Source organism: Pteropus medius, unplaced genomic scaffold (assembly GCF_902729225.1).
Source record: "Pteropus medius unplaced genomic scaffold, Ma_sr-lr_union100, whole genome shotgun sequence".
Lineage (NCBI taxonomy): Eukaryota > Metazoa > Chordata > Mammalia > Chiroptera > Pteropodidae > Pteropus > Pteropus medius.
This window is the reverse complement of record NW_024351543.1, coordinates 8,350,923-8,490,436: the sequence shown is the minus strand read 5'-3', so window position 1 is coordinate 8,490,436 and position 139,514 is coordinate 8,350,923. Positions and strand designations below refer to the sequence as shown.

Below are 139,514 nucleotides of genomic sequence, written 5' to 3'. Positions count from 1 at the left end.
TTGTGACTGCAAATCTGGCTCCTGAGTCACTTAAAGACACAACAAAAGAAGTCAAAAATGGCCTCTACCATTTATTTAAATGTCACTAACAAAAGCGTCCTTAAACATTACACAAAAAGTTATCCTCTAGAGAACAGGGACTGGCTGTTCTCCCTCTCTACAGAGGATAAAAGCAGAGGAAACATCCTGAACCTACAGTGTCCTACAGTCACCTTTGAAAAGGATCAAATAATGTGTGACCCTTCTTGCCACTCTTTGGACCAAATAATGCCCCAGAACAAACTAGTCCACAGAAAAGCCAGGTTATAAATACCCATCATTAGGAGAATGGTTAAAAAAAAATATGACACATCCACACAACGGAATATAACACAACTCTTATGTCAAATAAGGTATAGCTATATGTACTGACATAATTATAAAGTGATAAAAGCAAGTTGCAGGAAAACAGTTACAGCGTAATTCCTTTTTTGTAAAATAAAATAAGAAAGTTACACATTTGTATAAACATGTACATACAACGGGCACATATATCTATTGAATTAACACCAGGGAGGAAGGAAAAAGAATTCACTTTCAATCGTAGATCCTGCACTTCTTTCTCATATAAATATTTTTTACAACAGTAAGTGTCAATACCTTTACCCCTCCAATCAACCAATGGCTCCTATGTCTTTCTACATTTTTCCCGTATAAAGGTTACTTGGCTTATGACTGTCTTATTTTGCTCCATAGATGTGTGTATACTGATGTATTATATATTTAAATTAAATGGACAAGTCTACACCCCACCCCCTAATTTCTTTTTCAATTTAATTCAACAATCAAAATATAAACCATGGATCAAGGGAGAGAGTACATATAGAATATAAGACCAAAAAGAATTATCTCAAATTAACAAACAAGGGTTCTCTCTGGGTGATGGGATCACAGTGGTTTTTCTATCTTTTATACTTGATCATATTTTCCAAATGCTCTACAGTGAGCCAGCATTAATTTTTTAATTTAAAAAAAAAAAAAAACAACCTTTAGGATAAAAAATAAATGTTCTAGGAAAGTATACCAAAATCAAATCTCTCTAAATGAAACTTTGTTTACCACTTAAATTATCTTTTATCTTATAGACAACAAATACATAGTAAATAAATTAATGAATGAGTAAAATTCCCTTTCTGATTGATCTCCATTTTTTCCTATATAAGTCCCCTCCAATACAACAAGACCATAAACTCTTCAGATACAAAGACCATTGTTACCCATCTTTAACAGCCCCCTCAGTATATGGCACAATACTAAGCACATGGCAGACACTCACACCATATTGGTCCATTTGTCTGTTTGAACTTTTCTGTGTGGGTTTTTATGAAAGAGTGTTTCTTTACTTTTCCAATGCCTGTGAAATGTATGAATATTTGTGAGCAAGCAATAAAAGGGGTCCCCTCCAATTAATCCGGAATCAACAAGAGTTGCGCACTACATTTCATAGTCAATATTGATTTCATAGGCCTTTTTGTTTGAGATAGAATTGTCTGTCCACAAAAAATGATTCATTTCATTAGCAGCATTTCATTATAAAACTCCCAAATGGCCTATACACCAATAAATAGCTCTTTTAAAAATATCAAGCCAACAAATACTAATCAAGCAAGTATATCTGCAAGGCACTGAACTGGGTGTTAAGAAGAATACAGACAAGTCCAAAACAAATGAGTGTACAGCCTACTTGGGGAAATCAGACATGACTACTTTCCAAGGTAGGGCCTCCAAAAGGCCCATGAGCCATCAATGTTCAGGAAGGTTTTAAGAAGAGGTTGGTGTGCAAACAAATCTGGTGCACACGTCATCTCCACTCTGGACATCTTGGCCAAGTCAACACCCAAGAACTCAAGAGTCCACTGTTTTCACCTCCACCCCAGAGCCTCCAGGCCTGAGCAAGATGCAGAAGCCTGCATACCAGGCCAGCTCTGAACTCAACCAGACAGATCATTCACGTTCAAAGATTGTTCTCTCGCTGGAAAACAAGAAACAAAAAATTTCGCTGGACCTGATAACTTTTTAAATTTTTTTATTGAAGTGTAATTGCATGCATAAAATTGTGCATATAAGTCTATGGTTCACTGACACGTCATAAACAGAGCACACCTATGATCAAGAAACAGGACACTACCAGTACTCTCAAAATGTCCTTTCTATTACCATTTTATTTTTCTCCTTACTTCTATGACCAAAGTTCTGGATCTGTATTCATTTTCACCATCTCATTTATTTCACCCTAAGCAACCCCTCTTCGGTGTCCTTCCCACACCCATCCAGGTGAGGTTGTCAATCTTTCCTCTACACTCTCAATGTACAGTATGCAATCCTCTCATGGCATTTGTTACTACATTGCAATCATCTGCTTATTTGTCAGGCAATCCCAGTAGGCTGTTATCCTCTATGTGGAAAAGATTATTTTTGACTTGTGTACTCCCAGTGCCTGGCATTTAGTAGGTGCACAGCTTGTGCCTGATACTTGAATTAACGAGTACAGGAATAAAGAGAACCATTCACTTAAATCTAGCACTATGCTGAAATTGATCAGTTCTTTGCACAGTTCTTATCAAAAGTAATACTGATATTTAGTTGTCAAAACTCAGTGGTTGGGACCATGAAGAATGACTAGAAAGTTGTACTGTTCGATATTTGGTTAAGCATTCTCTTTATACCCAAATATCTGAGCTTATTCTGTGCCAATGCACAGGGATACAAAGAGACTTAATATCTCGCACCTACCTTCCAAATTAAAGTGCGACATCACTCCCATTGGTGTTCTGTCCTTCCATGGCCACACATCAACATGGAGTCCTGTCAGTCTTTTTCTCCAACTGCTCCTGGAGCTAGCTACTCCTCCCTCTCCCCACAGCCTCCTCTCCAGGACAGTAAGAAGCCAGAGACAGGAATCTCCCTGGAGCTCCAGGCCCCTCCTCCTAGCCCCCTTTTGTCATATCCAATTAACCATCTGCCAGTCTCTGGGGTCTCTGTCTAGGCCCACAGTCCAGCTGCCAACTCAATACTGTTCTTCCCCACCCCCACCCCAAATACATACACGCTCATTGTCCCTGGGCCACAGGGTAAGAATGTAAAAGGCAGGGATGTTAGTCACATTCCCAGTCCTTGCCTGCTATGTCTGAAATAACTAACTGCAGACTTAAAAATTATATCCCTATCTATCTCTGCACTGTTACAGAAGGAAGGAAGGGTGGGAGGGAGCGGGGGACAGGGAGGGAGCGGGGGACAGGAGGGGAGGGGGAATGAAAACCATTGAAGCATCATAATTTTCATGATTTGGAAAACAGAGATTCATCTAATTGGGAATATGATTACAATATATATATAATAATGATACTAGAAATATATTATATAATCATATCAGTATATAATCCCACTTCTATTACTATTTATGATATAACTATAACAATATACTATATATACAAACATCAAGCAATCCGGAAAGGTACCCATTTTACAGATGAGGAAACTGATGGTGAGAGAGGTTGTAACTTGAATAAGGTCACACAGGTAGTAAGTTCCTGTTCTCAGATTCTATGATTCTCAGACTGAGCTACACCTAAGGAAACTCCCACCTCCTTCTACTCTAGGAAATATAAGCCCAGTCCCCCCGCAACTCACTTTTTGGTAATGGCAGCCCCCAGATTTCTACTCCCCATCCCTCTGAAGGGCCATGTCAGAGCTTTCAGGAGGCTTTGAGGAAATGGAGCTTTTCACTTAATGACAGTTTTTGGGTTTGCCTCTAAAAAGAGAGTTAAGAGTCCAGTCCGAGGGAGTGTTTTGGGGCCAGTGCTCACTGGCATCTTCCCTCTTGTGTGAGAGGTTCCTCTTCATGGAGAAGCATGAGCAAGAGGCTCCTCCATGATCCCTATTCTACTTCCCCACTCTTCTAGGACTTCAAGAAGCATTAAGGAAACTCTGGAATTCAGGTCCCATCCCTGGGAGATACAGTACATGATAGCCAGGCATGGATCCCTCCCCAGGAGGCTGCTCCCAACACCCTCTTGTCTGAGTTCCCCACTCTCCTTTCCCCACTCATCCTCAACCCAACTAACTTGCCTTTCTGATTCACATTCCGTAAGAGGTAATTCTGCAGACTCCACTATATAGCCTGGAGCAAATCCCACCTCAGCCTGCAAAAGGAAGCCACCAGCATTTCTAAAAGAATTGCTAATTTGAGATCTCTTGGACTTCTTTTCATCTTCTCTGTATAAGTGAATTCGAGGGCCATGTCAACCCAGCTCCACCGTTTCACAGCTGAGGAGCTTACATCACCTTCCCCAAGCATGGCACCACTAACCTCTGAATCTCTAAGCAAGCTGATGCTCTCTCTACTGGAACTGTTGATCAGGCGCACTATACTCTCAGCTGAGGTCCTTGCAGGCCAGCTACTTTACTAAAGTCTGCCTCCCTGCAGTGTGCTCCTCCAGCTCAAAGATCACCCTGCAGCTGACATTGAGATCCACCCCTTCAGGCTCATTCAGAACTTTCCTCCATCGATTGCTCCTCTCTCTCCTAAACATTCATTCCTTTTCTCATGCCTGCCTTCTCCCTCCTCCCCAACCTCTAGATATTCATATATCTTCTCTACCTAAAAAAAGACTCCCCTTAACTTTGCTATCCATCTCCAACTACCTTACTATTTTTAACCTTCTCTTCACAGTCAAACCTTTCCAAAGAGTTATCTATATGCACTCCCACCACTTCCTCCCCATCCACTCACTCCCCATTCCCCTTGCAATTTGAATTCTACCTCCCATACATAATTTCAAAAGTTACCAATGATCTCCTAATTTCCAGAACCAAGGGGGTCTGCTCAGTCCCCTCTCCCTCGACCTCTCTGCAGCATTAGGCCCTGTTGATGACCTGTTTTTCTGCTCTGGCCTGGTTCTCCTCCAGCCTTTCACTTGAGTCTACAGCTCTGTCCTTGGCCCTCTGCCCTTAAGTCTATATATGCTTTTCATTTATTATTTCATCTATTCTGATAGCTCCAGCCACAGCTTCTTACGGATGTCTCCCAAATCTATATTTCCGACTCTGGCCTCCCTCCAAAGCTCCAGACTCTCTTCGTAATCCACCTACGGAATCAAACACCTCCCTTAGCTATTTCACTGACACCTGAAATGCAACATGTCCCAAAGTAAATTCCCAAATCCTCTCTCTCCTCCTGCCTCCCCACAGCTGCTTGTCCTCATTCTAACTCCTGATATTCATTTAGGGTATACCCATCCTCCCAATCACCCAGGCTCTAAGCTTTGGAGCAATTTTTGATTTCCTTGACATTTCTATATCCAAGTTGCCAAGTCCTATAAACTCTACCTCCACGAGGTCCCTCACATATCCATCCCCTCCCCTCCATTTCCACCAGGGCATCTCAAGTTCTGACCCTCCTTACCTAACACAGTAGTCTCCTAATCCTGCACTGGCCAGCAGTCCTCACCAACTCTAATCAACAGGGCGGCCAGATTTATCTTCTTGATGTCATTACCCCATTCGGAATGTTTTAATGTCTCCCAAAAGCAAACTGAAAGACCAAATTCCTTGGCCTGCCACTCAAAGTCCTTTATGATCCAGGAGCCCAGTAAATGTTGATAAATGAAGCAATCAGTTGACCTGGTCTCCACCGTCTTCTGAGTTTTATCTCCCATTGATCCTCCACCTGCATCCTCTGAGTCATATAAACTGGACCACTTACGGCCCCAAATGTGTCATGGATGTTCGCACCTCCTTCTAACACTGGTCCAACCTGGAAACATAACACTTTTCAATCCAAATCCTACCCATCCTTCAAGTCTCAGCTCAAGAAGTAACCACTTCCTCAAGAACTCAGCTTGTCTACCACTTTTCACTCCTATCTGTTTATCCTTCATGTTTTCCAGCTAATGTCCAGCTCCCTTCCCACCTAAGGAGAGATGAAGCTAATTCTCCAACAGTTTCTTCTTTACTTCTCTTAATTCCTCTGTCCTACCAGTTGATTCTTCCCATTTCCTCACTCTTCAGCAGACAAGATTTCAAGCAGCAATATTGATCCAACAGCCCCGTGGCTGTCAATCATTTCCTAGTTATTTTGTTGCCAGTCATTCACACACAAAGGAGTGGCAGGAGGAGTCTGAACTGCATGCAGACAGAGAAGGAGCAGGAAGGGGCTGATTCACTGCACCCACCTGAGGCTTGGCAGAAGAAAGAACTCCATTCTTGCCAGGTTCCTCCAGATGGCATGGAGCCAGGGCCTGGGGGCTGGCATTTTTATACTTTTGCGAGGGAGAAAATAGAAGTGCCCTGCGTGTGCAAAAAGGATGCCTCATCCAGTCCCATGGAAAACAAAATTAAGAAAGATTGCTCTCTTCCTGGGCTGGAAAGGTCCCATGGAGGTCAGATTAAATAAAATAGCACTTGTCAGAAGAGGCACTTAGAGTAATAGAATGTTCGATTTGGAAGGAACTATCTACATATACTTGGATAGAACTATACAACTTATAAAGACCTTTCACATATAGTATCTTATTTGAGTCTCTCAAAAGCCCTACAGCAGAGAGGGGTATTATCCTCATCTTGCAAAAATGTTAAAGTCACTTGTCCAAATCATTCAGATAAGTAGAGAGCAAAGGGGAGTGTTTACCTCCTGCTCTCTTGCCTGACCTTCTTAGCCTTCTTCGCAGGCTTATTTTTCCTTCCTTTCCCACCCCTTAAATCCAAGTGCTCCCTGAGGGGGTAGTACATTTGTATCCATTTCTCTTCCTGTTCTTTATTCTTTCTTGTAATGATTTTATACATTTCCATAGCATAGTATATGGCCACAGTAGGCACTGGACAAGTATTTTGTCAAACGAATCGTTAAATGACTGAATGAAAGAGAGCTGAAGCCCAAACCCTAGCCTTCTGATTCCACAGACAGGCTCCCTGCGCTCCATCAGGCTGCCTCTCTGGCACCCTCTCCCACCCAATGTCAGAAGCCCTGCATAGCACCCATTCGAGAGATTTCCCAGCCTCTGCCCTATCACATTCACTTAATAAATTAAAACGGCAGGAACAACAAGAACAGCTAGGATTTCTTGTGCTCCTACTGTGTGTTGGAAACTGCTAAATGCTTTTTACACATTTTTTTCTATTTAATCCTCTCAATCTGTAAAGCATTATTAGTCCCATTTTGCAGAAGACTAAGGATTGAGAGAAATTAAATAATTTACCTAGGAATCTACTCCCAGTTAGTGCTGAGACTATCTTATACAAGCCCACGATTTCGACTACACAGGGTTTCTTGACCTCAGCACTATTGACATTTGGAGACTGGATAATTCTTTATGGTCCTGTGCATTATAAGATGTTTAGCAGGATCCTAGACCTCTACCCACTAGATGCCTGTAGCAACTCCCCTCCCTGGGTTGCAACAACCAAAAACAAAAATGTCTTCATACATTGACAAATGTTCCCTGGGGGACAAAACTGCCCCCAGTTGAGAACCACCGGACTACACCATTCTATCTCCAGAAGTAAACTGCCAAGTTCCAAAAAGGACTTTGAAAAGTAAAATGTTCATTCTCCAACCTCTAAAAAGGACCCCTAGTTCACCTGTTCTCATGTTTTACTGACATTTACAGTAAGAGTTTTCTTACGTCTCATTTAAGTTCTTTCTGTAGCTTCAGTTTATTACAACACCTCTTTCATCTCACAAAGGATTACCAAATACAATTGGACAGAATGTGCCAATAATAGAGTTATTGATGACTGATAGCAAAAGAAGGAAGCAAAGCCTCCCAAACCTAATGGAGATACACCTGGATGTCATTGATATGTTCTAAAACATACTAAATGTGTAAATTGCCTCTATAAGCACAGTATTGGAAAGAGTACAACATTTCTTCTCCAGAAGAACAAAGGTATCTCAATACTTCCAGATAAGATCCTGGAAAATGGTGTGACCAAAGCCCTATTCATGAGTGGGAGTGGGGTAGAATCAAGAAGAAAGAACAAACACTGAATTAAGCATCATGTTTACATTCTGGAGCATCAAGCACAATATCAAAAAGAGATGCTTTCCTTTGTTGCAAGACAGCTCAGGACGTAAGAGACCTCTCCCCTTTAGGTGCTTGCCAATGCACAGATGGGGTGGCAATATTTACTCAAAGAATTGCATACAAACAGGCTGTTATTCCCAAATCTCTCTTCTCTATGATCTGGACATGATGATGTCCAGTTCCTCTATCTTGGTTGGATGAAGCTATCATCTGAGGGAAAAGTTTAAAGACTCATACAGCAAATACAAATATACCACCACCTAGATTCCATGACTGCTTATGTTTGGCCATGTTTGCTTTATCTGTATTGGAAAAGGTGGTTTTGTTTTTTGTTGTTGTTTTGTTGCTTTTGATGAATCACAGGCTTTTTAAAAGACCTTTTTATCTTACCTCCAAAGAACAAATAACTTCAATAGTGGAGACGAGCCCTACATGTATGAAAAAGGGGTGGGGGGAACAATATAATACCACTAAGTGAGACAATGAGTATGGACAAGTGTTTTAGGAATTTGGAGGAGAGAGTTGATCTTGTGAGTTGTGAAAGCTCCCGAAAGAAGGTGGGGCTCAAGTCTCGAAGAATGAGTTGAATTTCAGAGAGTGGGGGTGCCAGGGTAGATGATTCAGAACATGAGTCAAGGTACCCTTGGACAGTAAGAAGAGCACCCAGGCTGGAGCTGAGCTGTGAAGTACAGACTTGATCCTGAAGGCACTCAGGAGTCCCTGAAGGTCCATAGATTAGGTGGCGGTGTGATGACAGTGCAATCTACTTTGTGAAGTGCAATGTGCCTGCAGCTACCGATTTGGAGTAGATTCCAAAAGACAAAAATGAAGGCCACTGAAGTAGTCCATAAGTCCCAAGGTGGGTCCTGGCCTAGGGCAGAGGTCCTGCGGCTGAACAATGAGGGCTAGCTATGAAAGATCATTCAAAAGGACTTGTTAGAGGAGAGACTCCTCACAGCACTAAGGTTTTAAATATCACAACTGAGAGAGGGTCATGGCACTTACAGAATTAAAGAAGGCAAGAGCAGAAGCTTGTTTGGGGAGTTGGAAAGACAATGCAGAGCTGAGTTTGAGGCTGGCTGAAGTCCAAGTAACAACAAACACTCCAGTTGAAAAAGTGATGAGAAAGAGGAGGGGTGGGAATTGGGGGAAGTAGAGAGAAAACTTGAGCTACAAATGAGGCTAATACAAAAGTGCATTCCATAAAAACCTGTATAGTCACTATAGAAGAGCCAGATTTAGCTCTGAGCCTTATCGCAATCAATGTTATAGCATTTATTATACTTATTAATTTTGTCTCCTTTAACTACGTTGCTCCATAAGGGTAGTTTTTTGTTCTTGTTTTTGTTTTGTTTTTACTTTGTAGTTTTTGTTTTTCACTGATATAGCACTAGCACCTGAAACTTTGCATGATGCACAACATATGCTTAAAAACTATTTGTCGAATAAAAGAATGAATAAATGATAACTTTAGAAAAATGTCTGGACTCACAGGACAAGGCTCAACAGGAAGACAGAGGTAGAAGGCATTTCCACATCAACCTCTTAAGGTAATTCCACTTCAATCTCTTTTCACTTATCCTCTTGTTTTCCTCTGAGTCTTAAGGAAAGAGGTTTCTTCTCTGTCACCAAGGCTAAGCTCTTGTTTTTGTTAGAGAATCTATTCTTTCTCACCTCTTCAGGACCTGACTCAACAGTCAATCTTACTTCAGTTTTTTCTACCCATATACTTCTCCCCTTGGCCTCCAAACCTGTTAATGACTTTGGCAAAAAAATATTGAAAACTCCTTTTCTTGATGCTAACATCCCCTTTTGACTAGCACCCAATCTCTTTTTCTTTTCACTGATACCCCCCAAGTAACTGCTTCCTACCCAGCACCCCAAATCCCTATTCTGAATGCCTCTTCTAATACTGGGCTCTCAATAGTTCCCAGTGGCCTTCTTCTTATCACATCCAGTGACACTGACCCAGTGCTCCTCCTGCTCAATCTGTCTGTGGCTTGTCATCACATCGGAAACCACGCTTGACTCTCTGGCATCTCCAGGATCAAGTCTCCTTTGCTGCCACTACCTAAATAAGGGTATCTCCCCCAAATTCAAACTTTAGCCCTTCCCACTTTCCTCCAGCCCCTCCGAGAGCAAATGCAGTTCCAAAGCTTCAGTTGCTTCCAGTCTTGATGCAGAAGGATTCCAAGTCCGCCTTGCCAACTTTAACCTCCTACCTATGCTCCTATCTTGAGTCCCACATTTCTCATAAAACAACTCCACCTAGATGTTCCTCAGTCACCTCCAATTCTTCACATCTGAAGCTAACATTACCTGCAAAACCGGCTCCTGTCTTCAATCAGACTACGTCAGTCGGGACACTATCAGTCCTCTACACTCAACCAAGCTACGACTGTCTCCTCGTGCGCTTAATTTTCTGTACCGCCCCTTCCCAACTAGTTTGTCAATAAATCTCCACATTTCTGCCTTTGAAAATGTTTCTCAGTGTTGTCCTTAACTCCGCATCCTTTCTGCCACCAACCTAGACCAAGCTTGCCCTTTCCCCCTTAGCTCTGGATCACTTTTGCATCTCCCTGGATTCTTTCCCTCTCTTCTCCACTTCATCAGTCGTACTACCTCCAGATTAACCTTTCCAAATACCACTTTCTTCAAGATATGCCCTTACTCAAGAACCTAAAATGACTCCCCACTGACCTTGAATAAAATCCAAACTCTTCTCTTGGGCTTCCAACACTTTCCCTACCTGGCCCTCCCCTACTTATCCAATCCTATTTCCCATACCTCCCCAACCTACACCTTCCATTTAGTCAGCCCAAAATCCTCAATGGCAATGTCCCAACCTCCCTATGCCTTTGCCCACACTGTTCCTCCCACTCCTCATCCCCATTATTCATTCAAGGGTGACTCTCGGTTCCACTCCTCTGTAGTTGTCAACTGCTTATCCTATAACACCATGATGTTTAGCGATTAATCTCTGAGCAATAATCATCAATCTTCTTTGAAAAGTTCTTCAAAGGCAGAGACCACTTTGAATATTTTGTTTGCATTCCATAGCATCCTGAATAGCAGAAGGCTCCTAGCAGGAGTTAAAAAGTCCTTGTTGATTTTCTGTTCCAGTTGGTTCCTATTCACAGTTCCGAGCTTCCATATTTCCCCTTCTCTACCTCACAGCCATGATCAATAAAATTATTGAGACACACTTTCCCAGACTTGGAACAAAGAATTCCCAGGAAGACGATATGGAATCCATTAATCTCTAAGAGTAGTGGGCTGGGATGTGTGTCTGTGTGTGTGTGTGTCCATGTGTATGCAGGGAAGTAAGATTTAGGAAATCTAGCTTAATCACTTGGTCAAGAGAACTGAAATACCAAAGTAATCAGAAGATGACAAGTAAAGAACCAAAATGACAGAATTATTCAAAACATACTTAATTAAAGGCACAGTATGTCAGGATTTTGACAAAGCAATTGCCAGTCTGGTCTTTGTGCAAAATTTTCCACAAGAAATAAAAGGGTAACCCTGGCACTAGGGTCTTTGAGAATTTGTTTGAAGTTTTCTCAGTTGTGCAACTGAATAAACTTACAACATCCAGCCTACAAGGTATAGTGCTATATCCCAGAGGGGAATTAGAAGGGAGAAGGTTAAGAAATATGGCCTTTTCCAGGCTTAAGAATTCCTAGGCTAGAGATTAAAAGGGGGTAAAATCAGGAAGTGGAGCACAGAGAGCCACAGGTTGGATGGTGGTCCCATGAAAGACCACAGGTAGCCTGCACTCCTTGCAACTTGTTACAGGTCACCAGTCATTTCCAGCCTTATGCTTTGAGGATTTCACCTTTCTCTGATTTTAAATGCACATCAGACTTAGCCCCCCTTCAACAAGGCTGCCCAAGGAGGAATATCCCCAACCGGAGTCCCACAGGAGTCTGCTATTTACTCTGCGATTTGAGCCAGGGCTAGACAATGTAAGCCCCAGGTTGTGTTTTGAAAAGCCCTGGGAAAAGTAACACATTGGACCATTATAGGCCATTAACACCATTAACACTGTGTGAATTCATTTGTCAGAAATTAGCAACCCTCCAGAAACTGAGCTCTGCTCCAAGGGCCTGAGAGAGGGAATGGACGGGAACTGGTGTTTGGATGATAGGAAAGGGAAAGGAGGAGTGGACACTAAAAGTTGAAAGTGGGATCCAGAAAGGGAAAGTAGGAAGGCTCCCACTTCCAGTTTTCCCCAGAGCTAAGAAAAGGCATGCTTCTGACCCAGATGGGAGGCAAGAGGGGTCAGGAAGACCTCCTGGTGAATATTTCCAGACATCACTTACCCCCCCAGAAACTCTACTCTAGATGGTAGGCTATACACTCAGGTCAAGACTGAGATGCTGGTTCCCCATATGCACTTCAGAATCCATGCTTTGGGTCCTGGGCAGTGTGTGTGTGTGTGCGTGCGTGCGTCACACAGAAGACAGAGTGAGGGGGAGAGAATGTGTGTGTAGAATCGTGTCTGGGGAAAAGGAAGGAGGGAGGGAGATATAGCTGAGCCTGGGAAGCAGCAGCAGGTAACAGGGGCTCCTTTCTGCTTTCCCCAGGTCCTGGCATCCGCTCCTGTCCTCCAGTGCTTTCCCTTCCAGACCCACTAGAAAATGAACATATGGGCCAATCAAGTCTTGACTTCTAAAGCCACAAGTCTCCCCAACAAAGCACTCCAGTCCCTTCCCTAGAGATGACCTCCAGGGCAAGTCAATGAGGTTAGGAAACAGATGGATGTGCAGGGAGCCTTCAGAGCTAACCTGATCCCTGACCCCACCAGTTCATGTCCTGTAATCCAACTTAGGAAAGAGGGTAGAAGCTCAGGGGCCTCATAATTTATTGGACTCCTTGGGACAAAGATTCCAGACAAAATGGTTCCAGACAGGATAGATGAGTAGCTGTACCTACCGAGTTAGTGGAAGCCACAGGCAAAAGGGAGATGGGGAATCCCTAGCAATCGGAGAAAAAGGGCCACAGGTGGCGAGAGATGAGGATGGTCTGCATCTGTTCTGGGGAAGGGGCGCTGTAGTCAGGCAACAGGAGAAGCTATAAACCTGGGTGACGGGAGGTGGCAAGGCTGCAAACAGCTGGAAAGACAGATCTGGGGGTTCTACAAACCACAAGCAAGCAAAGATTCAGTGGGTGTGTATGAGGGGGACGCTAACTCACACTTCCAGGAATGAGTGATTCTTATGAAAAGCTCATCCGTTCCCAGAACTAGAGAAGAGGAGGACAAAAAAGAGGTCCGAGGCGCCCACCGTCCTCCAGCGCGGTCTGCCTTTCTCAAGTCTGAGATGCTGACTTCCCACACGCACCCGGCATGACCGTCTTGGGTCCGCCCCGCTCCTGTCAGTCTGCAGCCTGCGTGACTCCGGGTCCCCAAGGCCCCCCTTTTTGCACATCACGGCCCCGGACCCCTGGCCCGAGAAGGGTTGCCAGGCCAGGGCGGCGGGAGCGGGGCTGACAGGCGCTGGGCTGTGGGAAGGGCGAGGACCGAGGGAGGGGCCGGGGACGCAGGTAGAGCTGAAGCCGCACGCTGCAAAGTAATCCAACATCGCCCCATCCCGCGCTCCGGGAGAAGGCGGCGGAGGGGACAGCCTCCCGCCTCCCGCCTCCCCACCACAGACTCCCCTAAGTGGGATGAACGCCGAGGGGCACGGAGATCCCAGCCCCCACCCGTCCCCGAAAGGCGACCAGCATTGCCATAACAACAAGAATCTCGGCAACAGCCTGGACGAGAGGACTGCCCAACACGCACACCCCAGCAACAGCCCTCCTTTCCCAAACTTGTCCGAAACGCCGCGTCCCAGGCAGCGGCCCTGCCCCCGGCTGCCCGCGCCCTGCCCTGCCTACCTGTCCGGAAAAAGGCGTCCACGTCCGAGTCGGCTGCCCCTCCTTCCTCCGCTGCCCCCTCCAGGGGGTTCATGACTGGGGGAGGGCGTCCGCGGGCAGCCGGGGGCCGGCGAAGCCTGGGGCCGAGGGCTGCTCCGCGCCGGGTGGGCGGAGGGCGCGGGGCACAGCGGCTGCGGCCGCGGACCCGGCGGACTCCGGGCTTCGAGGGCTGGCGGCTGGGGCGGCGGGGCTAGGGCAGAGGACGCCAAGCCTCCCTCAGGCAGAGGCGCGCGGCGGGCTGGGGGCGCCTGCTGCCGGCTCCCCCATGGCACCCCTTCCCTGGGGGCGCTGGCCGCCTGCTGTCTGGTTGGGGCCGAGGCCCGGAGCTGGGGTCCGGGCTGCCTGGGCGCCCGCTCTCCCCCAGCAGCGGCAGCTGGCTCTCCTCCTCGCCCGTCTGCCTGTCTCTATTGTTCAGCCCTGCTCGGCTCTCCTCTTATTTTTCCTCCTCCCTCCAACCCTCCCTGTCTCTACCTCCTCCCTCCCTCCCTCTCTCTCTCGCCCGCTCTCTGGCTCCCCCTCTGGCTCCCGCCGCCGCCGCCGCCTCCCCAGCTCCTCCTCCGGCTCCCGCTCCCTAGTCCCGGCCAACAATGACCCGGGCAGCGCCGAGCTGAACTGAAGCTGCGGCCCGGGCCGGGGGTTCGCGGCGGACCCCCGGCGGCGCGGACGCCCCCCTTCCCCGCGGCCCGGCGCCGGCCTCTACGGGAGCCGAGCGCCGACCCCGGGCTATTGTTCGTGGCGGTGCTAGGCCGGCTTCCTGAGCCGCAGGAAAAGCCCCGCGAAGGAGGCGGCCGGGGAGGGGGCGGGGCCGCGGGGCGCACACGGGGCTCGCCCCGGGCTCTGCCGCCCCAGCGCGGCGCCGTCAGCCTCTCCCCTCATGCCGTCCGTGCTGCGGGCCCCACCCGGCTCCCAGGTGTGTGAGGGGGACCCCCAGGCTGCTTGTCTGCCTCCAGCTCAGACCCGTCCCTAAGCCGGACTGACTTGTCGCTAGAGGCTGGACTTTTTTCTCCCCCTTCCTGACAACCCCTCTCCTGTCTTGTCTTCCTCCTCTCCTGAGCCCCTCTCGCATTTTCCTCCCTATCTCCCCATAGTTCCTCTCTTTTTTAGCTATTTTCTTCTCTTTTCCTCTTTTCAGTGCCCCCTTAAACATCTCTGCCTGTCTCTGTGACTCTTTGTCCAGTTCATTTCTCTTGCGACGTTTTCCTGCCTATCTCCCTCCCTCTGTCACTCTTCTGTCTCTCGTTTGTCTCTGTCCTACCTCGGTACTTGGCCCGTATCAGCGCTTCTCTTGGACAGCTGTCAAAACTCCCTAATCCCCAGGGCTTTCTCTGTTTTGTTCTCTTCCCTCGTGTCAATGGAGAGATCCAGTTGGCCGGGGGAAAGGAGGTGTTACAGCAAGCTGAATTTCAATTAAAGAGGGGAGAGGGGCTGGAGAGGAATAGGGATGACGGCAAAAAAAGAAAGCAGATGCTGTATGGGGTAATTAATGCAGTGATTGTATTGTGCCAATTGGTTTTTAAGCAATAATTAAACAATAATTAGCCAGTATTCTGTTTATAGTTCTAGTGACTGCAGAGCCTACAAAACAGGCTCTTTAGACGTGAGTACTTAATGTGGTGTGTTGGGTGGAGAGGGGAGGAGGGTTGCTGCTGCTTCATTCAGACAGATGGAGAGGCTGTAGCCGGACCTAATGTGTTAAACACTCCTAATAAGAAAACCAGGTCCTTGTCTCAAGTTCATGGCCTGGTACCCACCAGCCAGAATCTTCTGGATCTGTTTGTCTCTGGCAACCTACTTCCAGCTCTCTCTGGGTCAAAGCACCTGGAACATTTCCAGACCTACCAACTGGGTAAAGTCTAACAGCAAATAGGTTGAATGAAATAAGTTTTTAGTGAACCCTTTCTGGCTCCTTGTACTTATCACTTCCTTTAATGAATGTCGAAAATGTTTTTTGTTTGTTTGGTTTGGTTTTTTACACATTTAAAAAAAAAAAAAAAAAAGCACAGTTACTTGCCTCCAAGCTTGGGTATAGCTATCAGACCCTATTTCTTAAAAATTATTAATAGTGACTCTGAGGTCACAAATTAAGTGCTATAATATCTAATTTATCTGACCCTGATATCTTGAACTACCTTAAAGAAGCCTGATGCTTCCACCTACCATTTTCTCTGACAATGAAAGTGTTTCTCACTTGTCTTTTCTAAATTTTGCCTCTCTCTAACCCCATGACTAAACCCTGGCCTGTACTCCCACACACACACACATGATGGCAGAGCTGCTACTGACTGTCACCGTTGTCAAGATAGAAAACCAGAGGCATGGCAAGAATTTATCTCATCCCAAACTAAGAAGAAACATTACATGTTTAGAGGAAAGTTCATATCAAAATCTCAATAAACGTGGACCAGAATGAGAGAGAACCTCATATAATGAGGGAAAATTTGGCAATTTCTATTGAAATTGTACATGTTTTTAGCTATATTAATAGCTAAATTAATTAACAGACAAAGATTTCAGAGCAAAGACTATTACCAGAGATAAAGAGGGACATTTCAATTCATCAATTGGACATACAACTCTAAAAGTTTTTGCATTTTACAAGAGTTTCGAAATATTTGAAGCTAAACTATAGGACTGGTAGGACTACAAGGAGAAATAGACAAATTCATAATTATAGTCAAAGATTTTAGTATCTGCCTCAATGATTGATCAAATTAGGAGAAAGATTATCAGTAAGAGCATGGAAGATATGAACAGTGCTATCAACTAACTTAACCTCACTGACATTTACATAATAGTCCACTCGATAACAGCAAATGCACATTTTTTTCAAGTGCACAAGTAACATTTATCAAAATAAACTATATGCAGAGCCATAAAACAAGTCTCCATAATTTAAAAGGATTAAGACCACCATGCACAGTGGTATGCAAATTATTCCTCAGTTGTTTTCTTAAAAATCATAAAGTACGTTCTCTGAGCACCATAGAATTAAATTAGAAATCAATAACAATTATTGAAACCCCCCCAGAAAACATATTTGGAAACTGAATGACATACTTTTAAATAATCCACAGTCAACAAAGAACTCAAAGGGGATATTAGAAACACTTTTAAAGTGAATAAAAATGAAAACACATCATATAAATATCTGTGGGATACAGCTAAAGCAGCACTTAGAGGGAAATTTAGATGCCTGAAATATTTTGTAAATAAATCAATTATCTCCTGTTCTACCTTAAAAGCAAATGAAACCCAAAGCAGACAAACAAATTTTTATAGATCAGAGCCAAAAGCAATGAAATAGATAACAGAGAAACAAAAGAGAAAAATAGATGAATCCAAAAATGGGTTCTCTGAGATCAGTAAAATTTATAAACCTCTAGCCAGACTGAAATAAGGAAACGAGAGAGAAGAATCAGATTACTATTAGCAGGAATGAGAGAGGTGGAATCAATATGTTATAGAGATATAAAAAGAATAATAAAGGAATAGTATAAACAATGTTATACCAATAAATTTGACAACTTACATAAAATGGACAAATTTTTTGAAAGACACAAACTACCAAAGCTTACTCAAGAAAAAGTAGATAATTTAAATAGCCATATGTCTACTAAAGAAATTAAATGTGTAGCTTTAAAGCTTCCCACAAAGAAAATTCATGACCCACATGGCTTCACTTGTGAATTCTGTGAAACATTTAAGGAAGTAATAAGAAATATCAGCAAATCCACACTCACTATTCCATAAAAATGAAGAATAGGGAATATTTTCCAACTATTCCTATAAGGCCAGCATTATTCTGATGCCAAAACTAAACAAAGACCAATTAAGAGAAAGAAAAACTACAGACCGCTATCTACCATGAACATAGATGCAAAATTCTAATAAAATTTTAGCAAATCAAATCAGATAGTATATAAAAAGGGTAATACATCATGGCAAAGCAAAGTGGTTTATCTCAAGGATGCAGAGTTGGTTTGACATTTGAAAATCTATCAATGTAATTTACCATATGTTATGGGTTGAATTGTGTCTCCCAAAAGGATATGTTGAAGTCCTAACTCCTGGTACCTGTGAATGTGATCTTATTTGGAAATAAGGTCTTTAGAGGGAGAATGGCCCTGCCGACACTTTGATTTGGACCTCTAGCCTCCATAACTGGGACAGAATAAATTTCTATTCTTTTAAGTCCCAACTTGTGGTACTTTGTTACAGCAGCCCTAGAAAATTAAATACATACCATACTAAAAAAGAAAAACCATATGATCATCTCATAGCTGTAGGAAATGCATTTGACAAAATACAACAGCCATTTCTGACCGAAACTCTCAGCAAACTAGGAATGGAAGGAACTTCCTCAACTTAATAAAGGGCATCTACCAAAAATCCTTTAACTGATATCATACTTAATGGTGAAAGACTGAACTCTTTTTCTCTAAGAACAAAGAAAGGATGTCTCCTTTCACTCCTATTCAGTATTGTACTGGATGTTTGAAACAGTACAATAAGGAAAGAAAAAGAAATTAAAGGCATTTAAATTGGAAAGCGGTAAAACTGTATTCATAAACATAATTGTCTACTTAGAAAATTCCATGAAATCTATCAGAATGCCACTAGAACTAATGTGTTTAGCAAGATTTCAGGATATAAGACCAACATAAAAAATAAATCTTATTTCTATACACTAGCAATAAAGATCTGGAAACTGAAGTTTAAAAAACCATTATTTACAGAGAGGGACACTGGGAAAGGAGGAGTTTGAGGGTGGATGACAAAGGAGAACAATGAAACTTTTGGAGGTGATGGATATGTTCTTGATTGTGGCAATGGTTTCATAGGTGTATGCTTATGTCAAAACTGATCAAATTGTGGTCTTTAAATACATGCAATTTATAAAATGTCAATCATAACTCGACAAAGCTATTTTTAAAAAAACAAACTTTTTTAAAATAATGGAGTAAAGCTATATCTGCTCACAAGGAAATAGCAGTTACCTTGAGGGGATTATATGGAATTTTGATGGTCTACAAAATATATATGTAATATTGAAATATTTAAATTTCATAATGTGAATTCTTTACAGTGAGGAGAAAGAGAGGAAAAATAGTCACCTGGGGACTCTTTTTCACATGATGCACAAGAATGTCAGGGTGGAGGAGGGTGGAGAAATGTTCAAGTATGAGTATTTAGGAAAAACTCTCAGGTAATGTTGACAGACACCCCCTCCTCTCTGCCCATTTTTGAAGATTTAAGGAGGAAGGGCACAGGATGGAAGAAGTGTTTAGAAAGGTAGATGAGCCAAGAAAACAAGGAGTTCGGAGTCTATAGAAATAGTCTAGGAGCAAGGTGGTAAGCACCTCAGAGAGGCTGTGGCTGTGAGACTGAAACATAAAGCTGCGGAAGTCAACAAGAAAAAAAAACAATAGCACGTGTTAATGGCTTGTATGTGGAGTGGAAGAGGTGTGGGCAGGGACGAAGATTGGATGATGAACAGAGTTCAAGATATCTCTGGGTACTAGGTAACTAAGAGAATGATGGCATGCCTAATCGAAGAAAAAAAAATCTAGGAGAGAAACAAATCTGAAGAAAGATGATTAAATAAAATATTACTTAGTCTAACCCCTCATTTTATCAATGAGAAAACTACAAACTAGAGAGTAAAGTGACTTGCCCAGAGTCACACAGCAGCCCCTAGAACTCATGACTCCTAGGCCAGTTATTCATGCTGCTGACTGTAACACATTTCCTCTTACCTGAGGAGTCTGAAGTGATGATGGGCATCCAGGTGTTAATGTCCAATCAGCAATTAGGACTGTCAGCGCAGAGCCTGAGAGGGCTTGGGAGCTGGAAATATTGATTAAGGAGCTAGGAGCTGGCTGAGGCAGCAAGAGCAAATGAGATAAAAGGTTTTCTATCCATTTCCATTAACTTTCCTCTTTAGACATATTATCCACTTGTACGTCCTGCCTTCTACTCAAATCAAATTGCCTTAGAACTGGCACCTCTTCCTGACTCTCCTGACGTCATTATTCCAGTTCCAAAGACTAGAACCCTGGGAGACTTGCTTGGCTCATCAGCCTCCTCTACTTCTCGCATCCATGCTGTCATTAAGTCAGAGTCTTCCTTTGAAATGTCATCTAATGTCTTCTTAGCCCAGCCTTCGGCTCTGTAATCTTGAATTTCTACAACAGCTTGCCAACTGCCTTTCCCGGGGAAAGTGGAGAAGTAAAGTCAATATGTTAAAAAAAAAAAAAAGAAAGAAAGAAAAAGAAAAAGAAAGAAAGAAAGAAAAGAAAAGAACGAAAGAAAGAAAGACCAGAGAGAGACAAGTCACAGGAACATGTTGGCCATGGAATCAAGAAACAAGAGGGTGTCAGGAGGCAAATGGGTCAAAAAAGTCAGATGCCTCAGAGTGAGAGGCAATAAGGACTGGGACATAGAGACAGAATCTGGGTAAGAGGCAGGTTACAAGGGACTTGAGAGAGAGAAAAAAGAGGTGGACCCCAAATGTAGGAGAGAGTTATGTGGTGAGAGAACGAAGCAGAGGGTAGAACCTGACTGTGGACAGGACAGGAGTGAGTGGTGAAAGAGAGGGGAAGCAGCAGAGCTGAATCATCCACTCACAAAGTTTCAGCAGTGAAAAAAGAAAATAAGACAGTAGCGGGACTGGATGGCCAACTTTACAAGTGTTTATTTTGTTTTGTTTTTTAAAAAGGAGCTAGTTATGCAGAGGTGAAGGACACAGCTGAGAGGAAAAGAGAGGAACAGAAAATTCTGAAGCTGGAAAACCATCAGCATCACTCAGAAACTGGAAGGACAGGTGACCTTCCCCGTTGCGATGATCAGCCAGTATCCTGAGGGTCGGCCTGCGTAGAGGAAGCTGATGGAAGATATTCAGGCCTCAAATCTTGATTCCCAGCCCTCAGCCCATACTACACAGGAAATTTCTAACACAAAGCTGTTTCCTTTGTCACACTATTTTCTGTTTAGAGTGAGCATAGGAAGTAATCTGTCCTGTTCTTTTAACAATTCCAAGGGAATGCCAAAACATCCCTTGGTCTTGGCCTTGCTTGATATACAGTTGTTACAGAACCAAGGTTCTTCCTGACCTCTGCTCTTAATCTTTCCTGCTGCAATTGAAGCCCATTCCCTCTCATCCTGTGTTTGGGAGCAGCATGTGATGGCCAAAAAACTTGCCTGGATGAGGCAATCTGCAGCAGGTAAAGTAATACAGATTTCTTCCAGAACCTAAGGAAGTTATCCTCATAGACTCTACATCCATGCTCCCTGTCAGTCTTGTCTCTCCTGAAGAGATGGGGGCACTCAAAAAGACTAAAGAACATTCAAACACACTTCAGTTTCAGAGATTCATGTCTGAGGAAGCCAGAAGGAATTTCTCAGGGAGTAAACTAAAGCATATCTTAAGCTACTCAAGAAGAGTTACATGTGTTTAAGAAGTGACCAGACACATAATCCAGGCAGCCCAGGAGCCTCTCTGTGTCACCAAGTGGACTCAAGGAAGAGCAAAGTTTCCTCTCAAATGCCATCTCAAGAGGTTAGGAGGATCTGCCAAGCATCCCTCGGAGAAATGACTTGCAGCAAGTGACAAGAAAGGAATCGAGATGTGGAAAAGAAAGTGAGAAACAGAGGTTAGAATGAGAAAGAAATAAAGACAGAAATGGAAGAAAGATGGTGATAAGGGGGGAGAGACAGACAGAAAGAGGTGTAGAGAAAGAAAGACTCTCTTCCTGTTGTTCACTTAGAGCAGGAGTCTTGTAAAGTTTTATTGGAACACAGCCATGCTCATTCATTTCCTTAGTGTCTATGGCTGGCTGTTCTTGGGCTATGATGACAAAGCTGAGTAGTTGGAACAGAGGCTATATGGCCTGCAAAGTGAAAAATATTTGCTATCTGGCCCTTTACAAAAAAAAGGTTTGCTGACTTCTGACTTAGAGTAATAACAACATTATAACTTCCTCTAATACTAGTAAGTTCTTTGTGGTTCTTCAACTATTCTTTCTGCTTAAAGTTATCTACAGAAACTATTATCCTGAAAGAAACCGAGGCTTGAGCCAAAACAAACAATTGGAAAATTGTTCAGAGCTGTAGCTTAGAGAGTGACCAAAGCAAAACTATACCAATATACAAAAGAAATTTGAAAGCTGAAGAACGAATCCAACTCTCAAAGAAAAACAACTGTATATGGGAAATATATGTGTGTGTGTGTATATATGTGTGTGAAAAATATGGAAATATATATGTATGTATATTTTTATAAGTATTGTTTTTATAAGTACATTTTTTTTCTGATTAGTATTCAGCAATACAAAAATCACAATTGCTTCATGGTAAAGGTTGATATGTATGGTGCCCAAAGTAATTAAAGGAATTGATCACCACGATATATAAATAATAACACAAAATTACAATATAGATAACAAGTGAATTTAAGGAAAAAAATAGTTTAAGTGTTTCTATCATCTTCTTTTGATATTGACAGAAGGGTGTGGTTTTGAAAGTCTTTTTTTTATATCTCTATCGAAGGTGCTGTATGATATGAGACTGAGGAGGGAAAAGGCTGGTAATAAAGAACGAATGCCACCCCATAAGATGTGAAACAGTCATCTAGGCTGTTTTCAAGTGTTTACAGAGAAATTAAACAGCCAGGTGAAAGCCACTTGTCTCCTGCATTTGGCTCATCTTTTTCCAATTCTATATTCAGGTTACTTCTTCCACTACCACATAAAGCCACCCCATTCTATCTTGTCCTGCCTACACTCATACACACACACACACACACACACACACACACACACACACACACACACACGCAAACTCCATTCCAAGCACAAGATTCTGCTCTTCATTCTCATTTATCCAGCAACCTCTGCCCTGTCCCAACCCTAAGCTTCTGCTCAAAGGCACAGAGACTGTTGATTACCTGCCCCAAATCCATTCTCTCTAGCCTCTTTACTAAAAGAACTGCAATATTATTCAGGAGGGCAACATGTCCAGTTAAAATGCTCGCATTCCCTGACTCCTTTACAGCTAGGGTGGTCACATAACTCATTTCTTGTCATGAGATATGATTCAGAAAAGTGTGGTAGGGATTTGGAGCAAGAGGTTGCCCTCCTCATACACGCCTGGTCTTTCCCTCTCACATGCCTTTCTTCCTTTCTCTGTTCTCCATTCTTTTCTCTTTCTTTCCTACCTTCGTTTCTTCTTTTTCATGCCTGGTTCACAAACAGGAGGCTTCAAGTAGATGAGCCTTGTTGGGAGCATGAGGCAAAAAGCCTCAAGTTACAGGTGAAATAACAGAAAAGAAAAGAAGCTTGGGACATCGATAACTTGGAGCTGCTGCATTAACCTTGGACGGCTTGTTATGTGAGAATAACATGCCTACATTTAGTTAAGGCCCTATAGTCAGACTTATGTAATGAGTAGCCTAATGCAACTAATTGTCATACCCATACTCTTCCTTCTACCTGGGAAGTTACTCTCTCACCACCCCATAGCCAGTGTTTGAAGTCCTATGCTTCCTTCAAAGCCCACCTTAAATCCTACCTCCTTCAAGAAGGGGGTTCCATAATATCTCAAAATTGATCTCCCTCTCTCACATAGAGCACAATTAAAATCAAACTAGTGTGCATATATCAAACCTGCTTCATGTCACAAATAATTATGTATGTTTATTCACACATACCCCCACTAGATTGAGAGTTGGTAAGGGCAAAGATCTTATTTCACTCATTTTGAATGCCCTGGAGCACCCAGCACACTGCCCAGAGCAGTCACTCAATAAAGGATTCTTAAATTACTTTGATTTGAGAAAAGCTCCTCCCTTCCCAAGTGTCTATTATGGATCATATTAAAACACTTGGCTTCTATGTAGATAGAGTGGGAAAGTTACAAAGTAGGAAAAGAGACATTAGAAGTCCTAGTCCTTTTTTGACCATGCTTTGACAGTTTTGAAACTGCACAGCCTGTTCTGACTAACAGCTGAAATCTAAAAACTAAGGTCAAAAGAAGGGACAGAAATGAGATGGTATTTGAAGGCCAAGACTGGGCCTGTATACCATCAAACTAATACGCTGGCTTCACCACACTCAAACTCCAATCAGTATCTGCTGGTGGTAAACCCCTATCCACAGCAGTTAATCCAACTTATTATGTTATCATTCTAGTTACACTTCTACCACTTATTTATTTCTTTTGACAAAAATTTACTGAGCACCTAATATGTGCCAGGCTTAGGTGACCATTTATTCCTGTTTGCCTGTGACTGAGGGGTTCTCAGAGACATAGGACTTTTCATTGCTAAAACCAGGAGAGCCCTGGATAAACTAAGATGGTTGGTTACCCAAGAAGCTCTGTGCTTGATACTGGATGTAAGTCAGTAAAAAAGACAAATATAGTCCCTACCCATGTGGAGTTCTACAGTCTAGTGGGCTTTATTTGGTACTCTTAGTAATTACAAATAAGTTTTCATTCTTTCACTATATTTTTAAGTCATTCGTGTTAGATTTTATTACAGAGTAATCAAGTCCATCCAACACATCCAGGTGCTAACACCACAAATCTCTCAGCACAGCTGGCTGTCCATGTGGAGGAAAGATGAAGGACTTTGGAACAGGAGAGTAAGCAGAAGTTCATTTCATGAATGTGGTCATTGTTCTGCTGGTTGTGAATTCCAACCAGCTTGAATCATAGCCTGAGCCAGTTGTCTGTTGTTCTTGGATCAGCAAGCACACTCTATCTTCAGGTTCTCAGTCCTCTTTGTGACACTTATTTTGACCTGTTGGGTGGAACAGTGCCGACTTTGGAAAGGGCCAGAAGATGTCAACCTTTCCTAGGGGAAGGCAGAGGTAATCTGACTGTGGCATCTGCTGATGTAGCTAGCCATCACAGCTAGCTGGGGCATGATTTTTTCGCCATCATTGTTCCAGGTGAATTCCTTCTACAGTTGGATGCTGGGTTAAAGGAAAAATCTCTCCCATTCTTAGGTCAAAGGCATGTGGGTAACTTATTTCCCTTTTTAGAATGTCAACCCTGCTCCCAGATAGATAATATGTACTTCTGAATTTAACAATCTGAAGGTGCTATTCCCCCACAGTAGCCACTCACTCAGCAAAGGCTGAAGATTCTGGTTCCTCCATTCTAAGAATCAGTGAAATACTTCGTAGTCCATGGTGGACTTTTTTCTCTTCAATCTCTAGACTTAATTTCTGCTACACTTTAAAAAGAACCACCAATCGATTTCCTGTCATGATCTTATTTAAACTACACAACAACTCAAAGTAGCTATTGTTATTCTCACTTCCAAATGAAAAAACTGAGCCACAGAAAGGTTAGGAAACTTTTCCTGGGTCACATAATATTAGTGGACAGAATAGAATTTGAATCCAAGTCTATTTGACTCTCCTGAGAGTTATTTTGATGATCTGAAAGAAAACAGATCTGTATGCTTAGAGATAAGGACTTCAAGGAAAAAAAAGCAATTTTGTGTCTATCGACTTCTAAATTTTGCTTGAAAACGGGATGGGTAAGACGAGGAACACTGCAAATCAGGGAGAATGTCCAGACAAAAGCCTTGGTCTATTGCAGTATATCGAATGTTAATTTATAACTGTATATGAATTTGTTCTTTGAAGGAATAGGAAATTAATTTCCAAACTGCCTTAGAAGGGTTTTTTAAGGGCATGTTTTCAACAAACAAAACCTAAATGCTAATTTCATTTTCATAAAACTTTATGGTAAAGATGCTTTAAGTGGCCTGGAATTACCCTTTGGAAAGATACAGATCAGAGAAATTAGGGGACCCCTATCTTTTTTATACCCCCTAGGCAGCTTTATTATTGAGGCACAGCACTGACGGTCTCAGTGCCTGACAGCGTCACTACCCAGGACATCCATTGGCACAGTGTGGCAGGATGGAATCCCAGAATGAGCATTTATAAATGAAGAAAGCAAAGCCTAGAGCCATGTATCCCCAGTGTCTTGAAAACTGTCTGATTTATAACAGGTGCTTGATAATTTTATTGGATAAATGAGTAAGTGAACAAATAAATAAACTAAGTGATTTTATTCAGAAGGTCACACAGCAGGGAAAAAAAATCCAAATGTCCTAAATATAAACTCCATCCTTGATCTATTTACATCATCCGCTGGGTGAGCCTGGCCAACTTTAAAATGCATATTTGGATGTCAGAATGAATAGGGCACTGTGCCTGACTTAAGCAATATCAAAAATTTAATTAGAGATGTGGAAAAGATGGAGTTGGTGAAAACCTCCTGTTATCCAGATGCCAGGCCCATTCGGTGTGGTTGGTTTGATTTCTAATGAGCATCTGCTCCACATCATCAATCCCTTTACATTTTTATACAATGCACAGTTCACATTACAAAGTCAACAATTCTTTATTATCTGTGTGGTCATTCACCCTTTTGTTGTCTCTCCCTGGTAAGTGTTTCATCTGGCTTCCCTTCTACATTTCTTGACTGCCTGTTCCCATTTGACCCTGTCAATCAGGTGGTACTCGGGCAATGTAAAGACACAAAAGGCATTCCAAAGTCAGTTACAGCTGATTAGGTGTTTATCTGCTGCTTTGGATGACCCCAGGCCCTGTATGGATACCTGGTATAGGCTGGTTGAACAATCACCCAATGATTGAGAACCAGTCTAAAATTTATACTCAGTTCTCCATTGTTTGTGCTAACAAAGGGAATGAGGAGTGTGGATGCACAGCAGATACATTTTTAAAAATCAAGGTGCTTTTTAAAAATGTATTTACACCCATTTTAAGTGTACATTTAATGAGTTTTTGCAATTTTATATACCTATGCAACCATTATCATAATCAAGACAAAGCACATTTCCAGCATCCCAAAATGTTATCTTGTGCCCCATTTCAGTCAATCTTCCCCTAACATGGCCCCCAGTCTGCTTTCTGTCACTCTACATTAGATTTGTCTTTGCTAGGGTTTTATATAAGTAGAATCATAACTTGTACTCGCACAAGTTATTTTTACTCGACTTTAGAATAACTTCTCTGATTTCCTTCCCAGTAATGTCTGGTTCAGACTGATATTAAAATGAGTTAATGTTCCCCACACCCACAGTCACTTGACAAGGTGGGCAGAGCTAAGACTTGGAAGAAACCTGAAAGGCAAGATGTGGAGGTTGGTAAGAATAATTACTGGCAGTGAGAAGAATGTTGGTTCTTCCCAGCGTTGGTAGAATATGGCAATGAGCATGTACCCACTTTGTTCCCTGAACCTTCGATGTCCCTCAGTAGAGCTTCTCCTAAACCCAACTGCCTAGGAATTTTGTGTGCTTTCTCTTGAATGAGGACTTTCATTGGGAACTCCTGACTTCAGCCCTCCCCTCTCAGCCACGGAGTCATTGCACCCTCTGGTGTAAACATGGGGAGCTGTCACCCCTGTGGCATGAGGCATTCCCCCGCATGTGGTTATCACGCACCACAGCCCTCCCCTTGCCAGTGGGTTCCCTTGGCTCCCCTAACCAAGAAGCCAGAGCCAAGGAAATGTCAGGCTCTCTCCAGCTGCTGTTAGGTTCATGGGTCAGAGGTTAAGCCAGTAAATACATGAACATAGAGGAATCCCAATAGATCAACCGCTTGAGAGAGGACAGGAACAGAGAGAAGGGAAACCCCAGAGAAGATGGAGGAAGCTAAACATGAAAGATGAAGAGATGAAGGGCAGAGACATAACCCAGAAAACAAAGCAAGAAGAAATGGAGGGATAGATTTTTTTTTTTCCATATAAGGGAAAACCTAAAAATTCACTTCTCTGCCCAAAATAAAAAGATTCAGACCCAGGCTGTGAGAATCCTTGAAAAGTGGTTTTAACATGGAAATGCTGATTTAAAAGAAAAACTATACACCTCCACGTGCTGCTGGACCTGCTTAATCCCTTTAAACCTCCAATAACTTCAACTATGGTGTTTAAAGTCTGGTAAATCTTCACTAGCTTAAAATCAAGGAACATCAATCATGTTCAAGAGCTTAGGGGTAGGGACAGAAGATGGGCATCCCAATGCCATTTAAAACCACGGCACAGGCTTTTCATTAAATTATTCCAAGAAAAGCCGAAATGGAAAATGCTCAGATTTCTGAGTTGTGGTTCCATACGTTCTCAATTTGTTCTTTTTTCTTTTTTTCAAGGGGCGAGGTGGAGTGTGAGGGAGTGTTGACAGGCTATTTAGTCGAAGAGCAAAAAATTGCAAAGACACATCTCATTTAGTTCTATTTTTACACAAAATAAAACCAAAAACAAACAACAAGAATTTTAAAAACTACTGCCAGAAGTCATTAGAAAACAGCACTGTTTCTAGTAAGACACCAACAAAGATGATGTCTGGTTTTCGTTAAACGATTAATTCATGCCAGAGAGTAAAAGTTATGGATAGTATTCTACTAATAATAACTATTTTTTCTTTTTCATTCTTACTATATGCCAAGTATTTCCTGTGTGAAGAGATTTAGGTATATTATTTAATTTCAGTCTCACAGCAACCCATGAGAAATATTATTCTCTGTTTTATAGATGGGAATACTGTGGTTCAGATTGGTTACGTACTCTCCCATAGTCATACAACTGGTAAATGATGGAGCAAAAACTCAAACTGAGAGTTTGCTTTTGGATGTTAAGTCCTGATGTTATCCAGGAAGCCATCTACCAAGCCCGTAGACCACCTGGTTGAATCCCATGTTCCGCACTCTAAAAATTGATGTGTTTTCATCTTCCTCTTTCTTGGCCTGGTCCAGGCCTTTTCAAATCCCAAAGTTTTAGAAAAGTTGTCTGTGTTAATTGAATCTTTACTCCGAGTTCAGACCACATAGAGAAAGTAAGAGTCATTTCCTTGTGTTGCTTGCTTCAAATCCCAATTTTTCTACACTGATGTACTACCAACTGATTCTGGGAAAACTTCTGAACTTGATTCTCCTCACCTCTTAAATAAAGATCTATAAGACCTACTTTCAGGGTTGTTTTGAGGGTTAATGTGTGGGAACACAGTCTGGAGACTGCAAAAGTCAGGCAATTGTGGGGTCTTATGATGATTATTGTTCCTAAAGTATAATAAAGAGTAACAACCTCACTAAAATCCAGCTTCACAGAAGAGAAGGAAAAAGATGTTTCAACCATTGGGATGGAGGCCAGAACTCATTTCAAAACAGTCATGATTGAAAGACTTGCATTTGGGAGAAGGAAAATATATGTCTCTCTATCATCACTTCCCAAACTGTTTTCATTGGGGCATTAATAGATGTTTCCTCAAAAAGTCTATGGTCAGAGAGATTTGGAAAACACCATGAACCTGACCCCTCTCTCAGAGAATCACAATGTACTTTGTCTTATTGAAGGCCCTGAGAAATCCTACCGTAAAATAGTCACTGCTAAATCCAGCAATTCCCAAACAGTTGACCACGGGAACTTGATTTTGGGTTTCCATCTATTAAGAATCACCCAGAACCCCAGGGAACATAGTTTAAGACTCTCGATAAAGACAGTTCCTCTCACCCACAGTCAATATAGTATCTTATTCACTCTCTCTCCATTGTGACTAGTGTTCCTTTACTTAACAATCCACAATGAGAAGACTCCTCAAAACCTGTGAACATATTTTTACAATTCCATGCTCTTCAAAGAGCAGAGTACATACAGAATACCCCCACAAAACTCTGGATACAGGCCCTGCTGCTTGGATGAGAAAAGAAAGAAATAAGAGGAGGAAGAAGAGGGTGTCTCATTTAGCAGTAATGTGTGATTAGTGATACTAACTTATATTAGAGAACTGTCTTAGTTTGGAATCTTCCAGAAGCTAACCTTGAAACAAGGGTATAAGAGCAAGTAGTTTATTTGGGAGTTAATCCAAGGAAATACCAGTAAGAGAGTAAGGAAGTGAGTCAGGGAGGGGAAGACAGCCAATAAAAAGTGAATTATGAAGCCAACTATACAGTGGACAACTATAGTTTAATCCTGCTGGGAAGCAGGGTAAAACACACATGTCAGAATTATCCCACTCAAGGGATGAGGTTGCTGGGATATTTATACATCATCTCCCATCACTCATTGGTTCAAGGATGCTCAGGGGGCAGGAAGTTAATTTTCTAGAACTTCTGAACTTCCATGTATCTTGGGCCTAGTGATCTTCCAGAGTTCCAGATAAAGACCTCCAGCATCAAAACGAAGACATTGGTGTTTGGAAGGTATCTGGAGGACGCTGACTTGATAAGGCCTGAGGGATATAGGTCTGCTTCAGTGTGTCTCATATTCACTCCATTTTTCCAGATGGGAAAACCAGGTTGGAAGGAAGTTACCTGTATCCATACTCTCTGAGCAAATGTTCCAACTTTTTCTGAGATGCAGGATTGTACTGAACATGACCTTGAGTCCATAGTCCCAGGCCAAGGAGATAACTGAACCAAGAATACAGGTGACTACCTCCTCCTCTTCCCCCAATACAGTGGCTGTCAGACTTTTTTATGGCTCCACATCAGTAATATTTCTTATTAAAATAGGTGTTTCTCAACAGCTGAAGTTAAAGGAAAGCCACATTCCCCCAAAGATAGTACATGAAAATCCAGGGAGCCACTGAGTCTATATTTAAAATACCTATTTACAACTATCTGACTTCCTCACCATGCCAAGTCCCTTGATGTTAAGTCATTGTGAGGAGCGCTAACAGCAACACAGAATAGAACAGTGCCTGATTAGATGAGGTAGGTCTATATGCCTCTGAAACAAGCAACTACTTTAGCTAAAGGCATTGAAAGCTGCAAGCAGAGTTGTAGTTGGCTCGACTTATGGTAGTTCAACTTGAGACCATCCAGTTAAGTTGGAAGTCAAAGGTTGCCTGTTTTGCTTTAAGAGATTACTACTTTCCCTCAAATCTCACCTGCTACCCCTCTTCTTACCATGAGTTCATCTTTATTGTAAAATATTTACAGATGTGGCTAAATTCAGACCAGTTACTTTGTCTGCACAGTATTCCAAACTACAGGACCTGTATTATACCTATGGTCTGAACCTCTATTTTGTCAAATTATAGAAAATAAAGAGAAGGAAAGATAGCATTTTAAGAAGGGTCAGGAGTAGACGATCACTCTAGGTAAGTTATGCTTCTTTTACTAGTGTTACATCATGATTCTTTGGCCCTTAATAAAAGTCATTATTGGTGTTTTTAATTTTCTCTCCAGGCTCCTAAGCATTTTAATTCAAAGTACCTTCTCCTCTTGTTGACATCTCTGTTGCTGGACACAGCCTCAGGGAAGGCGGCAACAATACTACTGCTGCTTTGCCTGATTCTGAACTCTCCAGGTTACAAATTTTTTTCACAACTCTTCTAAGGACAATGGCACATACCATTCATGGTACTATGGATATTTATGTGGTAGAAGGGTGGACTTCAGTTATTGACTATCTAAGAGTCTCTATCCATTCACCCTTTGCCTCAGAGAAGAGAAGGAACTCAAGCCATCTTTATTTCTCCCTAGACCCCTCATTTCTGCACCTCAGGAAGAAGTCATATCAATATGATGAAGAGATCCTAGGACACTGACTGGGCATTGCTTAGTAAAGGATGGTGGCTCTCTCTGTACCACTCTCCTTTCTTCCTCTTTCTTTTGTATTGCTGAAGAGGGCATCTGGCTCACAGTTTCTTCTCTCATGCTCACTGCTGTACTTTCATTTCTGTGGGGACTTGCCCCATGAAGAAGGTCCCTAAATTTGGGTTTATACATAGAGGAAGGAGAGGCACAGGTAAACCTCTGGCCTAGTCCATGTCCTCTCAGCCACCTAAGAAAGAGAGAGGCACTTAGTTTCCAAACATGCAAAAAGAACAATGACAAAGGAAAGTAGCTCAGTGAAGAAAGTAGCTCAGTGAAAGTAACTCAGCTCAGTGAACTTTTCCAATTGTTCTTTTTGCATGTATTTTCCTTAGGAACTTTATGAAGAAGAGAGAGAAGATCATGTCCCTTGTTTGGGGATAAGATTGGGCATTTTCTGAAGTTTCCCAGCCACCTTCTCCCTCCTGCCCCATGTTTACTGTAAACATTTCAAACATACAGAAAAAATATAAGAATAAAACTCTGAATACCTGTATGCTCCTCCTAATTTATCAATTGTTAACATTTTGTTTGTTGTTTTTTATTGTTCGCGAACCATTTGAAAATAAGTCATAAATATCATGACACTTTATGCTCAAATACTTTAGAATGCATCTCCTCGAAATAAGGACATTGTTTTCTATAACCATGATATCATTATTTCACCTAAGAAAGTTTATAAGAACTCCATAATATCAAATATCCATGATTGTTGCAAGAATGCCGTTTATAGCTTTTTTATTGTAGTAAAATATACATAAGATAGAATTGACCATCTTAATTATTTTAAAATGTACATTCAAATTGTTGGGCAACCATCACCACCAACCATCTCCAGAACTTTCTCATCTTCTCACACTGAAATGCAATACCCATTAAATGCTAACTCCCTATCCTCTCCTCCTCCCAGATCCTGGCAACCAGCATTTGCTTTTTGTCTCTGAATTTATCCTTTCCCTGTCCTCCTTCTTAATGATTGTAAGTAATCTATGAGTGGAATCATATTTGTCTTTTGATGTCTGGCTTATTCCACTTAGCATAATATCTTCAAGGTTTATTCATTTTGTAGAATACATCAGAATTTCCTCCCTTTTTAAGGCTGAATAATGTTTCGTTGTATATATATATACCACATTTTGTTTATCCATTCATTCGGTGATGGCCATTTGAATTGCTTCTACCATTTGACTATTGTGAGTAATGCTGCTATGAACACGGATACCTTGGTTCACATGTATTACCTTACAGTTATACAAACATCTATTGAAGTCCCTGCTTTCAATTCTTTTGGTTATATACCCAGAAGTGTGATTATTAGATCATATGGTAATGCTATGTTTAATTTTTTGTTGAATTACCATACCGTTTCTCAGAGAGGTTGCACCATTTTACATTCCCATCAGCAATGGTTCCAATTTCTCCACATCCTCATCAACACTTGTTATTTTCTGTTTGGTTGATAATAGCCATTCTAATGGGTGTAATACCATAGTGGTTTTGATTTGCATTTTCCTAGTGGTTAGTGATGTTGAGCATCTTTTCACATGCTTATTGACAATTCGAATATCTTCTTTGGTGATGTCTATTCAAGTCCTTTGCCCATTTTTTAATGTATTATTTTTTTTTGTCATTGACTTGTGAGAGTTCTTTTTATACTCTGAGTATCAATCCCTTACCAGATGTATGACTTGCAAATATTTTTTCCCCATCCTTGGATTGCTTGTTCATTCTGTTGATTGTGTCCTTTGATACACAGAAGTTTTTAATTTAGATATAGTCCAATTTAGTTATTTTTTTCTTTTGCCTGTGCTTTTAGTAGCTACTAGAAAATGTTAAGTTACACATATAGCTAACATTATATTTCTATTGGACAGTGCTGGCCTGGAAGGTCGATTGGATCCACTTTTGGCAAGAATACTTCATAAGCAATGCTGTGTACTACATAATATATCCCAGAAAGAGGTTTATAATATCAGGTTGTCCCACTAGTAGTGATACTAAGTTTGATCACGTCATTAAAGTGATCTGGATTATAAAGTACATTTTTCCCTTTGAGATATCTAAATAATTTGTGAGACAGTACTTTGACACCAGAATACCTTTTCAAATATCATCAAACCTTGCTACCAATTAGCCTTCAGAGAAACCAACACCTCAGAGCAATACTAAGGATAGTAATCAATGAGTCAGATCCTAAACATATGACCCTCTTAGGGAGTACAGTTCAGATAACTTCCTGTACTTGTCAGCCCTCCACTTTTTCGTGGCTGCAACAGTCAGAAAACATGCCATGCTTGTCCTTTCCCTGTCCTCCTTCTTAATGATTGTAAGTAATCAATAGCACTCACTCGAGCCAGTCAGTTCCATCATAACTGTACCTTAAGCTTAGCCAGGTCTCATTTCCCATCTTAGTAGTGGCACAAACCCTCCACTCCTGCATTTTTGAGAGTTCCCAAGGGGAGTCTCTCATGCCCTCAAGAACCTCGCTCCTGTTTTTGATCTCTGTCTTTGCTTATTTTTATTTTTTGCGACCATACTGACGTCTGTGCCAAGGCTGGTGGCTCTTAGAGCTCCCAGAGCTACAAACCCCCACACTACCAAATAAGTCATATATTCCCGTTTTCCCTGGTTAAATGCTGAGTTGATGTGAAGTGAGAAGAAGACCTCTGTAGGGCACTTTCCCTGGGTGCCCAGGTGGCACCTCCTTTTGTGCTCCTCTGCCTTACAGCATCAGTTGTGAAATCGTATCCCTCAGTTTCTGTTTGAGTTGTTAGAACTTAGCTCATCATGAATACCCAGAATAGACACCTTGCTCCCTCCTGATCTTCCTCTTCTTTCCAGGTGCCTGAACAAAAACACCTTCCCAATTCCATTAGCCAGATCAGCTCCTGGTATCCTTACTTACTTTTCTTCAGAGGAATATGAATCTTATCTAGACTCCAGATAGGACAACTAGTCATATTCTACATTATGGTACCTAAGTATAGGGGACCTCTCAGTGAAATTTCTAAATTTTCTTTTGTATATTTGTGTGGCTGTGAGCCCAAATGGCTGATGATGTAATCAAAGGACTCCACTAGGTCTTAAGGTTTATTTCCACGATGGATAAAAAGAGGTACTTCTGTTATTATAATATTATTGACTATATTCCTATGGATACTACACTTACCAGGGTGATCACTTCATGAAATATAAAAATGTCAAATTACTATATTGTACACCTGAAACTAATATCATATGTATGTGAACTGCAATTGAAAAATAATTTTTTTAAAGAAAAGAAATACTTCTGAGCCTTCCATGAAAATCTATAGACCCAAGGATCTCAGAGATCAAAGGAGGATTATACACAAGTGGTATAAAATCTTAAACTATAGAATTTCTAGAAGAATACCCAGGAGAAAATCTGAAACCTTGGGGTTGGCAAAGATTTCTTAATATTCAAAAAATACAAATGATAAAACAAAAAGTTAATAAATTGGATCTAATCAAAATTTTCAAATGTTGCTCTTTGAAAGACACTGTTTAAAAAATGAAAAGTTTGCCACAGAATGAGAGAAAATATTTTCAATACATGTATCTATCAAAGGACTTATATCCAGAATATATAAAGAACTCTTACAGCTCAATAATAAAAACACAATCTATATAATTTTTAAATGGGAAAAAAAAATTGAAGCGGCACTTTACCAAAGATTATATAAATGACCAATAAGCGTATGAAAAATGTTCAACATCAGTAGTTGGTGTTGAGAACTAATCATTATGCTAACTAAAATCATAATGAAATAACACTGCACACCATTAGAATGGCAAAAAATTTAAAAGACTGACCGTATCAACTGTTGGCAAGGTGAACCAACTGAAACTCTTCTACAATGCTGTTGGAAATGTAAAGTGGAGTGTGGCAGTTTTTTAAAATGTTAAAAATATACCTGTCATCTAATCTAGTCACTGAACTCCTATTTATCCAAGAGAATTAAAGCAAACACAAAAGTTTGTACATGAATATTCATAGCAACTTTAATCAGAATAGCCCAAAACAGAAAACAACTCAAATGTCTCTCAACCAGGAAATAAACAAAATGTGATATAGTCATACCATGGAATACTATTCAGCAATTATATATATATTATCATATATATTATTATACATATGATAATATATATATAATATATATATATTGCTACAGAAAGCAGATCAGTGGTTCCATGGGGCTAGGGACAGAAAGATGGACTGCAAACACGGACAAGGAAACTTTAAGGGATGATGGAAATGTGCTATGTATTGATTGTTGATTGTGATGGTAGTTTCTTAGGTATATGCATCTGTCAAAACTCATTGATTTAAAAAATTGTATTAAATTGTATAAATTTATGCAACAGCAAAGAAAGAGTTAAAGAAAAAGGGAAGTTGGAAGCTGGGAGCCCTTCACATTCCCAGGGAGGTTCAGAAAAGACTTCTTTCCTTGGGTGAGTGGGAGACTGGAAACAAACTAGACTGAGTGCTTTGTTCAGAAGAGAAGAGATCTTCCCCATCCATAAGGACCACTCGATGATGATCAGTCCGAGCCCCTGCAAGCTCTGCATACTTCCTACTAGAAAGCTTTCACCTTCCCAGCCCATTTGTCACTTCTTGTAAGAATCTATTTCTCCAAGAATAATCTTCTAATTTATCTCTGCCCATTCTGCATTCACAGCATGATTTCCACTAAATAATCTATACTTCCTTTCACAGCTAGCTGTTGCCCACAGCTCTGTGTGCTTTTTGGGTCAGATACTACCAAGCTTTGGTAAGAAAGTGGGTAAATAGAGCCTTCACCCTCTGCTGGTACAACGATTCTGAAGAACAATAAAGTACCTTAAAATCCAGTAAGACGACCCCTGGGTATACACCTGGGGAAATTCTTCCATGAAACACAAGGAGATGCACCTAAGGAAGTTCACTGCCACACCACTGGGGTCAGTCAGGTGTCCATCTCTGAGGCACGTACAAATAAAACATGGGTTGTATGTACAACAGGACAATGAACTAGATTTTTATATAAGTAACCTGAACAGATCTCAAAAACAGAGTTGAGAGAAAAAAGTAAAAACAGAATGAGATTTATAACACAATTCCATTTACGTATTATATGACCACATAAAAATAGCCTTATATATTTTTGTAAGGGTGTCCATATATCTAGATAAGCATTCATCAGATGGATTGGAAGGACTACATTAAATATAAAGAGTGGATGTCTATGGGAGGAGGGCAGTGAGATTAGGAATGGTGGATGAGAAAGAGAAGGAAAGGGAAGAGAAAAAAACTATAAAATATAATACAAATATCTTAAAAAGAAGGAGGGTTCTTCCATGGATAGATGATGATATTCCATGAACTGAGAATGGGATGAACTCAAGTATGTGCACCTGAATTCCAAAGGATATTAAAAAAAAAAATAGAGATAGAAAGAAAGATAGATGATAGATAGATAGATATATACACACATGCATACATACACACACATATACATACAAATATAGTTTTTGTTTGTGTGCGTTTCATATTCAAAATGAATAAACTGACTGTTTGCTGGTGTGGTGTATTAGTTTCCTATTGCTGCCATAACAATGTACCACAAACTCAATGGCTTAAAACAATATAAATTTACCGTCAGTTCTGTAAGTAAGAAGTCCAACAAAAGTCTCACTGAACAAAAATCAAAGTGTCAGCGAGGCTGCATTCCTTTCTGGAGGCTCTAGGAAAGAATCTGGGTTTTTTTGTTCGTTTTTTGTTTTTTGCCTTTTCCGGCTTCTAGAGGTCACCCACATTCCTTGACTCATGGCCCTCTTCCTCCATCTTCAAAGCTAGTAAGGGCAGGTCTAGTTCTTCTCACATCTTCTCTGATTCTGACCTTCTCTTCTGCCTCCCTCTTCCACTTTTTAAGACCCTTGTGATTACTTTGGGTCATCTGGATAAGCCCGGATAATCTCCCTATCTTAATATCAGCTGACTAATTTCCCTAGAAGAGACATTTACATTCTTTTTAAAAGGAACACCATAACCCAGTGCTTCTTAAACTTTAATGGGCATACAAATCACTCAAGAATCTTGTCAAATGCAATTTCGATATGGTAGGACTTGCGTGGGGCCTGAGACCCTGTATGCCTGACAGGTTCCCAGATGCTGCTGCCGCCCTAACACAAATAAAGTTCTAATCATGAGTAATACTCAGTCTGACTCTGCCATCAATCCATCCTGATGAAGGGCTTGCCTCCTTCTAAGAGGTTATGGTAGTTATCAGTTTGCCAAAACACCACACTTTGCCATTAATTAAACACCCGAAACAGAAGGGACAACCTACCTACTGGTAACGGCCTTGGTTTCCCACAAGGACAGTTTCTGACCAAGACCCACATTCAATCCCAAAAACATAAAGTGTACTTTAACAATCCTTGATGTAGTAATGACTCTCCTGTTTCCCGGACCAGGATTTCCAACATCCAAGGCATATGTGTCCAACCAGACAGCGATCCAGTGACCCAGTACCTGGATTTATACCTATTGTTGGAAATTTATAGGGTTTGAGCTATTTCAGAATTCCTCTAATAGACAAAGTAAAAAAGACTGATTATATTTAATTTATCTCTCCAGCGGGGTAGAGTTTTGCATACTAGCTCTTTCGGGGTAAGGTTGGAGGGAGATGAGCAGAAGGGGAGAGCAGAAGTAAGAGGTAACTTAGATAATTTTTATAGAACCCTCTGGCTAATGAAACAACTTTAGTAATGCTCATAGACCAATGGGAGGACACATTATTGCCTCAAGGTGAATAGATAATATAATTTGTATGGTCGAAGAATGCAAGTGCCTGTATATCACCTGGCTGTTCATAATTAAGGTATATAGGCAATACTATTTCATGGTATACTTCTGAACACTGATATATTCTGGTGTACCTATGACTTCCCCCAAATTCTTGCATTGGCCTCAGGAAGGCCTATTGCTTTAGGAAAATGAAGCAGAACCATACCTACGGTTTCATGCCTCCTACTTGCAAGATTAGGTACATCTAATTTCCTCTGCAGAGCATTGTTATACTGTTTCCCTCAGGACCTCCCTGAGGAACCTCCATTTTATGTCACCTATAGGCCTCCTTCCCACTTTATCCTGGGTGGGTAATTGCTGAAAACCCTCTTGTATGGTCTTACACTGTTGGAGCTCCTGACTCAAGCAGCACAAATCCAAACTTGGCACCTCTATAATACAAAGAAATGGTAGAGGCATGAATCAGCAATACAAAAAGGAGACATACTCCTGATCTAGACATACTAGACCAGGACTTAAGGCTATCTATTCATCTAGAACCTAAGCTGGATGTTCTCCATGAGAGCTGTTTCCTATTGTAAAACAAATAAAATTAGGGGAGTTCACTATTCTCTCCCACCATAAGCATTCATCTAAGTATTAAAATGTAGAATTGCAAATATCAATGTAGAATTGCAAATATCAAATCATTGTGTTGTATACCTAGAACTGATATAATGCTGTATATCAATTATACCTCAATTTAGAAAAATGTAGATTTGTATACCAGGCAACAGCTTTTAAGACACAGAGTCTAATATCCATCACTGTATGAATAAAGAAAAGGAAGTCTAGATAAGGGAAGTAAACGGATTAAAATCAGGTAGGCAGTTCATAAGACTAATGTCTCCCTCAACAATAGTTAGAACACCTTTTCCCAGTCATATCAGCCTTCCACCTAATTCCATTTTTATGGCTTAAGCTTTTTAATTATATTCCTACCCTATCCCTCTTTCTGGCCATGTATTACTATCTTACAATTTCAAGTGTCTCTCCAGCTAGATAAATCTTCACTCTTTGTCCTAGCACTGGCTTTTTCTCTTTAGTTTCATCTCATCTGCCCAAGGGGCCAGTTTACCTTCCCACCCTTCTGTTCACATCTCACTCAATTCTTCCCACCACCTCACTTTTCACCACTTTTATACTTTCCACTTCCTCTCTCCCTTTCACTTCTCTTGGAACGATGGCTCCTGAATTTCTTACCCCCACCAAAACTGGATGGCTTTTCTCCCTCTGCTTAAGGGTGGAAGAGCCGTGAAAGTCCCAAATGCCATCTTTCATCTTATTTCCTATTTCCAGCACGTATCCTATTTATAACTCTGCCTCCTTCTTAGCAGATTGACACAGCACTCTGCTTGCTTCCCAGAATAAAGGCAATTCAAGAATGAGAGGCAACTCCAGGCTCCCAGGATTCTTCTGTAGTCAAGCATTTGTTAGGAGTTTTTCTGCCAGCATTTAAGAAGTATCTCTGCTGGCAGCTGTGCTTCTCTGAGCCCATCTTCCGCTGTCCTGGAAACTCCTTCCATATAAAATTTACTTTTTAGCAGATTTCTCTTCCTGATCATGTCTGGACCAAGCTTATATGAATAGTGTTTTTTATTCCCCTGGCATACCTTGACTGTACCATAAAAGATACTTAAGAAGAATTTGTTGGGCAAGTAAATGTTGGCATATTAATAATAGGTTGCAAGTGAGTTTGTAGGAAGCCAATATGAAATTAGAGCTAATCCACATGATGAACAATACATATAAAAATTCACATTTTAAAAATAAAAAACTAATTTCATATTATACCCAATATCTCTGATCTCCCTATCACCAAATCATTGTAAAACCTGAACGAAGGAGCAGCATTTACAGAACACCTTCCATTATTAGGAATTGTGCTTTACTTAAATGATTTTATTTATTCCACAATCTCTGAAATGGATATTATTATCTCCATTTTGTGGTTAACAAAACTGGGACTCTGGTAGGTGACCAGCTTGCCCTAGGAAACATAAACAGGAAGTGGGATCTACCCAGGCCCATTTGTCTTCAAAGCTCACTTTAAAAACCAGAGGAGTTCTTGGAGCCTTTGAACACAGCATTTAAATAGCACATGATGGCCTCTGGTTCAGCCTGTGTCCCCTTGCTTATTTCTTTTCTGCTTGGCACATAGTAGGTGCTCAAAGAAATACTTGTCAAATTAAATTATTGAACGTACCATTTAGACTCAATTTCTTAACCTGGTATTATTCTAATATGCAGGACCTGACATAGACATTTTAGAAGAAACTCAGCATCAAGCTTCAGAGGGTTATCAGATGGGGACACATGAGCCAAAGTTCTCTGTCTTCATCAAGGAAAACAGATATACGATGAAACCTTAGTAGGCAGGATTTAGGTTAGAACTAAGGGAAACATTGTAAGACACTAGACCAGGCCCACAGAGGATGATAAAATATTTTGTGTACGGATCCCCATCTCTCTGGGATGAGCCAGACTCCTGTCTGCTGGGAAGGCTCTGCTTCTAAGTGTCTGCAGAGGCACCAGGAGCTGTTCTTTCACATTTGTGACTAGAGCAAGGAGAGACTGCTGCAGAAACTGTCCTCGTTCAGTGGCATCTTCTTCACAGTAATGTGGAGTTGTTAGTTTCCTTGATTGCTCTCTGATGCATAGTTTTAATTGTATCCTTGCTTTTATGTAGAGAATAGAATTATGTTCCCAAGAGGATGACTGGGAAAACCTACTGCCAGCCTCGAATACAAATAGGAGACTGCAGAAACTGCTGCTTCATGGGCACAGAGAAAAGGAGATGAGGGAGGACAGCTATCTCCAAAGGTTTGGGGTTCAAACATGGAAGGATCACCGTCCCCTTTGTCCTCTTCTAGAAGTATAAATGGCCACAATATTATTCATAGGAGAAAGCCTGGATATTGCATAGGAAATTGCCTGTGGGAGAGAGTTGATGTGGTGCTGAAAAGCTACCATCCCTCCAAAAAGCTGTCCCCACATCTGTCCCCCATCCACTCACACAGGAGCGTCTATGGACTAACGTCATTGTTGACCTAATTATCTATAGCCTTCCTAAAAATTTTATCCATGTTTCTATACGACTGAGATCATACAGTATGTAAATTTTGCAACCTGCCCTTTTCAGTTAACATTGTAGTTTATAAGCATTGGAAAGAAGGTGTACTAAAATCCAGCCATTTTGCAGTTGAAGGTGTCATCAGGCAGAAATGGCAGCAACAACCAACACTCTTGGGTCAGCTCCTGGGAGCACAAATAGTTCTTTCCTACTTGTGGTGTGGGTCAGACATTTATAATACAACTTTATGGGGTAGTGGGCAGTGGTTGGCTCTAGGAGGTAAAGAGTTTCAAAGGTTGTTGTTTTTTTTAATCTCTCAATTTCTTTTATTTTCAAAATTTCATAATAAACCAATACCACTTTTATAGTTAGAAATTTTTATTTTAAATGTTTCTTCTTTCTGCTGCCAAGAAAGCAGCAAAGCATTAGAATCTGAATTAGCTGCAGAAGGACAAGCCACCCAGGCTCATCTCACCATGCCTTAGGTTCTCCATCTGTGAAATGGGACAATCACTCTGGACTGTCCTGGACTAGAGACTGTAACACCATCTGTGTCATACAGAGAAGGTGTATGGGACAGGTAAAGAGATAAGCAGTGCATATCTGGGAGGTGGCTGAGCTTCATGGCCCATAGCTGGCAGACCCTCTACAACCCACTCACCCCACCCCAGCCTCTCAGAGAAATAACTTTGTTTATTCGCCTTATTTATGATAATAACCTCCTGACCTAGGTATCATTAAGAATAGATGGGAACCCAGGTATCTTTAGACCACAAAAATGGAGTCAAGCTACTTTCTTTTCCCACTGCTCATTTACAGGGCTGACTTATTCATTAGGCAGATGAGACAGACACAGTGCTTAAGGACCAAAATACTTTTAGGGGTCCACAAAAATGTTTTAATATAGAATGTTAATGTATTTGCCATATGCCAACACAGTTGTAAAACATAAGTTTTCATATTTATAATGGAGGAAGGAGCCCAAGAAGGCAAAAGTGCCTAAGATCCATGAGAGTCTTAATGTGGATCTGCTTAGATTATTCTGCTTCATTTTTCCCAAGTCTTTCCATGAAATCATCAAGGTGGATTGTGGATCAGAATGCCTATCACTCATCTCCATTCATCTTCTTCATCCTTCTGGTAAAAAGGAAATGGAACTTGGGTGTGGATTTTTGGCATGAAAATAATCAGAGCCATGAGGTCAAACTGAGACCCCACAGCATAAGTAGGCAGATGGAGACATGTTTAGCAGAGCGGAGAAGGAATAGCTTTTTTAATTGCTCACACAAACAACCATTAGAACACAGAAAAGACAAGAAGCAGTAACTCTACGTAATGACTTGGAGTTTCCCACTTTTCTTAAGAATGATTCCCCCTGATTCTTGAGGATAAGGTTTCTGTAAGATAGGAATATCCCCTTTAATAATGCTGGTTCTTTTCAAATCAGAGTTATAAATAAATAAGTACAATCTGCAAACTGCTGTACTTGCCCATGATTCCGTAAAGAGGCACCTACACCAATTTTTGCATCATTAAATATTTAAACAAAAACTCTAGGTGAATTGTAGGACAAAAAGGCATTTATGAAGCACATGTTTGGGCACAATGCAGCACTAAATTTTGGACTTAGGGAGGAAGCAAGTAGAACACTTGGTCCATGCAGACCGGCAATAGAATAACCCAGAAAAGAGTTTTCAAAGGAGAGAATCTGAGTTTCAAGGGAGGAAGCCAGTGCAGAAATGCCCAATTTTACTTCAGTACCTTATCCAGCAGCTACAAATACACAGAATGCCATCATAAACCCGAAAATAAGCAAAAAAAAAAAAGCTGCCAAGCAGCTAACTTCAAGTCACAAAGCCCATGCCTCAATCAGTTTTAAAAACGTCATGGAAAAGTTATTGAGTTCAAGTCACCCCTAAATACCTGTGGTACAAAACAAACAAACAAACGGCAAATTTAAATTCAGAACGCTTTATGGAATCAGGTGATCTTTTTCATAATTTTCATTGGTAAACATTGAGCAAGGCACTCTGGCAAGAGGGTGTAAATGATGTATTAAATAGCCCCAAATCCACAGGAGTTTGCAATGCATTTGGGAAACACAGGAAATACTAGATGAAAATGGATCACAGCGCTATCGCAGCGTACCCGCGAAATGGCACAGGAGGGGTCCCGACTATAAATTCTGCATATGAGCCAAAAGAAAGGCAAATCAGTCTTCAAGCGACTGACATGTCATTGAGGATTCACAGGAAGCAAATGGAATACTCAAAGGATTTAACTTAGAGAGTTTAAGAAAATACCGACAGGTGTGGGCGGAGTTAAGCCAACTAATCACAGTGGAGAGCTCAGGGACTAGCAATAGTGGCAAGCAGTTACCACTTAACCACTCTCATGCCCGAAGGGGCAGGGCAAGGAACCAAGTCACTGGGGTTTTCCTGGGAGCTGGTGCCATGGAAGAGGGAATGCTTGACAGGAGCTGAGGTCGTAGAGGCGAGGGGGTTGGGAAGCTCAGGATCAGCGTTGGGGAGTACATACCCAACCAATGGTCACCTGCTGAAGCCTCCTACGGGCCCGCCCCAACCAGAAACTGGAGGGCAAAGGACAAGAGATGCAGTTTGGGGACACAGATCAGGAGAGAGAAGGGTGGAGAGTGGGCATAGAGGGACCAATGGAGACTAGCTTGGCACACAGACTGGACACCTTGCTCTGGGCTTCAAGGGAAAGGGGAGATTTCTTGGCATAGAAATGGAAGGGGGAGGGTGTCTTGGGCAGAGGAAGACATGCATGTATAGAAAATGGGAAACAATTTTTTTTTTCAGCCAAGTAATACATGTAAAGTGCATTTTCCTAAGAAGGAGCAGACTATAACATTCAGGAAGCTTAGAGGAATACACATAGAGCAGGGTTTCTCAGTCTCAGCACTATTGACATTTTGGGCTAGATAATTCTTTATTTGGAGGACTCTTCTGCACATTGTAGGATGTTTAGCAGCATCCCTGGACTCTATCCACTATGAAGTAGCACCCCACTCTGTTGTGACAATGGAAAGTCCTCAGACACTGCCAAACGTCCTCTGGGGGAAGGGGGGAGCAAAATTGCCCCCAGTTGAGAACCATTGGGAGAGGAAAAGGAGATTGTAAGCAGAAATCTTTTGAAACAGTGCAGGTGGGAGACGCTAAAGGCTCAGACAAGTGCAAGGCAGTGAAATTGACAAGAAAAGGACATTTAACACAGGTCCTGCAAATGAGCAGGCAGCCTGTGTGGAGAGAAAAAGGGAGTGGTCGAGGGTGACTTTGAGGTTTGTTGATGGGATAACAGGGAAAATGATAACTCTACTGACAGAGCTAGGAATGCGAGGCTGGCATTGAGAGAAGATGATGTGCCTTTTATGAACTTGTGTGAAGGAAACTCAGGGTATTTTGACAAGGGATTGATTTGAGGAAGGCGGGTGGGACTAGAGGTGTAAATCTGAGTCATCCACACAGAGACAGACTTCTATCCTCCTATGGATTGAAGTTCTTAAGAAGGGAAGGTGGAGAAAATCAAGGACTGAAGATTTTTCGTTTTTGTTTTGGCTGGGGGGAGGGGCGGGAAAGGAGGGAAATGGTGTGCAATTTAGAAGAAGAATGTGAGATAGAAGGCTCCAGAGACCAAAAACAAAAAAACAAAAAAACAAAAACAGTTTTCTGAGGGGGAGAGTGAGCTGAAGTCCAATTCCTGCTCCACTTGCCAGTCCATATGCCCCAGGGACTGAGTCTGCCAGGAAAGACCACCTTTTCCTAAGATATACAAAGGTGCCATGGAGGCTGGGGGCAGTTCCGAGGAGACTCAAAGCCACCACAGAAACCACAAGTGTCTGTGAGGAAGAAGCCTTGTCTGCCCCACCCCACCCACAATGGTTAAGTTTCCTTTTTATTTATTTTTTTAATCACTCAGATCCTTATAGAAGTAGACTTCAATTAGGTAGGCTTTTCCCTTGTGTAGAATAAACAGTTTGTTCTACGTAAGTGAATGGTTATAGGTGTTGCTTCCTAGAGGTGAGAAGAAAAGATTACACAGAGAGGCAGCACAGAGGGGATCCAGAACCACAAAGGGCAGTTGTGCTCGTCAGCCTCCGAGGTTCTCTCTGAAGAAAGTGTGTGTTCTTGGTTTGTTTTTTGTTTTTCCCTCACAAAGATGCATTTTGTGGTAGGCAGAATTATAAGATGGCCTCAAGATTCCAGCCCCCTTGTGTATGTGTCCTGTGTAATCTCATCCCTTTGAGTGTGTGGGACCTGTGAATATGATATGATAGCACTCCTGTAGTTAACATTATGTGCAAAATAAAAATTTCAGATATAAAGTCACTAACTGGTTGACTATGAGTTCCTAACAAGGGTGATTATCCTGAGTGGGCCTGACCTAATCAGGCAAAACTTTAAAACAGACAAGAGGCAACAGCAGATACCCTCTTCTGATGGGGAGAAAACAGCCATTTAAAAATTTTTTTTATTTTATTATTGGTTTCAAGTATACACTACAATGGTTAGACATTGATGTAGTTTATAAAACAATCCCCCTAATTGCTCCTTCTCTCCTCTGGCTCTCCACCTAGCCATTACATTAATGCTGACTGCATTCCCTATGCCATGCTCCCCATCCCCGTGACCATCTATCAACTACACATTTGTACTTCTTTAACCCTTCACACCTTTCCCCTAATCCCCCAAACCCCCTCCCCTCTGGCCGTCACCAGATTGTCCTCTATATTTGTGAGTCTGTTTTTGATTAGTTTGTTCTTCTTGTTCTTTAGATTCTACATATAAGTTAAATCATATGGTATTTATCTTTCTCTATCTGACTTATTTCACTTGGCATAATAATCTCTAGGTCCATCCATGTCGTTGAGAATGGTAGGATTTCAGTTTTTTAATGGCGGAGTAATATTCCATTGCATATATGAACCATAACTTCTTTATCCAATCATCTGCTGATGGGCATTTAGGTTACTTCCATATCTTGGCTATTGTAAATTGTGCTGCTATGAACATAGTGGTGCATAGATCTTTACGAATTATTGTTTTGGTTTTCTTTGGATAAATATCCAGAAGTGCAGTTGCTGGGTCAAAAGGTAGATCCATTTTAAATTTTTCGAGAAACCTCCAGACTATTTTCCATAGTGACTGTACCAGTTTGCAATCCCACCAACAGTGTATGAGGGTTCTCTTTTCTCCATATCCTCGCTGTTTGTTGTTCTTTGATTTATTGATGACAGCCATTCTGACAGGTGTGAGGTGATATCTCACTGTGGTTTTTAATTTGCATTTCTCTGATGATTAGTGACCTTGAGCATCTTTTCATATGTCTATTAGCCATCTGTATCTCATATTTGGAGAAATATCAGTTCAGGTCTTCTGCCCATTTTTTAATTGGATTGTTTGTTTTTGTTGTTGCGTTATATGAGTTCTTTATATATTTTGGATCTTAACCTCTTATCAGATGTATCTGACAGCCATTTTGTGAGTTGCTGTGAGAAAGCCACATAGCTAGGACCCGGGGGTGTCTTCTAGGAGCTGAGAGCAATTTCTGGCCAACAGTCAGGAAGAAAACAGAGACTTCGATCCTACAACAGCAAGATCTGAATTCTGTGACAACCAGTGAGCATAGAAAAGGACTCTGAGCCTCATATAAGATCTCAGCCCCAGCCAAACCTGGATTTAAACGTGGCGAGACCCTTAACAGAGGATCCTGCCCTATGGACACTTGAGATCATAAATTTGTGTTGTTTTAGCTGTTAAATTTGTGGTAATTTGTTATATAGCAGAAGAAACTAATGCATATATGACAAGAAATTATGTTCACAAAGTAGATCGGCTCCACGAGGAGAATGACAGCTACACCACACAACTGAGCCCCAGAAATGTGCAGGGCCTGGGCATGCCGCCTGCTGTGGAAAAACCATCACCACACCTCAGTCCCAGCCTCACCATGACCCAAGTGGCCCATTAGGATGGGCTCTTGTCTCATTTTCCCCTGTGAAATTGCAAACTTAAGATCTGGGAAAGGAAACCATGATATAAGTCACACAGGATAAATCAAACTTTCTTTCTGAGCTAAGATGGTGGCACTAAGGCTGGTCAGAATTTCTACCCCTGGTGCTAGACCTGTCTTTACTTGACCAAATATAACTTTAGCCCCTAAGATACAACTAGCAAAGCTGAATAGACACTAAATTATCTCTTCTCAGGAGGGCCACTTGGAAGCGGGAAGGAGGAAGAAGAAAGGTGGAAGGAGAGGGGAAAAAGGAGAATTTTATTGAGTAAACAAATATTTGTACTGTCAGTTATGTATGCAGATCTGTTCTAGGCTGCAGCAATATACAGTGACTAAAACCTATGCCTCCAGTGAGAGAACATAGACAAATTAATAAAACAAATTTTAAAAAATACATAGTATGTTTTGATAGTAAAGCAGAAGAGCAGTTGGAAGGAATGCTGCTATTCGGTTTTAAATAGAGAGGTCAGTGAAGGCTCCCTCAAAGGAGATATTTAAACGTAGACTCGAAGGAGCTGAAGAGTGAACTATGTGTGTATCTGAGGAAACCATGTTCCAAGCAAAGGAAATGCAAGTGCAAAGGTTCTGAAGCGAGAGAGGGCCTAGCCTTTCCAAGTAATAGCAAGACCCTTCCGGTATGGCTGGAGGGAAGTAAGGGAGGAGAAAAGGAGAAAATGATGGGTTCGGAGAATTTAAGGGCTTTGCAGATCACTGTCTTTCACTCTAAATAAGGTGGGAACCACAGAGGATTCTGAACAGAGGGGCAACACGATCAGTCAGGCTTTCAAAGAATCACTCTGGTAGCTGTGTTGAGAATAAACTATAGGAGGGCAAGGATGGAAACAGGGAGACGACACAGGAAGCCATTGCAGGGTTTACTAAAACAGGGTTGTGGAGGTAGAGGTGGAGAGAAGTGCTCAGGTTCTGGATAAGTTTTGAAGACAGAGCCAACAGTTTTTGCTCTGATGAATTTGAGGTGATACGTTAAGTTCAAGAAGTTTATTGGACACCTGATGGTGCTATCAAGTAGAAAACTGGATATTCTACTATGGGGTTTAGGAAAGGATTGCGGATAGAGATATAAATTTGGTATCTAAAACATGAGACTGGATGAGATAAAAGTAAAAGAGGGGGAGGGTGCTGGATAGTGAGTGTGGATAGAGAAGGCCAAGGATAAATCCTGGGACACCTGACATTAAGGTGTCAGGGAGAGAGGAAGAATCAGTGTCTTAGTTTCAGCTACTATAATAAAATACTATAGGCTGGATGGTTTAGATGACAGGAATTTATTTCTCATAGTTCTGGAGGCTGGGAAAACCAAGATCAAAGTGCTGGCAGATTGAGTTCTCTTGAGGGCTCACATCAAGGTGTGCAGACCGCCACCTTCTCACTGTACCCTCACATGCTCTGGCCTCTCCCTCTTCTTATAAGGGCACTGATCCCATCATGAGGATTCTACCCTCAAAACCTCATTTAAACTAATTACTTCCCAAATACCATCACATTGAGGACTGGAGCTTCGACATACAAACTGGGGACAAGGAAGAGTGGGCAGGGGTAGGATATTACATAAACATTCAGTCCATAGCAACTGTAAAAAGAGATTGAGAAGGAAGACCCAGTGAGGAAGGAATAAAACTCTGAAGGCTGGAAGCCAAGGAAAGAGTTTCAAGGATGAGAGAGTGATCAACAGGTTAAACGCTGCTGATAGGCTGAGTTGAGGCTGAGAAATAACCTTTGATTTACCATCATGTCATGTGGATTCTTGACAATAGTCATTTAAATGAAGTGATGAGGATGAAAACCTGATTCAAGTGGATTCAAGAGACTGGAGGAGAGAAATTAGAGGTGGCAAATACAGACAAGTCTTTTAAAGAACTTTGCAATAGAGGGAAGCAGAGAAATGGGGCAAAGCTGGAGGGGACTATGATGGGAGAAATTAGAGCATGTTTGTATGTCAATGGGAATGAGGGGGAAATGAAATGATGAAAACATATACGGTCAATTCTCAATTACACAAGAAAACAGAAATAGTGTCATCTATTCAGTGATGAGTTTAATTTAAAATATTTTATGTTATATCTGAAACATATGAGTATTTGTAAGCTCTGAAATACAATGAACACCCACAAAACCACTGTTCACACTGAGAGCCAGACCATCACCAACCATATCCATCTATGTTCTCCTCTCCCCCGCTGCCTCCTCCCCCCTCCCCCCGCGCTTCTCAGAAGAAAGCAACTCTCCTGAATTTTGTGATTATCAATTCCTTGTTAAGTCATTCTTTGCACTATATTCTGTTGTGTTTACTGACAGACAGATCAAGGATAACCTCACCTCTGCCCCTCAACCTAGCTTCCTGCAGATATATATCAGATCACTTCGATCAGACAGTATCATGAAATTCTTCTTTTACATTTAACCTGCCACACTAAAATTCTATTTTTCGTCTTCAATCTCCAGCTGGCTGTTGCTTTGCCTGAAACACCCTTTCTTCTACATAAAGATCATTATTATTCATCCCTGTCTATACCACTTACTCTGCACAAAAGCTGGAAGAGACTACCAAACCTTTTTCCCTCATGCATATGCAGAACAGACCCCAGTGGCCTTTTTCTCCTGAAAGATACACCCTGCAGCCCTCAAACCTCTAGCCTCCCACCTCCAGTCCTAAGGCACATACTGCTGGACAGGTGCCTACACCAAAGCCTGGTGATTCCTCCATAGAGGGCTCAGGAAGGCAGAAAATAGGTTTCTTTTATCCCCAGATGGCCTGTGGGGTAGTGGCCTTCCCCAGATCATCCAGAATTCTCCAGGTGTGCAAGAACTTGCAAGACTTTGGCAAATGTCAACAGACTGGGCTCTTTACAAATGGATGACAGCAGGCTATGAAAAGCCCTCCGCATATATGAAGCAAAGACCTAGCTCCCCCACTTGTTTACTGATGCTTGAAATTGCTTTAAGGAGAGACAATGGCTATCATCTCACGACTAGAAAAACCTTTGAAGGCCTGGATGAACTCATTGAGTTAGACTAGTGCATAATACTGTATAAATGGATTGAAAGATTAGATGGTGCAAAGGGCACCTTAAAAAAATCTCTGCGAAGTGATAAAAGATATAGGGAAAGATAGGGCTTTTCTTGCCTCCTTGGGAGTTTAAAGAAGAAAAATCTTAAAAGACTTGGAGTCATATCTGTCCCTACGTCCAGAGTTTGACTATCTTCAAGTTACTCAGAGTTCTGAGCCTGTTTCTTATTTCTAAAACAAACATAAATACCTACCTCCAGAGTAATGGTGAGACTTTGATGGTATTCTACACAGTGAATATTTTTCTTCTTTCCCTGTTGCCTCAGGTATTTCGAATTCTGTTCCTATCCACACTAATTCCATACCCTTTCTTAGCAGTATAGAGATGAAGAGTGAGGAATCTAGAACCACGCAATGTTGGTTCAAATACTAATTCTATCATTTTGCTAACTGTAATCTTAGGCAAGTTACTTGACACTGTGCTGTTTCCTCATCTGTAAATGGATATAGTTAATATGTCATTAGGAATCGTTCTGGAACAACAACAACAACAAAAAACGCACTGCAAGAAATGCTTGCTACTATTATTCTCAAGGGATTCTCACCTGCCCACTTTCCATAAGCCAAAAGATCATTTTAAATTCCTCCATTTGCGCTTTCTAATGTACAAAAGAGCAGTGTAAATTGCCACACATTCCTCCACGTTTCCTAACGCCCCCAGCCCCATCCTTAAACCGCCAGCGCATCTGGTCCTCCTGCCACAAGCAAACCCCCATGAGGCTCTCCCAACCCCGCCCTGGCCGGAACTTGGGAACTCAGATGCTGCAGGAGGTTGCGCTGAGTCAGGAGGGGCGGGAAGAGATGGGCGGACACTGAGCTGGAGGGCCGCTCTGTGACGTAACGCTCCGCCCCTCCATCTCGGTTGCCAGGCAGCCGGAGCCGGGGTTGCCAGGCGAAGGTTAAACGCTAACAAAGCCGGGTCTTGCCCCACCTCTCCTGTAGCTCAAGGCAGAGGCCGGTACCGCCCTTCCCCGCCCAAGTTCTGCTGCTTTAGCCCTGCCAAGGGTGAGAGGAGGTACTGGATCTCTCTCCACACCTCCCGCCCGAGGCCAGGGGCGAGGTGTCATCCGGTGCCAGACAGCTCTTCTGGGAGTGAGCCTCAGGTAGCCACCTGGGAAGGGAAATGAAGGGAGGGGACCTCTGCGAGCTCCCAGGAGGGCTACGCAAGTCTGAGGGAAGATTACTGCCTATGGGCTCACTTGGATTCTGACTTTATCTTTGTTCGCAGAGCAAGAGTAGGGGACTGTGATCTTTAAGGGAAAATGACCATGGATAATTATTGCGCTCTGCCCTCACTACATGTATATCCAGAACTGGTATTTTATGATTTATTACACAGAGGCTAGTGATTTGGAAACACAACGGAATTTGGGACCAGAGTAGCCAAACCTCTGCTTTTCATGTGTAACATGGATGTAAAAATACCTTTAAGGGGGACTGTCATGAGGACCAGTGGGCATGACCAACACTTTATAAACTGCTTTCATTGATTCATTTTCCTAATATTTATTGAGCACTGACTGTGTTCCAGGCACCAGGCTTGGCATTGGGGATTCTGTAGTGAGCAGAAACTGACTGTTCCTGTCCCCAAGTTTACAGTTCATTAGGGGAGGGGGATGTTAATCAAAGAATCATGCACATAATGTAAAATTAGAGCTAAGTGTTGCCAAGGAGAGTTGGGTAAGTTGTGCTCTGAGAAGTTTTAATGAAACTGACAGCTCAAGGAAAGCTTAGCTGAGATCTGAAGAACCTGTGAAAATGTGAGGAGTCCATTCCAAGCAAGGATAATCATGTGTCCAAAACCCAGCACCACCTATTCCAAACCCAGACAAGTAGATACAGTTGCCTGATCCTGGGTTCTAAGACCTCTTCATAGAAACTTCCTCGGAGATTCTGGTGCCTGGAGCCTTTCATTCATGTAACCAGAGCCTCTCGTTTACATAACCGAAGTCTTGTTCAACCCACACCAATGAAACCAAGTGAGAAATTCAGAAACAAATCTATATTTCATATTTGATAAGACCTATATTTTTCATCACTCAGCATGTATATGTTGTCCATAATTCCACATTGGGAGGGATGTGAGTTTCAAAAAAAAAAAAACCAGGAAATTTGTTGAATTTTAAGAGCTCTGGAGGAGGAGGCCAGAATGGATAATTAAAGATGGCCTACTATACTGAGAGCTTTAAGAATGGAAAAGAACTTTACAAAACATCGGAATCATGGAATGTTAAGACAGAATGGACCTTTCTCCACTTCTTTTATCTTATATGAACAAACAATCCATGTTACTCAAAGGCAGAAAAGTTAGACTTCGAGGCCTCTCCAACCTAAGGAGCCTGTGATTCTAAATGTCTGTGGCTCAAAAGTGCATGGAATATGCCAACAAATTGGACAATCTGGAAGAAATGGATAAATTCCTAGAAACATACAATCTTCCAAGACTCAGTCAAAAAGAAATAGAAAACCAGAACAGATCAATTACTATTAACAAAATCAAATCAGTAATCAAAAGCTCCCAACAAACCGAAGTCCTGAACTAGATGGAGTCATAGGTGAATTTTACCAAACATTAAAAGAATAATTAGCACCTATCCTTCTCAAAGTATTCCAAAAAATTCAAGAGGAGGGAAGTCTCCCAAGCTCATTTCATGATTCAAAAACCAGATAGACATTACCAAAAAAAAGAAAAAGAATATTATAGGTTGATATTCCTGATGAACATAGATGCAAAAATCCTCAACAAAATATTAACCACCCAAATTCAGCAATACATTAAAAAGATCATACACCATATCAAGTGGGATTTTTTCATGGAATGCAAGTTTAGTTCAATATCTGAAAATCAATTAGTGTAATACACCACATAAACAAAATGAAGGATAAAAATCATATGACCATATCAATAGATGCAGAAAAAGCATTTGACAAAATCCAGCATATATCTAGAATAGAAACTCTCAGGAAAGTGGGACTAGGAGGAACATACCTCAACCTAATAAAGGCCTTTTATGATGATCCCATAGCTAACATCATAGCTAACATCATACTTAACAGGAAAAGCTAAAAGAGTTTTCCTTAGAAACAAGACAAGGATGTGTACTTTCACCACTTTTATTCAACATAGTATAGAAGTCCTAGCCACAGCAATTAGACAAGAAAAGAAATAAAAGGCATCCAAATTGGAAAGGAAGAAGTAAAACTCATTATTTGCAGATGACATGGTACTATATAGAGAGAACTCTAAAGATTCCACCAAAAAAGTTACTATATAGAGAGAACTCTAAAGATTCCACCAAAAAATTATTAGAACTGATAATTGAATTCAGTAAAGTAGCAGCATACAAAATTAATATTCAGAAATTGGTTATATTTGTATACACCAATAACAAATTATCAGAAACAGAAACTAAGAAAATAAAAATATTTTCAATTGTACCCCTTAAAAAATACCTGGGAACAAATTTAACAAAGGAGGTTAGAGACCTGTATTCAAAAAATTATAATACATTGAAAAAGAAATTGAAGATACAAATAAATGGAAGCATATACCATGCTCATGGGTAAGAAGAATTAGCATTGTTAAAATGTTCATACTACCCAAAGCAATTTTATAGATTCAAAGCAATTGCTATCAAAATACTAATAGCATTTTTCACAGAACTAGAAGAAATAATCCTAAAATGTATATGGAACAAACCACAAAAGACCATGAAGAGCCACAGCAATCTTGAGAAAAAGAACAAAGTTGGAGGTATCATGCTATCTGATATCAAATTACATACCACAAGGCTATAGTAATCAAAACAGCATGGTATTGGCATAAAAACAGACACACAAATCGAGGGAACAGAAATAAACCCACACATATGGTCAATTAATTCATGACAGAAGAGGCAAGAATATACAATAGGGTGAAGACAATCTATTCAATGAATGATGTTGGGAAAACTAGATAGGTACATGCAAAAAAAAAAAAAAAAGAAACTAGACCCCCTTCTTACACCATATACAAGAATAAATTTGAAATGGATTCCAGACTTAAACGTAACACGAAACCATAAAACTCCTAGAAGAAAACATAGGCAGTAAACTCTGACATTGCTCTTAGTAATATTTTTTCTGATATATCGCCTCAGGCAAGGGAAACTAAACAAAAACAAACAAACAAATGGACTACATCAAACTAAAAAGCTTTTGCACAGCAAAGGAAATCATCAACAAAATTAAAAGACAACTTACTTCATCCGATAAGAGGTCAATATGCAAAATTCATAAATAACTCATACAACTTAACACCAAAATAACAAAACAATCCAATTAAAAAATGGGCAGAAGACCTGAATAGACATTTCCCTAAAGAGGACATACAGATGGCCAATAGACATATGAAAAGATTCTCAATGTCACTAATCATTAGAGAAATGAAAATTAAAACCACAGTGAGCTATCACCTCACACCTGCCCAAATGCCTTCTCATCAGTAAATCAACAAACAACAAGTATTGATGAGGATGTGGAGAAAAGGGAAGCCTCATGCACTGTTGGTGGAATTGTAAATTGGTGCAGCCACTATGGAAAACAGTTAGGAGTTTCCTCAAAAAATTAAAAATAAAACTACCATATGACCCAGAAATTGTACTTCTGGGTATTTATCTGAAGAAATTTAAAACACTAATGTTCATTGAAGTGTTATTTATAATAGCCAAGGTAGAGAAGCAACCCAAGTGCTCATCAATAGATAACTGGATAAAAAAGTGATGATACATATATACAATGGAATATTACTCGGCTGTAAAAAAGAATGAAATCTTAACATTTGCAATAACATGGATGGACTTAGAGGGTATTATGTAAGTGACTAAGTCAGACAGAGAAAGACAAATACCTTATGACCTCATTTATATGTGAAATTCAAAGAACGAAATAAATGAACAAACAAAACAGATTCATAGATACAGAGAATAAACTGATGATTGTTGGGTGGAAGCAGAATTGGGAGGCTGGGGAAAAATGGTGAAGGAATTAAGTACAAATTGGTAGTTAGAAAATAGTCACAGGGATGTAAAATAGAGCATAGGGAATACAGTCAATAATGTAATAACTATGTATGGTGCCGGGTGTGTTCTAGACTTATTGGGGGGATAACTTTATAAATTATATAAATGTTTAACCACTATGCTGTATACCTGAAACTAATATAAAATAATACTAAATGTTGACTGTAATTGAAAAAGAAAAAAAAAATGCATGGAACTCCTGGGAGTATATGGGAACATGGGAGGAGAATTTGACCTGCCCCTCCTTCAGTATTCTCCATTTCCACTGTGATACTGCCATCTACCCAGGCATCTAAGTTTGAAAAGCGAGGAGTCACCCTAAATTTCTCCCTCTCCTCATCCTCCGCCCTTGGTGATTACCAAGTCCTGCAACCCCTATCTCTCCTAGTCCTCCCCATTCCAACTCCTTTGGCAGGCAATGATTCTAAGAGTTGCTGTGAAAAGTGCTGCCATATCCTTCTAATCAGGCTTCCTGCCTGAAGCTTCAGTCTACTCCCTTCAGTCCTTCGACATAGCTGTAGTCAATGCATGTCTCAGAGTCCAACAAAAAGAAAAAATCAAATAACAAGTTTAACGAAGTTTAATATAAAGAATTTTTAACTATGATGGAATTGGAATAATGAAAGATTGGTTAGTAAAACACAGAGATGTAAAGTATACAGGAATCACATATGGAAGGAGCAATCATGACCCTTGAGGTAGATCACCTGAAAAAGAGACGACCTCCCAAGAGCTTATTGCAGAGAGTGTGACCACCATTCATTATGTAAACAAAGAAACGTCCAAACCTGTAAGAAAATTTTATCCAAACCTATAAGAAAATGTTATGAGTGTATTTGAGCTAAACTGACAATGCTGGGGAGCAAGATCTCAAATGCTTGAGAATAACAGTTTTGCAGCAGCTGTTACACATTTGAAATTAAGGAAGGGACGTAAGGAAGGTGGGAGAAAGCAAGACAGGGATTGGATTATAGAATAGTTAATGAGATTGTGTGTTCTCTTGAAGCTTACTTCTGATATTTCAAAGGTGCGTTAACCTAGGTGCATAGGAACAACGGACAGTACTTACATAAAACCTGTGACTAAAAAGTTATATGCCTGGGATGTGACTACTCACTATGACCTGCCCAGTTAGGAATTTATGATCAGATCACCTTGTGAGGTTACTTTCCATAGATCCCATTTTTTCATCCACAATTCAAATGGCAGAGAAGTTGTTGAGGTGCCAGGGAGGCAGAAATCCACTGTCTGGGGTGCCAGAGAAGCCATTCATTGAAAAGGTGACTTAATTGCTAGCTGCACTCTGATACAAAGCTTCCCAAGAGAGGTGCCAGGGAAGCTGGACACTGCCTCTGCTGTGCACTGCAGCAGTCAGGCACTTAAGAGATCACATACTGCAGATGCTGGAGAAGCTGTGCACCACAGGATCCCAACACTGGAGAAACTGCACGCTCCTGGGTCTAGCAAGAGTTTATATATGGAACCCACAGGAAAAGCCCCTTCCTCCTCCAACATCCCTCCAGAGCCCTCTACTGAGGAAGCTTAACATCATACCAGCTGACCAAGGAGGAATATTTTAAGAGCCTAGTACTGTTTTTATTGAGGAGGCAATGAGGAGGGTGAAACTGAAGCACAGAGTCAGTAAGTAAAGTGATAACAGAAGCATCAAGCTAACACCAAAGTCTGACTATGTGGCTCTAGTGCTTAAATCTTCTAGTGGCTCCCTATTGCATTTAATATGAAGTTCAAAAGACTTACCATGGCATACCAGGCCTTTTATATTCTGGTCTTGGGCTATATTTCCAGCCCTAGGCCCAACCACACTCCCCCTTTTTTCCACTCTAGTCATCCATAATAACTCACAGTTCTCTGAATCTACCATGTTCTCTGACACTTCCACACCTTGGTCTAAGTAGTTCTAGCCACAAAGGATTCCCTCCTTGCTCTCATTGGTAAACAGATGCTTATTGAGAACCTACTCTGCACCTAGTACTGTTCTAGGGGCTGGGAATGCAACAATGAACAAATCAGTCTTCTCAAGTATTTTCTGACCTCCTTCTCCTACCTCCAGATGAATTAGATGCCTCACCTAGGAGTTTCTGTTCACCTTTATCTAGTACAGACTTCTTGACATTTATCATACCATTTTAATCACTGATTTTCCTATCAGTCTCTTCTACTAGCCTCTGAGCTCTCTGAGGGTGGTGCGCGTGACTCATGTATTTCTATACCCCACTGTTCAGCACTATTCCTGATTCATAGGTTTTGTTGGATTGATTATTTGCCCAGGGTCACATAATGAGTCAAAGATAGTCCCAGGACCAGAATCCTGGTCTGCCTCCTAGTCAAGAGTGCTTCTTAACTATAGCTTAATCCACTCTAAGGGATCTATGAAGGACAGCACCCCTGTGTTTTGTATTGGAAAAATCAACTGCAATGATGAACATCATCAGGAATGGTAATGGAAATAGGGCAGAAACATAGCCCTGATCTTATATTGAAAACTGGTGCAGTCATCCCTCAGAGCCATTTTATACTTTGAGTCCCTGTATCATAGGAATGCTATCATGAAATCAAAAGTAGGGGAGACAAGTGAAAGGATGAAAATGATGTAGAGATATTCTGACATTTCACTCTGAAAAAAATGAAGACTTTCATACACTTATAAAACACAAGGTTAAGGTGACCACAGATCATGAAATCAGGGGTCGTGTTGCACAACTTTATGGAGCACGGTTAACATGTCAGTCTCTAAATGATAGCCCTGGCGTTGCAGACCATGAGATGAACATGGGGGAAAGCTTTTAAAATATGAGCATGGCTAAGTTAAGATAAATCAAAAAAGGTACCTGTTCACTCGTTAAATAATAAACATGGAACTTATGACTTTCAAGAGGGTACTAGCATGGTATATAAGCAATTTGGGGAAATTTTCTATTAACAGAGCCAAAAGCTACTATGCAAAAAAAAGGACAAGGTCAGGTAGGAAAGCTCTTAGTAATATTGCATTTGGCATCGAAATACTGGGTTGGCTTAATCATGGATTGGCCCAGGATAGAACAAGATCTAGACTCCTGTGAAATAAAGTTGGAAAAGCAAGATAATATGAATAAGACAGATTATGGAGAGCTTGAAAGTCAGAACATCATTTGTTGAGAAAAGACATGAAGATCCACTTAAGGATTTTGAAAGTGATGTGATAATAAGAGTACTTAAGACATGTTATCCGGGAAAACTAAGTCTTGACTTCCTGGCATTGGAAAAATGATTAAAATACGAGAACCTACCTACTCGTTGATTGCTGGAAGGATTAAATGAAGTAATAAATGTGTGCTGAGCGTTTGAAACCCGTCTTATGCTGGGCATGTTTCCATTCCTTGCAACTGTATGAAATATGGTGAAAGAGACAATGACCACATTTCAAAGACAAAACATTAGGACATATTCTGACAAATAATTTTGTTCCACTTCAAGGTGCTTAAAATGTACTTTTCATGATGCAAATGGGAATATCCAGGGTATTTCAGTGATTTCTGGGGACAGTTGTGCATAGTATTTGAAATTGGAGCTGACCTGGAGAAGCAATATGGTATAGTGTGATAAAACAATGAAGTATAGCTGAGTTCTTGATTCAGCTCCAACATAAACTGTTAACTTGTGCCAATCACATCACTGCAATTCTCTCATTTGCAAATTGAAGATATTGAACTGCATTGTGAGTCAGATTAAGCCCTTCCTTAAAAACAAAAACAAAAATAGTGTTCCTTTTTATTTTCCTGAGAGATTAAAAAAAAAAAAACTTCATCAGGACTGAAGTGGGGAATGAAAGAGAAGGATGAATCAAAAATAGCCAAGACATAGCAGACTAAGGCAATTGAAAGAGTAAAGGAAGTTGGTTTGGGATGCTTTTATGGGAAAGGGGAACTACACTAATAGGTAGCTGGTGGATATGACTGTGGCATGGTTGAGAGTTTACAACTGGTGATTTTGGAATTGTCAGCACAGAGCTGACAGTTAAATCTTTCCACCCCCAGAAAAGCCTCTGCCTCTAGCTAGAATGTAGTAGGTGGCAGCAGTTCATGGCTCCCACTGCAACAACTAAAAAAAGAAATCTATAAAAATAATTTTAAAAAACATTATAAGGTCATCAGAGAGCTTTAGATGCAATGAGGACTAGATTAAAATTTCAGGAGGGTGCTGAGCCCTTCCAAGATGAGCTGATAGTTACAAGCCATTTTGTTCCCTGGGGCCATCTGCCAAGTTTGGATGTAGACGTAGGATTGTGCTTGGCCCTTGCAGAGAGACTTTACTGACAGCACTGACATGACAGGTTAGAAGTCTGAGTCACCCAAACACACTTAAGTTTTACACAATCTGACATACAATTTGAAAATACTGGGCATGCATAGAAGCAGGAAAATGTGTCTACAATCAAGAGAAAAAATTAGTATCAGAGAGGAGATCCACAGGTAGATTCAACCAGTAGAGTTATCAGACAGTGACTCCAAAATAACTATAAATAATGTGTTCAGGAAAATCAAGGAAACAGATACATAAAGGGATAACAATGGAGAATTTCAAAACAGAAATTGCAGTTATAAAAACACCTGATATTCTAGAATACAAAACATAATATTTGAAATTGAGAGTTCTTTGAATGGATTTAACAGCAGCCTGGACCGCAGAAAATATGGTTAGGGAACTCGAAAACAGGTCTATAGAAAATATCCAAACTGAGTTACAGGTTGGAAAAAATGGAAAAAACAAAACAGCATGTATGGTTTAAAACAGATCTAATTAGAGTCCCAGAAGGTACAGAGAAAGAGAATAAAGTCAAAGAATGTAAAGGGCAGAGTCAATATTTGGAGAGGTAATGTTCAAGAACTTTTTAAAACTGATGAAATACATCAACCCACAAACCCAACAAGCTCAGCAAGCCCTATCTAGGAACACCTGGGCATATCATAATTAATCAAAGTAATGAAAATTAAAAATGAAGAGAAAATCATAAAACCAGAGGAGAAAAGCTACATTACCTACAAAGGAGCGACAAAAAGACGCTTGGCTTATTTTTAACAAACTATGAAGATCAAAAGACAATGGGATTCATATTTAAAGTGCTGAAAGGAAAAAGTTTCTAATCTAGAAATTCTATATTCAGTGAATATGTCTTTAAAAAGGAAAGCAAAATACACTTCACACAAACAAAAAATGATAGACTTCTCCAGCAAACCTACACTATTGAAAACATTAGAGTTCTTTAGGCTGAAAGAAAATGATCCCAGAGAGAAATAGGAGATTGACCCTGACCATTAGCGAAGGAGAATACGTGGGTTTAAATAAGTGGATAAAATAACTTAATGTTGACTATTTAAAAACAATAATTTTATATGTCACAATAATGTATGCAGAAATAAAGCAAACGATAACAATTGTACAAAGGGTGGGAGAAGGATATCAAGTTAAATTGTTATAAGGTACTTTCATTATTCATGAAGTTTTGGTATTACAGTAGACCTAATAAATTAAGGATGTAAATTGTAATCTTTACGGTAATCAGTAAAGGAATCATAAAATAATATATAACTTGAAAGCTAATGGAAGAGGCGGGAAAAAATGGCATAGATGATAGAGGCTCTATTCATCTTTCTGGCAATCAAATCAAAGTTGTGACAAAAACAAGGAACAAACAGCAAGGAAAAATTGCCTGGGATCTAGATGAACAAGCCACACAACTAGGGAGAAATCTAAGAAATCACCCTGGTACATCAGAAGGTAGGACAGGGCGAGGATGTGAAGCTGCCCGGTCCCGAGCAGCTGAGTGGGACAGAACCATAGCAGTGGCAAGGCAGCTGCTGACGCCTCTTAAAGTGGCCGTGTCCGCAAGCAGACTTTGGAGGTGACGGACCTGCTCACTCTGAGCACCAGTGCTGGTTGGGCTGCGCAGGAGACACCAGAGACTTACAGGAGGACACTGAGTTGTCGGAGTGAGGGCCGAGGTGCAACTCACTCTGTACAGAAGTGCTGGCGGTATCCATTGTTCCTCCGTGAAGCCCTCCCCCTCCCCGTACAAAGACTCAGCGCTGCCATAGTCAAGATATTATCAAAGTGGATAACAGGTGTCACTCAGTCCAGGGGATTCCCTGAAACTCCACCTCCCCCAACTCACAGCCCCACCAAGCCACATCCACATGTATCCTCCACAAGTCAGGTGCTCCTTGCTGAGCAGTGCCTAGACTCACATTGGTGGCAGCTGGCCTGGGTTTCTAGTGTGGCTTTTTGAGGCAACTATAAGCACAGCATCTGTGGATTGCTTGCTGAATCTTAACAGGTGGCCTCAGAGGGGCACAGGCGTGGGCTAAATTTGACCTGCAGCTAAATCCCTCTCAGGACTGTGCCATTGGACACCGACCACATAAAGCCGCACTAATAAGACCAGAAGACTTAGGAGCTTATGCTTAGTACACAGAAACAGATACAGAAAGGCAGCCAAAATTGGAAGACAAAGAAGCAGAAACCATATGAGAGAACAGAACAGATCCAGAAATAATGGAGTCAAGCAATCTAACAGATGCAGAGTTTAAAAAACTGGTTATAAAGATGCTCAATGAACTTTTGGTAAGTGTAGATAAATTCAGTGAGAACTTCAACAAATAGATAAAAGACATGAAAATGAAAACAGAAATTATAAAAGGGAATCAGTCAGAAATGAAAACACATTATTTGAGATGAGAAGTGTATTAAATGGAAAAAACAAAGTGAATAAAGAAGAGGATCAAATAACCTATATAGAGGATGGAAAAGCCAAGGACACTCAACCAGAATGGCAAGAAAAAAGAAGCCAAGACTATAATAATAATTTAAGGAGTTTATGGGACACTATTAAAGGTAAAAATATCCGTGTCATAGGAGTACCTGAAGAGGGAGAATGAGAAGTTGAATATATATTTGAAGAAATAATGTTGGAAAACTTACCTAACCTGGTGAAGGAAATAGACATAAAACCCCAGGAAGCTCAGAGAATCCCCAAAACCAGGAACCCAAAGAGGCCCACACCAAGACACATCATAATGAAAATGCCAAAGGTTAAATACAAAGAAAGTATTAAAGGCAGCAAGAGAAAAAGAAATAATTACTTATAAGGGAACACCCATAAGACTGGCAGCTGATTTCTCAAAAGAAACTATGCAGGACAGAAGAGCTTGGCACAAAGTATTCAACGTGATGAAGACTCAGGATCTACAACCAAGAATATTTTATTCAGCAAAGCTATCATTTAAAGTTGAAGGACAGATAAAGAGCTTCTCAGACTAAAATAAGCTAAAGAAATTTATCATCACCAAGCCAGTATTACAGGCAATGTTGGAGGGACTTTAAGAAGAAAAAACATGTATCAAAAACAGGAATAAAGAATGGTAATAACTACATTCCTATCAACAAGTACCTCAAATAGAAAAGAATTAAGTGCTCCAACCAAAAGATAGAATGGCTGAATGGATAAGAAAACAAGACCCCTACATATGCTGCTTACAAGAGACTCACTTCAGATTAAAAGACACTCACAGACTAAAAGGAAGGGGATGGAAAAAAAATATTACTTTGATGGACCTAAAGGGTATTGCGCTGAATGAAATGGGTTGGATAGAGAAAGACAAATATGACATGATTTCACATACACACGGAATCTGAAGAACAAAATCAACAACAATAACAACAAAAGCAGAAATAAACTCATAGATACAGAGAATATTTAGAGGGATGCTAGATGGGAAGGGGGTTGGGGAGACAAAAAAATGACAAAGGGATTAAGAGGTACAAAGGGATAGTCGCAGAGTAGTTGGGAGATATAAAGTGTAGCATAGGGAAGACGGTCAATAATTCTGTAATAAATATGTGGGGGGAAGAGGGGTAATAGATTTAGTGGGGTGATCACTTTGTGAGTTATGTGGATCTCTGATCACTATGCTATACAACTGAAACTGGTATATGATCGTATGCTAACTATAAGTGAAAAAAACCTCATTGAACTGTACAATGTAAATACAAGCAACTAATTGTCTATTATATTTCAATAAAGACAAACAATTTTTTTAAATAAAATAAAAAGCTAATGGAGGAGAAAATTAGAATAGTAAAAAATATTTGCTTGCTTTAAAAAGGCATGAAAAGAATAGACAACAAAAAACAAAATGGTAAAAAATCAACAATTAAATGTAAATGGACCAATTGACACAAAATTTTCAGAGTGTATTTTTCTAAAGTAGTTTAGAAAAGACACACTTGAACAAAAGAACACAAAAAACTTGAAAGGAAAAGTTTGGAAAAATGTGTATCTTGCAAAAATTAAACAAAAGAAAACTAGCAAACCAAGTTGACCTTGAGTCAACTAAAACTGGACATAAAAAGGGGCACTTCATTATGATAAAATGATCAATTCAATATGAAGATTTTTAAATCCTAATGTATATGCCCCTAATAATAGAACTTGAAAATTTATCAAGCAAAATTGACAGAAAGAATAGACAAAGCTACCTCTCCTAGATGGAGATTTTAACATACCTCTCTCAGTAACTGATGGAGTAAGCAGACAAAAAAGTAAATAAGAATATAGAGATTTGAACTACATAATTAAACCTCTTCATACATGTACATTACACTCAATAACTGCAGAGTAACATTCTTTCCAGGTACACATGGAACATTTTCCAAAATTTATAAAAACTATATGAGAGAACAAATATATAGATTTGAATTTTAGAAAATACTTCTACAATGTGATGGTGGAGACAAAAATGAACAAAATGGAAATGAAAAAGGAACAGCACAGAGTTAAGACAAGCGAGATTCTATAACCATTATCCAATGGAGCAAAGTGTTTCATGAGAGAGCGATGAATTTCTCAAATGCAATACAGAAGCCAAGAGTAATAAATGTTATGGGAAAAATCATTAGATTTTGCAGCCCATGAGACTTTGTTGATATTTATATTTGTGAAAGCAGTTTCAGAACAATCATCAGGATGGAAGCCTTATAAGGAATTAAAGGAGGAGTAATTAATGAGAGAGGAAAGAGAGCCAGTCCTTGGGGAATGTGGGAAGTTTGACCATGAAAAAGAGACATAGAACATTGGAAGACGGTAAGGTTTAAAAAAAGCCAAACTTTTTAAAAAAGACATGGCCAGACTGTGCCTATTTGATGGAAGAGAAGGTACCAGGAGATGGAAAAGATAAAATTTTCTGGGGAATATAGAGGGGTGATGGTCAAAGTCTGTTTCCTCAGGTTTAAATAAAATCAGTAAGTTGACTAACTTAAATTTGAAGACAATTGTTCCCTTAATAACCAGTATTTTTACAATTCACTTTTTAATGAAACTTCCTTTTACAATAGATAAATCTCATATTTTATCAGAAATGGATTTCAATAACCATCAGAATCTCTTCTATAACACATAATCTTAAAAGATTGAAACAAAACTTAGAAAATTTTCAACAGATGTACCTGACACTGCACTATGCAGCAGAGCTTCCTCATGTCATGGCACACAGAGAAAATATTTGTAAAGCACACCAGGGTAAAGTGTAGGGTATTGGAGGTCTCTATGGAGCCCGTGAAAAAAATTCAATATGTATGTATATTTACTACATAATTATAATAAAAAGTAAACTGTAGAATGAGAGTAAAGCTATTGAATGTTTAATTTGAATAAAACTTCTGAACGAATATTATAAGACTTTTTAAGGAGAAATCAAGCTTACTTTCTTATCATGTGTTTGCTTTATACTAAGTGTTGAAATGACTACATGCAGTTTCTGACCAAATATTTTTAATGACGTTTCCTTCAAGTTCTTTTAGTCACTGTCAGCGCGAAAATCAGCCTCACAGATGGGTCTTAGCAAATGGTAGAAGTGTATTTATTGATTTTTCTCCAATAAGCAGAAATTTTCTCACTATTAGCCAGAATTTAGATAGTTTGATTGTTTCTTTCTTTCTTGTGATGATGTGATTGGATTTCTAATGCACTTTAACTTTTTCATATCATGTATTTCCAAATAATGTGACATGTAACAGATGTTTTGCCACTTTAAAGATGTCTTCTTTAAGGTTGAAGTTAAATCAGTTACCCCTTCCCCAGCTGAACTACTTCTAACCTCACATTTCCTTTGAATTCATGAGCATTGTTGTTATATTTTATTATATTTTCACACACTCTTGTAATTTTGATTAAATTCATTCTGCTGTTAAAAAATGTCAAGTAAGCCAGTTTTCTGAAGACATTAAACTCTCCTCAACAACTCTGCAATAGGATCATTGACATCTTTTTAAATTTTTACTTTAGCTCCTAGACTCAGGGCGGGGGGAAAAAACCTTTTATTTTGATAGGTACCTTGGTAGGAACAGACTTTCTGAACATAAAGCTGAAAAGAGACTGACAGAATCATAGCAGCTTGGATTTTACTAGTACTATCTTTTAATGTGGAATTCACATCTATAAGCAAACGTATAGACAAGAGCTCTATGTCAACAAAACTGTCTCTGACCTGCATCTCTGGTGTTCAGAACATAGAGAACAGATTTGAAGGAAAGCCTTCCCACCTTCCTGTCATCACAGCTTTCCCACCAGAAACTGCTGTGCTTGCATAATTTTATAGCTTAAAGTTATGTGTTTGAATCATGGAGAACCTTGAGAGTCAGGATAACATTGCCATACAGTGAGCAGGGGTGTCTGACTAATTAACAGCAGTATGGATGATAGATCTAGGCTCAGTGGACAGGATAGACCAGAAAATGGACAGAGACAGGGCTATCACTTAGGGCACCGCACAAAAAGTGGTGAGAGGCTGTGCCAGGGTTTAAAAAAAAAAAAAAAAAAAAGAGGAAATAGAGAGGAAAGGATGAACTGGAGACACAATTCAAAGGAAATATCAAAGGGATTCAACCGATTGAAGAGAATGAATGGCCCTAGGGCTTTGATTCCAAATTACTAAGAAAATGGTGAAACTGTGTTCAGAAATGAATTTGCGAAGGGGACTTAGTTGGGAGATGGAGAATGAATTTTTGTGGAGATGTGTCCTAGAGGCAGCAGGAAACATGGGATGGGAACACAGGTGAGAGGTCAGGTATATGGACAAACAAGTGTAATCAACACAGTTTTGTGGTAGATGAAGCTGTGAGAAGATGTGAGCTCTCCCAGAAGAGCAGCAGGAAGACGTGAGCTCAGAATGCTGAAGACTCAGCTTTGGGAACATTGGGAACTCGTGCTTCGCAAGAGGAAGGAGGAAGAAGAGTTATGGTGACAGAGGAGGAGAGGAAAATAGAAAAACAAGAATACTGTATGCCATTGAAGAAATAGAAAGCCTCAAGAAGGAAAGGACAGTCATGTTTAACAGGCCACTTCCCACATCAGATTGTGTGTTCAAATCCTGCCTCTGTCACTTATCAATTTGGTGTCATTTCAAGTTTTTTCTCTCTCTCAGTTCATCATGTTAAATGCTGATAATCTACCTCATAGGGATATATTGAGGATTAAGTGAGAAAATGTACACAAAATACTTTGCGCAGTACCTGGCATAGATCAGAAGTTAACAGATGCAATTGATGACTTTTAAGGAAACAATAGAATGGTAAGAGCAGAAAATATTGCAAGAGATTTAAGAACAACACATTGAGAAAAGGCAACAGATATGGAGAACTTACTAGGGTAGGGATTCTTTGGCCGAAAATGAAAAGACATCAAGAACAATGGCTGGAAGAGGCAAAATGCAGTGAAGGCTTTGCTTAAGTTTGGTCTATACTGAGCAAGGGTTCTCATTGTTAGTGTTGTCATGGAAGCCTATTTTTTAGGGTTGGGCCATTTTTTTCACTTACATGAGGCCATTTGAGCGTTCAGAATAGAAATCAAACAATTACACAACCACAAAATCTTGTCAAAATATATATGAACAGTAAGAGTACAGCCTTTGTGGAAAATAGTACGATGGCTCCTCAAAAAATTAAAAACAGAACTACCATCTGATCTAGCTATCCCACAACTGAGTATACACTCAAAGAATTGAAAGCGGGAACTCAAACAGATATTTGCACAGCATTATTCACAATAGCCAAAAGATAGAAACAACCCAAATGTTCAGCAACAGATGAACGTATAAACAAAATGTGGTATATGCATACAATGGGATCTTATTCAGCCTTAAAAAGAAAGGAAATTCTGACACATGCTGCAGCATAGATGAACCTCAAGGTCATTACGCTAAGTGAAATAAGCCCAATACAAAAGGACAAATATTGTATGATTCCATTTATGTAAGCTACCTAAAGTAGTCAAATGCATAGAGACTGAAAACAGAATGGTGATTACCGGGAACTCAAGGGAGAAGGAAATAGAGAGTTAGCGTTTAATGGGTAGTTTCAGTTTGAGAAAATGAAAACATTCTAAAGATGTTTGGTGGTGATGGTTACATAACAATGTGAATGTATTTAATGCCACCAAAGTACTATACTTAAAAATGGTTAAAATGGTAAACTTTATGTTATGTATATTTTACCACAAGTAAAAAATATGTATGTGTGTATATATATATATCTCTCTGTATAAAAATATATATCTAGAGAGAGAGAGAGAGGGACAATATGAGCAAAATAAAGCAATGCCCTTTGCAAAATAAAATGGATTGAAAAATTATGAGAGACGATCAACTTGTAATGGAACTTTGAAAAATATGAAACATTTTATACATACAAAATAAAATACACAATGTAAATATAGACATAAAAATAAAGAAAAATCTAGGCAGCCACCATCCAGATTAAAACACGAACCGTCACTAATAGTATTGGGAACCTTGCTGCATCTCCCTGATGACATCCTTCTCCGCCCCTGATACAGGATAACTGCTATTCCGAATGTGTGTTTACCATCCTTTGCTCTTTATTATAGTATTATGGCATATATATGTAACTCTAAACAATATATTGCCTTTCCACCCAGCATCATGAGGTTCACCTATGGTGATATTTGTAGCATGCTCACTGAGAACCGCACTATCTTCTCAATGAATTGAAGTTTTTCATTGTTATGTAGTAACCTTCTTAATTCCTAATAATGCATCTTGCTTTAAAGTCTCTTTTGTCTGATAGTAACATGTCTATATCAATTTTCTTTTGGTTATTGTTTGCCTATTTATCCATATGTACTTTTAGCTTCAATCTTTGTGTTTTTATGTCTTTTAGATGTGCTTAAGGCTGGATTTTTAAATAATCCACTCTGATAATTTCTATATTTTAACTGACACATTTGAGACTGTTTCTTTTTATTTTGATTACTGATATATATGGACTCTTTCCCATCATGTTATTTATCCACTTTTCTTATGCTTTCCCTTCTCCTTTCTTACCTTCTTTTGGTTGGATCAAGTTGTTTTGCTGCTGCTATTTTTAATTCCTTTTTTCTTCTCTACTAGTTTGGTAGTGATATTACTTTTATAGTAATTATCTTTGAAATTTTACTATGCATACTTGCATATCTGACTTTTTACGAAGTCTGAAATTGATACTCCTCTTCCTCCAAATAAAAGAACATAAAAGATAAAGGAATACCACTAACCTGAGGCCACTTTAATTTTTGTTTTGAGATTTTCCAACCAGCCTGGTGGTATCAATTTAAAACTTAAACCTAGTTCGCGGCTACAAACTCATAAAAGACAATCACAGTTTCCAACAAGAAACAACAATGGAGATAGATTTCTGTGCCCCTTCCCCCTGCCAGTAGGCAGATATTTTGAGTCCCACCCTTTCACACTAAGGGTGAGTGAACATTGGAGGGTCTCAAGTTTCAGGGGTGTGGGGGAGGGCTAGTGGTGTGTAAGAGAGTCTCTCAGTTCAGCTGTTTACTTTTTGTGGGCCCAAGACCTGCTCTGCCCGTAACTTGCCTGGCCATTTGTCTAAAAGGTTCATGTTCCCAGCATCTCCACTTGCCCCTAATTTCATTTACTTATGATTCTGGTTTCTGCTTTACTTACTTCATTTGGCACTTGAGAGTTTTCCTCTATCTTTCAGCTTAAGGCAATTTGAAAGGTATAGTTTGCTGGAGTTTGTCTAACATCTAGGTGTTTTGAAGAAAGAGGGCTTTTCAGAATATCTAGACTCTTTCTCTACTAAAAGCAAACAGAATCTTTTAATCTGTTATTTGTATGTAGAGTTGTATACAATCTTTGGATTTTCATATTTTGTTTCGACTTGTTCCTGAAATTTTTGAGTGAAGTGTACAAGTTTTCTCTTTTACAAAGTAGTTAAGTACATACAGATGTAAAGAGAGGTGTTCATCAAATGGCTGTTTAATGATTATTTTTATTTGGAGATTACCTAATATCATAATAGAGGATTCAGAGTAAATTTGGCTACAACTCTTATTCTGCCAATAAGAGCTGATGTGACATGAAAGATGTTCATGATATGCTGTAGAGTAAATAAGATGTTTTGTATGACATCATTCTTTTTTGTACAAGTATATATTTATATTGAAAAAATTCTGGAAGTAGACACCCAATATTTTTGCATGGCATCATAAGAGGATAACTTTGCTTGCTTTTTGTTGATCACTACTTTTTAATGAACAAGTATTACGTGTGTTTTTATGTAAAGGGCAGAATTATTTACAACAACAAAAAGGGATTAGTAAACCACTTACTAACCTCTGGGTTGTGTAGCAATAGAATGCATCTGTCTTTTGGGGTTGTGAACTCCCCAATATTGAAGATGTCAAAGATTTTCTATTTCTTTACTATGTTTTTCCTCTGCCAATAGGTCATCCAATCAATGCCTCAGACGGATAAGCAAATATGCATTCCCCCGGAGCTGCCGGAATTGCTGAAGCAATTTACCAAAGCCGCCATTCGGACACAGCCGCCGGATCTCATCCATTGGGCTGCAGAGTACGTGCTCCTTTCTCACCTCCAGTCCCTGGTTCCCATTGCAGGTGGAAGGTGGAGGTGGAGGAGGGAAGGTCTTGGGAAACTAATAGGAGGTTGTCATGGCAGCATCCTAGGAGTTGGGACTGATTAGCATAATATTTGTGATGTTCAGCTCTCAGATTGATTTGGTGCTTTAAAATCCACACACAAATCCATCAAATTGGGCAAGGATGAGATGCCCTTCCTTACGGGAAGTAGACTGAGCAATAGGACACCAGGGCAATAAGAGGAGTGTCCTGGAGTAATCAGCAAGAGTTAGATTGTCATATCACACGAGCACACGCACACAGCACCCTGTCCCTGCAAGTCCCGCCCCTGTTCCAGTAGAGTTCAGAACCCTCTTGGGGTTTAGCGGGCCCTTCTCTGGTGTAAACCCGGGAGTCCTCGGACCTCACCACTAGGTGGCAGCAGTGCACCTAAGGGAGCGGGGCTACGAGCGGGCGGGATGGATCGCGTGGGACCGGTGCAAGCTGGTTCACTGCTTTCAAAAGGCACCTTCCTCCACTGCTTGCCCCAATCGGAGACATTTTATATCTTGTTTTTTGGGAAACTGTTATTCTCTTTCGTGTTTCTTTCAACCGACTTGTTCCCTCAACAACAAGATGTCCACACAGTGCACACTACATTCCGGAGAAAGGAGGCAAAACAGAGCTTCGAGGGCAGTAGAAGCACCTGGTCTGGCTGAAAACAGTGTGCCTCTAACACAGTCGCCCTTTGTCAGGAGAGACTACCCAGGGGCTGCTCAGTGGAAGGTGCTTACACAAAAACTGCTGGCCAGGATTGAAACAGCTTTATATAGAAAGCCTCTCAGTTTTGAAATTGCTTCTTAGACGAAGCTACTGCTTGAAACTGGGAAAACTGTGGCTTGGGGCAGGAGTTGGGAGTTAAGCGGACCATTTTCAGCCTATTTTTACTGTTTGATGACCTCCTTAGTAGCATTTCAGTGGGAAAGGGGAATAAGAGAGGCCATTGAGTGGAGCTGGTGGATTGGTAGAAGGGAGCATGTCCTCAGCATGAGGTTGAGTAGGTGTATTGAGCAGGTGGTGGGAAGGTGGTAAAATCTTGAGAAGGCATACAATAGAATCTAAGAGGAGCCTTCCAGGGGCTCGGATCCAGTGTGCTCATGCTCCTAGGTTGGACGATGATGAACCTTTTTCGAATGGAAGGGAAATATGCCAGCGGTGCTCATAAAAAGAGACATGAATGGAGTTGTCTTACTAGTAACAAGGCTTGTTTAGCTTTCCATTCTGAATTTTATATATTACCTCAAAGATTGAACTTCATCGTCAGAAGACAAATTTCTTTTGGCATCTGAGACTGATTTTGTTTTATACCATACAGTAGTTTAAAACCCCATTTTATTGTTCTTGTGCTGCTGTTTTATAGCAAGAAAAATGATATTTCTTGGTATCGTCCCTGACATTTATGTAAGAAAACATTCCACTGTTGTAGCCTGCTTGCTCCCGTATTGTATCGTTTGCTATAAATTTTTTAGATATCCATGAATGATCAGTTTGTAGTTCAGCTACAGTGAAAAAAGGAGAGGACCTAAGAGCACTCTCCATCTATTCAGACACAAAAAGCTCTTCACAGATGGTTTTATGTAACTTACAAACCTGCAGCATTTTAGAGCAAAAAACTCCACAAAGTATTTCCAAGACAGAATATAAATTTAATTCATCACAAGCAAGAATGTCCCTGCATATGTGCTGTCAATGAAGAAACTTTTTCTTGTAGGTATTTTGGGGCTATGTCCCAAGGAGAGATTCCTCCAGTGAGAGAGCGTTCTGAGCGAGTTGCTTTGTCCACCTGGGCAGAACTTACACCTGAGCTGTTGAAGATCCTGCATTCTAGGGTAAGGGCCATACTTCAGTGTCAAGTGGGAATGCAGAGACAGCGTTGAGGCCAGGTGGGTACAGACAGAAGCCCACCATCCCCTCCTCAAGTCAGCTGGCCACTCAGCATCATCCTAAAGTGCATTAAGCCATGCACTGAAAGTAACTCTTCCCTGGGGGAAATAGGAATGATACTGAAGTGGGCAGTAAGTTAAGTTATCAGCAGGGTCATCCCAGATGTCCCTGAAGCTGGTAGAATGTCCAGGGGCCCCATGCGATGCTAATCCCTTCTTTCCGGAAAGTGCAGGTCCACATCTCTTAACAGTATCCCTTTCCTGATCAAGACCATAAGATGAAGACAACCACAGTTTGTAAAGAGAGGCAGGGTTTTCCCTGGAAGTTAGGCTATGTTATTCCCCAGTTATCCCAGGTGTGGACATAGCCTAACTTTCAGGGAAAACCCTGCCTCTCTTTACAGCCACATTATTCTGGGAGCTGCCTGCTGAATGGATGAGGAAGTGTGGTTTAGTGCCACTGTACCCTGCCTTAGGATCTAGGACAGAGTGGTGTGGAGGGAGTCAGGATTGATTTAGCCAACTGTCAGAGGTTTAGCATTTCTCTAGGATCAGAGGGCCAGAGAAGGTGTATTAGGTTTCACCAGGGTATCTACACCCTTATCACATTATTGGCCAACAAGCGGCCATTCATTCCCTTCTCCTCTCAACCACCCGGCAACTTGTGCGGTGGACAAGGCGCAGTCTGAGGTGCCTGGAACCGAACCACATGTGGCATACAGACCACAGACCCCATGTTATTCCTGGGAAACATGTGTGCATGTGTGGGTGCATGTGTGGTCCAGTGCAAAAAATTCAGTGGACTCTAGAGGCAAGAGACAACATCTAGTTTTAGTTTCACCACTAATTTTAGTCTCAGACAGTCTTTTGCCCTTGGTTTCATTTTCCAGCTGCACTATCTGTCTTACAGGGACAACCAGGAATGAAACAGCAGATAATAAAAACATCAGAAAGAAATTAAAATATAAATGTACATGTTCCCCATAATTGGGACAGCTGAAGTTAAAATGATTAAATCATATATCAGATTGTTGTTTACTGGCTATTTCTATACCCTTGCAAAGAGAAGTGCCAATCAGAGTCCCCTTTCTCCCTCAATACCCCCATCCGTTGCTGTGTGCTGCAAGAATACAGGGCCTTGCCTGGGCAGGTGTTTCTCAGGGCATGCTCTCCTCCTGTCCCTCATTCTCTGTCTTGTATCTGTCTCTTGCCCTGCAGGTTGGTGGCAGACTGATCATCCATGTTGATGAGCTGGCCCAGATGTGGAAGGTGCTGAGTCTACCAACAGATCTGTTTAATAGTGTGATGAATGTGGGCCGCTTCACAGAGGAGATTGAGTGGCTGAAGTTTTTAGCCCTTGCTTGCAGCTCTCTTGGTGTCGTAAGTTCACTTTAATGCTTTTTGTCCTTAAGAGAAAGTTTCTCTCTGGGCCTGGAAGGATAGTGTATCTATACACACAGTCCACTCCCCAGGGCTGATGATTAGCTTGCCTCTTCTTTATACTCTTTCTCCTGTCTGAATTAGGTCATTTCTCCACTCATCGGCCAAAAGTAGAGGTTAGGAGGAAAGAGAGGAGAAATCTGTCATTAGGCTCTGGGGAGAGGTTGACTTAAATGTGGCTTTTGGTTTATTTATGAATTTTAATCATTGCACCTAGATTTATTTCCATCACCACTTCACTCCCTCCATTCATATTCCTAAAGATAATCAAGATCCAGTTGTAGAATAAGATTCACTTGAGTGCCAGACACCTAGAAGATATACCAATAAGACACTTTTAGAAGAGGTGCAGCATTGTAAAAAGATATTTGAGAAGCATAATTGGATAAAAAAAATCAGAGACAAGAGAGCAGGAAGGGAGAGATGAGGCTATTTCCAGACTTACAGTTATGACATCATTATGGATACAGGATCCTAATACAAATTAATGCCTTCTCCAAATTTGACTTGGTTTACAATCAGAAAAGCCATTTTCTTGTTTTAAAGAAAAAGGTATTGCAACCAGTTTGTGTGTGTGTGTGTGTGTGTGTGTGTGTGTATTTAAAAGCTTTAGGTATCATACGTGACTCACTCTTGTTAAACACTGTTATAATAACTTAAATAAAATTAATCAGAAACATGGTTTTTTTAAAAGTCTTGAAATACATACAAGTTTAAAAGTTAATGAGAAAATTATTGCCTCTGCCAAAACCAAATGGCATGAGAAGGTAGTTTGAATCATTTGGTTTATCTAAACACGATCTTGTTCTTTCATCTCAAATAGGCTTGAAATGCATATTTGACATTTTAGCTTCTGGGGAAAAGTACCAGAAATATTGTAGTCCAACTTTCCCTCTGGGTTTTCCCTGCAATTTTCATCATAATCATTTCTTTAGAGAGGAGAGGAGAGGCCATTCCGTGGGCTTTTTTGTCTTCGTTGTTTTTTATAGCAACTTTATATAGTGAATAAATTACTCTCCTCCAAAGAGGAGAGAAAAATTCAACAGGGGCAGGCGAGTTGCTAATCATATTTCTGTGGAAATATCCCCAAGAATTGGGGGAAAATCACAGAAGAAAAAATAAAAACTTGACACGTTTTATCAAAGAGTCACGAATTTATTCACACCACATTCAGGGATGTTAGGGGTGATCTACCCAACTCACAAAGGGTAGAGTCAGAAAATAAATAGATTCAATTTAATCCAAGAATTTTCACCAGATACAATAACTAAAACAGCTTTAAGGTAAATCGTCCAATCTCTCAGGTTTCTCTTCATTGCTCCTCTCTTTAAGATGGCAGTTGAGTGTATAAAGAAAGCAGTGACTTTAGGACCTCAGAGCAGTCAGGTGAAGCGTTTCCCAAGTCTCTCGGTCTTCTCTGGCACCTCCGATCTGCATGGAAATAAATATTTGTCTTTCAGTCGCTAACTGGAACTTAAGTCTTTGGTTTTTCCTCTCTCACAGCACAGAAGTCTCCACTGGCTCACCTGTGTTCCTGTGGTGCTCAGGGCATCCTTTAGTCTCTTCTAAGTTGCCCTCATCCGTTGCCTGGCCTCAGTGTTCTACTTCACAGCCCCTCACCACCTCGTGAGATGTCTGAGTCTCTCCTGTCCAAGTATCTCACAATAACCAAGAGTGACTTTGGAAAGCCAAATTCCAACACTCCCTCTGCTTAGCTCATTATGTAGCGGCTACGTTTTCTTTGATATGGCTGCCTCTCAAATTGGAGAGGGGAAACCATAAGGTGAATTGTATCTTTCTATCTCCTTGCTAAAGCGAGGAGGTTGAATTAGATGTTCCATGAGATTCTTTTATCTCTCGCATTCTGTGATTCTTTTCTCCCTCCTCTGCTTCCACTGAGACACTCTCAGGCCCGGCTCTGGATAACAGTGGACCCCCAATTCTGAGAGATCTTGAGGTATCTGAATTTGCCTCTCATTATTTCGATGTCAAAGAATACTTAGAGGTGAAGTCAGCCTGAAGGTCTAGTCTGTAAATAAAGGGTGCCCTGTGAATCCAGGAAACAATACCATTATACCCACTTGTTTCATATTGGACTATTGCTGGGAGCTTAAATGTGGGGGTGGTCAGGGTATCCCCAGCTGGAGGAGGATTTGCATTCTAATTAATCCATACATCCTTAGACACAAGCCCAGAAATTCCTCCTTTCTTTGCCAACTCACCAGTCAGCCATCATCTCTGTTCCATTTAGAAAATCCAGTTCCTTCTGTATAGAAGAGTCTAATGGCAGGAATTTTAGGTAGCAGGTGTATTTACCCCAGTCTTGAGCTCTGAGTCTACCCATGTGATTCAAATGCTATAGCATGCAGACCTGCATTCCTCTTCCTTTTCAGCTTTCTCTTTTTCTAGGATAGCTTACACAACCTCCTGTTCCACTGAGACCAATTACGTAAAAGAAATCATGTAATCGTGTTCATTGGAAGGAATGATGTATTTTATCAGCAAATAATTCACTTTCTGAGTCTTTCATCTCTAAGTTTGAAAATGTGGCTCATAAGATGCTTAAAGGTTATCTCTTATAAGGGGATTCCTATCTGACCAAAAAATCTTACGCGACAGAATACAGATTTCTGTTTACATTAGATTTATTTAAGTTTACCAAAAAACTCCAGACCAGCAAGTTTTTTCATCCATTCATCCATTTAGTAAATCTTTTAAACTATTCTAAAATCTTATGAGAGCAATAGAATTTGAAGGTTTGTTGTTTGAAGCATCGATGAAAGGAGTTTGGGATAGAAAGCATCTATATTAGTTTGCTAGGGCTCCATAACAAGTACTACAGACTGGGTGGCTTAAACGAGAGAAATTTATCTTCTCACAGTTCTAGAGGCTGGAAATCTGAGATCAAGATATGTCTGAGACAAGTCTCATTTGGCTTGTAAATGGCCATCATCTCCTTCCTTCTTCACATGCTTGTCCCTCTGTGCATGCATCTGTCTAGTCGCTCCTGCTCGCTCTCGCTCTCTCCCTTCTCCTCTTCCCTTCTCCCCTCTTTGCCTCCCTCCCTTGCTCTCCTTCTTGCTCTCTATCTCCTCTATCTCTCCATCCCCCCTCTCTGTCTTCTAATCACCTCTTCTTATAAGGACACCGGACCTATTAGATTGAGGACCACTCTAATGACTTCATTTTAGCTTAGTTCCCTCTTTAAAGGCCCTGTCTTCAAATACAGTCACATTCTGAAATACTAGGAGGTGTGGGGCTTCAACGTATGAACTTTGGGCAGACACAGTTCAGCCCTATAACAGCACTCCAATTTGGGTAAGACTGTAGGAAGAAGAAAACAGAACAGAGGCAATAGGAGAATAGGGGTTTTTTATTTTTTAAGAGAAGCAGAGAAAATGAGCTATGGACGGAAATTATGACGTTCAGTGAACATGTGCTTGCAAATCTACCTAAAACCATTGGCATACTGACCTCATCTCACATACTTGCCCTCCCATTCTCACTGACAGCCTCTTACCCAGTTTCCTGTATGCCCAGCCTCCGAACCTCCCTCACAGAAGTGGCCGGCGCACTGCCTCATACACGGCTTCACAACACTTAGCAGGAGAGGACTCCCAAGGGCAGGAGACAGGAATTAAAAGTGGCTTGCTGCAAACCTAACATTTCTTTGCCATCCATGGCTTATCATTTTAAAATTCAAGTATATTGAAGATTCAATTTCATAAAACAGCAACATTTGTAAATGTAAAGAAACAAAATTTAAATATTAAATCAATTAAAATGAACAATTAATTAATTAATACAATAAATGTGTAAATTACCTGCCATCAGGTAAAACTGTCACTCCGGGAAGATGGGCCAAGTTTATTCAGCATCCTCATATATACCTCCTGACATACAGAATTACATTCCTGGGTAACACACATCACAGTTAAAGAAGCACCGTGTGGATATCCATTACACTTGGGGAGGAAGGGGGCAGAAGAGCAAACAGCAACTGCAAGGGAAGAACAATGCTGGCCAGTTTTAGCAGCTGCTTGTTCATTCACCCAGTTCACCACTCAGGACTAATTTTTCTCTGATCCCTGGAAAGTATGTAAGGAGAATCTGCACATGTTTTAGTAAACTATCAAGATATATGCTGACCTATCTTTGCTAATCCAGACCTAAATAATCCTTTGAATCATTTCTTTTCTTTATCCCATCATTTCAAAACCTATCCTTTATTCCAAGGATAGGTTTATTTAAAGACAAAGTAAGTAAAACCTCAGTTCTGAACATAATATTTTAATGTTCAAGTTTCATTGTAAGGAGTGTTTGCTTCTGTAGCAACCCTTCCATTAAACCTTCTGGCATTCATTTATTAATTTTTCCCAGAAACTACAAGGTTATTATTATGTCATATAAAGTACTGGGTGGTTCTGATTAGATGGATCCACGTTTTAGAAGAACTGGTTTTTATCATGATGTTCAGTGTCACTTTTCCTGCATCTGGGACTCTCATCTTCCCAAGGAAAGTGCCCTTCTCCCACCCCCTTTCCACTCCTGTGGCACTGCTCCAAGTAGCTCACGGGAATATGTAAGCTAAACTAATCACCTCATCCCTTTGAAGATAAGATTGGAGAACTATAAGAATATAGAATGCAAATCAAATTCTCTTTTAGTAAGGCTATTCTGATAAAAGTAATAAATATCTTAAAGTATTCAGCAGTTTATAAACTTAATTCTTTGAGAGTAACCCTCCAACGCAGAAAAGAAAGGAATATAAAAAAGAGACACCCAGTAGATCAATATATATTTTTTTAATTAAATGACATTTAGGTCTAAAAATTCACTTTCAATAAAATATCATCCCAACTTCATTTTATGAGAGTAAAACTTTTCTTTGTAGTATCTAAACTGATCTTAGGAATCTAGTCTGGAATAGTGACTTTATCTTCATTCAATTTTATGACTTTATAGACTATTTCCAAAACTCTTAAGATAGTGTGTGAAGTTTTATCATCTGACCATGATGGTGGACCTCCCAGGATCCCTTTTAGCACCTTCCAGTTCCTCTACACATACATTGCTGAAGTGGACGGGGAGATCTCTGCATCGCACGTCAGCCGAATGCTAAGCTACATTGAACAGGAAATGTAAGTAAACTTTTACCAACTGGAGGGGAAAGAATATAGGGAAAATAAATCTAGCAGATCAAGATAATATAGTGAGGTTACTGTTACACTGCTCTAGGAACAGAAATATTGTGAAGAAAAAGATAAGAATCTGAAAGAGAAAGGATGGAGGAAGAATGGTATAAGACAACTGATTCTTAGAGTGCTGCTGAGACCAGCAGCGCAGCATCACCTGGGAACTCTTAGAAATGCATATTCTAAGGCTACACAGTGAACGTACCCAGTCAGTTGGAAACTCCAGGGCTGGGACCCAGGTATCTGTGTCTTAGCAAGCCGTCCAGGTGACTCTGGCTCATGGTCAGGTTTGACCAGTGGGTACCAGTGGAGGAGGAAGAGCAGGCAGTCAGGAGTTAAGAGAAAAAGAGGGTGATGAGGGTAGGAGCCATAGCAGAGTTCCTTTAGAGTGCGAGTCCTTTATTTTCTTTCTTAAGATTGTTAAAAGAATTAACCCCAGATATATATTTTTTCCCAAACAGAATTGGTCCTGATGGTTTAATCAAGGTGAATGACTTTACCCAAAACCCTAGGGTTCGGCTGGAGTAAAAGCACAATTTTGGCAATTTTAAAGGAAGATACAGAGATGATTGTGCTTCAGAATGACTGAATCCCACACACCATCCAATGTCCATTTTCTTGTACAACTGGAACATGCTAATAAACAATTAAGCAAACATGAAATCGAAAATGTGTAGAATTAAGATGTAAACGTATTGGAACAAAACACATTAGCAGAAGATTAGAATTCTTCCCACACAGACAGTGAGTAAAAGTGGCTGAGGAAGCATGGATAGAAAAATGCATCTCGAGTCAAAACCAGATTGGCAGATTTTCAAAGGTAGAATGTTAACCATATACAGTTTTGATGTTTTTGATTATTAGGCATAGCTTAGATGAGTATCTTTTACATGGTTAATCCACGTTTTTACCAGTTTATTTCTCCATTTTTTTAGTATGATGCTAATCATTCATTTATTCATTTACTCACCGACTTTTACTGAGGTGGGCTATATACCAGGGATAAGATTGCCAGATAAAATAAAGGACACCTGGTTAAATGTGAATTTTGAATAAACAATACTTTCTTAGTTTTTTTCCTCCAAACTCGGCAACCCTAGGAAGGAACTGTGCTGGGTTCTGGGCATATACAAATAAATAGTATCTGAATTCTGCCCTCAAGGAGATCACAGTCAAACACTAAGACATAAACTTCAATCACTTTAATGCAGGCAGCCCCAAGAAGTACTCATAAAGTGTTTCAGAGATCAGTATTAAAGTCAAAAGATTTGTCTGACATCATATATAGATGTTTGGGACCCTCTCGGGAAAATCCCCTGAATGAGTTTAAGACCTCTGACAAGGTTATAGAAAGATTTTTCTTTCTCCCAGGAGGCAGATGAGATTACCAGGCTGTGTGGCTGTTGTTCTTAAGACAAGGTGTGCCACAGTTGCTGGATCCCTTCTATCTGTAATACTATTCCCTCCTAAAAGTGGTTTTTGTATGAAAATCATGTTAGCTTGCTTTTTCTAATGTACATATATCTCTTTACTGAATTGGGGAGAAATTTGTCTTAGTGTCTAAATAAGTAAAAGGTCGCGATGGCACATCACCATAGGCATTTGATTTTGACTTAGAATGAAACAATAAAGAGCTGAAACATATCCTATCCCCATAGTCATTTGGCTTCACCTGCAGGGGCGTGGCAACAACTAATCCTCCTGCCAAAGCAACCTATCATTTGCATCCACTCTGGGACCCTAAGCTATTTGAAAAGGCTGAGGCACTACAGGTGAAACCTGGCACTGTATTTCATAAGGGCAGATTCTTCACTAAGTTCTCATCTGTCATTGGCCGATGGCTGCTTCTAGGGGTATTAAGTTTTTGGTATTTCTGGTTTGCCCAGCTCATGACCTGAACTTGCTCCTTTTGCTCCAAACAAAAAAAAAAAGCTCTCAGGTAGGAAGGCATATGGAATGTGCACCACCAACATCTGCTACAATGCCTTACAGAGATTTTCAGAAATCATTTAATTTGCCTCGGTCTCTCAGTTTCTCTTTGATACGACTTTGCCTGGAAGTAAGGAGTGAAGGGGAGCAGAGGTAACAGCCCCAATTTGAAAGATCTTAAGACAACAAAGTTCATAAACATAATAAAAGCAATAAGGTCCTTCGTACATTTGAGAAAACAGACTGAAATTAGAAACTCACCCTCAGTAGCCCTGAGCATAATCCCTCAAGGATGAGGCTGTTGAAATCCCAGCCATCAAAGTGAATACTGCACACAGATATGAAGTCATTGATGGTATTGTAGCCATCAGTTAATACTAAGCACAGTTGGCAATACCACTGTGGCACTACTGCCAATTGTTCATTTCTAAACCACCACTTGGTGTCCGTCATTTTCCTCCTCTCCTGCTCTGGCTCACTGTGGCAATGTTTCCTCTAAGTTGCTGATATTGCTAAGTCCAAGATGCTCATCTCAGATCCAGCCTCTATAATAGCACATCTGCCAAAAAAAAACCCTGCTTTAGCAGTTACCCCAATGGGAGAAAAGAGCTTTTCCTTCAACTTGCTCTATGCCGTATTAAGAATATTAATTAATGAATAATATCATATTAATGATAATAGCCAACATTTATTAAGGACTTACTGTATGCAAACAAGCCACTGTGCACAATGTATGTTTGACATACATTCTGAAATATTTTTTTACAATCTGACCTGACAAAGTCAGTACTATTATCCCCATTTTATAGATGAAGTAACAGTCTTAGAGAAATTAAGTTGTTCACTGTCACTGGTAAGAAGGAATTTGAATCCAGGTCTATCTGACTCCAAACTTATACTGCTTTGTATGCTCAATGCCTATTGTAGTATGGCGTTTTCCCACAGAAGCAGCCTCTGAGACAAGGATTTAAGTGCAAACATTTTACTATCTGGGAGGCAATCCCAGGAACAGTGGAAAGGGAGTAGGAAAAGTAAGACAGTGTTAGGAAGAAAGCCAACAGAGGGTATATTATCAAGCAAGTTGTCCTTGGAGTCCGATCCTGCTGGAGCACTTTGGGAGACAGTGTAGAAAGTCCCTCCTAATTATCCCAACCTGAGGGATGAAGGAACTCGACATCCATCATTGGCTAAGGGAAGATTCCTCACTGAGTTGTCATCTGTTATTGGCTGATGGCTGCTTCTAGGGGCATTAACTTTTTGGCATTTCTAGCTTGCCCAGCTCACGACCTGAACTTGCTCCTTTTGCTCCAGGGGAAAAAAACAACAACAAAAAAACTCGGGTAGGAAGGCATTGGTGTTCACTATAAACAGCCTTTGAAGGCATATAGATGGGGCACCACCACCATCTGCTTACAGTGCCTTACAGAGATTTTCATAAATCAAATTTTTAGCATTTTAATCACTACTGTTTCTCTACTCAGGTCAGGCACAAGTCCACAGAGGCTGCAGGGCAGTAAGTGACTGACATTGTACTGTATTAAAATCACACCTGATCCTCAGATCTGGCCTATTGTCCCAAACCAACTGTTTCTTCCTTGTGATGAGATCATTCTGAAGGGGCTCTCTTAGTCTCTCCTGCCAATAGACCCTTGTCAGACCAAGCCCACTGGCCTTCCTATTATGACCAGAAATACTTGAATCCTAGCATGACTCTGGTTAAGCTGTCAAACTGAGAACCCTGTAACATATGGTTTGTATTTCTCCTTTATGAAGAAAAACATTCAGGAAGCAATAAAATTAGGATTTTATCAAGAAAAAGAAGTGGGCTTTCTGTTTCCTAAATTGAGCTATTTTGATTAAAGAAGACTGCAGATACATTTAAAGTTTCAGTGGGAAATGCAAAGACTATGGCTCCATTCCATTTTCTCTGTGCTCCATGCCCTCTCTCTGATGCTCTTCAGTCAGACACCTCACTATCACTAGTTAACTGACAACTTCCAAGATCACCAGGGCAACAGAAGGAGCTGGACACTTGACTGTGGAAAGCTGGTTTTGAATTATTTAAGAATAGGATTCTTAAACCTGAAATTCTGGAAGAGGATCCTGAATGCTTCTGATAACATTATATATATAGATACACACACACACATAAATACGTTTCAGAAATGTGCATATTAGCATTTTTTCTGAGGAAAAAGTGCAAAGCTTTTAGCAAATTCTCAAAATTGTATATGATTTCAAAAGGTTTAAGAACCGTTAGATTAGAAATAATTCCAGAAGATACCAAATGGCCTAAGGAGAAGCAATATAGCAGTCTTAGATCTTTCCAAGCAGAATCGAGCTCATACTCCCTCCCTACATTTATTATCCCATCCATAGCCTCTTGTTTTTTGAATCTTGTATTCTGGCTATAAGTCTCAACAGTGTCTTTAGTTTAGATTTTCATATACTTTTCAATTTTGGTTGTTTCTTATAAACTGGAATATGGTTAAATATAAAGAGACTTTTACACTTCAGAGGTGAGCCAATTGGAGAAGCCATTGGTCCATTGCACTAAATTATAAAACACTGCCTAGACCAAGCAGAGCCATTAACTATTATTATGCTAGGGGGACCTAAACTTCCACATCAGGCTCAAAGGGATGAGCCCTGGATAATCCTGAGTCTCGGAGCATTCAAGTGCCTATCAGCTTCAATGCACCAAAGAAGTCCAAATACTGGTTGGTTCATTTATTTACTCAGCAATTTAAAAATTCCTACTATGTGCAAGGCATTTCATTAGGTATTGGAATATTATACTGAATGAGATATGGTCCCTGCTTTCATAGAGACTAAATTCTACTTGGGAAGGCAGACATTAAATAACTAATAACACAAATGAAAAGTAGTGTTATAACATCCTAGTATGGGACATACAATCTAGTTGGAATGGAATAGAGAGGTAGAAGGAAAGGCTTTCTTGAAGCAGTAACCTGAGCATGAACTCAGAAGCCTGTGACTTCAGTTACCACAGATGACTGAGAAATGTGTATCTGTAGCCCATACCTCTCCAACAAGCTCCAGACTCAAATATCCACTTAATAGCATCTCTTGGGTGACTCCAAGGCACTCCTAATTAATAAGCTCCCGAATTAGTTCCTAGTTTACTTTTTTTTCATAATAAAATATTGGAGGAAGTGAGTTCATAAACTTCCCTACTAAATATGGATCTCTCACATCACCTATCCAAATGAAAAAACTTAGAAATCAAAGTCAGTGTAAATATCTCCCCCTTGCCTCACTTCCCAAATCTGTCACCAAGTCTTGTCTGATTCACCTCCTTTGCAGAAGCACATCTCTCCTCTTCATCTTCCCTCACCCAACCCTTCACTCCCAGCTACCAACATATTTCCTCTGGACAATATGGTGGCTTTCTACGAGTCTGATTATGATAGGAAACAGAAGAAACCCTCAACTGAGATTTTAAAGATAATTTAAAAGTTCACAGAGATGTGGATGAGGAAACCAATAAGGAGAGTTGAGGCACTCAGAGACTAGCAAACCAGTCTTTCATGATTAAAAACAAAAACAAAAACAAAAACAAAAAAAACCACTCAGCAAACTAGGAATAAAAGGAAACTACTTCAACATAATAAAAGCCATATGTGAAAACCTCACAGTGAACATAATACTCAATGGTGAAAGACTGAAAGCTTTTCCTCAAAGATCAGGAACAAGGCAAGGATGTCCATTTTTGCCAATTCTATTTGACATAGTACTGGAAGTTCTAGCCAGGCCAATTAAGCAAGAAAAAGGAACAAAAGGCATTCAGACTGGAAAGGAAGAAGTAAAATTATCTTTGTTCACAGATTATATGATCTTATATGTAGAAAATCCTAAAGATTCCTCCAAAAACCTGTTAGAACTAATCAATGAATTCAACAAAGTAGCAGGATACAAAGTCAACATAAAACCATTAGTTGTGTTTCTACACAACTAACAATGAACAATCTGAAAAAGAAATTAAAACAATTCCATTTAAATATCATCAAAAAGAATAAAATACTTAGGAATTAACCAGGAGGTGAAAGACTTGTACAATGAAAACTTCAAAACAATGATAAAAGGAATGGGAAAAAAATGCAAACACATCTCATGTTCATGGATTGCAATACTTAATATTAAGATATTAATGCTATTCAAAGTGATTTACAGTTCAATCCCCATCACAATATCAGTGATGGCCTTTTCAGATATTGAAAAACTCATCCTGAAATTCATATGGAACTTCGAGGAACTCTAAATAGGCAAAGGAATCTTGAAAGTGAACAACAAAGCTGGAGGATTCACACTTCCTGATTTCAAACTTAGTGCAAAGCTACCATAATAAAAACAGTGTGGTACTGGCATAAAGGCATACATATAGACCAATGGAATAGAGATCCCAGAAATAAACCCTTACATATATGGTCAAATTATTTTATGAGAAGAGTGCCAAGACCATTAAATAGGGAAAGGATAGTCTGGGAAAATGGATATCCACATACAAAAGAATGAAGATAAACGCTTACCTAACACCAGATACAAAAATTAACTAAAAATGGATCAAAGACCCAAATGTAAGACTTGAAACTATAGAAATCTTAGAAGGAAAACAGAGCAAAAGCTTCATGACATTAAATTTACCAATTATTACTTGGATATGACACCAAAGACACAGGCAACAAATGACATAATGGACAAATTGGAAATTTCGTGAAAATAAAAATCTTTTGTACATCAAAAGGGCTATATCAACAGAATAAAAGGGCAACCCACAGAATGGGAGAAATTATTTACAAATCATTAATCTGACACAAGATTAATATCCAGAATATGTAGAGAACTTCTAAAATATCAAAAATAAAATTACAAACAACCCAATTTAAAAAATGGAAAAAGGAGTTGAATAGATATTTCTCCAAAGAAGATAAACAAATGGTCAATAAGTACATGAAAAGATGCTCAACATCACTAAGCATCAGGGAAATGCAAATAAATCAAAATTACAATAATATACCACCTCACATTCATTATGATGGCGACTGTTTTTTAAAAAATGACAAGTGCTGGCGAGGATGTGGAAAAATTGGAACCCTTAGTACTGTTGGTGGGAATGTAAACTGGTACAGCCATTGTGGAAGAGTATGGTGGTTCCTCAAAAAATTAAAAATAGAATTACCACATGATTCAGCAATTCTGGGCATATAATCAAAAGAATTAAAAGCAGGTCTGGGAGGGATATTGGTACATCCATGCTCACAGCAGCAATATTCGGAATAACTAAAATGTAGAAGCAACCCACATATAAATCAAGAGATAAATGGATAAAGAAAATGTGGTAAAAACATACAATGGAATATTACTTAGCTTTAAAAAAGAAGGACATTTTGACTCATGCTGCAATATGGATGAACCTTGAAGAGAAGCAAAACAAACCAGTTGCAAAAGAATAAATATTTCCACGAGGTACTTAGAGTAGTCAAAATCATAGAGACAGAAACTAGAATGGTGTTTACCAGGCACTGGGGAAAGGGTGGAATGGGAGTTATTGTCTAATTGGTATAGAGTTTCAGTTTTACAAGATGAAAATAGTTCTGGAGATGGATGGGGGTGATGATTGCACAATATTACAAATGTATTTAATGTCACTGAATCATTCTTAAAATTGGTTAAGGTAGTAAATTTTATGTTCTGTGTATTTAATCACAATAAAAAAGTTGGGGAAAAAACGCAGACAGAACAAAACAAAACAAAAACCTCAGACAAACAAAAAAAAGAATTGGGAACATAAAATTCCAAACTGTAGAGAACTGGAATACCAGGCAGTCATTTTTTAATTGTAAATTAATGGAAACAATGTTGATATTAACAGAAACCATTCATGTAACAGTAAATGTATCATATTGTATTGTATATAAATATATTTATATATGTATACACAGTTGGAAAAAATCTAAAAGGGAATGCACCAAACTGTTAAGAGTGGTATTCCCTGGATAGTGGGATTATATGAGTGATTACTGTTTCTTGCTCATCTATAATTTCTAAAATAAGCACGTGCTAATTAAGAAAAATCAATACCAGTTTTTAAAAATCAAGTCAACTAAAAAATCTAATCACGGGTGCTTATATTAAACACATATTACAGGAGCGAGTTGAAGAAGGGAGATGGTTCAGTCTAATTCAAAACTAAATTTATTAAATACGTAGTTTCGCAAATAATTCAGTGTGCAATATATTGCACACTGACATATTTTAGTGGACATATTTTAGTTTCTAGGTTTTTGTTTTAATTGTAATTGAGACTTTCAAAGGGTAGCTCTTTTTCTGGTTTAGAAAAATGGAATCAATTGGGTTAATTTCGCCCCTACTAGTTCTAAAACATTAACCCAGCTGAATGCCTTAAAAACCTGACTAATTCCCATTAAAATTCGTGCAGCATGCCGTGGTCAGAATACCGTGTCATTCTTTAACAGTAATTACCTAGACTGGAGAGAAAACAACTATGTATGGAAGTAAAACCAAGATCCCAACTAATGAGTATCATTCTGAGATCAAGGGCTGCAGTGAATAATTTTGAAATTTCCGTTAGAATTATGCAGAGATAGCGAGGATTTTAATTGACTATCATGAAAAAAATCATTGAAAATGGCACACAAGACATCGAACAAAAAAAGTAAAGAGCCCAAACCCAAGAGCCCAGCGCAATTCTCTCTGAAGCCTATCCTCCATCTACCCGCATCCTTTCCCCTGGCCCTGTCGGGTGCTTGTCGCCACTTCCCCTAGCTGATGCAGGGCAGCGATCTTCCACCAAGCGCTCTCCCCTCGGGATCACAAACTCTGCTCTTCCAGGTGTTCAGGAACTCGGCTACTCTCAGCCCAGAGCCGAGACTCCTCGCCTCGCCCCTCCCGGCCGGCCCCGCCCCTCCCGGCCGGCCCCGCCCCTCCCGGCCGGCCCCGCCCCTCCCGGCCGGCCCCGCCCCTCCCGGCCGGCCCCGCCCCTCCCGGCCGGCCCCGCCCCGTCCCACCTGGGCCCCACCCCGTTCAGTCCCGTCCCACCTGAGCCCTCTCCCGCCCCGCTCCGCTCGCGTTCAGCGTCCTTCCCTACCCTCCCGCTGGGTGTCAATAGCAGGGAGCGGGGCGGGGTCTATTGCGCAAGCCCAGTGCGCCGGGCTGGGAGAAGGGTAGAGGCCTCAGCGGCGCGCTCGGGACTATGAAGCCGCTGCATTCGGCGGGCTCCCTCCCGGAAGCGGAAGCCTGGGGGGCGGGCCAAGGGGAGGGCCGGAGTCCACGGCGGTTAATTCCTTTTACCGTCCGGCTTGGCTTTCCCCGGTCTTGGCTTTTCTGAGGCTGCGAGAGATGGTCAGGTCCGGATCTCGACCAGGCCAGGTGAGGGCCGCGGACCTGAGGCGTCCATTCTGGGGGTGGAGAGGGACTGAAGGGATTCTCGGGTGGTAGAAGTGCAAAACTCTGAAAAAAATACCAACAAAAACATTGCGGCCGCATTCAAAATGCTGGGAAAGGAGAGTGTGTGTGTGGAGTGTGAATGTGAGGGGGGACATCTCATCTTAACATCTTGACACAGCCGCACTGTGCATAGATGTACATTCTATTTTAATCATTGTAGTCCTGTAGCGGACCCGGGTTCGAGTTCAGCCTCTGCTGTTGGGTGCCGTGACTTAACCTCTTTACGTGTTGTTGCAGCAAATCCAGGTTTTCGGCTCTTCCAGCAAGTGCCGCTGTTAGCTGATCTTCTGTCATGATTGCTGGTATTTTACTACTAGTAAAAAAAAAAGTCTGGTTAGTGTCCCTGCCTTTAGCCTTACCCCTCTCAAATGCACGCCCTTCGTTGTAACTAGTTATTCTCTTTTATGCTTAAAATCTGACACTGAAACACTTCTTTTTCAAGATAAAAATCTCAATTCTTTGGCCTTGTCAACACAGCCATTTTAAAAATCCCGGCCAGTGCATGATTTACCAGCCTCCACCCCCATTCCAATATTAATCTCCACTGTTCACTTATTCTGCAGTATTCTAGATGCCCCGGGCCCTCTCGTGCTTCTATGGCTTTGCGATTTTTGTTACACCTAGAATGCCCCCTTTTATCACTGACACCTTCACTTCCCATCTCTTGGCCTTCAGTTCAAGGGCCACTTCTGGAAAGTTTGCCTAGCACTTTCACATCACCATTGTTTGCGTGCCCCTTGGTGCCCTTTTGTGCCCTGTACTAACCTTTATCAAATCACATATTTTAGGGTAGAGAAGTTGCTAATCTATCTGCCTCCTTTACTACACACTTTATCTCTGCATCTTCAGGCCTGGGATAGCACCTGGCATACAGTCGATTTTCGGATAATGAATCAACTCTTTCTAACACAGACCCACTACTCAGTGATCTTACTCTTCTTTTAATGTATCCACCACCACCCCCTTTTTTGGTCCTCCCTCATTTATTAACTCACCTGTAATGCTACCTTCCTCCATTAAAGTGAATCTTACCCTTTTTTCAAGTCCTGGCTCAAGAGGACATGAGTACTTCTAGACTAGCTCCACCCTTACAGATTTTTTCTCTTATATTGAATGAACTCAATATGTGCAGTCAGCAAGAGGGGAAAACATGGTTTTTGTAGTCATCGTCACTTACAGATTTAAATTCCAATTCTGTCACTACTATGGTAGTGATAGTAAGCAAAGTACTTTTTACTTCTCTGAGCCTCCTTTCTCTTATCTATAAAATAGGTATAAAATTTTGCCTCAAAGAATTGGGGAGATTAAGTCAGAGAACATGGTTAAACATCTGCCTCACACTTGGCATATGTTTGCAACATAATTTAGCCCTCTTAAAAACATTTAGTTACTACCATCTTAATGATAATAATAGCTAACATTTAGATAGCAGGTACTATAAGTGCTTTTACATATACAACATATTTTCTCATTTAATCTTCTAGCAGGTATAGTACCTGCTCATCTTGTAGCAGGTACTATAAGTGCTTTTACATATACAACATATTTTCTCATTTAATCTTCATAGTAGCCTTAGGAGGTAGATATTATTATCACCTCCATTTTATAGATGGGAAAATTGGCATGGAATGTTCAAATAACTTCCCTGCAGTTACACAACTGGTTATCAGTGGAGACAGGAATCAGATCTAAAGGGCTAGTGCCAGAGTCCATTCTTTTAAATATTGTGCTAAGATGTATAACTGAACAAGCTACCTTTCTGAAATTTAGGTTCCTATCTCAGAAATAATAACTCACAGAGTGTGTATTAAGTGTAAATGAAAGGATTTAGTACACTCGGAATCGTTCCACAAATGTAATTTATCTTGCACTTGTTGGTAGGAAATACGACTTCCAAGAAATGCTTATGTTTTTTCTCAAATAGCAAAGTGAAAAGTTTAATGATAATACCTGATGGAAGAAAATGTGAGGTAAAACAAACTGATTCTCTCATGCATTGTGATTTGGGGCACTCAGCGATTTAGCAATTTGTATCAAGGGCCTTTGAATGGCTAGTAATCTCTCACCAAATAATTAAGCTTTTAATCCCGAATACGAAAGGCTATTTTCAGTATATGGAAAGGTTTATTTCATGTTTGTTTCTTAATTGTGAAGCATGAAGCCAACCAAGGGCACATTATTTACTTGCACTCAAGGAAATACTATGCAACAATTAACAAATTTTGAAGACTATGTTAATATAGAAAGATTTAAAAGTAAAAATACAAGATTCAAAATTGCAACTATCTAGTCATGATGACCATAAATAAGTAAATAAGGAAAACTTATGAAAAAATTGGAAGGCACAGTAGCAAAGTGTACAACTAGTGCCTAAATCTTGGTTTCTAAATACTGTTGTTCACAGGGAAGTGATAAGATGAACTTGAATACATCAAAATGAAAAACTGCACAGCAAAGGAAATAATTTACAGTGAAAAAGCAACGTATGGAATGGGAAAAATATTTGTAAGCCATATAACTAATAAAGGATTAATATCCACAATACATAAGGAACTACAAAGTAAGAGTTAAAACGAAAGTAACCTAATTAAAAAATGGGCAGAGAACTTGAATAGACATTTCTCCAAAGACATACAAATAGTCAACAGGTATATGGAAAGATGGTCAGCATCAGTAATCAGGGAAATGCAAATTAAAACCACAGTGCGATATCACCTCACACCTGTTAGGATGGCTGTTATAAAAAAAATAAATAAGTGTTGGTGAGGATGTGGAGAAACTGGAACCTTCGTACACTGGTGATAATGTAAAAGGTTGCAGCCACTATGAAAAACTGAAAGTTCCTCAAAAAATAAATCCCACTTTGGGTATTTATCCAAAAATAAAAACAATCTTGATGAGATATTTGCATTCCTATGTTCAGTGCAGCATTTTTCAGTAGTCAAGATGTAGAAACAACGTAAATATTCATGAATGGATAAAGAAAATGTGCTCTATACACACAATGGAATATTCAGCTTTGAAAAGAAGGAAACCTTACCATATGCAACATGGATGAAACCTGAAGATATGTTAAGTGAAATAAGCCAGTCACAGAAAGACAAATATTGCATCATTCCATTTATATAAGGTATCTAAAATAGTTAAATTCATAGAAGCAGAGAGTACAATGGTAATTGCCAGGGGCTGGAGGGAATTGCTATTCAATGAGCATAAAGTTTCACTTATGCACGATGAATAAGTTCTAGAGTGCTCCTGTACAACGTAGTGCCTATAGTTAACAGTACCGTGCTGTACATTTACCATTTTGTTAAGGTAGATCACATGTTAAGCGTTCTTACCACAATGAAAAAACGTTGAGACTGGTGCACCTTGTAGAAAGTAAGGGATAGCTTAAAAACGAATGGGGACATATTAAAGGATACAGGAGCTGGTTTGAAGAGACTGATACTGACAGAATCTGGGACAATTTGAGCATCAGAATTAATGACAGTAATGGATCATGAACCATTGAATAAAGTAGGAATCAGTGAGTCTATAGTACCAAATAAATGAAGAAGGAAAAGTGCTTCACTGAAAGTTGAATGCCAACTAATATAGAAAGAATGATCTAAAAACAATCACCAATTGACAAACGATTAAGGCAAGAATTATCAATGGATGCTAAAACTACTGGGTAAAAAATTTGATGAATAGGATGTGTAATCTCAAAGTATCTCTCCACAAAATGCTTAATATTTACAAAGGTAAAAATAGTACCCTTATAGTGAAAAACCTGGCAAGTTTACATCACCAGTAATGGGACAAACTGACGTCATATGCCTACTCGTGTTGTATTGAGAGGGACACAGTATCCCTTTGTGATATTATTGCCAAAAATTCTCAATCTGAATCTAATCATGAGAAAACAAGTCTAAATGTCCAGAGGGACAGTCTACCAAAGTAACTGGCTTGTACCCTTTAAATATGTCAAGGCTGTAAAAGACAATGAGTGACAACCCAAGGAGCTGTTTCGGACTAAGGAGACTAAAGAGATATGACAACTTATTGCAACATGTGATCCTGGATTGGACATGGACCAGAGTTTTTTTCTATAAAGAACAGTATTGGGATAATTGGCAAATGTGAATAAAGTCTGTAGATTAGATTATACTGTGGTATCACTGTTAATTTCTTGATTTTGATCATTATTCTTTGGTTACATGAGAGAGTAACTGTTTTTAGGAAATATGTAGGAATAAATATTTAAATATAAAGGAGTGTCATGTCTGCAGTTTACTCTGAAATGGTTCAGACAAATAATACTATCTATATATTTTGAGAGAGGACATGGCAGATGTAGTAAAATGTCAACAGTTGGGGAATCTGAGTTAAGTGTATACAGTTCTTTGTACTATTATTTCAAAATAAATACAAAAAAAAAAAAAAAGAAATGTGCCAATCTCATAATTACTGTTGCTAGGTATTTTTATGTTGGGTGATTTTCTTTACCTGATTGTACTATAATCTCATTTATCTCAGTATATTTTTTAAAATTAAGAAAGATAATAATTGTGGTAGTTGCTTTTGGACTTAGCAGCACCATGTTTTGTTTTTTTATTATGGTTCTGGCCAGGAACCAACAGAAGGGAAAGACCTGGAGAGTGTCATGCAGGGCCTAGTAGAGCCTACGGTATATGGGGTCTGATTTCCTACAGCATTGTTTCTCACTGCTGGTTTCATTACTCTATCACATTTCAAGTTGTTGCAAAGAGAAGCATAACTCTATCAGCCCAACTTTTCAATATGTTCTCAGTAGCATTCTTAAAAGGAGAGAGTACATATTCCAACAAATAATAGAATATTATATAACTCCAGAAAGTTTAATAGTTATTACTCAAAGCTGTCTTGGGATGAAATATGTAAACATGTCAAGAAAAATCATAAATGTAATTGCCAATAGTGACTACACCTGAAGGGTGAAACAAGGGAATCAGTAGGGAATTTAAACAAATTTTTTAAAATTATATTTTAAATAGAGATTATATTTATCTTTTATAAAGTTGTTTAAGATATAAAGAGATATACCATGGAAAATCTCCCTTCTTGCTCTGTCCCCCAAATTTTCAGTTTCCCTCTCCAGGGGCAACTACAATTAACTGTTTCATGTGTAACTCTCAAGATACTGGATGCATGTAAAAGCAAATGTATGTTTTTTCTTCTACACAAAAGGTAGCCTATGTATGTTACTTTTAAAATAAAATAGCATTGCTATATGAATTTAAAAAGAAAGATTGAGAGAATAGGATGCAGATTAAGAGGAATGGTAGAGTTTTTGTATGCTAGTGTTGTCAGGCATTTTAAGGATTGTGGATAAATAAAATCAGTTATGAATTCTGCCCTATATGTTGAAGTAACATGTTTTGAAGAATTTGGGGGATATAGAACATGTTTAAGGATTGAGTAGTGTCCAACTTACTGTAGCAGGTACTTCTGGTTAAAATAATACCTTGACTTCAATTTTAAGGTGAAATAGGCTTGAGGAACAAATATATGTGTTGCTTGCTTGATATTTTATAAAGAACAGATTACAAGAGTTCAATTATAATTGTGGAGTTTTAGAATATATCACATTTATTAAAAATTAACATGGTACATTCATAAAATAGAATATTATTTAGCCTTAAAAAGGTAGGAAATTTTGACATGCCACAACATAGATAAACTTTGAGGATATGCTAAGTGGAATAAGCCAGTCACAAAAGGACAAATACTGTATAATTGTACTTATACAAACTTCCTAGCGTAGTCAGATTCATAGACAAAGTAGAAGGGCAGTTGCCAGGGGTAGGGTGGGGAGGAGATGGGAGTTAATGTTAAATGGGTACAGAATTTCAGTTTGGAAAGATGAAAAAGTTCTAGAGATGGATGATGCTGATGGTTGCATAACAATGTGAATGTATTTAATGCCACAGAACTGTATACTTAGAAATGAATAAAATGGTAAATTTTAGGTATGCTTTACCACAGTAACAACAAAAAAAGGAAACCATGAGTAACATTTCAGGTTTTGTCAAGATAGCATACTGAACATAATAGAAAAATATTTGTGTATTACTGTAACATAATGCATTATTTCACAGGTGTTACCTTCAAGAAAGTACACTGGACCTGCTAAATTAACAAATGGAAAGAAAGGGTAAGTATTTAAAGAAGATTACAAGTTCAGGAAATCTCAAGAGATTTTTCAGGTCTTGGGGCTGGACTAAATCTAGCTTACCCAAGAAAACTAGATGGGTCTCTACCTTCACAAAACTCTGAGAAGGAGCTTTCCATATATACCCATGTCGACCATTTTAGTATTTAACTAAATCTGTATAAGGTTCTATGTAAATCCATCTTATACATGGTTGGACAAGTTTTCTTATCGAACCTTTGCTGGAAAGAAAATGACTACTTACAATATATTTTAGAAAAAATTTTTTCATATTTATAAAAATATTAACGAACTTTTTTTCTAGGATTCATTTAAGAAAGATAACACGTTTTAATGCAGATTCTGGCCATCCCATTCATTCTGATTCAGAAAGTCAGGTAAGATTAAACTGAATAGACACAATGTACACTATTTTAATTAATCTTCAGGTAAAAGCTAAGAAGTGGGGATAAAAATTTAAAGGTAAAGTATTAATTGCCCTAAGTAAGTATGAAGCCTTTTGCTTTAAAACATGTTTTTTACTGGTAATAATTGCTCCTAAAAGAAAATTTAAAACTATGTGATTAATTTTTTCTGCATTAAAATTTTACATATACATTTCTAAATGACTTTCTCTTTACAGACTGAAACTATACAGGGGCTTGATGGTTGTGCTTCTTTGCTGCGGGACATTTTGAGAAATGAAGATTCAGGTTTTATTCTTTAAGTACTATGTTGATTGCCTTTTCTCGATTAAATAGTTCTCTTAATGCTAATGAATTTTTATTTTAATTATTAATAGGTTCAGAAGTAGCATATTCAGAAAATAAATATAATCCCAGACCTTTAAAAGGCAAAAGAAATGGATCTAAAAAGAAAGGACATGAAAAACATACTGTTCCTTCAGTAGTCCAGAAAGAACTTTGTAAGTATTTTTTCTCTTATTTATTTAAATATATTACTTAATTCAGAGGGTTTCGATAAGTTATTAGAATTATGCAGTTGGTCTTTTATTTTAATAATATATTGGTTATTCAGTTTTGTGTGCTTATGCTTCTCATTCTTTACTCATCTATTAATCGCTGAGTAGTTACTTTACTTACTATTACTTTCCCAAGAAGAAAAGTAGAAAATGACTGTCTGGGTTTTGTAAGAAAAAAGATTGAAATTCAGAATGACATTTAAAAGGTGTACAGAGTCATCTTTGTTCCACAGATAATCACAAATTGGTTGTGTTTCATGTGTATACTTATTGTTTTAAAATTATTCAATATGTATATATTCAGTAGCTCAACTTGTTGAGCTGCACAGGTAGAATACACGATACATAAGAAGGTAAAATTCCAAGATGGATAGATTAAGTAAGGAGAGAGGCCTGCCACTAATTGACAGCGAATGTAGCCAATAATATTTTACACTTTCATGGTTAACTTGTTGACTTAATTAAGTGTACTGATTCAGCAAACAGCTTCGAATAAGCAAGTTTTGATTATGTTGTTCCTTGGAGGCCTATAGAACAAGATAACCCAAAGTGGGGATGAAAAAGTCCACAGTAGGAATTCAGGTGGACAAAAATGGGTCTAGCTAGTTCCACAGCTCAGGTGGGCCAAAAATGTTAGCACAGCAGTACATGCTGTGATTCAACTCAAGCAAGGGGTGAAGTTTAGAAAATTCACTACAGCAGTAACCCTGGATATTAAGAGATTGGAATCCAGGCAAAGAGGCTGAGAAAATGAGGGTAGAGCATTCACGACCTAGAAGTTGACGTTCCATATGGTCCCTGAGTCAGGATTATGGCGGAGGAAACAGCTTACTAACCTGTCTTGGAGGCCAGTCACGTTTAGCCTCAGATTATCCTGACCTGCGCAGATTGTAATGGTAGTCACTAGCCACATGTAGCCATTGAGCGCTTAAAGTACAGCTAATACAACCAAGGAGCTGACTTCTAAACGTTATTTAATTTTAATTATTTTAAATTTAAATTCGAAAACTGTTACTTGATCCAATTATTAGAAAACTTTTAAGTATTGGAATAACAGGTACATGAGTCTACTTTATCAACTGTAAATTTCATCAAATCTAAATACAGATTAAGTATATTTTTATGAAAATTTAGCATCCAGATTGAGGTGTGCTTTGTGTAAAATACACACTAGGTTTAGACAATTTAATACAAAAATAAAACAACTCAAATTTTTACATTAATTACATGTTTAAATGTTAATATTTGGTCTAACCCAGTGGTCAGCATAAGTAATGATTATTTTATTTATTTTATAAATAAAGTTTTATGTGCTAATTTATTTATGTATTTTTTTATGGCTGCTTTTGTGCTGCATTGACCAAAGTGAGTAGTTGTGACAGGCCATTAGGCTGCTAAGCCTAAAATATTTGTCCTTTATCCTTTTAAGAAAAAGTGTGCTAACCTCTGGTTTAAACTCTTAAAATGGAGGCCTATGTTTTTGGGGCTCAATGGACAAAGACAGGAGTGTTAGTACCAATTGCCTATTCCTTCAGGGTCCTACTTTTTCTCAAGCAGGTTATTTCTTGTCCAGGGCACCCTTCCTTAAGGAACTCTCATTTGGAATGTATGTGGCTGACAGTGGTGCCATGGTAGCAACTTGGATCCCAGCTCAACTGCTTGTTACTCAGAGTTCCAATAGAAACAGATGGCAACACCCAAATTAAGATAATTTAAGGAGGATTTATTTACAGAGGAACTCATTACAAAGGTGTGAGTGGGGTATAGGGAAACGAGAAAGGATTATGCTAGCCCAGTTCTAGCAGCAGCAGCAGAGCTGTTATCCTCCTTAGGCCTTAAGGAATGAGGTGAAAGAGAGGTTACTAGGACTTAGAGATACTATTGTGTAGAGTAGGCCACCTTTAGAAGAGCAGTGAGCTTCATTTAAAGAACAAAGCCAGCCCAAGGTGGCCTTGTAGAAAAGGAATTGAGAATAAATACTCTGACATTGCTTCTTACTTTCCTTGGTAATTTCAAGACTCTCATTGATTGGACTCAACTGAAGCCCTGTTGATGTATATCAGGTTTGCAATTTGGTTTATATTCTTACAAGCTAATAAGTTAGCCTTACTATGTTATGAATGTTGGCAGGAGACACAAGTCTCCTGGGTCAGAGACAAAGGACTTTATTATACATACTACAGCAAGCAGCATGTACATCAGCATATTTGTGTTGGTTCCCCCTTATACCATTTCTTATGGGGGCGATGTGATAGACTCAGATGGATGCTGTGCCTGCTGTAGATTAAGTTTCAGCTGAGAGACACTGGATTGGAGAATTCATCCCTTTGGTAGTAAGCAAGCCTATATTTGTCTCAGGGGAAACATTACCTTACCCCTCAAGGTTGTTTACTATAAACATAACCTTGTGAATTGGCCCAAGTAAAGAGCTTAGGTCAAGGTCTTACTTTCTTGGTATACCCAGCAAGGCATGTAGGAGCAGAAGAAACCCATGAAGGACCGTCCCTTAGCAATATAATCCATATAGGTCAGCATCTTAGGGAGAACAGAGTGGAGATGAATATAGGGTAGATTTGGAGGAGCAGATGAGCATATCATGCATTCTAGTCCTCTAGCATTAAATTCTCTCATTTGAATTAGATCAGTAGTTTTGTCCTGTGATCAGGATACAATATTATCATTCTTTCCTCTATACTTTAATCATCAGAAGGAAGGACCTACTTCCCACAGAACAATCTTTTTTAGGATTGCAATATCAGAAATTAGTTCTCCTAAGAAATTATTTACTCCTAAGATTGACTCATTAAAAGCAGAAACCTCCTTTTGGTTCAATGACTGTCTTTTCTAGTTTACTAGACTGCAGCACTGTCTAGAAAGAATATCTTTGTGTGTGTGTGGTTGGCAGCTGTTAACCTGTGCAAAGTTTTTGCTGTTATCACAGTGCTCAACAATACACAAAACCACACTCAGCACTTGCTCTTTTCCATCTCTCCACAAGTGAAGTAAATCATAAATAGAATGTTAAGGAATTTGTTATAGTGTGTTAACTACTATCTATGTATAATTTCAACTTTAACATACATTTTCTTACTATTTTATGTTAACCTTCTTCTGAGGAGTGGTCTCCTTATGTACATTTGCCTGGGACCTGCCTGGTCATTTAGTGTCTGTGGAGTCAAGCCCACCCACCTAGATACATACTGGGAATAAGGAGGCAGAGAGGCATTGAGCTTGCTTTAGAGTGCTCCTGACCTTTAAAGAAAAAACATTTTCTAATAAGCAATTTTTTACACTTGATAACTATGTTGAATGCTGTAGACACATGGCCCTGTTTTCAGTAACATATATATTGCTGCCCTCACCTTGGGGAAATAAACCACTATAGGCAGAATACTTTCAACAGTGATTGCCTCCATCTAGGCCAAGTGTTCTTTTAGGCATCTAGCAGCTCTTATCTGCAGTAGGTATTTGTTTTACATTTGAATGACAGGAATTATCTTACCTATCAGACAATGCATATACATCCAAGCAACAGTGCTGTACAACAGCTGGAATTCAAAGACTGAAAAAGTTTTGTGGACTGAATGCTTCCATTTCTTGAATTCTGTTTATCAGTTGACATCAATGAGACACATTGCCATCCTAATCTGTTGGGTAAAATTTTCATGTAGCGTGCTTTGGTATAATGAACAAGGACAAGAAAATATGCTTTAGTTGTATTGGTGTAGTAACAGGCTCATTTTGTTGTTGTTGTTGTTTATTTTAAAATTATATAGTAATAAGATGCAATCTTTTTTACATCCATTTATTGTTTTTAACATGTCTTGGATAATTTGCTTTAAGATTTTTTGTTAAATATAAATCTTCAACATTATCAGTAGAATTTCATATGGACTGAGTTAATAAAGGAGCAAAATATGTCATTTTAATTCTAAGGCTTCGAATTTTTAGAAGTCTGTTTGAAGTTCATTAATTTCTGTTGGATGATGACATCTACTGGCAGAGACATAATATTGTAGCTTAGCTTTATCAGAGATTGTAAAAGCCAACCTTTGAAAAGAAGATGAATGATCTAATCCCTGGGACCTGTGAATGTGAAATCTGAGAATTCTTCAGACCAAGCAATTCTTATAGTAAATGGGGCCAAAGGATATCCAAGAGCAGAAGAGAGACCAGCAAATCAAGAGGAAAGGAAGAGCTGTGTTCCGGATGGCCATGGGCTATGAGCTCACCATCCATCATTTTAGATTTCAAAGATACAGTATTTTAGAGGTTACTTTTCCATTTGTTTTATTATAAAACTATTTACAATAAGAAATAATTTTTTTTGTAGAAATGTTAATTTTGTTGTAGCTCATCTATTCAGATAGTGAAGAATGTTTTTGATTGTAATTACCTCAGAGGGGACTCAAAGGTATATTATTGAAATCAGATGAAAAATTTGTGAATATGAAATATTCGTTTGTTTTAAGACTGCAGCCATTTGGTAATAGAGAAGAAGAGGCAGTCAAGAGAGCTTAAATAATTTGCCAAAAATTATTCATCTAATTACTGTTAGAACTCGTATTTGGGCCTGGGAAATATGTTACCAGCAACAGATCATCTCTAAAGAAAGCATACCCCACAACAAAATGGAAGCATCTAACATCTCCAACTATTTGCATACTCACATTTTAATTTAATAGTCTTTAAAATTTTTCCTATCTTCATTGGTGACAATATTTCATCTGCCTTTAACTTTTTGTTTTTACATGTAAGTTTATGCTTTTAGCAGTGTTTTTATTTTCAATAAACTGAATATATATTTGGGGAATTCCATACCATTTAAAATATTTCAACTGTTTCACTCTAAACAACTAAGGAATAACTTTCCTAAAAGAACTATATACATCTCTATAAATTTTTGCATATGTATACTTCTATATATTCACCGCCCAGATGAAGATATAGAACATTTTCAGCACCCTACCATGCTCCTGCCTCATCGGTATCCTCATCACCACCTATGCACTCATCCTTGGGTATCCACTTTTCTAACTTCTATCTCCATTGGTTAGTTTTTCCTGTTTTTGAACTTCATATAAATGCAGTTGTACACTGTAAAGTGTTGTGTCTGACATCTTTCACAAAACATTGTTTAATTCATATAGGTAGTTGTGTATATCGGTAATTTGTTCTTTTCCATTGCAGTATAGTGTTCTGTAATATACCACAATTTATCCATTTCTACTATTCATGGCTATTTGGATGTTGTGGTCAGGCTTCAGAAACTTTAAATGCCAGATTAGGATTTTGTTCGAGGGCTCAATGTGTAGAGTAAGTCTACTTTTATTCTTGCTTTCAAAGCTTTGATTGATTGATTTTTGTTTATTATCAAAGCATCTGAATAGTTGTAAAGTATTCTGCTTTTTTTAAATTCCATTTTCCCCTAAGAGCATGAACTAGTCAAGGAGCAAGATGTAAGAGTTTTACTGGATTTTAGAGCAAAATAACACCCTTAAAAGGGGTATTATAATTGAAGGAGAGATTTTGCAAATAACATTTAATAGAGAATTTAAAGACATAGATAATTTTTGAGTAGAGAATTTAAGTGATGATGAACTGTAAAAAAAAGAATTTGAGGTGATTTTCTTTAAGGGTGATAGTAATAAAGCATATATTGAATTGAGCTATTTTTGAGAGTCCTGTTTCTTCCCTAATGTCTTATGATAAAAGTTTTTGAAGAATCATACTTCCAGAACTTTTTTTCCTATTCCACATTAGTATCTTCAGATTATAAGAAACAGATACCTACTGAAGCTTCTGCTGGAAGTGAAAGAGACTCATCAGATATACCACAAAATTGGTCGTTCCAAGATCATTATAGAATGTATTCACCCATAATTTACCAAGCCCTCTGTGAGCATGTGCAGACTCAAATGTCACTGATGAATAACTTGGCTTCAAAGAACAACCCTAATGGAATTCCTGCTGTACCTTGCCATACTGTGTCTGGTTCTGGTTAGTATAAATGATATTTTTAAAAACATGAATATAAACTCTAATTAAGTTACCTGGTTATTATATAAGCAGTGTGAGATGTGAATTTTTTTTTTCTCCCTCTTACCTTTTAGACTCTCTTTTGGAATCTCAGGCAACTCCACATTCTAGTTATGGCTTATCAACTTCCACTCTAGTCCAGTTACCTCAGCAGCTACCCTGCCCTCCATTGGTTCATTCTGTAGGTACAGTTTATATGCTATACAAGTAATTATTTGCTTTTTAGAAGTTGTCATCTTAAGAGAGAAAATTGAATTTGGATTGTATCTTAATGCCCTAGGTTGTGTAAAGACCAATTGTTTTTTCCAAGTTATTTTTTATTATAAAAGTTTTACGTATTTTTAAGGACAATGGTGAGGGGGAAAGGATGGAGATATCAATGGAAAAAAGAAATCATCCATACTTAACACCCAAACATACTGAGAGAGTGCTTTCCAGTCATTTATCTATGTAGATTTTGTTTTCTGGGTTTTTTTTTAAGTTCTTTTTAAAAATATAGTCATAATGAAATTTTATACAGTTTTATGTACTGCTTTTTTATGGTAAACGTTTATTAATATATACTTTTTTAAATTTTAATAAGTTGTTAATACTCTATTTAGTGGATATATCATAGTCTATTCCCTATGGTTAGACATTTAAGCAACAGTCAATTTTTTATACTATAACATTTCTGTAAGTATGTACAAAACTTTTTATATGTTTGAACTTATTTTCTTACAATGCCATTTCTCAAAGTAGAAGTTTGTTTTATTCCCAAAGTGGACTAATTTTTGATGCCTTTAAACCATGTGTGATGTTTATAAACAATGTTTTAGTTGCGGCTTTATAATGTTCTCATATTGTAGAGTAAACTAATTAGGCTTTAAAAAACTAGAGTATTGTACTAAGGGGAACTAAGGGGAACTCCAGCTTACTCACTGGTAATCTATAACTCTATCTTGCAAAAGTCATTTTCTAACATTTTTGGCTCTAGTTTATTCTAATTAATGAGTCTATGCTCACATTTTTGAAGGCTTGTTTTTCTCTTTCTTTAGGAAGTTCAGACCGATGGTAATAACCAGTTTGCATCACAACGTAGAACAATTTCTGTGAACTGTACCGATAGTCTAAGGAATTCCTTCAGTACTAGTCCTGGAGTTCCATGTAGCCTGCCCAAAACTGACAAACCAGCTATTCCAGCATCTCAGCAGCTGGGTCTTGCTAATGGTATTCTGCCACAACAAGAAGTTCCTAAGGAATCAGACCTACTAAAGTGTTTCCAAACGTATATGAATCTGTTGCGTTCTCATCCAGATGGTCAGACACACCGAAGCCCCACTGTATTACAGCCAGCTTTCTTGACCACTAATGAAGAAAAATGTGCCAAAGAACAAACTGAAGAGGTCACAAGTGAAGGAAAGGATTTAAACATACATGTGCAAGATTTGGGAATAAAAGATGTCCAAAAGGCAAAAAATGGAAACCAGAGTGCTGAAAAAGTTAGAACTGCAAAGTATTTGTTGGGAGAGCTGAAGTCCTTGTTAGCAGAGCAAGGTGGATAACTACTTTTTAAAATAATTTTCTGTAACATGGTCCTAATGTTATATTGCAGTGTCATATTATTTAGTCATTTAAAATTTAGACGAATTGACATGGAGTTTGCGGTATTTTTCAAAGAAATATGTCTTGCTAATATTTCTTATATTAGCCAGTATTTTTCTAATAAGGAAATGAGTTCTGCCCAGTTTTATTCTTATTTTTTAGTTTTTGATCTCTCTTCTCTCCTGTGGATTTGAAACGTACTAGGGAATACCTAACAGTCTTACTTTCAAGTGTATATTCATTTTACTTGATCTAAAGGGATCTTGAAAATATTTGACCAAAGAGAATTTGTAGAGATAAACTTTTAGGGGTCCAAATCTTTTTATGCCTTTTTCAGTTTACTTTTTGTGATTTTTTAAAAAAATTAAATCAAGAAAAATGTTTTAAGTGGAGTTATGAGATATTTGAGCCAGGTTATATTCCTCTGTTTCTATTACATGTGTACTATATTCCAAATAATGGCTTTTGCTTAGAGTGAGTTATAGGTTTGTCAGTAATTGATTGTAGAAGCACTGATTGAATACTTAATATTTGCAGACTGACAAATGAAATACCAAATCTTAAAATGTATCTGTAGAAATATAGCGGGCAGTATTAATCTATTAAAATCTCTGTTTTTAGATCTTCAACTTGGTACTATTCTCTTAATTAAGTACTTAACCATGGTAACGATAGTAATAATAATAGTAACAATATTAGCTATCATTTATTGAACATTTACCATGTGCCTGGCACTGTGCCGTTTTATGTATATTACCTCATTTAATCCTCACAGCATCCCTCTAAGGTATTGTTATTGCTTCCATTTTTACAATTGAGGAAATTGAGGCTTGGAGAACAGTATCTCATTTAATCCTTTCAGCAACCCTATGAGGTACTGTTGTTATCTCCATTTAACCGTGAAGAAATCTAGGCTTCAAGAGTTAAGTAATTTGACTAAAACTATATTGTTAGAAAATGGTGAAGCCCAGGTCTTTGCCTCCAGTGTTTATGAGTGGTAGGGGACTGCTTAGTAATTGTGCACAGTTGTTTACTGTGCACATATACTTTTCATCAGGGTGTGAAAATACCTGTGGGATTGAGTTATTTTTGTAACTTAGAATATACTTCCTACCTCTTTTGAGTATCAGACAGTTAATATTATTAAATATTTTCAGTCCCTAGAAAATTTGAATGGAAATAAAGGAACAAAAATGAAAGGACAAAAGATATAAAATCCACCTTCTGCCTGTGTCTGTTTGCCACCTACAAAAGCAACCACTTCCCCCAATTAGTCACTAAAATAGTGCTGCTTTTGATGCTACAGCAAATGAGTGTGGTCGATTATGTTAAATATCCTTTAGAAAATTAAATTATAAAACCTTAATAGACCCTCTCTCAATATTTTGCCAGATTGACTCACCTAAAGTGAGTGAATTATTCGCTTATGTCAGGATCAAATGTTGTGTTTTAAATGTGAATACCATATCAATTATAGGAAACCTTTTAGCAGTTATAGGAGTGCAATAGTCCTTTAGTAATGTGAACTAAGAGACAGATGTAAATTATCTTCTACTAAACTCTGTAACTGAAAAAAAAAATCACTAATATAATAATCCTTTGATTTAAGATTAATCTTTAGTTTACTGAATTTAACTTCTTCAGAATTTTTCTGAATAATCCAATGTAGGCAGCAGGAAAAAGGAAAATAGGACTTGTGTATTAGATTTAGAAATAATTAAATTTATTTATAGCAAGTATGTACATATCTAAAAATTTTTCTTTTTTAGTAATACATGAGAATAATCTTATCTAAAAATAATTTACAATATTGTTTTTACTCATTTCTTCTGCCTTTTGTAGAGGATTCGGAAGTTCAGAGATTGATTGCAGAATTGGAGGCATGTATATTTCTTCTTCCAGCAATAAATGGAAATACAGATATTCAAGTTGAAATAGCACTGGCCATGCAACCACTAAGAAGTGAAAATGCTCAGTTACGCAGGTAAGAATTGCTCTGAGTCTTTTTGTCTCTATGCAGAGATGTCTCATGGCCAGAACAAAAGGTGTCAAGCGAGATTATCTAGGGCTCCATAAGGAAAATAGATTTACTGTCTTCATGTGTTTCTATTTTTCCTTCCCTATTTTCCAAACATTCCTAGCATTCTCTAATGCTTTCATTACTTCTGCTCACTAGTCATATTGTCTCCTGCCTCTTTTTACCTCTGTTATCATTTGGTGGTTTATAGAGAGGAAAATGAAGTACTTCAGGGTATTTATCAGGCTAGTGTAGGCTATACTACAGTAATAAATTCCAAAATCTCAGTGGCATAACACAGCAAAAGTTTTTTCTCCCTCACACCAAGATCAACATGGGTCATCAGAGATTCTCTTTCATCCTATAACATAGGATTTAGGTTCCCTCCATTATGAGGCCACTGTTTCAATAAGTATTTTTCAGGAAAAAAAGAACATGGAGATGGCACACCAACTCTTACATGCCCCAGCCTAGAAGTGACAATCTCACTTCTACTTATATTTTGTAGGCTAAAATAAGGCATATGGCCCTGCCTATATAAACATCTGGGACATAAATTCCCATACTTTTCATATACTTCAGAAGGAAAGGAGAACCTGATATGGGTGAGCACTAGTAGCCCCATCACACTCAAATGTAAACAAAAAGTCATGTCAATTTTTAGGTATTTTTTCTTTTGATTGTCTTAATTTATATTGGAATTATAGTCTTAATTCATTTAGGAAAGTAAACCTTTAATGTTTAGGATGTAAACCAGGGATCTAATCTTGAAATATAGAAATCACTAACATATTATCAATAACATCTTAACTTTGAATGTTTCATTGATGACCAACAAGGCCACCAATCCGGTGTTTATTTACCAGTATACGTTGCAGAGAATTAGAGCACATTTTCAGTGCTTCCATAGTGCTGCAATGTGAGTATACTCTAAGAGGGCATTATAGTTGCATGAGCTATAGACCTTGTACCAGACAGGACCTTCAAGGACTTGTATAAATATGGTCAAGAAACTGAAAAGCAATAAAATAGGATTCTTAGTTGGAAAGTAGCTTAAATTCATGGATCTGGAGCCTGTAAAGGCACAACACCTAGTAAGATTTACCTGCTTAAAATTATTTCTCTAATAATCATTAGTCTTTAGATATTATGACATATGATGGGGTTGCTGGGTTTAAATTCTAATAATATTGTCTTCAGTCCTGGCGTAAGTGATCTCTATGATAAAAATATAAGTTTTTCAAAATCAAAATCAAAAATAAATAATACTAATTGTAATAGTCAATACTTCTTCTAACATCTATTGGATGTTTCTTATGTGCCAGGCTATCAACAACCTTTATATGTGTCATCTCTTTAAATTCTCACAACTCTGCGAGGTAGGTGTTTAATTATTCTCATTTACAGATGAGGAAACCAAGGCACAGAGAAGTTACGTTGTTTGCCTACGGTCACAAACCAAAGAAATAACAGAAATAGGATTCAAACCTGGCAGTTTTATTTTAGAGCACAATGATCTTAATTTCTGTACTTCTATATTGCCTCTCTAGGAAGTAGAGACCAATTTATTTATACTTCAGTATTTAGGTGTATTTTGTGGAACAAAAGAATATATTGTGATGTATTTAAAATTAAGTCAGTTTTTAAAGGTATGACTAATTGGTTTCTTAAATAAACTACCAGAACTTAGTCTCAGAATATTATCTATTTTAACATTGTGACTGTCAGAAATATCAATGGTTTTATTTATTTCTATTCCTTAGAACATTTTAGAGTTGTTTTAGGAGCTAATTTATAAACCCTTTAAAAAAATGATACTTACTACTTCACTCATTGTTTGTTTTTAATTTTTTAAAAAAGATATTAGTTTGATGTCTTAAACTAATTCCGTAGACTTTGGCACCAGAGCTTTTTGGCTCTGTATCTTTAGAGGTCAAAGATTATCTTGCATGCTATTGCCACTGTTTACTTGACCTTCTGAAAATGAAATTGTTGAAAAATGAAGAATTTGACAAATTTATGCTTTTTAGCAGAATCATGTTTCCAGCAGAAGCATAGGAATTTTTGTGCCTTTTTGGAAATCTTAACTTAGAATCATCCGTAAGCTCCATTACAAATGAAAGTTGGAATGCATTGGCTCATTAAAAACTGTTTTTTAGCACTTTCAAACAACAAAAAAATTTTTTTCTGTTTGGATATCTAGAAACTATACATTTCTTTTTAGCCAGAAAGTGATCTTTCAGGACTTCCTTGGAGTTTATTGCCATCTTGTGGGTTTAAATAAAAAATAACTAGGTGAATTGTTTCTATGGCATTTTAGCATTTTTGGCATTTTGGGCTAGACAGTTTTTGTGTGGGACTCCTGATACAGTGCTCAACATTTAGCCTTCCTGGTTGTCTGTAGTGCCCCATTCATTGTGACCACCAAAAGCCATTCCCAAATTTTTTGGATGATGGTTGAAGGGGTACTACTTCAGTTAGGAACCATTGAGCTAGAGAGTGCCTTAATATTTATAGGGCAAGTTAAAATTCATGACCACTTCCTGATTTTAGACTCAAATATTAGACCGTTATGTACCCATGCAGCACAAAAAAGTGAAATGAGAGTTAGTGGGAGGAGCCAAGGCTGACTCAGTCTTGGTTTGATCATTTGATAGATGATAATATAATTCTTCCAGGTAGAAGCTACTTAGAAGAAGAACAGATTATTTGTTTTTTTTTTTTAATTTATTTTTTTATTAAAAATTTTTAAGGTTGACATTGATTAATAAAATCAAATAAGTTTCAAGTGTACAATTCAGCATTCTGTCACATATATATGTATATATATTGCATCTTTTCTTATGGCTGAATAATATTCCATTGTATATATGTACCACATCTTCTTTATACAATCATCTATCATAGGACACTTCAGTTGTTTCCATGTCCTGGCCACTGTGAACAATGCTGCTATGAACATCAGGGTGCATGTATCTTTGCAGATAAATATTTTCAGTTTTTTTGAGTTTTTGTTTTGTTTTGTTTTTTGAGAAAACTCCATACTGTTTTCAATAGTGGCTGTACCAATTTACATTCCCATGAGCAGTGTTTGAGAGTTCCTTTCTCCTCACAACCTCTCAATACTTGTTATTACTTGTCCTGTTGATAGTAACTTTTCTAACAGGTATGAGATGATATCTCATGTGGTTTCGATTTGCATTTTTCTAACAGGTAGTGAAGTTGAGTGTCTTTTCATGTGTCTGTTGGCCATTTGTATGTCTTCTTGGGAGAAGTATCTGTTCAGGTTGTCTGCCCATTACAACGCCTCTGATAAGGGGCTTATATCCAAAATATTTAAAGAACTCATACAACTCAATAATAAGAAAACAAACAGATTTTTATTTCATTTTATTTTTGAATTAGAAGATGTAATGAGAGAGAGCCAGTAAGTTAAGATTTAGACATGCTGAATGTCATTTAGACCATCTGGACTTATGTAGGTACAAGTAGAGCACAGGAACTTGGTCCAGGATAGAAATGTAGACTTGAGAGTTATTCACTGAACACATTTTTACTGAGCTTTTACTATAGACCTGGCACTGTTTTGGGCACTGGAAACAATGATGATAAAAGCAAGTGATTTGTTTCAGTGTAGAAGTGGTAAACTCACAAGAAGGTATGGAGTATGAACACAGTTGAGGGTACATTACTGGGTAATAGCTTTTTAGAGAAAGAACACAAGAAGAGTAGCTCGTCAAAGAAACCTGAGAAGGAGCAACTAAAGAAGTAGCAGGAAAACTAAGAAAAAGTGATATCAAAAAAGTTATAGGAAGAAATAATTTATCGAGGGAGAGATCTTTGCATAACATTAAAAATGAACTGGCAAAAGGGACAAAGGTAGATTCAAGAATAATCTCTATACTAGTGTATAGAACAATCATGCTTTGAAAGCCAAGAATGAGAAGGAAGGAGAGTAGCTAATGGTACAGTTAGGTTAGAGGGAATGTTTTCTTAAATATGAGAGCAATTTATTATGCTTCTCAGCTCAGGCACATGAGCCAGTAAAGAGGGAGAAGCTGCAGGTGGAGAAGGTGAAGGGAGTGGAATAGGAGCGCGGAGTCCCTTGGGCTTGGGGTATAGGAGGAGATGGGATCCAGGGAGTTGATGAGGCTCACTTTCTCTAAGACTAGAAGAAAGAAGTGAGGATTAGTATACATATGGATAAATTTGTACACCCTGGAACAGAAGGATAACAGAGTTTGTCCCCAAACTATATTATTTTTAGTGAAAATAGGAAAGTATTTTACTGAGAGGAGGGTAAGGTTGAGAGATTTATAATAAATGATGAAAAGTTTAGATTGGCTTTGTTAGAGAAGAAAAGAGAAGAATCTGACCAAGGAAAGCTTCTATCACACACTTGGTGTGTAAGAGGACCTCAGCACCTGTTGTTTTTCTGGAAAATACCAAAAGAAGTATTCCAGTTGGAGTTGTTGATACCAGCCTGTGCTGCCTTTTCTAGATCTGCATTCTTTGTCATAAAGGAGAAACTTCAGAAAAGCAGAATTCTATTAAATAATATGTCTTGAAGAGCTTCCCATGTCAGTACATATGGATGTCTCATTTTCTTAATATCTGTGTGTTAGTATTTCATGGATATACCATAATTTATGTAGCATTTTAAGTTGTTGTTAAGTTGGTAGTATTACATATTGCTATTGTGAACATCCTTGTATAGATCTACAAGATTATAGATGTTTTGCACATGTGTAACTATTTCTGAGGTTAGATAATTTAGTTAAATCATTTTATCAAAGAATATGAAATGTTTTTACATTTTACTGGATATTGCCGAATTGCCATCCAAAATAGTTATACCGATAGACTCCCACCAATTGGGTGGGATTATAGGGGTAATTCATTTCCCTATACCATGTTTCCCTCACCAACAAATAGTGTTATTTCCTCTTGTCAGTCCCATGGCCATAAAATAGCTCCTGTTTTAAACTTGTATTTCTTCATAACTAGTGAGACTGAGCATTTTTCACATGCTTATAGGCCATTTCTATGTTATATGAATTGCTCATTTTTTTTTTTAGTCTTGGTCACTTTTTACTGCCTTTCTTGCTGATTTATAGGAGCTCGTTAAATGTTGAGGACCTTTTGTCTATTATACATGTGGAAGCTATCTTCTAGATTATTAATTCGAGAACAAGTTTTAAATTTTGATATAGTTAATCCTTCATTCTTTCCTCTGATGGTTGCTAGATTTTGAGTCATGCTTAGGAATGCCTTCCCACTTCAAGATTATATAGATTTCCACCTAAAACTTGTATAGTTGGTTTTGTTTGTTTGTATATTTTACGTTTTACTCTTTAATCCATTTGGCATTAATACATGTAAATGATAATGGGATAGCACACTATCATTTTAGACTCAATAACAAAAACAAATACTGTAAGGCTGAATATTTTCAGGTAAGTAATTCTGGAAAGATACTAGAGATAACCTTTATTAGGGTTAACTTCTTAAAAGTAAAGAAAATACTTTTGTATTTCCTTTTGTATGTCCTTATTTGTGAAGCAGCTACAAATTGTGGAGTTCATTGTAGAGCAGAGTTCCTGCTTATTAGCATTCTCTTAATGACTTTTCTATCCAATAAAGAAATTATTAGGAGCATAGATTTGTGTTTCCAAATTTTTTCAGTGTGTGACAAACTAAGCAGGTAGATGTCTGATAGCAGTCAGTCCCTATGGACATTCTAGTTCATAGTTATGACACATCTTTTAAAAAGTAGATCATTACTACAAGAATGAAAATACAGAGAAGACAAAAATAGCAAGAAGAGATAAGAAATGAAAGAAATAGGGCATCACTGAAAAGATAAGAGAACAAAAAAGGAAAAAGGAAAAATCAGAGAAGTTAACCTTTTTCTAGTGAGGGAAGGTTTTATGTTATCCCTGGCATTCAGGCCTGTAAATAATAACAGTAGTGTGGTTTTATTTGATTTTGTCTTTTGTTTGGGGGATCATATCCTCCCGGTTGCCATGGTTTATGTTGTCTTTTTTAAAAAGCTGTCAAATGTACACTGTTAAATCAGCTTAGAATTCTTACATTCATGTTTATATTTCTTCATTATTTCCTTTAGGCAGTTGAGAATTTTGAACCAGCAACTTAAAGAACACGAAAAAACTCAGAAGGCATCTGGTTCTCGGGAATGCAGTCTTGAATGTAGGTAAAAGAACTTTCAGAACTGATGTAAATTCTTTGTGGCCCTGGAAATGTTGATAAAGAATTGAGCTTTCTTAATTACTTTGTCTTAAGTGGACTTTCTTTTTAATCAAAATTTTTAAATAATAGGACTAATACTCCTTATTAAAATTTAAAGTAGTGCAGAAACAAAAAATAAAAGATCCATGCTATCACTTCCTAATAATATACCTATTCCTATTTTTTTTTTTAAAAAAAGGGTGTATATCCTTTCACATATCTTTTGTTCACATAGAATTGATTTATTTCATAAATAGTTACTGAGTGCCTACTATGTGACAGGCGCTAATAGAACTATATAAAAATACTTTTTCTGTTTTAGAAATGAGATTTTTTAAAATAGAAATGAGATTTGTATGGTATATTCTCTTCTGCAGCTTGCATTGATTCACTTAACATGTAATAGATACATTTCTTTATCACAATACATAAATATGTTTCTGTTCAAGAACTACTTGGATATTCTGCTTATATGGTTATATCATAATGTATTTAAAGTCCTCTGCTTATAGATATCTAGGAACTTACCCCATTTTTACCCCATTTTCCCAATGCAAGCAGTGCTTCAATGAAAATCTTGTACGTATGTCTTTGTGCACATGTGTGGGCATTTTTATAGATTATAGCAGTAGAATTGATGAGTCAATGGGTATATGCAGTTGCAGTTTTGACAAATGTTGCCAAATTGTTTTTATGGCTCATAGAGCTTAAAGTAAAAGAAGAAAGAAAAAAACTAATATTACTGGAAGAAAAGATGAGAATTATTTTTGGAGGGGAGGTGTGGGGGGTGAGGAGATCTTTTTCTAAGCCTGACAAAAACTCATATGCCACAAAGGAAAAGATTGATGAAATATGTCCCAGAAATTTTTTTTTGTTTTCCACATAGCACAATTATAAATACATCCAAAATACATCAACAAAATTAGAACATTTTTTTGTAATACATGATATGACAAAGGCTTAATTTTCTTAATATATAAATATTTCTTACAAAAGAATAAGAAAAATATGAGCACCCAGTAGAATACACAGCTTTATAAATGTGCTCGACTTCACAAGAGTAATTTTGGGAAAGATAATTTTGATTTTACTCTGAATAAATAATGGGGATAGGGAGGATGGGTGGGAGAGAGGAGGCTAAGATGGGAAATGAGGAGATCAGTAGTTCTCAATCTAAGTAGCTTCTCTTTTTATTCTCTATGCACGTACTTATTGTTTCCTTGAGACTATTTATTGCTATTTATAATTACTTATTTGTTGCCAGCTCCATGAGAGCATGGACCATGTCTCTGTTGTTCACCCCAGGATGCCCAGATTCTACTGTAGTGCCTCAAAGTAAGCCTTTATTCAAGGTTGCATTTTTTAAACTAATGATACGGTATACTTTTATGGCCGTTAAAAAGAATATTATAGACCTTTGTGCTGATACATAAAATCTTAAGAGGAAAAAAGGCAAGGTTAAAAACAGAGTATACTGTAGTGTGATTCATTTACATTTAAATATGTTATATGCAAACGTATTTTTCCGAAAGATACTAAAGTTAATGATTACCTCTGGGGAGAGTGGAGGTGGGGTCGGAGAGAGACTCTTCATTGCAAATTATTGGTATCATTGGTATTTTGTGGTGTTTGAATTTTTTTTTTAATTTGTGCGTGTGTTATTCTTTCATTTAGAAAAGTAAAAAAAAATTGTTTTTAATGCCCAAAATATCAATTGGATAAGAAAGGCATGACTTCTGCCAAACAATTAAAAAAAAAATACATTTAGTATTAACATAGAACTGCTCAAGCATACAATTATTAAACAAAATCAATAAATTCTAAGTCTTTTCTTTTTTAAAAGCAGATCTTTTCCAGGTTTGTACTTTTTAAACTGGAGAAATAATTATTTGATCTGTTTTGTCTCACAGTGTTTTCTCTTCAGTCATTGAATAAGTCCTTGCAAAATCAATTACAAGAATCATTGAAGAGCCAGGAATTACTACAGAATAAAAATGAAGAGCTTTTAAAAGTGATCGAAAATCAGAAAGATGAAAACAAAAAATTTGCTGATATATTTAAAGAAAAAGATCAAACTATACTTGATAATAAGCAGCAATTTGACATTGAGACAACTAGAATAAAAATTGGTATGTATTTGAACTGTAATTATGGACAAATTTTTAAAAATGGAATAAAGAAACAAACTTGTTTGTCATTTTAGAATTGGAGGAAGCCTTAGTCAATGTGAAAAGCTCCCAGTTTAAATTAGAAGCTGCTAAAAAGGAAAATCAGATATTGGGAATAACATTACGTCAGCGTGATGCTGAGGTGACTCAACTGAGAGACTTAACCAGGTAATACTGAACATTTGAATAATTTATTCCTTTTATTAAATATCTATAAACTATAAAATATTTTTAGATCTGCCTCTCTTTCTCCTGTCTTTTTCTCTTATTTTGTCAATGTTTTTGCTAATTTCTAATAATTTCTTTTTTTATTCCAGTTAGTTAGTTTAGAAATTGTGAACCTGGCTAAATGCGTTTTTAAATCATGTGATTCCAGGAAAAGGGCTCTGATGAGGACCTGAAGACTTTTTTAGCAGAATGGTTAAGAGCTCTGGCTCTGAAGCTCAAGAAACCTGAGTGGAATCCCAGCTATATCATGCATTAGCTATATGACTCTGAACAAGTTATTTACCTCTCTGAACCTCCTCTGTAAAGTGGGGAAATGAATAGGGTTGATAGGGGGGTCTAAGAAATAACTCAGGATAAGCACTTAGCACAGTAAACCCTCACACCATATGATCTTGGGTAAGTCATTTAGCCTCTTTGAGCCTCATTTGTTTCAAAATGAGGGAGTTAGCAGCAATCCCCAAGATCCCTTCATTCCTTACCAAGTCTTTACACATATTATCACTCAATTTTTATATAATATACACTTATAAGTTTCAGTTTTCTCTTGAGACATTTCCTAAGGATTGGATTTATAACTACTTTTTAAAACGCCGGAGGAGAAATCAGATATGTTAGGCCTGAATATCATGAGATCTGACCATGCCTTTGAATGATCTTAGAAATTCATATTTCCAAATATAAAACAATCTTGAATATAAAACAATCTCCTTTGTATTACAAATGAGAAGATCCATTTTGAATTACAAACTTTTTTCTACCATTTCGAATTATAAACTTTTTTCTACCATTTCGATTTACAAACTTTTAGGGAAATAGATGAAAGAGTAATATATATGTAATATTTAATTTATTAATTTTTTTAAACATTTAAAATGACTTTATATAAGCTATGTTAGCATAGAAATATTGCTCTTTGTCCACATTCATATTTCAAAGAATAATTTCACTTAGACTTTATTGAATAGTGGGAAAGCAAGACACTTCTTATATCCATGCAGTGTTCTAACTAGGCTCAGTCAGAGTTTCTAAAGCATTGGTGTGTACCACTGTTGTTCAAAGTAAAGTAACTGAGAGACTGTCCCTTCTTATGAAAGCTTTAGGTTTCCAAAGAAAAAGCTTTTCTTTTCTGAGGAGTACTTCGGGGGTGAAAATTCCATTGTTATCAGTATTTATGGTAAAAGAAGCCAGTCACAAAAGGCCACATATTATATAATTCTATTTATATGAAATGTCCAGAATAGGCAAAATTATGGAAACAAAAAGGAGGTTAGTGGTTGTGGGGAAAGAGGAGAAGAATGGGGAGTAACTGCTAATTGATACAGAGTTCCTTTTAAAGAAGTGATAAAAATGTTTTGATACTAGATAGTGGTAATGTTTGTATAACTCTGTGAATATACTAAAACCCACTAAGTTGTGCAGTTTTAAAATGTGAATTTTATAGTATATAAATTATGTCTTAAACTTTTTAAAAATAGATATGGTAGATAGTCCTTTTGGAAAAGAAAAACAAGATGTCAAGTCGGCATGGTCAAGGTCCATGTGCCGCTGTTTACATGTCACTGGGAGCATCTCTTAATTTTAAGGGGCTTGGCTCTCAGCCCCAAGCAGAAAATGAAGCAAAGGAAGTCTAGTCCCTAGGAGTGTTCTTGTCTTCTCACAATCTTTGCTTCATACCACAAAAGCCAGCTTCTTTATGGGCATGAAATCAGAGCTGATGATATCTTTTATTTATAAAATACTGTGATTTTTTTAAAAAGGTCCTCTCTCATAGCTATTATTTTATTTGTCCTCACGTATGGAGGGAAGATTTTAATATCTGCATCTTCATAAGTGGGGAAACTGGGACCATGCAAGTTAAATATCAATAGAAATTTAATAACAGAGCTGGGACTAGAACTCACGTCTCTTAATTCCTGGCCACGTTTTCTTTCACTCGTTCACATGTCATGGCCTTAGCTAGAATAGTTTATTGCTGGTAACAACTTCATGCCTAATGCAGACTAAGTAAACTTTAGCCATTTTTTTACCAGGGAGACAATGGATAGACAAATGGATGGATTCATTTGTCTATTCATTTATTCAACAAACATTTATTGTATCTTATGTTCCAAATATATATATATGAAACAAAAAAATTTAATCATTTTAGTTGCTAAATATCCACATCATCAAGCAAAAAGTTTATTCCAGTGCTTTGATGATTTATGTAGGAAGATACATCTTTTTTAAAGGATAAACTGGACTAAAAACTATTTAACATGTGTGGTGCATTTGTAAAGAAAATCAACAAAAATGTAAGAACAGTTTTTCAGAGTATTTGTATAATTATTCTAGAAATTAGCATAAATGGAAGCCCAAAGAATGAAGGAACTTACCTGACTTTCACAGCTAGTTAGTGCTTGAGCTGAGACCTGAGCCAAGATTTTGGATTCCCTCTTTAGCCTGTTTCCTGTTTTAAAAAGGACAGCTTCTCTCTGAGAGAAAATGCTCCATTATTGAGAGATTTTTCTTTGTAGAAGATATCTTTGTATCTGCTCATTCTTTCAAAATAACACAGTCTGGCTTTTTCTAGTGTTTATTAAAAATGAAAAAGTATTCGTGTGCAGTTGAAGCCTTTTCTTGACATTTACCCTAACATAGAAGTATAGGAACTGAAAAAGCTCATTAATTCTTGTATGTTTTCTGCTCTTAGAATAGACTATGTCTAAACTATTAGGTGCAGACATTTTGCTCTTTTTCTTAGAACTCTCAAGAATTTTCGTGTCAACTTTTTCCCATTGTTGTCAAAGACCTTTTATCTTTATTCTGGCATAAATCCTGCCTCATAACTGCTAGCTCATCCATTAGATTACTGCACTCTGAATGATTGTAGAATCATTAGTGGGCTGGGTTAGCACAGTGTCTTATAAAGGTTAATACTACCCCTACATTTTCTGAAGATCGAGTAACGGCTTCAAAATGCAAATATGTATACCCATTGATAGCAATTTTTGTTTTATTCTTTAAATTAAAAAGCAAAACAAAACAAAAAGCCTGGCTTTGAGCATAATTGTGTCTAAATTCACCCATGTTGTTGATGTATGTTTGGTGACTGACAGCCTATGCAATTCAATTAATTAGAAACATCTCTAGTACTGAAGTTGGGCTTCTGTGGCCACTTTAATTTTACTTTGACATTAGAAGGTGAAGTAGCAACATCCAGCAATTCAGATATATTCTCACATTCATCTACTCCATACATTCATCTACACCTCAGATAAGTGTATGTCTTTTTCTTTTTTTCATTTTATTGTCTTTTTTTTTTTTAATTCTTTTTTAAAATTTTATTAATTTCAAGTATAGAGTACCTTGGTTAGACATTTATATAGTTTATAAAATGATCCTCCTAATTGCTCTTTCTCTCCTCTGGCTTTCTACCTAAACAATACATTAATGCTAATTGTGTATGTCTTTTGCATGTGTGTTAAATAATCTCTTAGAGATTGCACAAAATTTCTGAATTCCTTTCTCAGACTATTGGGAAGGGATTCTGGAACTAGAAGGTACACATAAGGTATTAGTTATAAACTAATATCTTAAACCATCTCTCTCTCCTCTCTCTAACTTTCAGTAATTTTGAAATAATCTTTATCATTTTTTTTTATATTTTACTGTAACACATAAAACCATTAGAAATGTGGGGAAAATTAATGTTTTAATAAATAAGTAGTAAATCTTCTTATATGTTCTAAGCGCACTCTTACAAGTGCTGATAGTTATTTAAATTAGTATATTTTTATAACTAGCCAAGAAAGAACCTTGCTTGTCTTATGAAATGTGCCAATTTTCTAAGCATTAAAAATCCATGTGTTTATCTGTACCCCATGTAATACAAATACGAATATATCCACTGTATAGTTCTTATAGTGCCAATACTGCTTCCTTTAAAATTTTCACATATACTCATTGCTTTAATTAGAGATTTTTTTTTTTAATTTCAGAGATAGTGGTGAATCACATTTTGTTTATATATCAGAAGCTTATTGGTTGCTATTAATTTCCATAGATTAAGCTGTTATCAATGTCATTGTCCCTTCCTTCCTTTCTATATCACTGATTTTGTCCACAACAAAGATAACATTTTTATTTAAGTCTGGAAAGAAACGTCAACATAAATATGTATTCCTTTTCGAAAAATAAAAATTTTGGTATGAAGTTCTGATTGGATTAATTAGTGGGTCATTATTTATTATAGTATTCCTTTAAAGATATGTACCTATAGCATATTTTTGTCTTTTAATAATAGCTCATTAGCTTCTTAGAAGAGATATGAGAAAAAAATGACAGGAGCCATTGCCATTTGAAGAGCAATCAGAACTCAAAATAGAGCATGTTTAAAATAATATTGTAAGCCACATTGGAAAAAAATAATTTTTTTCTTTTATAGGGAAAAAAAAAAATCACTCATTTTTATACCCAGAGATATAATCACTGCTGTTTAATATAGAGATTTAGTATTTTATTTGGATGTGTGTAAATGTTTTTACAAAAATAGTATTATATGCATGTTACTTATGGCCTGCTCTTTTTAATTTAACCTCATATAATGAACATTTCCACATCAGTCTTCATTCTTTGCAACACGACTATAAATGGCTTTGTTGTAGTTATACTATAATTTATCTAAATCAGTTTACTGTATTTGAAGATAAAGGTATTAAATCCATCTATTTTTTATTTCAAGTTATATCTTTGTAAATATGTCTTTGGGTGCAGGCTCTTGTTTACAGTGTATATCAATAGTATAAATTCCTAGAAGTGTAAATTGGTGGGTCAAAAGCGTGGGATATACAAATCTTATGTATTGTCAGTATGCTCTCTAGAATAATAATACAAGTGTATACTAGTAGTACCTGCCTCTTCAAGCTTCTCTAACAGTGGATATTCTTATTTTACTATGTTAACTTGATAGACCAAAAAAAAAAAAAATCACATTTAAAAGTTTGACTTCCTCTGATTAAAAGTTGAACTTTTAAAACATGTTATTGACTAGTTGTCATCTTTGAAAATTACATGTTGGGGTCTTTTGTTTCTTTTTTAAATTGGTTGTTTCTTTTTCTTATCAGTATGTAAGAACATATGTGATTGATTTCAAATAGACTAAGGCTTGGTATAAAATGGCTTTAATAGGACTAATGAAAGCTACCATTAAATGAATACCCATTTAGCCTGAAACTGTGCTAAGCCTTTTACCTTTATGTTTTATTGTTTTATCTTATTTAAGGTTCATTGTCATTCTGAAATAGATATCTTCATTTTGCAGTTGAAGAACTTAAGATTCAGAAAGGTTGAGTGACTTGCCCAAGATTCGATTCTATTTCTGTCTGACTTCAAATCCTTTGTGGTTTTCCTAGTACTTTGCTTTTATTTATACCTGTTTATGCCAGATAATTTTATGTCTTTTTTTTTCCAGTGTTGTTCCAGTGTCCTTTGCATATATATTTTGAATGGAGAGAAATATCTTAATTACTAACAGAATACACTATCAAATGAGTAGTATATTTGCCATTTTGTAATGTTGCTCAAGAATAAAGCATCCCCATACTTTAAGAGAAAAAATTTCTGAGCTTCTATATTTAGATATAACATTAGATTTAATACAGACTTCAAGATCTTTTATAATTTGTTATTTTAACTTACTCTTTCCCGAGCATGTTCTATGATTTTGTGCTCTTAGTTGGTTTTCTCCATATTAAGACCCGGACATTGCCTCAAATCCTTTTTTTGAAAGACGGGGTATATATAAATAAATAAATGAGTAAAAAAATAATTAGTGTACTAAATTCTTCTTAACAGAACTTTACAAAGCAGTATGGCAAAGCTTCTCTCAGATCTTAGTATGGACACTGCTCGCTGCAAGCCTGGGAATAATCTTACCAAATCACTTCTGAACATTTATGATAAACAACCTCAACATGACCCAATCCCTGCTCACACTTCCATAATGAGCTACCTAAATAAGTTAGAAACAGATCACACTTTTACACATTCAGAGCCACTCTCTACAGTTAACGATGAGAAAAACATAGTGCCAGACAGGCCCTATGAAAGTGTTCTGCCTTCCAAAGGCCCACAACATAGTAACACTAGCAGCACGGAGGAAGTGTCTGCCCCTGGAATCATTTCTACCCTTTCAAAACAGGATTCTGATGAAGAGAGTGAAATTACAACTTTAATAGAAGATGAGTATAATCTGGATAGTACAATTTACATCCCGTTTTCTAGAAGCACTTCTAAAAGGAAATCAGCACTATCGAAGAGATTATCCCCACAGCCGCAGGTCAGTGTAGCTCCACCACAGCCGGTCAGCAACAGTGGACTTGTCCCTGAAAAAGAAAACAAATTGTGTGCACCTGGAGATTGTTACTCTTCCAAAAAGGAAGCAGAAAATGTACTTGAGAAACTTTCCAGAACAGCCGAAATGAAGGATAAGCAGCTCCTCAAGAAAATAAAGGAAGCCATCTGCAAGATCCCTGCTGCCACTGAGAATCCACAGGCACCAGCCACGTGTCACGGCCCCTCCACTTGCCAGAGCAGCAGCTTTCAAGTGAAAAGTAGTGCCCTCTCTGATGGTAGCTTTTTAAATTCTGACTTCACATCTGACTGGAGCATCTCTTCTTTTTCAACATTCACTTCTCGTGATGAACAAGACTTCCGAAATGGCCTTGCAGCACTGGACGCCAACATTGCTAGACTCCAGGAGTCTTTAAGGACTGGTCTTCTAGAGAAATGAACTCAGAAGAAAATGGATTGAGTGCTTCTTTTGAAGACTAGACTTGGTTACATGGAATGTATACTTTAAATTTCTTTAGAGAAATGTTTTATATTAATTATGTGTGAAAATAAATTGAATAATAAATTTATTATTGGACTATATCAACATTGGAGCTTGTAAAAACAAGTCATCTTAAACTGACATGTGCTGAGAGAAAAAAGTTATAAGTAACTAGGGAAGTATTATATAGAATATTTTATTTTAGTACTTAGCAATTAGAGTTCTTCTATTACCCTGCTGGGTAAAGAGTACAGGTTGGAAGGATTCTCCGGTTGTCCTAAAGGATAATTGGAAGGGTGTCTTGGTGCAATTTACTGTATTCAAACTAGTTTCTCTTCCAGGATTCCTTTTGTTTTTTTAATGGCATTGTGTTTTTATATGGGATACTTTATGCTACAGGCTAGTGTTTTTTAGTGAAATGTGTAAACATTTCTTTTAAGGCAAAAAATAGTCTACCTTTTAAGAAACATTGATCCAATAAAATATAGGTAACATCCTCAGTTAGCATATGGTTTCTTAAAACTTGGGCACTTTTATTTGTTTTTATACTGAATGCATGTTTAAGGCCTTTAAAAAATAAAGTCAGATTGATAAATGCTAATAGATAAGTTTCAGTTTGGGCAATTTTTTTTTTAGTAAATAAGGAATGTTTGTTTTTTTGTCCTTATATTTGAACATGACGGAGTTTGTAAATCTTGTACTGGTTGTAATTCGCCTTTCTGATCAATTTTTTCAGCACCTGAGCTGAGAACATTCTCTGTTCTATAATTAATATGAACTAGGTTGTACTCTGCTTCTCTATACTAACACCTCTAAATTACTCAATATTACTTTCTTCCATGTAAGCAGCACATTTTAACTCTTAGGAAGTTGAGTGTTGTGCTGTCACTAGCACTCCATACAAGTCATTTGCTTGGTGTTATGTGTTCAGTGCTTGGGCAGGCCTTGGCATTAAAGAGTGTTCTGCTGGTCCCAGAACCGATTCTTGCTGGTTTTTTAAGTGTTGGTGCTACAACTTCTTAAGTACCCAGACATAGTCTCTTTGACATGTCCAGACTTTATAGACAGAGATTTCTTAAGTCTAAAAATATTAGATGAATTCTAGGCTATTTTCACAGAATTATCCATTACTACTTACAATTTTTCTGACTTCCAGTATTCATAAATTAATTCATTGGTTTATTTAAAGGTAACAGGTCACAATTCTTTAACACATAAGTTCAGAAGTATAAAATAATAAAGCAAGGAAGACTGAGAAGAAAAATTTCATTTGAATCTTAAAGAGTATATAGGATTTGGATAATCCTGTGACTATCCTCAAAATGTTTACCCCATAGAAAGTATCACAAAACATGGGGTTTGGTTGAGTGGAATATTTAAGAGGATGGTAGATAACAGCAACCTGACTAAAATAAAGGGGTCAAGATTATATGATAATGGTAATAGATGATAACACATTTCGAAGAGTTGGTGTCATATTGTAAAATGTCTTAAGCTCCAGGATGTGGAATAACCATTAAATATGAAGTCATTAGGTGTTTGAGTTTTTTTGATGGTGGTTCTGTTTTTTATTAAAACTACAAAGGGTGATGGTAAATAATTAGAGGAGGGAGAGACTGGAGACCACTCAAAAAGCTGTCACAGTAGTCCAGACATAAATTGATAAGCCTTTGGCAATAAAAGTGAAAAGGAGAGACAAAATGAAAAATTTTCAGCAGGCTTGGTGACATTTCATTAATAGGAAATGAAAGAGAAGGGGAAATCAAAGATGACTCCCAAAGTTTCCAATTTGATCAGTTTGAGTCACACGGAGCAACGTCCAAAATGAAAAATCAAGTTCTTGGTTAAGTCCCAAGTCATTAAATTCCGAGATGAATCTTGATAATGGAACTGTAATGGAGAGCGGGATATAAAGGAGAGAAGGAATGCCTGTTCTCAGTAGTCCTCTTTAGCTCTTCACACCAGGAGTCAGAGTAAGTACCCATCATAGTCTCAGAAGGGTCAGCCTGGCCCCAAATCCCAGCATTCTCACAAATGCTTTCAGATTTCCCAGAGTGTGAGAAGCATATTACTCAGGTATACCCTAACCTCTGCCAGGGTGTCTCCTGATAGATATTGGGTATGGAATGGGGAAAAAAACCATCCTCCAGCATTTTGTCACTATTCTACTGTCCTTTCTTGGATCTATGGTGGTAATGTACAAACTTCACAATGAATTTCATATTTGTGAATACCATTGAAAATGAAAGAATCTGATTGTACTTGACAAAGTAGAGATCCTCAGGGTTAAAAAAAACCAAAGAAGTACTTGGTATACATTCTTCCCTTACTCCCACCACCTTGGAGTTTAGTAAATCTTCCAGAAATCTACTTTTCACTAATGGTCGCATTTATGCCACGTGCTTTTAAAGTTATAAAGGCCTGCTTAAACTACATGGAAAGTAGGGCATGCAGCCAAATCACATCTTACCAAATATGTAGCTAGTGCTCACATTGTGGGGTAATCCCTTCAGCTAAAGGTTCATTCATTCATTCAGTTAATGAATAAAATAAAAGCTCTAATATGTGCCAGTTCCTACTCTGGACTCAGAGAATACAACAATGAACAAGATAGATATTCTCTGCCCTCAAGCAGCTTGCATTACAATAGGACACGAACACATAATAAGTAGTGTGAAGAGAAACAGGGTAAAGAGACAGAGTGACAAAATTGGCTTAAGTTTTAATTATTAGGGCAAGAGTCCCTTTCTCAAAAATTGTATTTAGGAGTCCAGAATTTAAGCATAGCTCTAGATAAAGTTGGATTTGATTTGCTAGCTAACAATTATATTTCAGATCTGTTCTAAATTTCCTCCCACGTCAGAATGGCTTAAACGAATGATTTATACAACTGTATTACACCTTATGTTTTGATGTTTTTGTGTACCACTTATAGAGAACTGGGCACTATTTAAAACAGTCAGCCTAAGTAGGACATCCCAGAGAATTATTATTGGAAATGGTAAGATCTTGGGGACTTCTCAAGGGCTCACAAGTTGAGTTTTTGAAATGACTTTAGAAGTTATCTATCTCAGTCTCATTCCCAAAGAAGGAAGCTGTTCTACAGTTATATCTAAGCTGGTAAGATCCCACACACACAATATGTATTCCTTTTGCCTGGGCCGCCCTTTTGCTTAGGCATCTCCTGACAAATTCTTGCTCATTCTTCAAACCCCTGGTACCTACTTCTGTGCCTTGTACATATTTCTATTGATGGGTGTATCAGTTTGTATGTCAACCTTGCTACCCTGTATGCTTAAGGGCAGGGACCAGGATATATTCATCTTTGATGCTCCCTGTGACACTTGGTGTCTACCATATAATCGGCAGTTAAAAACTGTTGTTGGACTTAACTAAATCTCTGACAAAAGGTCAAGTAGGCATCACTTGATTTTCTCTTGGTAAGTTCATGCAACAGCTTCTTTATAGTTTTATTGCACATGTCTAAGCTCTTTGCTTTTGTTCTTTATTCCTATTATTTACTCCTGAAACAAAATGTACTTTTATCACACACTTACACACTACTGCTTATTCTGAGGAGAAGCCACAGATAGTTAAATATTTAAGAGAGGAGATAACAGAAACATTTTTAACTCTATCACCAGCTCAGAGATACTCTATCCTACTAGCCTACCTCAACAATTTGTGGGAGGGATAAATGTAGGCAAAAGCACTTTGAAAATTAGGGCACTGAACAATCTGTGACTTATAACAACATTTAAAGAGCCTTCGCCATTCTTGGCCTCTTTCGATGTCCTTCAGTTTGTCCATGTCTTAAAATTTAAATCCAACAGTGAGCAATGAACTCCAGATGTGATGCTATCAAGCAAAATACAGTTAGATTATCATTTCCTACAATCTTGTTAAAGTTGTTTTAAAATGGACAAAGATTGAGTTAGCTATCTTTAGCCGTCATATATTACTGCAGATCATATTGGGGCTGTATTTAGTTTCTAATTATGTTGTCATTCTTGGAGCTGAGTGGCATCATGTTAGGACAGCTCAGGGGGGTGGAGCAGGTTCTGTCCCGCTAGAAACAAGCGATTCCTCAAAGACTGAAGTTCTGACCAAACTAGTGGCCTCAATTACCCCTAAAAGAAGAGCTCACATTTACCACAAACTCAAAGTGTCATTTTCCATGAAGCCAGGTCTTAAAAGGCTGTAAAGAATGGAGAGAAGAACTATACAGAATCACGAAACCTAGGTTCTTACACAGGTTCTGCTGCTGTTTTTCTGTATGAACCTTGTTTTCCAGTTACAAAATGTGAGGATTTGACTAAGAGTTCTCTATGGTCATGCCATGATTTGACAATTTAATAATGTATTCTAGCATTTTGACAGGACTTCTCTTTCAATTAGTCAACCATGAGGGTTCTGTTAGAGTATTTAGAACTCTACATGAAGTAGACAGGCCATTCTCCCAATCAATGGGATGGCCCTGCCAACTCCAGAGAAGATTTATAGAGAGAAGGAAGGTCATTATTTGTCACGTATGATTCAAAAGAGCTGTGACATACTTGGTATCTTTGTTAATAATTCCATCTAAAGACTAATTTTTTAACATCGCCATTTCTATTAGCATTCCCTACTTAGAAGGTTGCAATACTTCTAGTATAAAAATATTGTGGATAATTTTTGCTTTATTTTTACAAATTTTGACTTTTATAGCTTATAGGGAACTTATGATAATCTAGTCCAACTTCATTTTTAGAAATAGGGAAACAGACAAAAAAAATATTAAAGACACTTGCTCAGGGCCACACAGCTAACACCTTGAAGCAGATATTGTGATTCTCGTCTATTTTCCTTATTATATTGTCTTCGCCCTATCAGCTAAATTTCATGACCATTTGAACCCCTGGGGCCCCAAATCTGTCACCAGAATCTAGTTGTGTGCCATTCTCTACTAGCATGGTCTAATAATAAGGAATTCCTTCTGGGATTTGTTGTGAGGATTAAATAAGTGAAAATGTTTTGTGAACTATAATCACTAAATAGATGCTAAGATCGTTATATGTAGGTGGTCTACGTGTATATGTGTGTATATACTGTACTAGACGCTTAAGGTTTTACTTTTACTTTATGAAAAGCACACAGTGTCCTTAAAATCTGTTTAGCATGTGGCATAATGCTAGTAAAATAATTTTCCCACCTGTCACTCAGCCAATTCCATCTATTTTAGAAGTAGATGGAGAAAGTTACATGAGTTTTTCTCCCATTAACACTGGCATTCACAGTGACTTCTGACAATCCCAGGACTCCAGCACTATCTTCTGCTCAGCCTGGAGGGTAAGATGGCTCATTCCTCCATGGACATCTCAGGGAGACACACAGAAGTATCACAAACTATGCAGGAGGAAAATGTGGTCCCCTTTTGGAGCTGGAGACTTAACACATTTGTTCGAGTCTATAACAAGGAATGTTGCCCACTGCTCAGTAGGGGGCACACAGCCAAGGTACATATTTTCACCCCATTATCCTTTCCAGATTATTCTGCACTTGGCTGTGAGCTCTAGGCCCAGAATGGGGTAGGAGACCAGAATCAAATATTTAAAAAGTGAGCAGCTCCAAAACAAGCAGAATAGACCCTCTTGGAGGGTAGCAGTTTGTTTGTGGTTTGGCAAGAAGAAATAAGTAAAAGAAAATAAAATTTCAAATCCAGAGCCTCAGTGGATGGAGAGAAAATTAATCTTTTTTTTAGGTCAGTCAATAGTATCAGACTTGCTGTCTTAGGATAGGGAGATAGATTGGTGGAAGATGAGACAAACTAGAACAAGTCAACAAATATTTCAGGAAGTAGGTCTTCACTATTTAGAGTCATGACCTATATCCCATCACTCCATCCTCCCCCCAGCACAAAGCTAGTGATGATTTTTTCACCAGGTACTCAGACTATTGTCATTACCTCTTCCCTACCCCAATCCCAACCAGTCTAAAAAATTCTGGTCAATTTCTGTAATAATGAATGACTGACATATAAAGCGACTCCTCTCAATGCCTAGTTTACCCAGAAAGAGTATGAGAACTTAAATTGTCATTTGTATTTTTGGCCAAAGTTTGAGAAAGGTCATGATAGATCTTTGATGAATACAAGACACTTAAATAGGCAAAGATATTTTAGTGTGTGGGAAAGTTCATTTTAATAATTGCATTAGAAGAGCAAGAGCCTTGGATCAGGGGTTGTGACCTAGTGACTGTCTTCATATACCACATGACCTTCATTTGTAATTTATTAGCTCTCTACTGTGTGCTGCACACTGAGCATTTAAAGGCAAATAAGACAAAGTGTGCCTCTGAGGGACCTAGAGCCCAAGGACCTACCAAATGAGGAGCTATGATCTCAAAGACGCTCTCCAGCTCAAAATGCTACGTTTTCCAAGGAGAAGGCTCCCAATACCACAGGAACTAGGTACATAGCTCTGATTTACATACACTCATACCATGGTTGTGTCATATAGAATTTTAGCTTTAGATTGCTGTTCTTTCTCTTTCTGTAATATTCATATCTTAGGTGCCCTCCACATTTATTTGATGTCACTTTCAAATATCTATGTGGTGACTCTCTGAGGACTTGAATATTTTTATTTCACCCTCACACTGAAATGATAGTTTCCAATGGATTTCAACACAAAAATGGTCGTGTAAAGTTACTCCTTTCTCCTTTCTTTGTAGAAATCAAAAACATTTATGGGAGAAACTAGGAGAAAGCTCTAAAGCCAAGCCACAAATTAGGTAGAAGGACTGCCAAAAGCAGTAGTTATCAAGCAGGGTCCCTATGAGAGGAAACAGAGAGGGGATGCTAGCCCAAGATAGCAAGCAAAAAGAGCTAGCAGAGTACTATTCTCGATGATGAACAGCTGACCTGGAGGGAAAAGTTTTAAATCCTTAGTTTATGACAGTGGGAGGAAGATTCATAGACTTTACATTGGGGGAAAACATAGATGCCTATTGCCATGTGAAGGACTAAGCACCAAACAAATTAATGCACAAAACCCCGAATGCTAAGGGAAATTCTGGTCCTCCTTACACACAAGAATTCTGGAAATAGCTTATCTGGAAAGATCTTCTTTTTCTGCTTCAAAAAAGTGAGTGAGTCATCAAGAAGTACCAACAGAGGATCTATATTAATTTTTTTTTTTAATTTGGAGTACTCTTTATCATCAGAGTTGTCACAATCTGAAATTACCTATCAATGTTTATTTAATTCTGCTTCTCTTTTGCCTGTAAGTGCCATGAGGGCAGGATTCAACTTATGTTTATTGGCTTGTGCCAGGTCTTTTCTTTGCTCCCTTCAAATCTCTCCACCTTGCTTCATCACTGGTCTCCCTTGCCTTCTACCTGGGTTTAAATAATAGCAGCACTAACAGATCAGAGGATGGAAAAGAATGAGACACCCACACACACCACACACAAATGTTCTTGCTATTTCTCAATTTATGTAACCCTCCCAACAGGGCGTAAAACCTTTTTAGACAACAATCTTTGCAGAAAATTTCCTCATTTAAAAAACAAAAATCTACAAGCATAATTAAGTGAAAATACAAATTTAGTTGCCCCAATCCTCAAAGTTAGGTTTTTTTCCTTAAGCATATAAACAAATGGTAGTAAGCTTTACAAGCAATTGTATATGCTGAGAATTTTTCTCTAAACTTAACCAATTAAAACAATTTTTAAAAATCCTTATTAACTACTGGAAAGAATCCAGTTTTACCATCAAATAAAGTAGGTCTTTTTCCTTTGGTTCTCAAAGGACTCCTTATAAAAGTACTCAATAAAGGACACACTAAAAGGAACATTCCACATTAACACGTTTCAACACTGGTTAGAACTAATAATCTAGTGAACATGTTCTGCAGTTTAAATCCAGGAGAATGTAAAACTATATTCTATTGAGAACCTACTGAAAAAGTAAAACAGAACCAAAAAAAAAACATTAACAATCAGGACAAAATCAATTATTCTTGAATTAAATGACTAATACCTTTTACTAAGGACCTAAGTCTCTGTGGAGTAAAACTCAGGACGGGGGAATCAATTTCAGACCCCATTCCATAGAACTTTAGCTTCTGAAGTACACCAAAAGCACATTACTTCACTTGTAGGTAGGTTTTACAGAAAATGAGTCAAAGTGAAACAAAATACATGCCCAGTGCATGTGAAATAAAAAGGTGTATATTCTATATGTATTCATAAAGGAAATATTTTAGTTCAAAAAATTAAAAGCCTGATCTAAGAATGGAATTCTTCTGAGACTGCTTAGCAGTAATGCTCATTTCTTACTGAGCTAATATATGTGAATTATTAAAACTTAATTTGATATAGTCAATAAACAACTGTCTTACGTTTATATTTATTAAAAATTGACATAAACAAACAAAATCTGTACAAAAAATATCCCAAATCACATATCACTTTGAAACAGTAATCTTGAGAGACATTATCGACTAGGATCCCCTCTTCTTCTGCCCTGGCCTACAACAGCTTCCCTTTTCTTAGATCTCATTTTTGGTTCAACATCCATGAGTAGCATATCCAGAAGTAAGCTGTCTGGCAGAATACAAAATCGAATGTTATTTCCTCAAATACTCAGTGTTTCCAGTTGTACAGGTTCTCAGTTCTTCAGGGTCATTTTCACAGCTTTATGGTGCGTATTCATGCTGACATCTACACCTGCGATTGTTCCATGGACCTGTATCCCATTCTTTAATTCGGTTGTTACAGTTTCGTGACTCAATTTCATCAAAAATCTCACGACCTTCATCCTAGCAGCACCATCACTCTTTCGGTCCGAGAGTGCACAACACCCGACAACCAAGGGCCTACAGACTGGAGTTTGGATGGCGAGAAAACCTAAAATATTTTGAGGGGGGAAAAAAGAGGAAAGAAATAGAAAAATTAAATTAAAAACACTTATTAGGAATAATGTTACCACAGAATAGATAAAAGTTGTAACCAAATATTTGGCCATGAATTTTTAAAACTGAATGAAACAGCTATTTATTCAAATCAAGAGCAATGAGCAGGGAAGCAAGAACTTAGGTACAAGATAATGAGACAACAGGAAGAGGTGAAGTAGGAACTGGAAGAGCTTAGGAAAGAAATGGAAGGAAAAAATTGAGCCATCTCAGAAATGAAGGCAAATATATGAAAGTAAGGCAAGGGAAAATCAGTAAATTTAAAATATGATCGTTTTGGTATAAAAGCCTAGGTTTACACTTGTTTTTCTTCAGCACTTTGCCTGTTACACCTTTGTCTTCTCGCTCCCACTGTGGCTATTAAGAAACCTGTCATGTCCTGTGGCTTTGAAAGTGATATAATTTTTCTCTCTGGAAGCCTTTAGAATTTTTCTCTTGCTTTGATGATTTTAAATTTCACTGTAATGAATATGACAGTGTTATTGTTGTTTTTTAAACGTCTCCTATTGGTGCTCTATTAGCTCTTTAAATCAGCGATCTTATATCTCTTTCTAATTCTGAAAAAATTTTAGCATTTCTTCAAATATTTCCTGGTAACTTATTTTTCTCTCTCTTGTGATTCCTATTAAGCCTCTAGTTCAAAGCTTCATGTCTCTTTTCTCTTATTTTTTACCATCTCCATTCTTAACTCTTCTGGGAAAAGATTCCTGATCTGATCTTTCATCTCACTAATTAGCTCTTCAGCCATATCTATTTTGCTGATAATTTATTCACTAATTCCTAATTTCAACTATTATATTATTCAGTTTGTTCTTTTTTATAATTGCCTATTCCTGCTTCATGTATCCAGTACTTTCTTATTAACATATTTATTATGTGTATGTTAAATTCTTGTTTGTCTGGTCCATTGGTTCTGTTTCCTTTAGCATAGAATGTAAAGCACGTGCATCTGCATCTTGTTTGTACTATTCTTTCCCCCTGTAAGTTCACATTTCCTTGGAAATGCTACCTAGACAAGTAATGTATACCTGGGAAAGGTAACTTAAATCATGATGAGTTTATAGAATGTGTGTGATTTTGTGGGGCAGTGATCATAGTGGTAGGAAATAGTTCTTAGACTTATGACTTCTGTTATTTCAGTCTGGACTTCATCACTTCATATTCTTTTTAAAGAATTTCCTCCCTTAGGTTTGGAATAGGAGTTAGGACTGCTTAGAGGTCAAGACCTGGATCTGCACCTGTTATTTGCTATTCCCAAACAGCCAGATTCCAGCTCTGCCATAACATCATTCATACAGCCAGTGGCACTGTGCTGGCATTACAATTCTTCTGCTCCACAGAGGTGATGAGGTGAGCAGTGACTCCTCCAGAACAATGTGGAGAGGGAGGAAAATACAATGAGATTGTTTTTTTGCAACCCATCATCTGCCTGGCCATCTTCTATTTCAGGCTGCCATTTCCCATATTCATAAAGGAATGCAACCACTTCCTGTCTTTCTAAAAGTTTCTGAATGTTTTTATATTATATTCTGTTAACTATTAACCCGCTTATCACTTCTGTAGCATTACTAGGGTTGGTTCTGAAAGGAGGACAGCAACCCATGTTTATTTGCCATCCCATCCTCCCCACAAATGTGTAATGTCATCTCTGTCACTAACCAAGTTCTGCAACATCTGAGAGTCTATATTTCTATTCTCTTTCATCTGTTTCCTTTATGTATATTCTACCTCTATGCAATACCACACTTTTAACTATTGCAGATTTATAAATTTGTAACATCTTGATATCTGATAGGGTGATCCTTTCTTCCTGTTTTCTTGGTTATTCTGGGCCCTTTACTCTTCTGTGAATTGAGGGATTCATTTGTCAAGTTCTGTGAAAAATTCTCTTGAGATTATATTGAAATTGCTTTGAATTTATAGCTTAATTTGGAGAATAGCCATCTCATAATATTGAGACTTCTAATCCATTAATTGTATGATGCCTCATAAAAATCCTGTTAAATTTTGTGAGGTTTATTCCTAGGTAACATATAGCTGTTGCTTCTATTATAAATCACATTTTTTTTGCCTTTTTTTTAATCATAAAAATACCTTTATCTTTTTCCAATCAAATAAAAAATAAATGCTCATTATAAAAAATTTGATCATTATCTAAATATGTAGAGAAGAAAGTAAATCTCACCTGAAACTCACTATCCTTAGATTAACATGTTGGTTATCCTTTCAAGCATTCCTTATACATATACATACACAAATAAATTTACATATTTGTTTATTAATGCCTTTCCTCTCCACCTCTTCTTTCCATATTATCCCCTTTCCTATTCCAGAGCCACACATTTCATCCTCTATTCATAACCCCATGTGTTACCGTCAATATTTTTCCATGCTCATAAAATCCTATATAGATCCTGTATTTATACAAATTTCAGGGAGTTGATCATTGTTTTACAAAAATGGGTCACATTATGCTTTTCTGTCTCTTGATTTTCTCACTTAGAAGTATCTATGAAAATTCTTCTAGATGACGTCTAGCAAGTCACATGATATGGATCTAATTCACTCTTTTCAATGGTTGTTTAAGATTCCATGATACAGAGAGATAATGCTCCAATTTATTCAACAATTTGGTTCAGGCCTATATAACAAACTATTATTTTAAGTACAAAGGGATTTAATGTAGGGAATTGGAGACTTACAAAATTATTAGAGGGGCCCAAACAGCAGGTTCCAGGCTGGGCCTCCTGGAATGACTCCTACAACAGTGCCACAGAACCTGCTCAGCAAGGGCACTGCTACATTCATCAGAGTCAGAAAGTTGTCCTGGCTGCTGGTTCCAGTATCACACCACCTCAGCTGCAACTTGGGGATCAGGAAGCTACCACTAGAACTTTTGACTCCTGATCCATGCTGTGTCTGTCAGGTCTGTATTAGTACCTCTGATTGGTGAATTAAATCACAATCTAGCCTTCTGGTTTCAAGGGAGTCTGAGAACTATATTTTTAGCTTTCTAGCCTCTGCAAAATAGAAAGACCCATAAGAAAAGGGTTAACTGGAATGAGAATGGGCCAATCTACCAAATCTGCTGCGAGCATTCACTTTGTTTCCAGTTTGGGGTCCCCTATGCACAACTTTACCGTAAGCATACTTTTCATGTGGCCTCATGCGTTTCTACTTCTATTTCTAAGGAATAGTGTCCCAGGAATAGAATTTTGGGGTCAAAGGATATATGTATTTTTAACAATAGATCTTGCCAAATTGCCTTCTAAAAAGGTTATAACACTTTACATGCCTGCTAGCAATGTGTGAGAGAATTGCCTTCATACATACCACCAGCAATCAACAATAGGAACTATGGCTCGCATGTATGTGTGTTTACTTTTTATTATGGAGAATTTCAAACACACCTAAAAGTAGGCAAATAGTATAATGAATACTCATGTTCCCATCAGCTAGCCCCATTCTGTCCCATCCACTTTCCCCTGTTTCATATCATACCAAACATCACATTAAAAATATATTTATATCTATTTTTAAAAGATAAAATAAGCACAATATTATCATATCTAAAAATTAAGAATAATTAGTCATTAAATATTCAGTCAGTGTTTATATTTTGTTGTAGAAGGATTCAAATAAAGCCCACAGATTGCATTGGTTAGGCTTTTATGTCTCTTTTAATTTATAGTTTCCCCCTCTATCTTTTTGTTTCTTATAATTCATTTGTTGGAGGAACCAGGCTGTTGGTGCTGTGAATTTTCCCACAGTCTGAATTTTGCAGGTTGCCTCCTTATGTTGCTGTGGAATATTTTCTTCATCCTACTTATTTCCTGTGAATTGGCCATAGAATCTATAGGCTTGGTCACATTGGGGTTTGGCTTTTATGGCAAGAATAATTCATAGATTGGTATCTGTTCCTTCCATCAGGAGTCACATAATGTCCAGTTGTCTCTCTGTGATGTTAGTAATTATTAATGCTCAGTGTCCAGATCCATTAATGTTGCAAAATGATGATAGTCCAACTCTCTCTTTTTCCATTTATGATGTAGAAGACATCTATATAGAAAAATTCTTTACTTTTGATTTTTGGTTACCCAATAACACAGTTCATATACATAAGACAAGAAAAATGCTTGAATTTTTCCCGTTATTTACCAGTTTTCAAAATAATGAATTGGTGTCTTAGCATCCTTCAACAGTGACTTGTTTTTTAGTATCACTGTAAATTCATTGATTAAATTTATTTGGTCTATTTCAATCCATTGCAGTTATGATTGTTATTGACAAATAACAATTTGTCTCGCATTTGATCAGTGGAAGCTTTGCTATGGCTGTTTTTATGTGTTGCCAGTGTGATAGGTGTCAGGTAATTTTATGCTACTTTCATTTTTATTTCCCTAATTTCTAGTGAATTTGAGCATATTCAAGTTTGATGGGCCTTTTGAGTTTACTCACTAGTGAATTTTTCATTTGCATCCTTTGCACAATTTTCTTTTCAGTTGTTGGTTTCGTCATCAGTTTTTAAGGTGCTTTGTATAAAAAGCAATCCCTTTAGAAAACAGAGTAGCACATTTTCCCAAACATATTTATTGCCATTAACTTTGTTTTAGTGCCTCTGATCATTCTAAAAAAAGTTGTATATGATCAAATTTGCCTGCTTTTTGTTTTATAGTCCTTGATTCTTAGTAAGGAATGTTTCCCCAAACCATAGATTGTACATGTAATCTCCTACATATTTTTTCTGAAGTTTAAAATTATTTTTCTTTTACATTTAAATCTTTAATCCATTTGCAATTTTCTTTTGAATTTAGTATAAGATGGCAGTCCAGTTTTATTTTCTTTTAGATAGGTGGCCAGTGGCACTTTAAAAAAAAAGTTATCTTTTTCCCATTTGAACTATTACTTTAGCACACAAACATTTCTAATAACTACTGTGATATAATTGTCAATTATTTATTCTGTTCCTCAAATATATTTTTATATACTCTTACTAGTGCTATATTGATTTGAGTATATAAACTTTATAGTATGACTGATACCTTAGTAAGCCCCTTACATACACCCTTTCTCTTATATTACGTTTTTATGGTTGTATTAGCCATTAATTGGCATTCTTTCTCTATGAGAACTTTGTAATCATTTTATCTAATTCCAAGAAAAACTCTGTTGGGATTATAATTGGAACTACATTAAATTTGTGTATTAAAATCTCTAGAGTTAACAGTTTTATATTGTAGTTCCTTCCAGGAACATGATGTGACTTTCATTTTATTCAAATCCTGTTTTGTCTTTTAACAGTTTTTCCCCAGTTTTTTTTTTCAATATAGATCCTGAGTCTATCTTGTTAAATTTATAAGTCTTTAGAATTTTTGTCACTATCATAATTTGAATGGCATTTTATTAGTAGCATGAATAATTATATAGTTATAAGAAAGCACTTTCCAGGCAGAATGTCCAGTCACTGGAACTCGTGACTGAACTTAAAGGCTCCTTCTCATATTACTGGGGAGGAAAGGTAGATATACATCTTTCTAAAACCACTTAGGTATAGTCTTGATGAGAGGTAGGGGGAAGGACCAGTTGAGACCCTGAAAGACCTACACAAAAGAAGAATCTGGACTGTTGCTCTTTTAGCCAACCTCCTAATTTCAGGCCTCTGTTCAATTTTTTCCAGTGCGTACATGGATGTGTAGGAGACTATTACAAAACATGCTGGGTTAATCCAGAGCAAAAATTTCCCAGAGAAGGATTTCTTCTGTTTTTTTTTTTTTTTTCTCTTAGAAATACCATTTTGTTGTTATGATATAGTTTAGCTGTTTTGTTTTTGCAATGACTATCTTTTTGTGTTGTTATTTCCACCGGTAAGTAATATGATAAATGTACTTACTCATTCACTTTGGGTATTCACAAATAATGAAAAGAATTTTAGCCCACTGGCTGGAATATTGAATTTGGCATGGCATGATTGAGTAACTAATTGATATTCCACAGAATAATAGTTACCATTTGTGGAACAATTATTATGTGTCAAGCACTCTGCCAATATGCTTTGCAGTGCATTTTCTCATTCAACATTCAAACAATCCTATGAAGTGAACAGGGTTTATTTCATTTGTATTGCATTTTTAACAATTAGGAAATGAAGGCCCAGAAGAATTTAAGTTACTTGTCTAAAGTCACACAAACCAATTAATGAAAAAGCATTAATGCAAACCAAGTGGCTGACTCAGATCTTACAGCTATACTGTACTTCTTCCACACAAATAATTTGAGGTAGAAATGTATAACTTACTCCCTAATCTCCATTTCCCCTTCTGCAAAACAATGGATTTTTAATAGGTATTATCTGGCTGTAGCTGCTCATTATGCAGAAAGTTGAGTTTACAGAATTTATAAATCAAGGCTCTTACATATAAAATACCCCTAAATTTGCTTGATATGATAGATTACTTACTCATGATTTTCATGTGCTCATTTTGTCCTTAAATGTGGTCTTTGCTGTGCTAGGTTTTTATAGTACTTTTCTTTCTGGTTTCTAACATAAACCTCTACAACATGTTTGTGGGAGAGTAAATAGAGAGCCTATAGGTTATTAGCAGTAAATTATAAGGAAGCATGATAGATAGAATGTGAAATAATAGAATGTGGTCACTTGAGTTCATATTTGTCTGTTCATTTAAACCATTGTTGCTATTCTATCAGACTATATAAAACAGTGGATTTAGGTGTTCCACAAAGTCTTACAAAAAGCCCAGTGCATGAAATAGAGAAAAGCAGAGCAACTCTGGACAAGGAGCAGGTGGGGTCCTGGGGTCTTGGCCCCAGTCCCCACCCTATTCACCCCAATAACCTTCTTAGATCCGAGGGTTCTGCAGCTTGAAATCATTTATTTAGATCTTAAACTTGTTTCTAACATAATAATAACCACAGGAACTTTAAAATAACATTTTGGACTAAACTTTAGAGTTATTATTATAGTAAGTGAAACAGTCTTTTCCTGAAAGATGCCCAAGAAATTCTCAACAGATGTTACTTGGGGGATTGCAAAAGGTGGCTGTGGGGGAGATGACAGTACTTTTTACGTCCTACCTTCTGTATTGTTCTATCCTTCATTTTTTCAGCAATTAGAATGTGTGACTTTTACAGTTAAAAATTAATTTAAACATTTTTCTGGAATTTGGAATTATATTTTCACTAGGGGCTTTGTAGTCAATGTTTTCCCCCAAAAGATTAACTTTTTCAATTATGGAATGATAATGCATGCAGTAATAGAATTTAAAGTATGGAAAAATCAATTTACAGTAAATATTTATAGAAACAAATCCACAAGTACATTATGGAGTTCAGTATGTCTGTATTTTCATGTGTCAATACATTGGTCAAGGCACTGTTATTTAAACAAAGCGTTAGAACTGAAGAGCAAATGGAAGCACAGTTTATTTCCAAATTGTTCTTTCTGTTTTGGATTTTACCTAAGCTATAAGTAGTTCTCAACTCTGGTCCCAGATCAGAATTACTGGGGAATTTTTTTTAACATTATTTTTCATGTCCTACTCCAGACCAACTGAATCAAAAGTATTTTTAAAAAGCTCTACAGGTGAGTCCAACATGTGGCCAAACTTGAGGACCAGCGAGTCTTTAGCCTTAAATCATCGATGTTTTTCTAGGCGGATTTAACAAATTCATAAACTAAGGCGAGCTATTTATTATTCAACATTTGTGAGAGATTAGTAAATGGTGACATTTTACTTCTCTTCCTTCTCTTTCCTTCTCCTTTGGCTTTCCTAAAGAGGACCCAGCAGTGAAGGGGGCCAGGCTAGGGGGCCAGGCTAGGGAAGGGATTCAGAGATAGGAAGGAAATGCAGAGGATGTACACAGAGAGATGGAGGTCAGGGCTTGCAGATTAAACTTTCTAGGAAGGCAGTAAATATAAACAGGCAACCTCCATCCCACAAAGCAAAGGAATATTTTCTACAACTAGGGTCTTGCTTTGGGACAATGGAGCTAAATCGCATTATTTCAGGATGTCTAAGGGAACAAACAGACAAATTTTTGTCACATTTATTTATCTTGACAAACCAGACAACATGTGCTGGGTTTGTGTGTTTGGACTGTGATATTTTTCAGGTTAATTGATATATTTCCTAGAACTTTGTGCAAACCCTCTTGATCTCTCTAATCACTAGCCAGAGTTTGGAAGGACTGGTGCAGTCTAGTCCACATCAGCTCTTGAAACTGACCAGCCAGGGCTTCCTTAGAGGACAGGACTCCACACTAAAGAGAAAGTTTGGAAGTGAAATAAAATTGATGTCATAGGGCAGAATACAGAATCAAGAAACAAAAGATCAGTTGTATTTCTATACACATGCAATGAACAATTTGAAAAGGAAATTAAGAAAACAATTCCATTTTTGATAGCATCAAAAGAATAAAGTACTTTGAAGTAAATTTAACCAAGGAGGTGAAAGACTTGTACACTGAAAACTACAAAACACTGCTAAAAGAAATTAAAGAAGACCTAAATAAATGGGAAGACATACTACATTTGTAGACTAGAAGATTTAATATTGTTAAGATAATAACACTACCCAAATCAATCTATAGGTTCAAGGCAACCCCTATCAAAATCCCAATGCTGGTTTTTGCAGAAATAGAAAAATAACACCCTAAAATTCAAATGAAATTTCAAGGGACTCCCCCCTACTAAACGAGCCAAAACAATATTTAAAAAAAAAAGAACAAAGTTGGAGGTCTCATACTTTTTAATTTCAAAACTTCCTAAGTACAAAACTACAGTAATCAAATAGCATGATACTGGCATAAGATCAGACATATAGATTAAAGGAATAGAATAGACGGTTCAGAAATTAACCCTTTTATATATGGTTAATTGATTGTTGACAAGGGTGCCAAGACAATTCAATGAGGGAAAAGACAGTCTTTTCAACAAATTGTTAGTGGGAAAATTAGATACCACATGCAAAAGAATGAAGTTGGACTCTTACCTTACACCACATACAAAAATTAACTCAAAATGGACTACAGACCTAAAAGTAAGAGTAAAAGCTATAAAACCCTTAGAAGAATACATAGAAGAAAATCTTTATGACTTTGGATTTGGCAATAGTTTAAGTACAATACTAATAGCACAGGCAACAAAAGAAAACAGATAAACTGAATCTCATCAAAATTTAAAACTTTCGTGCATCAAAGGGCACATCAACAGAGTGAAAAAGTAATCCAAGGAATGAGAGAAAATATTTGCAAATCATATATCTGACAAAGGATTAATATCCAGAATATATAAAGAACCCCTACAACTCAATGACCAAAAACTACCCAATAATCCATTTTAAAAGTGGGCAAAAGAGTTCAAAGACATTTCTCCAAAAAGGATATACCAACAGTCAATAAACACATGAAATGATGTTCAACATCATTAGTCGTCAGGGAAACGCAAACCAAAACCACAATTGGATATACTTCACACCTGCTAAGATGGCTATTATTAAAAACCTAGAAAATTTAGAATGTTGATGAGACACTTTCAGTTTCTAGTCTGGCATGTAAGAAGTTTGGAAATCTCCATCCTAACAAGTAAAACACTGAACGACAACAACAAAAAAATCAACAACTCTTAGATCTGTAAGAG

At 38.1% G+C, this 139,514-nt stretch overlaps 3 protein-coding genes and 1 long non-coding RNA gene across 10 annotated transcripts in view; 2 read left to right on the top strand and 2 right to left on the bottom strand.

The window, feature by feature from the left end:
- The window catches only part of LOC120586721 (kalirin), a 434,187-nt gene extending 419,727 nt beyond the window's left edge, over positions 1-14,460 (bottom strand). For 2 of the 5 annotated variants that reach the window (XM_039843223.1, XM_039843224.1), the window contains exon 1: positions 13,947-14,459. In XM_039843223.1, coding sequence (XP_039699157.1) covers positions 13,947-14,019 — 73 coding nt within the window. In that variant the 5' untranslated portion in view covers positions 14,020-14,459. Of the gene's footprint in view, positions 1-13,946 lie in introns of all 5 variants that reach the window. The other 3 variants (XM_039843221.1, XM_039843222.1, XR_005648786.1) reach the window with 2 other exon arrangements.
- A 37,162-nt stretch (positions 14,461-51,622) lies between these two features.
- ROPN1 (rhophilin associated tail protein 1) lies at positions 51,623-79,787 on the top strand. Its single transcript, XM_039843219.1, has 6 exons — positions 51,623-51,765; positions 70,522-70,649; positions 72,426-72,543; positions 73,816-73,977; positions 79,003-79,178; positions 79,694-79,787. Exons 2-6 carry the CDS (start codon positions 70,534-70,536, stop codon positions 79,758-79,760), a joined length of 639 nt encoding a protein of 212 aa, XP_039699153.1. The 5' UTR covers positions 51,623-51,765; positions 70,522-70,533; the 3' UTR covers positions 79,761-79,787.
- LOC120586720 (uncharacterized) lies at positions 74,944-88,426 on the bottom strand. 2 transcript variants are annotated; one of them, XR_005648785.1, is made up of 3 exons: positions 88,291-88,418; positions 77,862-78,037; positions 74,944-75,468 (listed from the first exon to the last, which is right to left on the bottom strand). It is a non-coding gene; the product is annotated as an uncharacterized LOC120586720 (long non-coding RNA). The 2 variants fall into 2 exon arrangements; XR_005648784.1 differs by having other exon boundaries at positions 74,945-75,468; positions 88,242-88,426.
- CCDC14 (coiled-coil domain containing 14) lies at positions 88,419-122,441 on the top strand. Of its 2 annotated transcripts, XM_039843216.1 has the most exons (13): positions 88,419-88,571; positions 94,772-94,827; positions 95,150-95,222; positions 95,468-95,537; positions 95,627-95,749; positions 101,570-101,806; positions 101,920-102,026; positions 102,883-103,381; positions 105,272-105,413; positions 111,574-111,656; positions 113,606-113,824; positions 113,899-114,031; positions 119,927-122,441. In XM_039843216.1, the coding sequence occupies exons 1-13, from the start codon at positions 88,542-88,544 to the stop codon at positions 120,861-120,863; spliced, it is 2,709 nt and encodes a 902-aa protein (XP_039699150.1). In that variant the 5' UTR covers positions 88,419-88,541; the 3' UTR covers positions 120,864-122,441. The 2 variants fall into 2 exon arrangements, with proteins under 2 accessions (XP_039699150.1, XP_039699152.1); XM_039843218.1 differs by lacking the exon at positions 101,570-101,806 and having other exon boundaries at positions 119,927-120,863.
- The last annotated feature ends 17,073 nt before the right edge of the window (positions 122,442-139,514 follow it).

What these genes read in the sequence shown, in the direction of transcription:
- CCDC14 (XM_039843216.1), top strand. Translation starts at nt 88,542, where the DNA reads ATGGTCAGGTCCGGATCTCGACCAGGCCAG. An exon ending in CCATACTGTGTCTGGTTCTG is followed by an intron (nt 101,807 to 101,919) that starts GTTAGTATAAAT and finishes CTTACCTTTTAG; the next exon opens with ACTCTCTTTTGGAATCTCAG. An exon ending in GAAAATGCTCAGTTACGCAG is followed by an intron (nt 105,414 to 111,573) that starts GTAAGAATTGCT and finishes TATTTCCTTTAG; the next exon opens with GCAGTTGAGAATTTTGAACC.
- ROPN1 (XM_039843219.1), top strand. Translation starts at nt 70,534, where the DNA reads ATGCCTCAGACGGATAAGCAAATATGCATTCCCCCGGAGCTGCCGGAA. An exon ending in CTTGCAGCTCTCTTGGTGTC is followed by an intron (nt 73,978 to 79,002) that starts GTAAGTTCACTT and finishes ATGACTTTATAG; the next exon opens with ACTATTTCCAAAACTCTTAA. An exon ending in AGCTACATTGAACAGGAAAT is followed by an intron (nt 79,179 to 79,693) that starts GTAAGTAAACTT and finishes TTTCCCAAACAG; the next exon opens with AATTGGTCCTGATGGTTTAA.